This window comes from Arvicanthis niloticus, chromosome 4 (genome assembly GCF_011762505.2).
Source record: "Arvicanthis niloticus isolate mArvNil1 chromosome 4, mArvNil1.pat.X, whole genome shotgun sequence".
Classification (NCBI taxonomy): Eukaryota; Metazoa; Chordata; class Mammalia; order Rodentia; family Muridae; genus Arvicanthis; species Arvicanthis niloticus.
Window position 1 is genome coordinate 104862423 of NC_047661.1, and position 144179 is coordinate 105006601.

The 144179-nt window shown below is 41.0% G+C and overlaps 3 protein-coding genes and 1 pseudogene across 8 annotated transcripts; 2 read left to right on the plus strand and 2 right to left on the minus strand.

The window, feature by feature from the left end:
• Positions 1-24069: 24069 nt before the first annotated feature.
• On the minus strand, positions 24070-39157 carry Larp7 (La ribonucleoprotein 7, transcriptional regulator). Of its 4 annotated transcripts, none has more exons than XM_076933240.1 (13): positions 38988-39157; positions 34379-34563; positions 34170-34270; positions 33988-34071; positions 33732-33896; positions 33536-33629; positions 33103-33456; positions 32882-33029; positions 31208-31332; positions 30459-30583; positions 28410-28569; positions 28162-28253; positions 24070-24386 (listed from the first exon to the last, which is right to left on the minus strand). In XM_076933240.1, the coding sequence occupies exons 2-13, from the start codon at positions 34560-34562 to the stop codon at positions 24306-24308; spliced, it is 1713 nt and encodes a 570-aa protein (XP_076789355.1). In that variant the 5' UTR covers position 34563; positions 38988-39157; the 3' UTR covers positions 24070-24305. The 4 variants fall into 4 exon arrangements, with proteins under 4 accessions (XP_076789355.1, XP_034357203.1, XP_034357201.1 ...); XM_034501312.2 differs by having other exon boundaries at positions 30459-30580; positions 33103-33459; XM_034501310.2 differs by having other exon boundaries at positions 33103-33459.
• Positions 39158-39231: 74 nt separating this feature from the next.
• Zgrf1 (zinc finger GRF-type containing 1) lies at positions 39232-100018 on the plus strand. 3 transcript variants are annotated; one of them, XM_076933238.1, is made up of 25 exons: positions 39232-39297; positions 41617-41706; positions 43643-43723; positions 46591-46650; positions 48000-48185; positions 48483-50721; positions 54061-54134; positions 63342-63465; positions 65468-66069; positions 66663-66801; positions 68083-68267; positions 69843-70039; positions 71798-71937; positions 77891-78034; positions 79582-79696; positions 82052-82314; positions 83812-83971; positions 86627-86704; positions 87260-87407; positions 92200-92327; positions 94104-94227; positions 97199-97375; positions 97511-97645; positions 98339-98600; positions 98721-100018. In XM_076933238.1, the coding sequence occupies exons 2-25, from the start codon at positions 41686-41688 to the stop codon at positions 98855-98857; spliced, it is 5919 nt and encodes a 1972-aa protein (XP_076789353.1). In that variant the 5' UTR covers positions 39232-39297; positions 41617-41685; the 3' UTR covers positions 98858-100018. The 3 variants fall into 3 exon arrangements, with proteins under 3 accessions (XP_076789353.1, XP_076789352.1, XP_076789354.1); XM_076933237.1 differs by having other exon boundaries at positions 39251-39433; XM_076933239.1 differs by having other exon boundaries at positions 39253-39433; positions 48483-50163.
• Positions 73338-73667, minus strand: LOC117706769 (large ribosomal subunit protein eL36 pseudogene; annotated as a pseudogene).
• Positions 100019-113722: 13704 nt separating the features above from the next.
• On the plus strand, positions 113723-115376 carry Neurog2 (neurogenin 2). Its single transcript, XM_034500865.2, has 2 exons — positions 113723-114101; positions 114389-115376. The coding sequence occupies exon 2, from the start codon at positions 114390-114392 to the stop codon at positions 115176-115178; it is 789 nt and encodes a 262-aa protein (XP_034356756.1). The 5' UTR covers positions 113723-114101; position 114389; the 3' UTR covers positions 115179-115376.
• The last annotated feature ends 28803 nt before the right edge of the window (positions 115377-144179 follow it).

Consider the following 144179-nt stretch of genomic DNA (forward strand, 5'->3'; position numbering starts at 1 on the left):
GATTGTCACATAGTTGTAAAAAAAAAAAATACAGAGCCCTTGTGTACATCCCCTAATGTCTCCTATCACAGCATTTTTTAAAAGTTAGAGTATCAGATAACCATGATGTTTAAGACATGTTACAATCCACTTATCTGTTTCCAAATTTCCCTTTGTTGACTGATTCCTCTCTCTCTCTCTCTCTCTCTCTCTCTCTCTCTCTCTCTCTCTCTCTGTGCATGCATGTGTGTGTGTGTTTGTGTGTGCATGTGTGTGTGCATGCGTGTGTGTGTGTGTGTGTATGTGTGTGTGTGCAAAGTCCTGTATGGAGAAGCATGGTGACAGATGCCCGTAGTCCCAGTTACTTGGGAAGGTAAGGCAAGAACCTCTCAAATCTGCACAGATTATTGTATCCACATCCACAGACAGGACCTTTAACCTCTCCACTTTATAAACACCTCCTCCTTAACTCCAATTTGTCCTTCATTTCTAAAATGCTACCCCCAAAGTGTCTATGAATGGAATATCAGTTTATATAATCTTTTGGGGGTTAGTTTCTTTTGCTCAGTGAAATTCTCAGATTTATCCATGTTGTTGCATGCATTAAAGCTTCATTCTTTTTTTTTTTATTGTAGACTAGTGAAAGTTGTGGTCTTAATACCAGACAGCAGAGTGCGTTCCTCTGTAATCCATTTTAAGAACCTAAACACATGTGACATCCCACCACCTCTGCCCCATGAAGGAGTGTCATGAAGTCAGCACAGGCTTAACGTTGTATTCGGGAGTGTGGTATGAACTTTCTGAATATGGCCCTGGGTGAGGCTCAGGGTGATACTGTTAGTGGGAAGTATATAAACCTTGAAAATGCCACTGGGTTTATTCAGTCAGTTGGTCAGCATGATTTACTTTGACCTTGAGGGTTGAGGACAGTAATCTTAGACTAAGTGAAGCCTCCAGAAGTAACTTCTAACCTTCTTCTCCACTGGGATACTTTCCAGGTCTCACAGGGTGACGTGCCTGGAAAAGGAGCAGCCGAGACAAAAACAAGAGCAGGATGAAGTAGCAGGACGAGCCTGAGCTGGTGTTTAGACAGCTTCCTACTGAGAACCAGAGGAGCAGGGAATGTAGCTAGAAAGAGCCACTCATGAGGAGCCTCTAAGAAACTGTAAAGGAAAGGAAGGTTGCAGAACACTATTGGTTCAGATCACATTGGGCCTCACCACTGCTCAAGGGACTCCATAAAGTGCTTCAGAAAATGTGTAGTACTCTCTGCAGGAGACATGCTTCTAAAAGAGGAAACTAGAACACACAATGTACAAATATACATATAAGAATTCTGCCAACCGGAAAAAAAAAAAAAAAAAAAAAAAAAAAAAAAAAAAAAAAAGCCGGGCAGTGGTGGCGCATGCCTTTAATCCCAGCACTTGGGAGGCAGAGGCAGGCAGATTTCTGAGTTCAAGGCCAGCCTGGTGTACAGAGTGAGTTCCAGGACAGCCAGGGCTACACAGAGAAACCCTGTCTCGAAAAAACAAACAAACAAACAAAAAGTTTCCCCTGGTGAAGTATTGGGGGTGGGGGGGACACAGCAAAGGAGATCTGGATGTATACAGTGTATAGGTGAGAAAACATACACTTGACCCTGTATGAGTCTTATCAATTAAAACAGGAACTAAGGATCTGTAAATAGAAGCAGAATATTCAGAAGCAACTAGGAAAAATTTGAATAGCAAATCATTGGTTTGCAGATGGTGCGTAAATATGACTGCAAAAATAGACCACAGAGAACAAGGAGACAGGGGAGAAATGAGAGAAATGTATTTCAGGGACAAAGAAACAATACCTAGACTTTAGATGTGAAACAAAAATTTTAATCTTTTTTTGCTAAGAAACGCCTTATATGTTCACTTTAAACATAATTAGCTCAATGTTTTCTCTTCCGTTGAACACACAGACAAACTTTCAGCTTGTATCTGAGTTTCTTGCCTTCTCTGTCATTTGAAAATGAGAATGTGAAGAGCAGTAATGCTAAGAGAGCAAAATGAGAGGAAAGAATCAGGTACAGGGCCTGGTACACTGATACATGCTTGCAATGTAATCCTCCAGGGGCGGAGGCGGGGCGGGGGCGGGGCGGGGGCGGGGCGGGGGCGGGGCGGGGCGGGGGCAGGGGCAGGGGCAGGCAGATCTCTCTGAGTACAAGGCCAACTGGTCTTTATAGTGAGTTCAAGGCCATCTGGGACTACATAATGTATACAGTGTGTGTGTGTGTGTGTGTGTGTGTGTGTGTGTGTGTGTGTGTGTGTGTGTGTGTGTTGCAGATCTTATTTATTTATTTTATGGTGCTGGCTGCTGGCACTAAATCAAGAGCCTTGTTCATGACAGTCAAGCAATGGACCAGTGACCTAGTCCTCTGACCCTAATTTTTGTAGATTTTAGCTTTGAAATGATAGCAAATATTTATACATAGGAATACACTTGTCTGAGCCGTGTCTCAAACAAAGTCATGCAGTACAGGAAGTATTCTGAATAGGAAAATAATTGTCAGAAAGTTCAGGATCCTAGAGAACATGACCATTAGTAACTACTGAGCCCAAACCTCAGACAAACTCCACGATTTCACCGAGAATCAGTGGGGTCCTATTTTCACAGCAAATGTCATCATGTGACATCCAGACTTGAAGCAGATCAAATAATGCTAGAGCAATGTCAGCTCCTTCAGGCGGCAGACTAACAACCAGGAGTGACAAGTGACTTCCTGCAAACAAGAAGGACACGGAAGGATTAGAAGGAATAATGAAGCATTCCAAAGAACAATAACGAAAATGACTGAGGTCTAGGGTATATAGCTCAGTGTTCTCCCATATACTGGCCCTAGATACATACACAAACAATAGTCACTTAGTGGGGTCACATAGTCTTAATACTTTTTATAAAGCAGAAAAGCTATTGCTTATCTTAAAATATTTTACACCAAAAGATCAATCTTAAAATACTTTGGAACTTCTTAAGTACAAAGTTGGATATTCTCACCAACCATTCGATAAATCTACTACATTAAATTAAGCCTCATATCTAAAGAGCTTAAGTTCTAGTGGGGAGTACATATCCAGACACAATAGTGGCAGTGGACTGTAAATGCTGGGGATATGGGAGGCTCTTAGTAAATATTGTTGGGCTTGGAATACTCTTTAAATATAGAATAATTACCACCTAGTATTATTCAGGGTTCTCTAGAGAAACAGAACTTACAGAATGAATATTTTATACAAATGACTCATCTAGAAAAGGTGATTGCTTCTAAGACAGATGGCAATCTTAGTTTTATCCTTGAGGCTCACAGGATGGCAGGAGAAACTCCTGAAAGTTGTCTCTGACTTCCACATTCCTACCAGGGCATTCGGATGCCCACACAAACAGACTCACATGAAAACAAATAAATAAAATAACCACTCATCAAGGGAACTTTTCTTTGCCACAGATGGAGACCATTACAGAAAATCACAACCAATCCAAATTCAGAAGACAAGAGGTCATGTGATACCTAGTCCTACCTTACACATATCAAAACAACTCCTGCCCCTAAGGCTCAGGACCATTACAGAAGAGGGAGCAGAAAGATTCAGAGGAACAGAGGGTTTGGTATAAGACTTGTCTCCTAGAAACATGAGAGAAGCTATAACAAAAACAAGACCTGAACAGCCAATGGCCATGCTAACATAGAAGGGCTAACATGAAACTCTCAAGCTTCAACTTAACTCTAGGCAAAGAACTACAGGCAAGAGTGGAATCCTGAGAAAGGAAGAAATAGGCTTCCCTGGGAATAAAACCCACAAAGTCCACTGCTAATTGGTCTGCCCTGAAGTCTTCTGTATACCAATAGCATTATACAGATTGAGAAGGTTCTGTGTGTGTGTGTGTGTGTACAATTGGAGGGAAGGAGGCCCTAGCCTCAGACCAGTGAGCTGTTTTCATGCAATGCTTTAACCCAGTTTTCAAGCTCAGAATGTGAATCTATGTTAATAAACTCAATCAGATGAGATAGCTATTAGTTAGCACCAAGCACATTTTACGGTGGAAACTGGATCGAAAGTTGAAGTCTGCCCTATGCAATATCTTAGGCAATAATAGCACACGTGGCAACTGAGTGCCTGAAATGTATCCAAACTGAGAGCACAATGTAAAACACACCAAAAGCCAGTACAAAGAAGAGCATTCATCCCCTCATTAGTATTGGCTTACATCAATTACATATTGGAATATTTTTCGATATATTGACTTAAGTGGAATGCACTTATGTTTCCTCCCTTTGCTTTTTCCAGTGCTGGGGAATCATGACCAGTTTCTGACAAGTGTTGTACCTCTGACCTACATCTCTACCCTCGCTGATGTGTTTTAGTGTTCTTTAACCTGGCTACGTGAGAATTTAAACTTCTATTGTGTGTAGGAAGCCAAGGAACGCTTTAGGGAATGTGCAAAACTGACTTGGGTGTGACCACATCGAGGACTCGTCCCTCAGACCCACAGAAATGGCTAAGTCTTTCCTCTAGAGTAAGGCTCAGAGGGAGGTCAAATCCTTTCTCTGATCCACATGTGAATGTTTCCGGGTTTGTGTCTGAGTCAGAGTTTCTACTGCTACCATAAAACACAAGGATCCAAAAGCAAGTTGAGGGAGGAAAGGGTTTCTTCAGCTTACACTTCCACATTGCTGTTCATCACCAAAGGAAGTCAGGTCAAAGGCAAGACAGGATTCTGGAGGCAGGGGCTGAGGCAGAGGCCATAGAGGTGTACTACAATACTGGCTTACTTCACATAGCTTGCTCAGCTTGTGTTCTTACAAACTCCAGGAAAACCAGCCCCCAACCCACTATGGGCTGGGCCCTCCTGCAATGATCACTGATTAAGAAAAGGCCTTACAGTTGGATCTCATGGAGGCATTTTCTCAACTGAGGCTCCATCCTCTCTTATGACTCTAGCTTGCATCAAGTTGGCATAAAAGTAGCCAGTGCACTGTGCAAAACCCAGCAAGAACAGCTTCTGCTCCCAGGTGTTCACAGCCTGAAACCTGCAGAGACCTCCAACTGAGCCTAGCTAACCCCGACCCTGCCCTGTGCTGTACTTAATGAATAGGCTGAGGCTCTGAATTGTTTCCGGGCCGTGGCTCCATCTGAGCAAGCACAGCACACCTGACGGCAGCTTTCTTCTTTCTCTTGCTGTCCCAAATGACCCAAGCTCTCTTGGCCAATGAACTATGTCCCACATTACGCTTCTATGGGAGGGAGGAGCTTGTTTATCAAGTCACCTTACTAGTGTCAGAGGCAGGATGAAAGCCAAGTGGTCACAGGATATCTGTATCACAAATGAATGCTAACTAGTAATTAAGAGATTTTAATAATGCAGCCAACCAAATACAATCAATCAGCATCTCAATAATTTGTCTTGTCGTGTACACTGAGATGCCTTGGAGAGCATCTCAATGTGGTGGTGACTTGGCAACACAGCCATGTTTCCCACATCGTATGACTTGGAAAATGTGAATTCCAAGTTGAGGTCAAAAAGGAAATGAATTTAGTGTCATCCTATTATAAGAATCTGAGACACTTCAGAGAGCCGAATACACTATTGTGTGGATAAGTGGCTCAGTGGGTAAAGTCGATTGCCACCAAGCTGAATAACCTGGGTTCGGTTCCCAGGACCTACACAGAAGGAAAGAACCAATGCCCAACAAGCTATGCACCAACCACCGAGTGCACACCTCCCCTTCCCGCCCCATAAATAAGCATTAGACATCTTTTAATTAATTATTCTATATTTTAAATTAAAATATAATTATATCATTTCTCCTCTTGCCTTTCCTTCCTTCAACCCCTCCCCTAGCCCCTTTCTCAAGCTGGGAAGCTTCTTTTTCTTTTTTCTTTTCCGGACTTAACGGCTTTTTTTTTCTTATGGCTTTTTTATTGAAATAAAATTTCATACAATATATTCTGATCATTCTTTTTCCTCTCCCAACTCCTCCATGTCCTCCCAACCTCTCTCTCCCCTTAACTCCACGCTCTCTTTTCTCTCTTTTTAGTTCTCTAGGGTCAGACCCAATGATATTTTTTCACCTTTCTTGTTAGCTTGCCTGTTGATGTTGTCATTGTCCGGATCTTGTTTACGCAGCCCTTTCTAAGACAGGCTATCACACAGCAGACTTCCTGGTCTTCTGCCTCTTGCAGTCTTTCTGCCTGTGCTTCCTCCATGTTCCCTGAGCCATGGATGCAGGAGCTGTGCTGTAGATACATCTACTGGGGCTGGACTCCCCACAACCCTTCCATCTCTGCATTGCCCAGTTGTGGCTTTGGTGTTTTGATTTTTTCGTTTGTTCTGTTTTGTTCTGTAATGGTTTCCATTTGCTGGAGAGCTTCTTTGATGAGAAGTTATAGCTACACTTACCTGTAGCTCTACAGAATTATGTGACTTAGGAATTAGACTGGTCTAGCAAAGTGGCTGTAGTAGATTCTCTTCTAAGATCTGTGATTCAATAGCCCTGGTATTTGGCTAGGTATCAGGAATGGTTTCCTTCCTGTTGACTGGACCTTATAAACATCTTTAAAAAAAAAATTATAATCTTTTGATAGTGTCTGTGTCTTCATTAAAACAAGACCAGTTTTAGGACTAAGGATACAGCTAGCCTGTCTAACATGCACCAGGCCCTGGCTCCTGGATATGTTCACCACAATGGGAAAGCAAGTATAGAAGGTTCATGCCTTAGAACTTGGGAAGTGAAGGCAGGAGGATCCAGAGTCCAAGGCCAGCCTCAGCTACAAAGCAAGTTCAAAGCCAGCCTGGGCTATATAATACCTTTCCTCAAAACAATAACACAAATTAGTTTGGGGAGGAGTTAATTTTGTGTACATCAGTAGGGGGCGGGAGGATAGGAAAAAAAAACGCTCACTCCCGTGGAACTGACATCCCGTTACAGGTTTGGAGACAGATATCAAAACAAATCAATCCTGTTGAATTATGGGGAAATGAACATCATCTGAGACGATGATGGAGGGAGGCGGAGGGTGCGATTTCTAATAGAAGGATCTGACACGGCGGCTTCTCGGATATGTTGACATTTGTGCGGCATAAATGAGGCAGTTGAGCCAGACATGAAGTTATTTCGGGGACGAGCATTCCAGGTGAAGGCAAGCAGGTGCAAAGGACCTAAGGCAAGAGCGGACAGCTAATGTAGCTAGAGAGGAGTGGGAAAGGGCTGGAAATGGAGCCAGAGGAAAGTGGGGCAGGGGCGTTCACACCAGGCCGCGGAACAGCGCCGCCACGCAGGAGCTTCCCACTTATTGTTGATAGACAGTGACGGTCAACTTTAGAATCGAGGAGTGAGTAAGTTCCGAGTCACTCTGCCGGCTTTATGTAGAATAGGTTGTAAGATGCAAGAAGGGACTGGGTGAGATGCTGCGGAAATGGGCCGATTGGATATGAATGCCTATTGTCCTGATAGTATCAGTGCAGGAAATGACAAAAGTCCTTTGTGTTTGTTATGTCACCAAAGCAGACAAAACTCTGAGGATGGATTCGAAATATGACAAAGGGGGAAAGCAACAGTCATGGTGGCCCGGGTGCTGTGGCTTTATCCCACCTCAGCTGTTGTGTTTATCATTCTTGATTTGTCCGGTATCTGCTCGCTGGTAGAAAACAAAGAAAGGAAGGGTTTTGCTATTGTTGGGTTTTGGGTTTTGATTTTTAGTTTTTTTTTTTTTTTTTTGGTTTTTTGTTTTTGTTTTTTTGTTTGTTTTTTTTAAAGGGCTTCTCTGAGTAGCCCTGGCTATCTTGGAACTTGATTCATAGACCAGGCTAGCCTCAAACTCAGAGATCTGACTACAATCTCCTTCCTAAATGCTGGGGTTAAAGGCATGCACCACCGCTGCCCAGCTCCGTTGTTAACTTTTAAGTTAGCTACCTAGACAGCACTGTTTTTACTGGTGTCACTTCCTTTGACGGATGAGACACTTGGACCTGAAGGTGACGAGGAATGCACAGTCCCATGTGGCAGAGCTGGCTTCTCCTGTCATTAGCTACAGGTTACAGCTTGTTTGTTGAGACAGGGTCACCTGTAGTCTAGGCTGGCTTCAGACTTGCTAGGAAGCTGAAGATGTCCCTGATCTTCTGTTTTCTGAGTGCTAGGGTTACAGTCAGGGCGGTTAAGACCAGTTTTATGCAATGCTGTGGATCTGAACCCAGGACTTAAGGCATGCCAGGCAAACACCCTACCAACTGAGCTAGACCCCTACTCATATACTGAGTTTGCTTTGTTTTTTTAGTGTTGGTTTTTGTTTTTTGTTTTATTGTTCTTTGAGACTCTGTTTCTCTCTGCAGCCCTGGCTACTCTAGGACTCACTCTGTAAACCAGGATAGCCTCGAACTCACTCTGTAGACCAGGTTGGCTTTGGACTCATAGGAATCCATCTGCCTCCCATGTGCTATAATTAAAGGTGTGTGCCACCACTGGCTGGCTCCACTACTTGTTCTTAAAACTTGTTTTTATTTATTTTTTTCTAATGATTTATTTGAATTGGTGTTTTCCCTGTTTGTATGTCTATGTGAGGGCATTGAGTCTCCTGGAGCTGGAGTTAGAGACAGTTGTGAACTGTCATGTGGGTGTTTGGGATTGAATCTGAGTCTAAGAATCTAAAAATAGCCAGTGGCTCTTAAACTCGGAGCCATTCTTCCAGCACTAAAATTTGTTCTTATACAGAGTGACTCCTCTTGCCTCAGGAATTGTTTTTGTTTTGGTTTGGTTGAGACAGTGTCTTACCATATAACTCATGATTGTGCTGTCTTAGCCAGTGATACGATTACTGATATACACCACACAGACTATTAAGTGTAAGTTTCTTTTAAATTTTATATTATTTATTTATTTATTTATTAAATTTGTGGGGTCAGCTGGCAACGTTGGGGTGTTGGTCTTCTTCTTCTACCTTAATCTGGATTCTGGGGATTGAATTCAGGTTGCCAGGATTCTTGGCAAGTACCTTACCTATTACAACAGCCATCTTGCCGGCCCTAACCCTGAGCATTTGAAAAAAGATTTAATCAAGTTTCATAATGTGTCTCAGCAACTTGGGAATCTGAGGCAGGAGGATCATTTGCATTCAGGAGTTCAAGGCTGACCTGGATAACATAGCAAGAACTTGTATCTAAACTAAAAATAAATGAATGAATTGAATTTCACCTGAACTTGTCTTGCCTGCCTTCTTTCTTTCTTTCCTTTTCTTTTATCTCTTTCTTTTTTCATCTCTCTCTCTCACTCTCTCTCTATATATATATACATATATATGTGTGTATATGTATAATTTTTAATATATATGATTTATATAAAATTTTTGTATATATACACACAAAATTATATATATATAATTTTGTATATACATATGCAAAAATTTATATATATATATACACACACACACAAACACATACATACATATATAAATTTTTTTTTCTTGGTTGTCCTGGAATTTGCTCTGTAGACTTGGCTGGCCTTGAACTCAGAAATCCCCCTACCTCTGCCTCCAGAGGGCTGGAATGAAAGGTTTGCCACCACTGCCCTGCTCCCCAGTATTGTTTTTAAAAAATCTTCAATGATAGAGAAAAACCTACCTCTACATCTTGAAAAAAGAATCTCTAGCATCTTTTGACTAAAGTTTCTCAGAGGGACTTAGGAAGATTTACCTATTCTGGGAAGTGACACACAGAGAGGGCTTATGTTGGAAGCAGAGTACAGTGGAACAAATGAGTCAAGGTCGGAGAGGGAGAAGGAAGGGCTTCCGTGAGGAGGACCTGCCACTCCTTCTGCTGGGTCCTCAACAGCTGTGGCTTCTCATCTTGCACTTGGCCTGTAGCCCAACACCAAGAGCCTCGTCTTTACCTCCCTCCTGCATCCTGCCCTGGACTCATACACAGGCCTTAGCTCTCACTGTTCAGTCCTCTCCCTACAACAAAAGTCCCAGGATACTCTCGCTAGGCAAAGTAATTCATGTGCTTCCCAGCAGCCAACACTGCCTCTAGGGAAATGTCTTGTGTTTGGGCAACATTTTTGCTTGAATGTAAGATCGAAAGCATTGCTCACCACAAGATTACACACTGAGGATATTTTATATGTAATATCTCAGAGAATAATGAAACTACAAAATATACTTGATAATTCCACCTCAGTTTGAAAATGCACTTCTATCTGTGCTGGCCTTTCCTGTCAGATGAACTTGAAATCTTATGGCTGGCTTGGTCACTTACTGGTTGTAGGAACTTCATCTGTTTTATTTCTCTGCCTTAGGTTCTTTAGGCAGAATGAGGCTAACATTGTCTGACTGCAATGTAAATATAAAACGTATTGAAAAATTATGCAAAACTAGGTAAATTTTTTTGAGATTTTTTAAAATTTTATCTATGTGAGTACACTGTCACTGTCTTCAGACACAGCAGAAGAGGACATTGGATCCCATTACAGATGGTTGTGAGCCACCATGTGATTGCTGGGAATTGAACTCAGGACCTCTGGAAGAGCAGTTAATGTCTTAACCACTCAGCATCTCTCCAGCCCCCTAGGTAAATTTTTAAAAAGTATTTTCTTATCAGTTCTCAAATGATATCTGCTGTGTGTCTGTGGCTAGTGAACTAAACAAAGGAGCTCAAAATAAACATGACCTCAATTCTTTGCCACCACATGCATCTGAGAACTTTTGCAAAGAAGAGAAAAAGCTTGGTGGCCTTTCTTTCTGCTTCCTTTCCTTTCCTTTCCTTTCCTTTCCTTTCCTTTCCTTTCCTTTCCTTTCCTCTTTTTCCTTTCCTTTCCTTTCCTTTCCTTTCCTTTCCTTTCCTTTCCTTTCCTTTCCTTTCCTTTCCTTCCCTTCCCTTCCCTTCCCTTCCCTTCCCTTTCCTTCTTCCCCTTCCTTCCTTCCTTCCTTCCTTCCTTCCTTCCTTCCTTCCTTCCTTCCTTCCTTCCACCCTTTTGTTACTTTTAGCCTTTTGAGACAGAGTTTCTCTATTTAGCCATGGCTGTCCTGGAACTCCCTCTGTAGACCAGGCTGGCCTCAAACTCAGAAATTTGCTCTGCCTCCCTAGTGCTGGGATTAACAGAGTGCACCACCACCCTCCTGCTGACTTGGTGGCCTTTCAATACAGCACAATATGACTCCAGGCTACCATTTACCTGAGCATGAGCAGTCAACAGTACACAGACCTTATAGTTTTTCAAAATGATGTCACAGAGCCGACACTGTTGAACTAATAGCAAAGGTATCTTGAATCCAAAACTTGGAATTTTCAAATGCTCCAGATAAGGAACTTTTTGGGCACCCTCTTACATCATGCCAAAGGTAGAACTTCCACACCTGACCAGATGTACTAGGTCACAATCAAAACATAAGGTCACTGGGGCTACATGACAGCTCAGTAGTAGATCACTGGTTTAGCATTCAAAAATCGCTGGGCTGTATTCTACAATCATACACACAAACACGTATATGTGCCAACACACACACACACACACACACACACACACACACACACACACACCCCTAATGAAATTCACCATTAACTTGTTACAGTTATATGCTTATATGGGATGCACCTCCACGGATGCCTTCAGAACAGTGCAATCTGAACCATCTCCCCGTGTTTCTTATTTCACTTCTTTTCTTTGAAAAATAATCTCATTCTCACATCACCAGCAAAATTAAGAGCAGCACACAGCCAGCCAGTCTCGCCCACGTGTAAGGGAAGCGAGAATGGGGTGATCTCAGGATAATAGGTTCTCTGCCTAAAAAAGATCCATCTTTTCTGAAACTGGGACAGAATTTCTCTGTAAAATGCTTGTCATGGTGCTTGTACACCGTGCCTCTTCTAAACACAAGAGCTTAGAATTACCACCCTATCACATTCAATATTGCAGGCTATCGTCCTTTTATTTTCTCTTTACAAGTTAGCAACTCGGAGAGGGACAGTATTTCTAGGCTTTTTAAAGCCTTATCACTCTGCTTAAATTGTTTTCCCCAATCATGGTGGTACCCGCCTAAAATCCTACCAGTTAAAAAGCTGAGACAGGAGAACAATGAGTTTGAGAATATTGGGGTTACATCATGAGACCTTGTCTCAAAAAAATGCAAACAAAACAAAGAGCAGTTCTCAACGGTTTCTCCGCTGGTTTTTACATCTGCCTCCCTCCCAGGACCTTGTGCTTCTGGCCTCCAGCTCTTTGGCTTGTCTCCTGCCACACATGCCCTTGTTCCTCCAGTACCAACCAAACCGGCATTTGGATTTCACCTCAGTACCCGAGGCATGCTCTCATACCAAGGCCTTCCCGCTTGAGTCATGGGGCCTGAATGATTCTCTTCTAGTCTCAACTTCTCACCTTCTGATTTCTGGCTGAAAAGTTACGGCTCTCTCAGTGAGAACAACCTTGTGAAAACTGGGACATATCCAGTGGCCCCTGTACTATGGCTACAAAGGAGACTCAAGGAAGCGCATCTCTTGCCCAGGAGGAAGAGCCAGACAGCCTGGGCAACACAAGAGACTGTGTGAAAAAAACAGAGAAAACAAAAAGTTTCAGCATCCCTCCCCACAGCTTCCTTGGGCTCCCTATTATTCTTCCTGCCTTTGTAGTATGTGTCATCATAGGATAGAGAATATGTAAACAGCTACTTATGTGTTGCTAGCACTGCAACAGATGGAGTAGATTTGTTATTTTGTTACTGATGTTTAGCTCTTTGTAGCTGCACAACTAATATGAAATAATGAGAATGAGTGATATGCAGAACTACTGTGGAGATTTGTTTGTTGTTTAGCTGGTTAATTTCAGGGTTTTTAAAACTTATTTATTTCTGTGTATGAGTACGGGAAGATGAGCCTGCAGGCTCCAAATCTCTCCTTCTACCCTGTGGGTCCTGAGGAATGGACTCTTGTTTGTGCAGCTCGGCAGCAAGTGCCTTTACCCTCTGAGCCTTCACTGCCTGCCCTTGGGTTTCCGTTTTGTTTTGTTGTTGCTGGCCGTTCTTTGTTGTTTTTGGTTTTGGAGACAAGGTCTCATGCATCCCAGGCCGATCCCAAATGCACTCTGCAGCCAAAGATGATGTTAAACTTCTGGTTCCATCTCCAAGTGCAAGGCGATAGGCATGGGCCACACCATACCTGGTGTCTGCAATGGGGTGGAACCTGGGGCTTCCTGGATGCTAGGCAAGCAGTGGCAAGAGTGATTTAAGAAGATACTTTAATGGAAGTGCAATCACTCACAGAGCATGAGAAACAGGTAGGGGATACCTCTAGGAGGAAAAAGGACCACTGAGGGTATCTGAAGGACGAATAATTCCTGTTGATAATTTTGCCGCAGGCTAGCCCTTTTCAGTATATTCAACAATAAATTTCAGATCCCGGTAATTCAGGAAAACCTACACCTCAGAAATCCCACTGCCTTCCAAAAACCCTGTCACAGTCATGTCGTATTCATGTTAACAGAGCTCTCCTTTTCCTCTCAGGGCAGTAGAGCCAAAGGAAATTACTTCAAGGGCCTCGAAGAGAACAAGTAGCTAAATATAGCCACATGGTACTGTAAAAAGCAGCAGCTATGTAAGCCTGCCAAAGCTGGTGCCCATCAACAAGGAACACATTATGTTGTTCTTCATTTCAACCTTGATGCAAGAAAAGCTAAAAATTAGTAGTCTCAACCCTCTCTTCTGTATACTAATTAGAATTTTACAGGATTGAGTTCAGGGTCTCAGGCACACTAGGCAAGCCCTCTATCACTGAACCACACTCCAGCTCCAGGATTATTTCAAATGACCTAGCATTCAGACTGTCCTTTCAAAGTGCAACCTGGATATTTAAAGGCAGGAACTATGTGACTCCAGACAAAAATACACTGTATCAGCCTGGAAGCCACCCTTGCCTTCTCAGCTGCTTCTGGGACACCTGTGCATTCATGGAATCTGTCTTACTGCTGCTGCTTGCCAGATCTCAGACTAGCGTTTTCAAGCATACGTTGAAAGCAAAGCGTGAAGACAAGCTTAACTACACTGTTTCAGATCGTTCCAAAGTATGTAATCAGTAGAGATGGTATGTCAATGCTATGTGGCATGAGGCCAGAAGGATGGCGAAACCAAACACTTCTTCGGGCAGACGCAGGGTCTCCCAACTCCAAGCTTCCTCATCAGCTTTTTGACAAGTGAAACAGTTGTAACTACATCAAAGCAAAGCGGCTTTGACTGAGTACACAGCTTTTCTCTCTTGCTCTTAGCCAGGAAGGAATGAGGGGAGAGGTCCTGTTTTAGGGAACCAGATATCTTTTTTTGTATAGATGCTGTAGGAGATGGGAAACTGCACACAGCAAGGAGCACATTGCAAGAAGAGAATAGGTTTGTTCACAAGTGCATATGATATGGAACTAACACAAACAGAAGAAGCCAAATGATGTGGAATGACTTGCTCTATTACAGACCTATACCTTTAGGACACGATAGGGCTGTAAGTCACTTTTTAAAAAATAAACATTCTCCATAGTTAATGTTAGAGAACTCTGATGGTCCCAGCGGAGAGCCAGGACCCAAGATCTTATTGAAGAGAGGAAGTCTCAGGTCCACTGCAGACCTGCTGAAGCACACCACTATGTGTTCTGAGTTCAGCAAGCCTGGTGATACAACACTTGCCTTGTATGCAGAGGGCCCTGGATTCAATATCCAGAACTACAAAACACACTATCAAAAGGGACTCATTATCTGGCACCAGAGAGCACCTCTGATGCACTGTGCTGAATGCATGCATCACCAGTTCCTGTGGACAGGAAGTGGTAGCAGATATAGATGATGCATCAAGTATACACAGAAAGCCAGATGTCACAGCCGCTCAACTATTATGTACTCATTTGTATAATACAGAAAGTTTAAAGCAAAAAAATTAGGAATGCAGCACCATTTACACTGCATCAAATAGTTGTGCCTACTAGATATTTCTCAGGGTTAAAAATGAATGTTCATCTACTGTTCTGTGATGTGTGGTGTAATATTTTTAAATTCTGTGTTGCTAGAAATTCAACCTAAGGCTTTGTTGCCAATAAAGTACACATTCTACCACTGATTGATGTGTGTGTGTGTGTGTGTGTATAAGTCACATACATGTATGTTTGTGTAAGTCACACATGTATGTAGGATCTTCTGCTTGTCCTTTATCTATAATATTTAAGGTTACTATATAACACTTTCATGTATTGCATGTATTAGTTTAGCCCATATTTTTGGTATTTTTCTGGTTTATAATTTCCCAGTGTCTTTTTTAATAAAATGACTAAATTATGTATATGACAAGCAGAGGTAAAGATGTTTGAAACTGCTCTTCAAGGCCACACTGAGAGCCACCATGCAGGGAAATTCAGCTCCTATAACAAAGAAACAAAGGATTGGCTCTGGGTTCTGCAGAGACAATAGTCACTCAAAGGTAGCTTAGGAAACTCCCAAGGCCCACATTAAGAAGCTTGGCACAGCTTAAGTGATGAGGGGATTGGAAGGGGTGAATAGAAGACAAGGGGAAGGCCCTCAGAAGAAAAGGAAGTTTTAGTCAACACAGGCCAAGCAGTGGCGGAGGACACACTGGCAAAGAGTGGAGAAGGCATTCCAGGTTTAGAGAATGGCCTTTCTAAGCCCCAAGGAGAGGAACTAGCAAGTCATGTGCTGGGTGCTATCTGCCAATTAACTTGGCTGGAGAAGAAGGTCATGTTAGGGCATAACAAAAATGAAGTTGACAGCAAGCCCAGAACACTAAACCCAGAAATACAGCCACCAGTAAACAAGGGATCTCAATGCAGTCACAAAGGGGCAATGGGATCCTGAAAACCACAGTCTCCTGTAAAAAAAAAAGTTGACACTAAGTAAATACTGTTACAGAAATAAAATCCATGGGTAATTGGCGAAACAAACCATTTGAAGCAGGATTATTTATTATTATGATTAAATATTTATGTTAATATTTACATAAATCAACAATATTAGTTATTAATAATTATCATTGTTATTATCATCATCACCACCATCATCAGCTTTTGTTTTGTTTTGTTTGAGACAAACAAACAGGTTTTCTCTATGCATCCCTGGCTGTCTCCAACACACTCTGTAGACCAGGCTGGCCTGAAACACAGAGATTGCCTCTGCCTCCAGAGTGCTGCAACTATAGGTGTGTGTGTCACCATGCTTAAGCTTGAAGCAATAGTTTTATGAGCAAGATATATATGAGCTGAAGAGATTGCTCAGTAATTAAGAGTGAGAGCTGTTCCTGCAGAGAAGCTGGGTTCGGTCCCCACCACACACATTGAGGCTCACAAGTCTGTGATTCTGGGGATCCAACCCCATTGTAGCTTCTGTAGTGGGCACTTGCATACATACACACTGAATATGTTCACACACACAGACACATAAAATAAAAGTAAATATCCTATTTTGTATTTATTTGTTTGTTTTGAGATAGGGTCTTCCTCTCTCTATGTAGCCATGGCTGGTCTGGAATTTGATATGTAAACCAGGCTGGCCTAAAATTTACAGAAGTCCACTTGGCTCTGCCTCCCAAGCGCTGGGAATAAAGGCATGCACCACCAAGCCTAGCTAATTTTTTTTTTTTTTTTTTTTTAATGAAAAAGATGTAATTGTTTGTACTATCAAGGCTTTCTTCTGCTGTGTTTTCTATTTAATGTGCTGCCACAGCTCTGCCCTATTTACCTCAGCATCACAGGGGGAAACGATTCTAATGTAAATTATTTATGCTAGAAAGTAACTCTTGCCATGGAATTAGCTTAGACTTTCTTGAAAAAAATTCTTATGCTGATGGGAAGTAATATCCTGTTCAGTTTGTACTGAGATGTAAACTGTTCCACTCTGGCTCAGTTCTCAACCCGAGAAGCCTGGGCCTCTCAGAGCTTTTCTCATGTGCCCTGAGATACAAATGAGGACAATTGCACATACAATCACGAGGCACTCTCTTTCTTAAAACTTGTGTGTGTGTGTGATTACATGTGTGTGTTTATGTTTGTGTCTATAAATATATATTCTCACAAGATATGAATATATACTCAAAGATAAACACACACACACACACATCTCCACACACATATGTACATCTCCACACACATACACACACTCATACACACACACACTCATACACACACACACACACATATATATATATATATCCACACACGTACACACTCACACACATACACAATATATATATACATCTACACACACACACACACACACACACACACACACACACACACACACACACTCGGAGATGCCCACAGAGACCAGAAGTGGGTGTTACACCTCACAGACACAGGGTTACGGGTGGCTGTGGACCACCTGATATAATACTGGGACTCCACCTGCACCAGCAGCAATCCCTCTCAACTGCTGAACTCTCTAGCTCCTAAGCTGCCTGATCTTTAATTACAGCACGACCAAGCTGAAATAGCTCTAAAACTTTTGAGACAAACCAAAGAGGAAATGAGGTGCTATGCTATGAAGTATCAACCCTGTATTCTTCTTTTTCTTTTCTTTTTTCTTTTTAACATTTCACATCTTGGGAAACAAATAAAAAAAAAAAAAAAACCTGACAATTGCAAGAAGCCGTTATAATGACCTATAATTAATTGCAGGGCCATGTAGCTCAGAAATCCAAGAGTGAATTGAAAACAAGAACGAAGCTGATGGATAACAAATCCCTGCAGGAATCCTGCCAGGGCTTGAGAGCCCAGGGGGTGATTGAGTATGCAGTGAAACCTGCCAGGGACCAGGAACTGGAGACAAGAAGGTCCTAAAATGGAGAGTCCGTGCATTTAGTGCAGCACACTTGGGGTTCTAGGGACAAAGTGCTAATAAGCACTGGGAGACAAGGACTGAGAGTAACTGAAAGGGAGAGCGAAGTGTAAAGATAAAGTGTAGATAAAACCAAAGAAGGTCACTTAGATTCTTCCCTAGTGACACTTATGTGTCTTGCATTTGATCTTTGTCCTTGTCAATGCCAGGCTCCTCTGGCCAAGGGGGACCAAAAACTATGGCAGTGGAGTCACAGCCTACACACACTGACTTTAACTAACAAGTGTCGTGGTGCTCACAAAGACAGAGCAGAAGGAAGAAACGTGGAGACACAGGGGGGATGAGGGAAAGGGTGACAGTTTAGTTGGCATCAGAAATAGTCTACTTGATGAAGAGAAAGCACTCCCTAACTTCTGGCATCTTCTCTGAATGTGAACGTCAAGGTCCTCTGGAGTGAAGCTGTCGATTTGAATATACACATTTTTCATGACTTGACCTTTTATATATTGGTATCCAGCTTTCAGAAAACTGTTTCTAATAATGGTGGGAAATTGGCTGTTGGGCTTAAAGAATTAATCTTTTCAGCTGGTACAGTGGTCTCATGTCTTGTGTGTTGGGAGGCAGAAACAGGGAATTTTCATGTTCAGAGTCAGCCTGGCTAGCAAGACTCTGTCAGAGAGAGAGAGACAGAGACAGAGAGAGAGAGAGAGAGAGAGAGAGAGAGAGGACAGAGATAGAGATTGAGCCTATTTAGCCTACTTTTAATTGTCCACTTAAAGCACAAAAGGAAGTTTAAAGGATGAAAGATATTCATGAACTTATACATATTAAATTTTTCTAAAGTAAATGGCTGAAAGCAGCTCAGTTAGTTGAGCACTTGCTTAGCATGAATAAAGGCCCAGGTTTGATCCCAAATAACATTTACAATCAGGTGCAGATGTGCACACCTACTATCCCAGTACTCAGGAGGTGGAGGCAGGAAGATCAGAAGTTCAAGGCCATCCTTGACTTCCTAACAAGTTCCAGGACAGCCTGGGATACATCAGACTGTCCAAATAAAATAAAGTAAAAATTTTGTAAATGAATCTACAAGTTTGTTTGGGATCATGAGTTGTCTTTTGTGTTATGCCGTGTTATGTGTGTTGTGTTAACTGCAGCACACATTGGCCTCCAGCTTAAGGTCCTCATGGCTTGGGCTTCTTCCTGTGTGTCAAGATAACAGATTGTACCATCCTGTCTTGATAGCTGGCACTATTAACCAACTCTCATGGCATACTATTATTATTTTGTTGAGACTGGGTTTCTGTATGCAGCCCTGGTTATCCTGAAACTCACTTTGTAGACCAGGCTAGCCTTGTACTCAAGAGATATGCCTGCCTTTACCTCCTAAGTGCTGGGATTAAAGGTGTATACCACCACCACCACTACCTGCTCCACAATACCCTTAAGGACCACAAACACTCTGTAAATTATCCATTGCAATGTTCCAAGCCAATGAAAGTATCAGGATCTTTTGCAATGTCCAATGTCTTCATTTAGGTTTACTGTGACTATCTCCATGAGACAGTTCTACTAATGTTTTGTTCTTTCTACTATTTCTTTTGTGCTTTAAAACAAACTGCCTTGTTCGGCAAAGACAAAACTGGGTACATTTAGGTTATTCAGAATGCTTCATGATCAAACCCAGAGTGTCACACATCTGTGTAATGTGTAATTGTCCTACTATGGAATATGGAACTCTGGGACCTGGGAACAGGAGGTGCCTTTTAGATTGGGAGCACACTGTGTTTAGAGTGGGAGCACACTGTGTTTCCTGACCTGAAGCAGCGGATACTATTGAGCCCTCTACAGTAGCTGAGGCTCCTGTGCTTCCTAGGGTACACAGCATTGAAACCTTGATCCGTTTTGTTTTTCCTATTTCATAAGGCCTACTGTGAAATCTCAGGATCTTTCCCCTTTCTTTGGTGCAGTTACTTTCTGCTTCTTGCAGTCAAAGGTATCATAAATAATACAATTTACTTTTCACATGCTCTTGGATATTTAGTGATCAATTTAACATTTATTTGTGTATGTGTGTGCGTGTGTACATGAAGATGTGCATGTATGTAGAGGTGGTATTCCTGTGCCAAGGAGCACATATGAGTCCAAAGACAACTTATGGGGGAGTTGATTCTCTCCTTCTACCTTGGAGGTCTCAGAGAGATTGAACACAGGTCCTCTGGTTTGTCAGGAGGCATCTTTGCCTACTGAGCCATCTTGCCTGTCTGTTTGTTTGTTTTTTTTTTTTTTTTTGGTTTTTCGAGACAAGGTTTCTCTGTGTAGCCCTGGCTGTCCTGGAACTCACTCTGTAGACCAGGCTGGCCTCGAACTCAGAAATCCGCCTGCCTCTGCCTCCCAAGTGCTGGGATTAAAGGCGTGCGCCACCACCGCCCCGCGCCTGTCTGTTCTTGCATACTTAGTTTTGTAAATTGCTGTGTCCCATATTAGTCTATCCCTGCTTTGGCTTGACAGGGCAAAAAGAATGGTGCCAACTACCTTCCAAGGTCACTTTGGAAGCTGGACAGAACAGTGATCACTCCCATTATTTTGTGCTCTGAGCATGTTTCAGAAAGGGTTTTGAGAACCTTGGGGCCAACTGTGCAGGAACAACCAGGATGGACTTAGATTTGGGGCAAAGCTGAAGAATGGACTTTTCAAGACAGTTGTCTCGAGGTCCCCAAAGTGTTATTGAATAAGCCTCTAATTTTCAATTTTCACTTTACTATCAGATTAAAGAGATCTAAAATCAGAGTGATACTATAACTCTTTATGGGTTTAATGAAAGTAGTTAATTAGCATTATAGAAAAATAAAGTTGAATTACAGAAAAAACCATTTTTGAGATAGGGTCTCATATATAGCACTGGCCTAGAACTTTACTGTATAGACCAGACTAGTCTTGAACTCAGAGATCACCTGCCTCTGCCTCTATAATGCTGGGATGAAAGGCACTCTACCACATCTGACTTGAAAATAAAATTATATATAAACTTACATTTTTTCCTGTGCTGGGAGCCAAACCCAGGAAATTACCTGCTGTTTTAGAAAGTCTAGTCAGTACAAGGTTAAGAAAGGACATTCACAGGTCTCAGGTCCCAAGAACCTAAAGAACGTCTGGCATTTCCTTGGAGCTGATTATGACAGTGGGATGGTCTAGGGCAATAAGGTTATGACAGTGGGATGGTCTAGGGCAATAAGGATATGACAGTGGACTGGTCTTAGACAGTAAGGATTCCATAGTAAGATAGCCCTAAGCAATGACCCTCGCCCAAACTTCCCGGTTTGCTGTGTCTTTATAACCTGCCCCCAAAATTAAAGTTTCAGAGCTTGATCAGAACCCAGACTTGCTCTCATTCTTTGTGTCTCTTGTCCTTTCATTTGTTCGCCCCCTTCCCTAAGGTCTCGTCGAATCCCCGCGGGCCGGGGCATTCCTGGTTTTCCCTCCTTTTTCTCCTCTTCTGATATGTTCTGTTGCTCCTTTGAGATAGACTTTTGTAGACTTTATGGTGTCTCAGTCTGCTGTATATCCAGGGCTAATTTTCCTACCTTTGCCTCTCTAGTGCAGGAAAGTCTGCAGGTCCACAACATTGCAGTTGGTTTAAGTTATAGTCCTTTTATATTTTATTTTGTAATGTGAGATTTGAATGGAAGAGAAAGACAAGATTTTCTAATACTTTAGGTAAAGGTGTATAAAATGAAAATTATTTGACCCATCATTCATAATACATTCAAAATCTCATTAAGTAACTACATCCTGACTTCTTTAGCTAGCCCATCTACTATCATGATTAAGTTTGAAATGCTCATCCAATTTTATTACATCTTTTTTATATTAAAATAAGGATTAGATAGGAATATAAATCAAAGTTTATTTTTAATCTCCCCCCCCCCATGTGCCTCTGCTCTGTTTGTGCTCATGAGAGTCCAGGTACTTTTGGAAGCCAGATGCATCAGATCTTCTCGAAGCCAGAGGAACAGTTCTCAGCTGCCCAATGTGGGTGCTGGGAACCAAACTCAGGTCTTCTGAAAGGGCAGTAGGAACTCTCAAACACTGCAGCCATCTCTTTAGGGCCCCCATGCTTATTTTTAAGTAATTCTGCACAATAAAGTATCCACATCTTTGTGTTTTTAGAGATCAGTCTGGCCCACATCAAGTAAGTACTCTCTGACAGAGCTATATCCCAAGCCATGTATCAAGATGACTTCTATATAGTAATAGAAGTGTATGGACATTCAAGCCCCAATCAACTGCAGGTCAAAGATAATGTCAAAAAACTAAGGGCTGGTAAGATGGCTCAGCAGGAGGAATGCCTGCTGTACAAGCCTGACAACCTGGGTGATCCCTGAAACCATTGTGGGTACAGAGAACAGATGCTGTAAAGTTGCTCTCTGATCTTCACATGCTCATGTGTGTGCATTCAGACATACATGTTAACAAAACAAAGAAGGAAGGAAATCAATGATCTAAGCACAAAATAGTTCCCTGTAACTCGACATCAACTAAGCCTTTTCAAGTGGTTTTGGATACTCTCGTTTGTTTCAGTAACTGTCAACATAATCAGATAGTCAATAGTGACATCAATTCCAGTTGTGTGATATATATATATATATATATATATATATATATATATATATATATTTTTTTTTTTTTTTTCTTCTGAATCAATGTTGTCCAATCAAAATCTAATACAAAAGTTGGGCACAGGAGCACGTAACTGTAATTCTAGTAGAGGCAAAGGCAGGCAGAACATTGCAATCTCAAGGTCAGCCATGAATCCATAGCAAGACAAAAACAATCAAAGAAATGTACACACATAACTAAAAAATAAAAGACTACCAATATAAGAAGACTACCTTTCTAAAATTTTGTTTTTGAGACAGGGCCTCACTGTGTAGTCTTGGCTGGCTTAGAACTTGCTATGTAGAGTAGGCTACTCTAATTCACAGAAATACACCTGTCTCTGCTTCCTGAGAGTTGGGATTAAAGGTATGTATCACCAAGCCCAGTTCTCTTAAAATGATATCTAAAAAGATTTCTGGAAATAGTCTACTACTTATCTTTATACATGCTTTGCATGCATATGTACTACATGTATGACTGGTACCTTTTTGAATGTATGCTTGTGACAGGGGAAGTACACACATGCAGGAATGGGGCTCTCCATCATGTGGGTTTCAGGGACTGAACTAAGATCATGTTCTGCAACAAGAGATCTTTTTACCTACTGAACCATCTTGCCAGGTTCCCAGAAATACTTTCTAACAAGCTTTCATTTATAAAACTTTGTTTTCATATATGATACAGGTTTCATGAGAAAAAAAAAAAAAAAAACCCAACAACTTGTTTTGTTAGTGTTTTCATAGTGCTATAGCAATTTCCAAAGATACTCCACAGTAAATGTTCAATTCTTCTTTGAGAGAGTCTCTATGTAACTGAAGCTGTCCTGGAACTCTGATTAGGCTGGACTGGAACCTACAGAGATCCAGCCTCTGCTTCCACCACATCCAGCCCTAAAGGGTCAATCCCTTACCATAGGAACTCCTTTAGTTATAAGTGTCAGAGTGTATAATACAGAAACAACTGTTTATATAGACATATAAAAACATGTTTATGCATATAAAATCACCCCGCGGAGGAAAAAGAAGGGACAGGCAACTTGCCAGGGTACTTGTATTTGGAAGTGATCAGCTGTTGTTCCCTAGCCAGTGGCCCTCCTTGTGGGCCAGTGACAGAAGAGGCCTGACCACAGGCCGCATGCAATGCAGAGACTGCCACTCCTGCAGGCAATGGGTCAACACCAGTGGAAGCAGTAATACTGCACTGCCTGAGAAACAAACATAGAACACTTTCAGGAGATTCTGATGAAGTCTAGGATGCCGTCCTTCATAGACACTGTAAATATGCTTCTGGAAATAAGTTAATTACTTGAATCTTGCCAGTTTCTGGAAAAATAAGACTTCTGTTTTCTTTTAAGGTCGATTCTCAGACTCCCTCTAAGCTCATAGTACCTGGTGCATCAACTAACTAAAATGTCTATTTATGAGAAACTCAATGCTTTTAAAATTCAACATCTTCATAAGAAACATTTGGTACAGTCTGCTACTTAACGGAAGGAAAGATGAGAAAAAAACAGAAGGGAAAATTAAGTTACAGTTAGTTTGCATCTGGTAACCCTGCATTTTTATTTTTGTAATTATATATTTTGTAAATAAAAACAAAACAATTATGTTCAAAACACATTTATTTATGAAATCATCTGAAGTTGACTGGCATAATTTCAACAAATAAGGGTGTTCATTGAAAAAAATCTGACATATAATGCACTTGTCATTAGAGAAGTCTTATGGACACATTGAGGAGCCAAGGTTTTTCCTTTTCTTTTCTAATGCAGATCTCAGCACAACATCCATCAAGCAGCCTGGTACTAAGAACGCTTCAGCAAGGGAAGCCCAAGTCTTCTCAGTCATACTCAGAGAATCGAATGTGCTGACTGGCTTGCTGAGTCTTAACCAGTCTAATCTTCTCAGCTTTGGTGATTAGCTAGAGAGAAGGTGAGAAATTAGAATGTCTAGGGAATTCCAAAATGAAGAACAAGCATCACTCTGAAAGCCTCACCACAATCAGGCTGAGGAACACTTTTAAAAGCTGGGGTAGAAAGACAAATAAGATCATTACGTTTGATCAAATCAATTTACAGAAAACGGGAAGATTTTTATGAAATAGACTTTAACTTTCAAAAGCCTCCATTTCCCTCCAATTACGGTTCGTTATTCAAAATCTTTCAGTGACGTCACTCATTCCTGTCATTTAGCCTTTCTTAGGAAGAGCCACTCCTTAGCATTATTTTGTATACTTCCTGGACTTGGATATTAATTTCTAAGAGTAAATGCTGTGAGACCCTTAATTACACTGTGATTAAAGATTTATCTATGATTTGAATGAGATGTCATGTTTCTAGGCTGTGCACTTCTCAAGTTTGCTGTACATGTTGTTTATCAGCCAGGCACGGTGACTTATCTCTTTAATCCCAGCACTCTAATAGCAGAGGGATCTCTGTGAGTTCAAGGCTAGCCTAAGTCACACAATAGGACCCTGTTCTCAGAAAAACAAATAAAAAGGGCAAAACCAAAAAAAACCCCAAAGAACAAACTACTTACTGGAAGGATAACTCAAGCAGTGACGTGACTACAGTGCACAGCAACTCTGTACACTAATTTATTATTATTATTACTTTTTTTTTGAAAGAATTATTTATTTTATGTATGAGTACACTGTGGCTGTCTTCAGACACACCAGAAGAGGGCATCGGATCCCATTACAGATGGTTGTGAGCCACCAGTTGCTGGGAACTGAACTCAGGACCTCTGGAAGAGCAGTCAGTGCTCTTGACCGCTGAGCCTTCTCATCTCTCCAGCTCCTATTTTTTTTTTTTTTTTTTTGAGACAGGGTTTGTGTATCCCTGGCTGTCCTGAAATGTGCTCTGCAGACTATGACGGCCTTGAACTCACCTGCTTCTGTCCCTAGGGTACCAGGATAAAAATTATGTGATACCATGCCCAGCATATCTGTCTGTCTATATGTCTGTGTATTTATTTTGGGTAAAGTCTTCCTTTGTAATCCTGTTTGGGCTATAACTTGCTATATAGACTAGGCCGCCCAGAGTCCTGGCATTTAAGGTGTGCACCACCACACCAGGTTTCTTTTCTTTCGCTCTACCTCTAATATACAGAATTCTTTTTCTGTTTTGTTATAGCCTCGGCTATTCTGGAACTCACAATGAAGACCAGGCTGACCTTTCCACATCTACCTACCTTATGTTACAATTCTTTTGTGCCAATTACACCTTCTAAAAGCTTAAAATTTGCTTTACAAATGAAAAATTAGGATTAAAAAACTACAAATTAAAATATACATTACATATTATATAAAATATAAGAATATGTATTTTTTAAAAGGAGGAAATAAGATTTTCTGAAACACAGAAGACAACAGATTGGCGCATTCCCAAAGCAGTTGCTATTGCTTTTCTGCATCGGAGTCTCTGTGTAACCCGAGCTGGCCTGAAGAACACTCATCCACCTTCTGAGTAGCTGGGACTGCAGGTGCAGGCAGCCAGCAAAGTTTCCTTAGCAGAAAAAAAAAGCTCTAGCTTAGTTTTAGGGGATCAGAAGAGCAAGGCCTTTCTCAGCTACACAGTGAGCTTGAGGTCACCATGAGATATAAGGAATCTTGTGTCAATCACTTAATCCATGAATCAAATCTGATGTCATACCTGTTGACAGGAGGCCATGACAGGATTCAATTAAAACACTGTTTACAAATGGCAAGACTAAAAATTCTGGCTAGCCTAGCACACTAGTGATATGTTCCTAAACAGGAATTCTGCCTTTAGCTGGGTAATATCCAGAAGTAATTCCAGTGAAAGTCCATTTTGATTAAAAACAAAGTCAAACATCTAAAAAATGTGGGTGGCAGGAGGTGCCTCTGGGATAAGGGCACGTCCTTTATTGGGACCCCACATAGTAGAGATTGAGAACAAGCTGCCCTTTAACTTCCAGACACATCCACATGAAATTTAAAAATACAATTAAAATAATTAAAGAATATTTAATTCCTTGAAGAGAAGAAATAAAAAGTTTTATTTCAGGCTGGGAGTGAAAGAATACTCCCCTAGCACCTTAAGGCTTGGCACATTCCTGACTTAATAAGAAGTCAAAGTTAAAGCACATCCCACCATGACCTGGGGCAGAAAAAACAAGTCATAACTTCCCATTACTTTAGCCTAGAATGTTGCATTTCTGAATTCTCTTTCGTAGATGTGAAAGCTACCTGTTTAGTCTTCTGTGACACACTGGTATTGCTTTTGCAAGCTAAGGGAGAACAGGGGAATGCACTCTTCATGCCAATTACTCTATTTGCAGGAGTACAGAGAGCATCAGCTCTGGCAGGTAGTCCACAGTGGCAGAGTAAGCACTCCTTAACACCCTTAAGGAGCTGAGTTCAATCTCCAGCACCAGAAAACAAGTTAGATCGGCAAACGGTTAGTTGTGGTTCCCTTTCTTCTAACTGCGTGGCAGCTCCACTGAAATGTAATCTGTGAAGTCAGCTATCTAGTTTCAGTTGTTCCTACCTAGATCATGCTAGCAACCCTTATAATGAAGCATATGAACTCAGAAAGAGTAACTGTTTTGTTGTTGCTATCCAGCTTAATTTTATAAAATACGATAGGCAATGTTTATTTTTTTGCTTGAGACTAAGAGGAACATTAAACAATTTCTAAAATTAAAAATAAAGTTTTAATTACGAGTTTTAAAAAGTATACCTAATACAAACAAACCTTCACACCAATTAGAAGAATAAATATCACTTATCTGTTCTACATTAGTGACATTAACATCTGAACATCTTTAACAAGTTTTGGAATTCACACCTTCAAGAAGGAAAAACCCCAAGGAAGGAAGGAGGCCTCCCCATCTCAGCAAGAACAGTCTCCACTGAAGAAAACAACTTGACAAAGATCAACAGTGGCCAATGTCCTGTCAATCATCAGCAATGCCAAAGGAGGAAGATGAAACCACACAAAGCCAATATGCATAGGAAATCTGAACCAGGTCTTTCAAAGTTCTTAACAGTCTATTCTAAGCACTTTGACTACAACAATATTTAAAAGAATAATCACCTGCTTTCAAAGAATAAATGCCATTCTCAGTAAGCAACATATTACATTATCATATTATAGAAATAAAATTGTTGAATGAATCAGTTTGTTTTAATTTTTTAAAAAGATATATTTATTTTATGTATCTGAGTACACTGTAGCTGTCTTCAGATATACCAGAAGAGGGCATCAGATCCCATTACAGATGGTTGGGAGCCACCATGAAGTTGCTGGGAATTGAACTCAGGACCTCTGAAGAGCAGTCAGTGCCCTTAACCTCGGAGCCATCTCTCCAGCCCAGTTTGTTTAAATTATTTACATTTGCTCTGGCCACTTATTATCATAAAAAATAGTAACACTTCTCATTGCTATCAGAAACCTTACATGTATCAAGCCTGTACAGAAGATAATCTTTCTTCAAGCACTTATCCTCAAACTACAAAACCCAGTAGCTCCAAATCAGGACCATGTATATTTAAAATGCAATTACAATTATGGATCCTTGTAAGCAAAGGATCTTAATTTCATCCACTTTGAAAGGAGAAGAAATCTGTATTCTTTTTCAGTCTGAAACAGTATTCTCTAATAGGAAACCCAAAGTGAATTTATCCTCACTCATTACTACTGTCAGGAGATGCATGTAACCATTCCCCTTACCTTTTCTGTGCCTCTTTTCTTTTCCCGAGGTTGATTAAGTTTGGCCTGTCTATCTACCAAAATCTTCTGCCAGTACCTTTGCTCGTGATCACCTTAAAAAGAAGCAAAAGCTCTAATCACAGAGTGATACACACTCTACCTCGACAGCACGAGTGTTGGGAGAAGAAAGTTAGTTCCATTGGCCCAGTGCAGAACAAGTAAAATAATTCCCAATAAAACTGTTTACTAGAAACACAATCAGGTTTTACCAGAAAGAACTTCCAGGTTCCAACAGTGCTTCTTTCTAATTTCAGTCTGTGCATTCATTACTGCCTGAGCATCCTCGGGGGTTTTGAATCGGGCATGGCATTCAGTATCTCCTTCTAGCAAATCAATGTAAACAACTTCTGAGATCGTGGCCAAAATATCCTATATGGGAAAGAAGTATGAAAACTTAAAAATCACACTTAGAACGTTTGACAATAAATGAATGTAACCACAGAGGTTGTCAAATGTATCCTATCAAGCTACTCTGTAGTTGATGGGTAGATACATACGACATACAGAAATAGTCTACAAATGCATTTACACAAAAATGAGAAGCAATTTAACAACTCATTGCAAATTACTGCAGCTCATCCTCTTGGACGTGTCTTTAAAATATGAACTGACAGGGGTCCACTAAGTAGCGTAATATATAAATGTTTCACCCCTCAGCAAGCTGGAAGGAGGTTAGTACCAGGAAGATTGAAATAAAAGAAAGGCAGGATTGGAGAAGTTGAGTCTTGCTCACCTCCACAACACCATGTGTGATTTAGAACACAGAGAGCCAGCATTCACCATTTTACAATAACTAACAGAAACCCTAGGGCTCTTGGGTAGGTTTACTGAAACACAGCCCAACAGCTCTCAGTTTTAGATAAAATACCTAAGTAACCTTTTCTAAGCAAGCGGAGGTCACCCAGCAAGCCAGAGTTTTACCTATAACACCCGCTGTGAGGGCTAATTAAGGAGATTCCTGCATTCTTAATCAATTTTTTCTCACACCAGGTTCTCCACAGAACACAATGCATTTATGCAGGAATGTCACAGCAATCTTATTGTTAAATTTCCCTCATTAAAACTAAAGAAATAAAGAAACCCTGATTAATTTAAAACAGAATTTTCTAAGCACAAGAACTCAAATTCCTTTAAAATGTCATAGAAACAATAGAGATTTTAGACATTGTAGGATAAAATTAGGAGTATTTTAAAATACTACTAATAGATAAAATACCGTAGTATTAGTTAATTGTAAAGGAGAATAGAGATTTATGGGTCTTTAAAAGACAGAAACTCACCCTTAATACACAATATTCTGTAATATAAGAACACCCTTACTGAAGAATGTTTCCTCAATCAATCAAGAAAAAAAAAGAACTGGAGAGACTCAAACCTGGCAATCTTCCAATGTTTTTATCTAGTTAATCATTACTAAGTAAGATACACAGCAAGAGACTAGTCTGTAGTTAAGTTGATGAAATTGTAATGTATTCCCTATTAGTGATAAGACTTTTATAACCGATTTTTCAGGTAGTTTCGATACTACAGTTCAAAAGATATTTACTATTTACTTATTATAAAGTCAGGCTGATCTCCTAATTTAAAACCCATATAATGACAAACTAATCTGGTAATCAGTGACAAGCAACAGAGCTCAGTTTTTGTTTCAGAAAAACTAATTATTACAGGACTTTAAACTGTTGCTTTACAAAATTCTCCTTTATGTGCTTGGGACTGAATCAAGGCGTCCATGCTTGCAAAGCATTTCCTTACTGACATCTGTTTAGGTTATTAATCTAAATTCTGTATCGTTACCATATTTTCAGATGTAGGCTTATAGAATTTGGGACTGGCAAAACAGCTTGGTCTACAGAGTTCAAGGACAGTCATGGATACACAGAGAAAGCCTGTCTTGAAAAAAACTGTCGACCTACAAACAAAAAATGGTATCAAATATCTTTATAAACAGAAAAACTCTTTCAAAGCATAATATTGAATACATTTTATATTATTTCAACAACTCCAAGTTAGAATCACTATATCATTCTCCACTCAACTACACAGACAGCAATGATTAGTGAAACAAGAAAGGTATTCAGGTTGTTGGATGCAAGCATATGTTACTTCCTGAGGAACTGTGGTATTTAGAGTAAACCTACCAGTTATCAGTTACCATGGACTCTACAAGTGGTTTATCAGAGGTACAAATTCTGACTGGAGTTGTTTTATTTTCCATATATTTTGAAAACATTTCACACAGGGTTCATAAATGTTACCTTGACTTGTTTCCTGCCAGGTAGAGGCTCTCCACTCAGGATCTTCACAATCACTCCAGTCACAAACTGTGGGCCTTGTGCACTCACCTTCTCCTGGGTGGAGCACTCTTGAGCACTGCCTGCTGCTGTGAAGAGGAAGGAGGCAGAGGTAACATTCTCACTCCTGACGATTCACACAAGGAGCACTATTCTACAACAGCAGCAGTGACTTCTCAGCCTAATTTAAAAAACTTAAAACTGTAAATATTAAGGAATCACACTGCTCATTGGAATCAACATGGAATAAAAGGCATTATACCTCTAAACCAAAGAATAAAACCTGATTATTCGTCAATATAAAAATAAGAATATTCAAAGTATACTATTCAAATGGGAGAATTTGTAGTATAATTTGTAAGAACTTAAAATCTTTACTAATACTACAATGATTGAGAACCGTGTTTTAACATGTTCCTGCTTGGTGCACACCATCCACTAAAACTTCAGTCATGCCTACCTCCAGGCACTCTTGAGAGTCAGCTTGCAGGTAATGTAGGGAAAGACTAAGTAGGCTATTAAAACCTACTGTGTAATATAAACCTCCACATGTTTTTCCAAAACATTTTTTTGGGGGATAATGGTCCGCTTAAAACTAGGGAAGCCACTCTATCGCTGAAATAAAACCACCCCTGAAAATATTCATAGACCAATGTGTAAATAACCGAAGGCCACTATGTGAGCTTGCTCTTTCCATCCCCCTGTAGACTTACCAGGCGCTTTACAGTCTGTTTCCATTTCCGACTCCAATTTTATTTGAGCGATTGTTTTTTTTAGAGAAGCCATGCTGGCTTTTTGCAGTGCCAAATACTCTTTCTTCAAATCCATCCATTCAGTCCTGTAAAACAAAAATTGAGCTACTACAGTGACAAGATGACTCAATTAGGAATCTGAAGTTGATCTAAATGAAGTTGTTCACAGTATCTCCAAGTCTTTCCAACTTTCCTTTCTTTTAAGGCATATATTTACATTGTTTGCTACACCATCAATCTATCTAGCAAACACACAAAGGAAGTTTTTCTTAACACTCAAGAAAAGTGCTTGAGTTTCCTAGTTGTTTCTAATATTTAATTGTAGAATCACTTTTGAGTCACTTCCCTTAAGTAACAATCACTAAATCAGGCAACTTGGAGGAAAAGAGACTAAAATTTAAAGATTTTTCAAATTGCTTCCAATTTGAGAGATAACATTCCTTAGGATTTACTTGAATCTAAAGGAATTTCTAAGAAGAAAAAAACACCCCATGGAAGCAATTTATTTATTTACATACATTTAACATGTAGATGTATCTTCAAACAGCGAGGGCTCCTCCAGGGAAGCACAGTGCAGCTCTCGGCTCTGTAGGAGAGCTCATTGTTACCCTAATCTGTGCCATCAAACGGGCTGATAGGAGATTTTTTTTTAAAAGCGAGGATATCTTGTGGTAATGGTTTTAGCAGTTAACATTGACATCTGTTTACTTCAAAAAAGGAAAAAAAAAAAAAAATCCAGACCTACCCAGGATCCCCAGGGTCTACTTTCCCTGAGAGCTGATACATTAAAATAACAAAGGGTCTTGTAATGATTCTCTGAGATAGAAGCCAAAAGGAATTCAGGAGTTAGGAGCAGTATAAATACAAGTGTTCTGAAGTCACTGTCTTCTTCCACCCTCCAAGGAGAGAACAAGATTCTTTGGAAGCCGGTCTCCAAGGTAAAGACTATTTCTGGAGCCTGGGTCACTTCACTTTCCCGTGGGGTTGCTCTTGTATTTTAACAAGTTGCCTGGTGAGTGGCTTCCCTTCAACTTTAACATGGGAATGCTTTCTGTCTCCTCTAAAGAGTAAGTGCTTCCATGTTTTAGTAGAAGTGAATTCAAGGTTCGCTTGGAGTGGAAAAGCTAACTTAGGAGTGATGGGAGTCCCCTCTGCTTTAACATGGGATTACCTGCTGTGTTAAACTGAAGCAAGTGCTTCCATGTTTCAGTGGGGGTGTCTTCAAAACTGGTCAACATTTTCTTTAAAATGCTGTTGGTTAAGGGAATTAATTTGTAAAAAGACTGGGCTTCCCATCACTTAAACGTGGTTGTACTTGCTTTGGAACTAAGAAAGTAAGTGCTTCCATGTTTTGGTGATGGTAAGTTTTCCTTTGTATTCTCATTTTTTGTAAACCTCACTGAAGTATGCTTAAGGGGCCTCCTTTACTTTAACATGGAGGCCCTTGCTGTGCCTTTAAAAATAAGTGCTTCCATGTTTGAGTGTGGTGGCTCCTACTTAACCTTCATTGTGCTGCATAGATAGACCAAGGCCGTTACTGTTGCTAACATGCAACTCTGTTGAATAGAAATTGGAATTGCACTTTAGCAATGGTGATGGAGCTGTGTCAGTGGCCATGGAGAGATGAGTACTTACTTAGACAGCACTCTCAATGGTATAACCTCCTCGCCCATCTTGTGCCTCTCCTTATGTTTCTTCTTATGCTTCCTCTTCACCTTTGAGAGCGAGTCACCTTTCCCATCTCCCGTCTCCTTCTCCTCTTCCGTAGAGCAGAATTCTAAGTCTAGAGAAAGATTTCTGTAAGATTGTTGTTGTGGAGTTGCTAAAACATTTGTGTAACCCTACTGCCACGGTACCTCTGCTCTCCTTGGAGACTTCAGAAGCCGCTTGGCCAACACCATCCTTCTGAGCCCTTTTCTTTGCTTTTGGCCTTGGGGCTAGACAGTCTTCGTCCTCGGCGCTGTTTCTCTCCCTCTTCCCTACCCTGACTTCAGGTAAGCTCGATGTTTCAACCTTGTCCCGCTTTTTCTTTTTCTTTGCAGGTTGCTTTGGGGCTTCTGGGGTTTCTGCTTCAGAGCCCTCAGAGGCAGTCCTTGGTCTCTTCGTGGATTTACACACACCCGAGCTGCTGCTGTCCACAGCTGACTCTTTGGCCTGCACACTCTCTTCCTTCTTTATTCTGCCTTTTTTCTTTTTTTTCTTTTTCTTCTCTTCTGTAACAACGTCATAGTTGATTATAATAGTCACAGTTTATTATTTACTTGGCTAACAACCTAAGTAAGCACTCACCAGCTACTCGTAAGGAAGGGATGGGCTTGTTTTTCACTGTCTTGGGGAATATGCCAGGCTTTCTAGGTGCTTCTTCTGGTGGGTTGTTCAGAAACTGAAACGATTGCAAAATTCAGTTATTCTTGTTAATCTTGTGTCTTGCTTGTGCTAATCTTGTCTTGTTTCTTTACAGGGCCCCATAGAAAGAAGTACATACCTCAATGGCTTTTGCTGCTTGCTCTTTTGTTTCAAACTCCACAAAGGCGAATCCCTTAGGATCCCCAGTAGACTTGTAGTGTGGAATACTTATGTAAACCACATTGCCGCATTTCCCAAATACTCTCTCAATCCAGCTATGAGTAACATTTTTGGGGAGCAACTCCTATAATAAATCAGACTTGGCATGAACATTTTAAAAGTTCCTACATTTTATCAATAAATGGAAACTAGAATGAAGTTGTGTCATTTCTTACCACATATACTGTGCGTTCTTCCTCATCCTTAGGTCTCTCACCCAGGGGTTTTTTCCTCCTGATTCTGGTCCCTTCTAAGTCCAACTTTATAAAAAACAAAATAAAGCTAAATAAAGTCAGTAATTAATTGGATGTGGGAGGGTGGCTTGTGGGTGGGTGGGTTGAAATGGAACAGGATTTACCTCTACAACAGAGGAGCTTTTCAGTGCTCTGGCTATTAGCTTCCCATCAGTTGTCAGCTTCTTCATTTTGTTAAAAGACACCAGGAGAGAAATGTCCACATCTAGTTATGTAAAATGGGGATTAATGGGATGATTACACTGGAATTCAATATCATTTTAAACTTATAAATTTACAGTTTACAGGGACTTAAAAATTAGGAAAAACTTACATCCATCTCTAGATTTTTCAATTTGTTCTCGCAGGAACCTGTCCTTGTGAAGGTTTGCATCTCCAAACCAGAAGTCCACCTGCTTAGCAATATCTGCAAGCACCTGTTTAACTCGTGATCGCTTCTTTTTTTCTTCTTTTCTCTTCTCAGTGCTTTCCATAGTTTTTTGGTTTTCAGTTTCCATTCTGCAAGGGCAAAAGTGAGGTTCCAGATGAGGCTCTGCAGCTGCATGTCCACCTGATTTTCAGAGTATGTTTTAAAAGCAAGTGCAAATTTTGAAGGTGTACAAGTTAACTATCCTACCATGCAAATGGAATTCCGATGAGCTCAGTGTCTGCCTAATCCCAATGGTTACCTACCTGACCTTTTCATCTGTCTTAAAGTTTGCCCTTTCTGGATCTACCCTGTGACTGGACTCCCTCCCATCTTAGCCTCCCTTCTCATCTAGCCTTTCTGAGGGGTCCTGGCCAGTCACACACACTCTTAAGATTTTGCCCTTTTGCAAAATAGCAAAATAGAGTTTTGTTATCTATCTAACCCACTATAAGTATATAGAAGCAGAGGCCTTAAGTACCTGTAGCTAGGCACTCCTTAGCACTCATTAGGCACTGGCAGGTGGACCTCTTTGAATGTCCTGTTCTATGTAATGAAAATAAGGTATTAAGTTCTTTTCTAAGGTGGTAAGGTATAAAAAAGTTTCACTGCTAACTGTTAATTATAAAGGGCAGACTTTAGCTTTCCAGTTCTTTTCCTGTCAAAGCCCACCATCTAAGGTAGTGGTTCTCAACCTGTAGGTTAGACACCTTTGGGGCTCACATATCAGATATCTTGAATATCAGATATTTACATTACTATTTATAACAAAAATTACAGTCATGAAGCAGCAACAAGTAATTTTATGCTTGTGGGTCAGTACTACATGAGGAACTGTATTAAAGTGCCATAGCATTAGGAAGGCTGAGAGACTCTGATGTAAGGTATAGTGAGTGGAATCCACAGCTACACTACTCTTCACTCACTTTTAGCCCCAAGGCCAAAAGCAAAGCAGAGCAGACAGAACTGCAAAAACACAAACGTTCACAGTTCCACTGTCTTAGCCCAGAGGCTATTCTTCCTGTTTCTCATAAGGGTTACTTTTGTACCTTACCATATTCTAGGTCAGGGTGATCAAATACACCTTCAATTTAGAACAAGTTACAGACCAAACAGAAAGTCACACAAACTATAGAACAATTTAGCTTCCCTACTCCAGGCCTAAAGAAAACCAGTTAGTTAAACGGCTATACCTTTGGTTTACAGAGCTCCCTCGTCTTTACCCACTTTCTGTCTGTCTTTCTCCTTGATGCTTTCTCTCCATGGCTTTCCACATCCTACCACTGAACTATTCCTCAGCCCTTGCTATACTCCTAACCCTGTTTGTACTTTCCCAAGGTCCTGTAGTAATGAATAATTATATTGCTACCAGGCGGTGGTGGTGCACACCTTTAATCTCAGCACTTGCGAGGCAGAGGCAGGTGGATTTCTGAGTTCGAAGCCAGCCTGGTCTACAGAGTGAGTTCCAGGACATTCCAGGACAGCCAGAGCTACACAGAGAAACCTTGTCTCGAAAAACCAAAAAAAAAAAAAAAAAAAAAAAAAAGGATAATTATATTGCCATTCCACATATTTCAAAGGAAATGTATTGTTTCCAACCAAAATTTAGCTATTCTCACTAATGCTAACATTAATTCACCAAGTTGACCAAACCATGTCTGTATGTGTTTTGAACAAGTTTTCTCATTTCTGTGGTCCATGAAATGTGGACACAAATCTTATCTATATAATAGGGTTACTATGAAGATTAATTAAAAAAATGTAATTTAGGCAGTTAAAAACTCTGTAGTGGAGAAGTCTACAGAGATGTAGTTAATAATACTTACTGCTCTTGCACAGAGGACATAGGTTCAGTTTCTAGCACTAACTCAAAGCTCACAACCTCCTATAACTCTGGCTCCAAGGGGGATCCAAGGCATTCTTCCAACTTCTGTGGCATAGGTACACACACATGCATTTATACACACACACATATATTAAATAAGTTTTTAAAAAAAGACTCTTAGGCTGGAAAGATGGCTCAGCAGTTAAGAGCACTGATGTTCTTCCACAGGTCCTGAGTTCAATTCCCAGCAACCACATGCTGGTTTACAACCATCTGTAATAGAATCTGATGCCCTCTTCTGGTGTCTTCTGAAGACAGCTATAGTGTGCTCAAACAAAATAAATATATAACAAAAAACAAACAAACAACCCAAGGAGGGGAGTGAAAGTGCTGTGGAAAACATGATGCCATGTTATTTTTACCAATCTTTCACTAAATCCTATTAATCTGATTTTTGAAATGGCCCTTACCCTCATTTAATGTTTTCTACAACTGCCATTAGAATATAATGAGCTGCCGGGCAGTGGTGGCGCATGCCTTTAATCCCAGCACTTGGGAGGCAGAGGCAGGCGGAGTTCTGAGTTCGAGGCCAGCCTGGTCTACAGAGTGAGTTCCAGGACAGCCAGGGCTACACAGAGAAACCCTGTCTCGAAAAAACAAACAAACAAAAGAATATAATGAGCTTATAAGATGCAGTAGAAGTCACCTATCCTTTGCAGACATTTGTCTCACATATCTATAACACTGATATGGTTTGTGAAGGTTATTTCTTATATTTTTGGTAGTGAGTCTAGCTTTTAATGGCTGAACCATCTTTCCAGCCCATGAAGGTTATTTCTAAACTTGCAACATTAGTAATTCCTTATCATTTTTTTTTGTGGTGTCATAAATATACTGTTAAATGGGTGTGGTGTCACACAACTTTAATCTCAGTACTTGGGATCTGAGTTTGAGGCCAGCCGGGCCTACAGAGTGAGTTTCAGAGCTACACAAAGAAACCCTGCCTCCAAATAAACAAATAATACACACCCACGAAAACCAAGGTCTTGGAACAAAGAACTTATGATGTAGTAATGCCAGCTTTTTATAAACATTGTTTTAAATCTTGACAAAACTACTTGGTAGTTTCTTTCAATTTTTTAGAGGGAGGCTGAAAGGTTATGTAATTTAGTCAAAGCTAGGTAGGTAAGCAAGCATTGATATTTGACTTTTATACTGTCTATCTTTTAGTAGGCGCTTCTATACTTTGTCACCATTCATACTACATTCTGACCTAGAGATTTTTAATCTGAAGTCCCGGACACTTCTGGGAGTTTAAAGAAACCTGAGGAATACATGAGATGTTATAAGACTAATTAAAAAAAAAAAAGATATATTTATTTATTTTGTGTATAAGTACACTATAGCTGTCTTCAGACATACCAGAAAAGGATACTGGATTCTATTACAGATGGTTGTGAGCCACCATGTGGTTGCTGGGAATTGAACGCAAACATGTATCATGCTTGTACAAGTATAAATGAATATGGTAAACTTAAGTGTGACAAATCCATATAAAGGAGGAAAGATCAGATCAATATAGAGTAGAAAGGTGAAATGAATGTTAACATATACTGGTCAGAGCGATGACATCTTACTTGGGCAATCATGGTTTTCATCTTTATGTTTTCTTTTTTTTTCTTTTTTTTTTTTTGGTTTTTTTTTTCGAGACAGGGTTTCTCTGTGTAGTCCTGGCTATCCTGGAACTCACTCTGTAGACCAGGCTGGCCTCGAACTGAGAAATCCGCCTGCCTCTGCCTCCCAAGTGCTAGGATTAAAGGCGTGTGCCACCACCGCCCTGCTCATCTTTATGTTTTCACCAAGTTACAGTTGTACCATTGCTCAAAGACAGTGAATGCCATAGATAATCTGGAAGTAAGCTATGCTACATGTAACATAAGAAAACCATTTTTTTTTTTAAAGAATCATAGGTTTTGCTTGTAAAATCACACACAAAATGTTTCCATGGGTACATGTAAAATTTCCAAAGGAACTCGACGATAATATTTTCCAGGCTATGAACAAAAAGAAGTGTACCCAAAAAGATTGAGAACCAAAGTTGTATTCATGGCAAACCCCTAGTGGCCCGGAACTTTGCTCCAAATGAATCTTTTAGTGTGAATGTTTTATGAAACCATCTGATTTCCCACCACCGCCCGGCTTCGAAAGACTACTCATATTTTCTCTTAGTTTCTCATAACCGCAGTCAGAACTTAAATTCATCATTTATCGTTAGCCCCTTCTACAACAGCATTTTCTATACAAGGCCGACAGGACGAAAAGACTAGCAAAAGAAAGACTTAATTTTAGAATGAAAGTTCTCACAACTGATGTCCTATGGGCAGACAACATACCTAGCACCCACAGCTCCTCTAAGTAACCCTACTTCCGCACAGACTGCGCCCCCGAAGCTGGGCGTGCCCCAAACACCCCAAAACCAAGCTCGACCCGCCCCCTCCGTACTAAAATTGGAATTGCAAGGGCCGCCAAGGAACTGCGCGTGCGCGCAGAGTACGTAGCCAAACCAACGGAACCGCGGTGAGGGGGGCGGGGTGACCCGACCACAGATGTAGGGTGGACCTCAGGAGACCGCACTGAGAGGACTGAGACCTCACCGGGTCTGAAAAGCTCTACAGGCCATTTGTGACTTACTCCGTGCACGTCCCCAGATCCACGGTCAGCGCTTGTGTTCTTCCACACTTTCCGTCTCCCGACCCTTGCAGTCGGCGGAAATTTGCGTCATCCGACCAGCGACGCGTTCCTCTCAGCCTACTACGGGAAGCCGGGTCCGAGGCCCAGTGTCCGTGGCTGACGTCATAGGCGACGCATGTCGGGGGCGGGATCTGGGGCGGGGAAAGAGCAGCGCGGTGGCGGTGGGGGCCTCAGCGGTAGCGTCCCTGCTTGATGACGTCACACAAGTTCGCGGGAGAAATTCGAAAGTGGAGTTTATGTCATTGAGCAGGTGAAATGGAGACTTTCTCTCTGGTGTTCTAGGCAAGAAGGGTGGATAGACCGGACGTCTTGGCGCGGTTGGGAGAGCATTTGGACACTGATTCGCCTCCACAGGAGCGGCCCACCAGACGCAGATACTGTTCAGGGTGAGGCGGTCACCATCGAGGCCCATCCTGGTTGTTATTTCAGGGGCTAACAAAGGACAAACGGTCCATTATTATTTAGTGACACAAAACCTTGATTTGTCAAATCTTGGCAACTAAAGCTGTGTTTCTTTTAGGTATTGGTACTGTTATTTGTGATTTAACAGGCCATTCGTGGTTTGGGAACTTTACTGGTTTGGGCGGTGCTGGGTTTTTTGTTTTGGTTTGGTTTTTTGGTTTTTCGAGACAGGGTTTCTCTGTGTGGTCCTGGCTGTCCTGGAACTCACTCTGTAGACCAGGCTGGGCTCGAACTCAGAAATCCGCCTGCCTCCGCCTCTCAAGTGCTGGGATTAGAGGTGGGCGCCACCACCGCCCAGCTGGCGGTGCTGTTCTGAGCTACTGTAACAGTTTTTCTCTAAAAGCAAGGTTATGCCACGGCTTCCTGCTGTCTTCATGGAAAGCTCTCCTCAGCCTAACAGAAGGTCATATACATCTGATTAGTGATGACTGCCTCCCCATCCTCGCCCACTGTTCTGTGCTGCTTAGGGATCAGGCCTCTGCTCATACTGTTTCCGGGTCGGGAGCCACCGTCTCTGAAGAGGGCTTATTAGAACCGTTTGTCGAGCTCCAGGGCCAGACTTTCTAATGTAATAGATCAAACATAGGACCTAAAATCTTCATAACTAACTAGTTGTCAGATCATGCCCCTGGAACCACTTGAATATGTGTGTGCTCATGTGTGTGGTACTTTGGTATCTATATTCAGGTCACCATCGAGGATTTCAAGATATCAAAATTTGACCTTATATTTTTAACCAGTAACAGGATAGTTACATTACAGTAGCTGCTGCAGCACTGTCCAAGAGATTTTTCTTCCTGGATGTGATGGTATATTGCTTATCCCAGCTATTCCAGAGGCCAGTACTGGATTGTGCAATTTGACCAGATCATATTTCAGACACACATAGAGGACTGGACATGTGTGAGCACTATTATCTAGTTTACCATAAGGCCCTCTTGTCAGCCCCTAGCACTGGGTAAAAGAAAAAGATTTCCTTGCAGAGGAATTACATAATGTATATTTGATGCTAGAATACTGTGCTATATTGGCTAAGGTATATAGTCAACCCTCTGTAACTGTAATTCCCGTTTCTGTATTCAGCCAGCTATAGATGAGAAATAGTCAAAAAATTGTTAATACTGAGCATACAGATTTTTTTTTAAATTATCATCTTTGTTTCTTCTTCTTTTTAGACAGTGTCTATCTATGTAGTTAGTTCTGACTCTCCTGGAGCCCTGTAGGTAAACCAGGCAACAAGGCTGGCCTGAAGTCACAGAGATCCACCTGACTGTGCTTCTTGTGCACTGGAATCAAAGGTGTGTTCCATCAAGTCAGCCTTGTTACCATGTCTTAAACAATACAGGTTATTCACTGTTTGCATATCATCTACAGTCCACTAGATATACATAATCTAGAAATGACTTAATTTTTGTTAGAGAATATGTACATGCTCCTATATCATATGCAAAAAGACCTATGGTGATGTATATGAGCTCAAGTGGCTGGCTCCAGATGTGGACATTTCTGGTCCTGAAACTGGTTCTTGGATACCTAAGGATTACTCTAACAGGAAAAATATAAGACACAAGGGGGCCATCTTGTGGTTAGTATAATGATACAGAAAAAAAAATTGAAGTTGGGTTCTAAGGAGAAATACATGTTGAAGGAAAAAAAAACAATCTTTTTTTTTTTTTTTTTTGGTTTTTGTTTTGGTTTTTCGAGACAAGGTTTTTCTGTGTAGCCCTGGCTGTCCTGGAACTCACTCTGTAGACCAGGCTGGCCTCGAACTCAGAAATCCGCCTGCCTCTGCCTCCCAAGTGCTGGGATTAAAGGCATGCGCCACCACCGCCCGGCTCTATTTTCTGATATATAGCAAGATACTTGGAGAGATGTTTATGGATTACTAGTAACTATAAATTTACTTAGTTTTACCTTTATTTTCCATTGTGTGGTGTCATGCAGTTCTGTCCATTACAGATACACTTTTGTTTCTCTTGGTGGCTTCATAGTCTTGGAATTCTTTGTTTTTTCATCTCCAGTCAAGATTTATTGAAAAACTTTGTATTTGATTTTTTTTTTTTTTAATCAGGGTTGATTGGCCTTTCTTTGCTGTTTTTCATTTTAGAGGATATAAATGTTGAATAAAAACTGATTATTCTCTGGACCTGACTAGTTTATAATCTCAGAAGAAACAATGGAATGTCAAGAATTTATTGTAAGTCGTATTTATTAATAGTATTGTTATTTGGTGGGAGAGGGTGAGAGACAGGCTTTATGTATCCCAGGCCGGCCTTAAACTCCTAATGGAGTTGAGGACCACCTTGAATGTCTGATCCTCATGCCTTTTTCTTCCAAGTTCTGGGATTACAAGCTTATAGAACCACATCCTGTGTATGTGGTGATGGGGAGCAAACCAGTGTCGTGCAAGCACAATTGGGCAAACACTGTACTAATTGAGCTTCACCCCTAGCCCCTAAGTCTGACTAATTAAAAAAATTTTTTTTCCTTCCTTTCTCACTCTTTTCCTTCCCTCTTCTTTTATTTCTTCCTGTCTCTTTCAAGTATCTTGTTAGCATCACCAGATTCATCAAAACAAGAGGAAACTAGGTATAAAATGAAGTTTGAATATCAGATAAACAGTGAATAGTTTTCTAGTATACTTGTATCCCAAATATGGTACTGTAGTTTATTTGCAAAACCTATTTCCTACTTATTATTTGTATATGCTATAAAAGTCATGTTATAAATGAACTTTGTTAAAACTTCATTCGAAACAATGTTTTTCACTTTAAGACCTGTCAATGACACTTCTGTTTATGGTGACACATTATTTGGTCATAAGACCTTTTTGTACTCTAAAAAAATAGTGAAGACACTAAATAAGTTTTGTATGTTGAGCTTCTATCTTATTATTTATGATAGACATAAAAGCATTTTACAATACTAAAAATAACATTATATTTTAATATAAATTACATTTTTAATGATAAGTAACTAAGTTTTCCAAGTCATAACTATATTAGGAGAAAACATAGACCAGAGTAGCATTGTTAGATGCTTTCTGAAGATTATTAATGTGTATGTATGCTTGTGTAATTGCACATGTGTGTAAGTACATGTATGTGCCATCCTCAGAAATGCCATCCATCTCCTTTGAGACAAGCTCTCTCTTTGGCCAGTTAGGTTAGATTGACTAGGGATCCTAGTTATCCTGTGTCCACTTAGGATGCATTACCATGTCCAGAGTTTTATGCAGATTCCAGGGCTCAAAGTCAGGTCCTCATGCCTGTAAGGTAGACAGTTTTCAACTGAGCTAATTCTCCAGCCCATGCATTGCTAGACATTTTTTTTTTCCTTTAAATTTCTTTAACATTTGATCTAGTAATAGCTGGATTTTTCACACTTGTATTTGTATTCAATCTGTAATAGAAGGGCTGGGGAGATGGCTCAGTGGTTAAGAGGACTGACTGCTCTTCCAGAGGTTCTGAGTTCAATTCCCAGCTCACAACCATCTGTAATGGGATCCAAAGTCCTCTTCTCCTGTATCTGAAGAAAGCAACAGTGTACTCACATACATAAAATAAATAAATCTTTGAAAAAAAATCTGTAATTGAATACAGCACCATATATAACAGTTGGGAACTCCATTCTTCCACTGATGGCGGCAGAATCTAAAGTTAAAAGCAGTATGTAGTTGTTCAGACTCGGATGCTGTGAAAGTTGAGGAGACTGTTGTCTTTGGACTGTACTCAGAGAGCTATGAAAATAAGAAGTAATATGTAACCCATAGCTATGTTTCTTTGCCACTGATGATGTGGTGGTTTAAAATTATTTTTGATGTTCAGTTAACTTAGACTTTTACTTGCCCTTTTTTTCCCGTTTACCTTTTGGTACTACCAGACTTAAAATTGTTTTGTTTTTTCTCTTTTTTTTTTTTTTTTTTTTTTTTTATGCTGGGGGTTAAACTCAGGGCCTCATGATGCTGAGTCTGCAGTTTATCCTTGAGCTACAGCTCTTCACTGATACTGTTATTGTGATCATACCTGTGCTATTATTTTGATAAAGAGTATCTTTATTTTTTATATGGCCTGTAAACTACATATTAAATATGTGTAAATGGCAATGATGTTTTCCTTACTTTTGGAAATAAGGTCCTATATACTCATCAAAAGATGAAGAAGTCCAAAGTGTGGCAAGATGGAGTTCTTAAGATCACTCATGTAGGCAACAAGGTAAGTGCCAAGCAGTTTACTACAGCCTGTAACAGCTGTGTTCTTGCCTTTTTATTGGGCATTAAGGAAATGCCCAATAATAATAAAATGTCAGTTATGGCCACACATAACTATGATGTGAAAAAGACATTTTCATATCAGTTTTGTTGTACATTTTAAAAGTTTAGTAAGTAAACATTATTTAATTTGTTTTGAGTTTAAAAAAAAAACTTACAACAAGGTGGTCATGATGCTATCAGCATGTTAATTTTGATTGCAAGCCAGGCAGTGGTGGCGCACCACTTTAATCCCAGCACTTGGGAGGCAGAGGCAGGCGGATTTCTAAGTTCGAGGCCAGCCTGGTCTACAGAGTGAGTTCCAGGACAGCCAAGGCTATACAGAGAAACCCTGTCTCGAAAAAACAAAACAAACAAACAAACAAACAAACAAACAAATTTTGATTGCAAAACTCTCCTACAAGTTAAGCATTTTGTCTTTATTTTACTGATGATGAAACTGAGGGTACAGATGAAGTTTCTTACCTAGGAGTCCTGGATGAAAGTGCAGGAGTCATTCGTGAACTTAGACATGATTCCAGGACCCATTTTCTAGCTAAGTTTTTTGTTTTGAGACATGGTCTCTGTGTAGCCTTGGCTATCCTGGAACTTTGTAGACCAGGCTGACCTCAAACTCAGAGATCCCCTGGCCTCTGCCTCCTGAGTGCTGGAATTAAAGGCATATGCTGCAACCACCTAGTTTTAGCTAAATATATATTTTTAAAGATTTATTTATTTATTTATTATGTATACTATGTTCTGTCTGCATCTATGCTTACACACCAGGAAAGGGCACTAGATCTCATAGATGGTTGTGAGCCACCATGCAGTAGCTGGGAATTGAACTCAGGACCTCTGCAAGAGCAGCCAGTGCTCTTAATCTCTGAGCCATCTCTCTAGTCCTTAAATCTTTTTTAATATTAACTATTACAGAAACTTAGTTGTGAGTTGATAATGTCATGCACATACTAATGACAGTCATGGCCTTCTGATCAAATACATTTTCTTAAATGAAGGTATTAAGGCTCTTCACATTGTCTTTCTTGTGCTTCTCTGTCATTGTAAAGCAGTGGTTCTCCACCTTCCTAATGCTGTGACCCTTTAGTATAGCTCCTCATGTTGTGGGACCCCAACCCTAAAGTTATTTTTAATGCTACTTCATAACTATAATTTGCTTTTGTTATGATAGATACTGGTAGAGATAGAAATTTGCCAGTGGAGTCACGACCCACAGGTTGAGAACCATTGTTATAAATCTATCACTGAAGGAGGCTTTTCAATAGGGAAGAGATTATTTACTGTACTTTAAAAAATTATTTATCTAGTTATTTAAATGTAGGAGTCTCTGTCTGCATGTACACCTACATGCCAGAAGAGGGCACCAGATCCCGTTACAGATGATCATGAGCCTCCACGTGGTTGCTGGGAATTGAACTCAGAACCTCTGGAAGAGCAGTCAGTGCTCTTAACCGCTGAGCCATTTCACAGCCCTATTTACATTATTTTCAAAGAATATTTAAGTTAAAATAAAAACTAGTTTTGCCTTAGGCCTGCAAATTAAATTTATGTAAGCCTATTACATTTATTTATTTGTTTCTAAGGCTTTTTTAAAAATTATTTATTTTAAGTACGTGAGTACACTATAACTGTCTTCAGATTCATCAGAAGAAGGCATCAGATCCTATTACAGATGGTTTTGAGCCACTATGTCAATGCTCTTAACTGCTAAGCTATCTCTCCAGCCCCTTAATCACTTACTTAATTACTTTGGAGGCAAGCTCTCATGCTATAGACCAGGTTAGCCTTGAACTCAGAGTGTTACCTGCCTCTGCCTTCCAAGTGCTGGATTAAAGGCCTGCAGCACCACATGTGGCTTTTGAACTTTTTTTAAAAAAAATCTTTTTTTCTTTAAATTTATAAAGACATTGGATTCCCTGGAGTTGGAGTTACAGGCAATTGTGTTACCTGATATGGGTGCTGGGAACAGAACTCACATCTTCTGGAAGCATGCTTTTTTTATTTTTTTATTTTTTTAAGTTTTATGTATTTAATGTATAAATACTCTGCTACATGTACATCTACAGGCCAAAAGAGGGCATCGGATCTTCTCATGGATGGCTGTGAGTCACCATGTGGTTGCTGGGAATTAAACTCAGGACCTCTGGAAGAGAACTTGGTGCTCTTATTTTTTGAGCCATCTTACCAGCCCCAGAGGCATGCATTCTTAACCACTTATCTCTCCTGCCCCATCTCATTTCTTAATGGCCTCATTCAATGCATTCCAGCTCTTCCTTCCATTCCAGTCAAGAATCTTCCTGGTAGGAGTCAATTTTTTTATTTCTCTCTTTCTCTTTTTTTAAGGGTGCATGTGTATGGATGGACATGTGGAGAGGCTAGAAGTCTACATTATATGTCCTCTATTCACCTAATGTTTTGAGACTGGGTCTTTTACTGAACCTGAAGCTCACCAATTTGCTAGACAGGCCTCTTCTAGCTCTGTCTCCCTCACTTCTCCTACTGTGGATATAGGCTCATACCAAGCTTTCACATCGATGCTGGGAACTGACTTCAGTCCTTTTGTTTGTCCATAGATGCTTTACTAACAGCCATCTCTCTAGCACCTGACTCCTTGCATTTCTTACACTGTACCTCAGCTCTCATGCTCAGTGGATACAGTAACATTTGAAATAGATGGACTTTCAAATGCGAGTTACAGAATGTATATAATTCTTTTATTACATGATTTACTTCTGTGACAAATTTTGATTTCCTATAGAAAATTTTAAGAAATGAAAAATAATATTTTTAAAACTTTTTTCTTGTTTTTAACAGGCAATTTTATATGATGACAAAGGAACATGTTTGGAAAGTCTGTTTCTTAAGTGCCTTGAGGTATTTTAATGTCTTCACCTTACTTGAAATTTAAAAGGTTACATAGATACTTCTGTATGAATGTTCTTAATAGTGTAATTATAGTACTGGTACTGAAAGTTATAGCTGGTATTTTGTTTATTTATTATAGCTGTGCTATATGCTATCAGCCTTTAGTTATTATTTCATTTTAATTTTTATGACAGTGATGATGTGTTTACATCAGGAGTGCAGCACAGAAAGGTTTAGTGCATGTTTGTGCTCATAGAATGGTGGTTGCAGTTCATATTCAAATCAAGGATGTGACTCTAGAATTGGCTTCTATTAGGTGAGATTTTGTTGTGCTGGGGATGGAACCCAAGGCTTCATTCATGTGAGACATATGTTCTACTGCTGAGCTCTGTCTTTAGCCTTCACACAGTGGTTTGATAGTCTTTGTAGAATTAGTGCCATTTAAGAATTTCCTCAAATACTCTGTGTTTTTCTTGTGTTTGAAGAAGGAAAGAAATTGAAGGCATTAGAACTGCTCTGGCTCCTTTCAGACCCTGAAGCACCTCCTGTACAGCCCGTGACCTGTGTCCACGCTTCATCTAGAAACAGAGACGAGTGTTGGTCTGGAAATTAGAGAGCCTCTAATAGTAGCATGTGTTAAAATTCATACCATTACTATCGCTATGTGGATACTTAGCCATGAATTGTATCATTAATAGTGGCTGTTCTTTTAGATTTATGACAAGAGAGTCTAGGAGAGGCATTTTCTTGTTAGGTGTTCAATTAATGTAGCTACTGTTATTTTATTCTAAGTAGTTTCATTAGTGAATGTTTAATATGATAAAGGTGTATTTTCTAAGTTGATGATCTTAGTGTTTTCCTCAGGAGTTGGTAGCAATTAATAAAATGACTAAACAATGCTCTGTTTTTCAGGAAATGTGATTACATGTATGTAACCAAACTTAACAATATTTGTGATAATTTATGATAATTTGAAATAATTATGAAATATGAAGAGTTGATAACTAATGGCTTTGACTTTTAAAAATGACATTTAGTTGTGTGGATTCTAAGTGAAAGGAAGCTTTCTGCTTATCTTTGTGTTCTTAGCATGTGTCAAAGGGCCTCAGGAGTTAGGAGCACCACCGCATGTACTGCTGAATGAGCAAATTAGTGAAGGTTTTATTACATTATTTCCTTTTTTATGTGTTTTTGATTATTAACTAGTGCATGATAATGAATAGTTGAAGGATTTGCTTATTGATTACTTGAGCAACTTAGTTGAATGTTCACTGCATCTTGTTCATTGCTGGTGAGCCTGCTGGTATATGTAAAATCACCCAACTATGCAATTTGGATGTTTATTTTTGAAAATGTAGGTGAAACCTGGAGATGACTTGGAAAGTGAGCGGTATTTAATCACAGTTGAGGAGGCCAAAGCTGCTGGAAGCAGAGCTGTTGATCCGGATGGCTCTAGAGAAGCCCTGGAGTCAGGCCCAAGGACACCTGTATCCTCCAGCCGATCTCTTGGGTGTCAGCCCTCTGGCTTAAAAAGGAAGACTATTGTAAGTTTCTATGTGGAAACTAATACTTTAATGTATAGTTATAAAGTTATTTTTAAAACTAGTACATTTTTATCATAGGTTGCTGTTAAAATGGTGCTTCATTGTTTACTTAGGTAACACAAAAGTAAATCCAAGTTAGAAAAGTCTTACTAATAAATGTTTGTATTTTAATTTAGCAAACTTTAAATATTATTTACCTTAGGCAAAGCATACATATTTGTTATTCTTTTTAGCAAATTAATTTCACATTTTCCTTAGAAATAATGGTATAGCTGACGATTGTTTTAATCTGTTTAGGGTTTTCAAAGACCATATAAGATGCCAAAGAAAGTGACTGTTACTGAGAACAGTGAACTCGCTACCTCTCTTTGTGATTCGAACCCTGGCCCACCTGACCCGAGATTTCTCCCCGTGTTCTCCAGCACACTTCCATTGTTTTCCACTGTTGGTCAGAAAGATATAACTCCTACATCAGTGGACAATGGAAGTTTTGTCACGTTCAGGAACACAGAGAGAAGCGACACGCCTTTATCACTTCTTTCTTCTTCCTTCAAGATTAACACAGACACACGAGGTAAAGAGGACAAGCTTTGCTTTCCTGTCAGTTCTGAAAGCAAACATTCAGACTCTTTACTGGCCAGTGAACCCACAAGAAGAAATGGTTTAGACTCTCACTGTCCTGGAGTTTCACAAAATGTCAGAAGCAAAGCCCAGATATTAGCACTTCTGAAGTCCAGCTCAACTAACGGGAAGGATCTGCATGGTGAGATTACAGGACAATTTCCTAAGATAGAACCACAGGGGTGTTTGAAGATTACTTCTAAGCAAAAGGAAGACCATGCTGAGACATGGAGCACAGGGAATTTACGTTGTGAGCAGCAGTCAGAAAATCCTACAAGAACCACAAGCAGGTGGGCCAGGTATTTACCCTCCCAGAGATCACCTTCCTGTTCTGCTAGAGATGAGAATGATACAGAGGACAAACCGGAAGCCCAAGATGATGTGAACATTTTTAACTTGTCTGAACTTTTGGTACAAAAAAAGTCAGAGCTCTTTGAAACCTGTACTGAAAAGGGAGAATTATACAGTGAGGACAAGCCAGTAGATAATTGCCAATACTGGAATCAGGAAGAAAACTTAGCACCTTCATTCTGTAAGAACAGCAGCATACTGGTTAGCTACAGCAGTAAAGAAAATGTCAATTTATTATCAGAATCTGACATTCAGTACAGTAGCAAAGTACCTTTTAATCAGAATGAGAAGGTGCGTGTGCAAGGGTCACTTTGCACTCGAGAAGGTATTCAGGGGGCAGATGTAGATGCAACACTGGAACCGGAGTATAGACCAGTGTCACCATTGCCAGAAATAGAACATAAACAAATTGAAATCGAATCTTCTCTAAGTACCAACTCTGAGATCTCTGATGACATCATAGACATGGTTTCTAAAAGCAATGCTGGTAGAGAAAATCTGAATACTGTTCATAAAGCTGTGCAGCCATTTTTGGAAATTTCTTTTAATCTGAGCAACTTTGAGACCAGTGACACTGATGAGGAGTCACAAGAAGACAGCAGACTTCACCATGATTCAGAGAGCTGGGAGAAGGAAGTTGTGCTTACAGATGACTCATGTGTTCAGAAGAGCTGTGGGGATATAGGCTGCCAAGAAACTGCAGGAAAACACTTGCCACTCCTGTCGTCTGCCGATGGCAAGCCTAAAGAGGCCCTTCCTGCTAATGAGACTCTGTTGTCAGAGTTCTGTGATAGAACCTGTGTGGGTTTTAATTCAGTACCTCATGAAGATGCAAACACTGGAAAAGCACTAAAGGGGCAGTGTCACAGTGACACAGGGAGCAGTTTGGACTCATCACAGGAGTGGAATGAGGATGTACCAGGGGACAGCAAAGAAGATACTAGTAAATCTATCCAAGGAAATGCAATTAATTATGGTATTGTTGCACTCTCAAATAAACACAGAGGTATAAATACAAGCTTACATATTCCTTATCTTTTAAACACAATCACAAATCCGGCTTCTGAAAACAGTAACCTGTTCTCAAAAGGTACTCAGCCTTTTATTTTGCAAAGTCATATAGACAAAAATGATGAGCAGGTCTTATCACCAATCTCTAGCAGTGACATTAGTGTCCAGCTGTTGAGTACCACTCAGGATCACTCTGAGTGTCATGAACTAGAAGAATCCAGCACCCAAGTTTCTAGTCCTTTATTTTATCCTGTGGGAATAAAACATTCTATTTACAGAGACAGCGAAGCATATATTTCTGAGTCTAAAGAATTAGGAAGGATTAGAAGTTTGCCGTGTGATCATTTAGAAGTGGAAACTACACAGAGAAACCAACAGTCTTGGGCTACTTCTAAAAATCCTTCAGAACTTTCTAAAGTAATAAATAACATGTCCCTTTTAAAATCACAGTCTGAGCATAGCACAGCTTTAGCAAACTTGACACTACTGAAGAAAAAGTATGCCTCTCCACAGGAAGTTTGGCATAGTCAAGACCCAGATGTCAGTCCTAAAGGTTAGAGGCACTTGTCTACTTGTCTCTTTTTTGTTGTTGTTGTTCCCTTTGTAGCTTGAAGAAAGGGAAGATTCTTGCTGTCTGCTATATATTAGAGAGTTACATATGTGGTGGTTCATGCCTGTAATCTCAGCACTTGAGAAGTAGAAACAGTATTAGGAAAATTCAAAATTATCTGCAACTGTATCCTTAGTTTGAGGCCAACCTGGGCTATGTGAGACCCTCTCTTAATAAATGGGGGCTGGAGATTACACGGTGTAATCTATATATTAGGTAATGACAAGTCTTAATAGAGGATTATATAGTGAAGACTAAGTCTTTGTACCACAGTTCCTCAGCCTATTTAACATTAACCAGTCTCTATGGCATCTTTCCTGAAATAACCTTTGCGTATGCAGAGCACACAGTGACTGGTATAAGCAAGGATATGATCAGGTTAACCATACTGATCCAAAACTGTAGTGCTTACCCTTTACATGACTGCATACCCATCCCAAGAGTACAGTATAAGAGTGTTCTCTGCTTCATGCTGTAATGTTGCTTTATTCGCAGTCTGAAAGGCCCCGACTCAAAATGTCAGTATATTTTACTCCCAAAATCCCACAGTGCATAACAGATCGTTGCCAAATTATCTCAGCAATGTTACTGCCAGCAAAAAACTATCAGCTTTGTAAAGTTCACAAGTCCTGAGTCACTTTAGTAAATGAAATTGAGGGTCTCTTAGATTTTATAATTCTGCCAATTTCATGATTTCATGGACTCTTCATCCGTTTGTCTGTTTTTAAAATGGGTGTTGGTCTTTTTATTCTTGACTTACAATCATTTTCTTATGTACTGGCAATATTAATCCTTTATGATATCTGTTGCATATGTTTCTTTGCTTACTTTTCAAACACAGAGTTTTCTATATAGCCCGGGCTATTCTAGAACTTGCTCTGTAGACCAGGCTGGCTTAAAATCATAGATCTGACTGCCTCTGCCTCCTGAGTACTGGGATTAAAGGTGTGTGCCACAGGCTGGAGAGTTGGCTCAGTGGTTAAGAGCATTTGTTGTTGCAAAGGACCTGGGTTCAATTCGTAGCACACATAGAAGCTTACCACCTCCCTCTAGTACCAGCATGTCTGGTGCAGACACACAAGGCAAAACACTCATACATAAAATAATGAAAAAGTTCTGCACCCCTTCCAGGTTTATGTGTGTATGTGTGTTTTAAGATAGCATATATATTGCTGTATAGCTGTATACCCTGCTATATGGCTCAGAATGATCTGTAATCTATGAAGGTAAATGAACAACACTCTGATACTCATTGTTAGAATTAAATTCTTACTTGAAGAATTTAAATCTCAAGTAATTTTTGCTAAAAATCAAATATGAGTAAATTTCTATACATTCTAAACTTTGAAATGTGGTTAAGTTTGATAGTACTTTCTTTCCTTTTTTTTTTTTTTTTAGATTTATTTAATATATATCTGCATGTACACTTGTGTACCAGAAGAGGGCACGAAATCTCATGGATGGTTGTGAGCCATCATGTGGTTGCTGGGAATTGAACTCAGGACCGTTGTAAGAGCAGGCTTAACCATTCTTAACCACTGAACCATCTCTCCAGCCCATTAGTTTATTTTCTAAAAAAATGAAAATCTTAATAATAAAAATGAGTGGATATAACTGGTTTATAAACCAAAATAAGCATAGCATTATAATATGAAGATTTGGGAAATACAGCATTTTGTTTTGAGTAAATGATTATTTCATCAAATGGAAAAGATTACAGTTGCTGTACAATGTTGAGGTCATTTTGTTCTGTGATGAGTTTAAATACCAACTACAGAATCACTGGTCACATGAGATATGCAAGTCTGACTTCTTGCACATCTCTGGCCAGAACATTTTCTACTCAGCAACACATAATTATGTCTTCACTTAAAGACCACTTAATTTAAAAATTTTGTTTATTAATGTTTAACTCACAGTCAACAGTGCTGATGAAAACAATCCCTATGTATTTTCTCTGCAGCACCCATCACAACTCTCAATACTTAAGAATACAAGATATCATAAACTCTAAGGGACATTAAAATAGTGAAATTATCAGTAAAATCACAAAATTATGAACATTTTGGTACTAAATTGACTGAAAAAGGTAACTATGTATGTACAACATGAAATAAGGCAGAGTGTTATTGGGAATGCGTCTGCTGCTGGTCTGCTACCTTGTGAGCCTCATACCTTGTCTGCTTTTTCACACCTGCTTCTGTACTATAGCTTAGCTTTGCGTTAGGTCTCGGTTCAGGGTTACTTCCTAGGAGTGACCTTTCTAGAACATTTGTGTTGTATTTCATCACCATTCTACATGATACCTTTTCCTATTATACCCTGAGTTTATCTGGTGTAATTGTGTGGTTGTCTCTTTGTCTCTCTTTTCACTGCTATGTCCTCAGTGATTAATTCTAATACACTTGGCAGAATATCTCTGGTCTACATAGTGGGTTGCAGGTCAGATGAATTTAAGATGGGTTTGGATAAAGTGAGGCTCCTTGCACCCCTACCCTCCATGGGTATGAATAGCAATAGTGTAATAGTTTTATTAGCTTTCTTGTTCTCAACAATTAGGCAACACTTCATTTTTAACATTTGTATTACAGCTGATGATTGGTTTAGAATATATTATTTTTTAAAATAGGTTGCTAAGAAATGCAAACAACCTCGAAAAACCAAAAAAAAAAAAAAAAAAAAAAAAGAAAGAAATGCAAACAACATATCCTCATTAAGATCAGTAAGGGAACTAGAGAGATGACTCAGCAGGTAAGAACTTTCTGCTTATGCAGAGGATCCAGATTTGGGTCTAAGCATCCCCTTCTGGCCTCTGTAGGCACCCAACATGCACAAAGTGCATATATGTATGTGTAGACAAATATTTATGCAAAATAAAAAAATCTGACTAATGTATCTACTTGAAACAGCGTCTCTCCAAATAGCCCTGACTATCCTGGAACTCACTGTAAATTAGGCTGGCCTTGAATCTACAATCTATCTGCCTCTGCTTTCTGAGTACTGGGATTAAAGGCATGCACCCACATACAGTCTTAATTTTTTTTTTAAAGTAACCAGTAATGTTTTCATTAGAACTATGTTGAATTTTTACCTTAAGAATGTACAGAATAAAAAAAAAGAACGTACAGAATAGCACACTGCGTCTTTACTCATACTCCAGATTAAATGATTATCAAGACATTACTTTTTAAAGTGTACTACTTCAGTTTTAGAAGGAAATGTATTTTTGCAAAATACTGTGATGCATATGATAAATAAGGCTGGTTAATTCTTTCATTGCAGACAGGACATCACCTGCCACAGTAGCTTCACATGCTCTGCTAGAGTGTCCTCATGAACATCGGGTCCCTCAGCAGGTACATATGTATCAACCGCTAACTACTGTGTTCTTCTTGTGGAGAAAATGCTGAGGGTTTCATATGCATATTGCATATACTTTGATGATACTTTCTCACTACTATCTTCTCTTCTGCCCCCATTCTGGTATTTATTCATTTAGGCATCATTCATGTATAGTTAATAAGAATTGTCTTAGTTAGGGTTACTATTGCTGTGATGAAACACCATGACCAAAAGTGACTTGGGGATGAAAGCAGTTATTTCAGCTTACATTCCCAGGTAACAGTCCATTACTGGGGAAGTCAAGGCAGGAACTCAAATAGGGCAGTAGGGCAAGGAACCTAGAAGCAGGAGATGATGAAAAGACCATGGAGTAGGGGTGCTGCTTACTGGCTTGGTACTCACAGCTTGCTCCATCTGCTTTCTTATAGAACCCAGGACTACCAGACCTGGGTAGTGCCACCCACATTTCTCCCCCATCAATCACAAATAAGAAAATTCCTTACAGCCAGATCTTTTTCTTTTTTTTTTTTTTTTTTTTTTTCCCCTTTCATATTATAGTCAATCATTGAAGGAAGTCAGGACAAGAACTGGATCAGGGCAGGAGTTTGGAGACAGGAGCTGATACAGAGACCATGAAGGAGTACTGCTTACTGGCTTGACCCTGTCCCAAAACTACAGCTGGTTGTGACTCTAGTTCCAGGAGGAGCCTATGTTCTCTCCTGGTCTCCAAAGGAATCAGGAACACACATGCCATGTAGACATACATGCAGACAAAACATCTATACACATGAAATCACATAATTTTTAAAAATTAAAAATTTCAAAACAATAAGAGACATAATGTCATTGAAAGAAGATAGTGGGTCAGATGTTGAAATTGCTCTTGAGTTAAAATGCTCTTGAGTTAAAGTCCTCCTGTGACTTTACCACAACATTCTAGAGAACCTTGTTTGTCAGTTTGGGAACAATGATAGCAATTTCAGAAATAATTGTGCTAATTAGGATGAGTTGAAGTTCTTAACTCAATCATCAAGATTAGTGTTTGTCAGTGAAGACACTCTTTTTTTTTTTTTTTGGTTTTTCAAGACAGGGTTTCTCTGTGTAGCCCTGGCTGTCCTGAAACTCACTCTGTAGACCAGGCTGGCCTCGAACTCAGAAATCCCCCTGCCTCTGCCTTCCAAGTGCCGGGATTAAAGATGTGTGCCACCAATGCCCAGTTCAGTGGAGACACTATTAGCATTGTCGGTGGAGCGGTTCTCACGGCACTTTCCTTTCTAGTACATAGTTTTGAGAGAAAAGAAATGCTTCATCCATCCCCATTTTATCTTATTTCCTATGTTACTGGTCCACTCTAATAATATGTAAATAGGCTCTAAAGGCTGGCCACGAAGCCAGAGAGAGTAGAGCAAACACATGCTCTGTAGTGGACAAATGAGTATCTTCACAGCTTCCCCAAGTGTTCTACTCTGCCATTTCTACACTGCTCTGTTTCTGACTAAATATATAGAAATATTCAAGTAGTGCTCCCTAGTCTACACCAAAAATTGGCAGGCAAGGGGCATGTAAGGTAGCACAGAGTAAGGCATGTTTGAAGGTTTCATTCAATAAGGCAAATGTAGAGAGAATATTAAAGTCAAGATTTATTGTTATCGAAATGGCATGATTTTAAATTTAGAAGAATAACTCCAGGCTGGGGTCATGGCTGAGTGACAGAGCACTTGCCTCACTTGTGTATGCCTTCCATCCCCAGCAATACAAAATATTTTTTTATACTGGAATTCAGTATGAAAAAACTCTTAGGTTTACTTTTCCTTTTGATGAGCTTTAGGGTCTTTATTTTTAAGTAACAGAATATTGAGAGTATGAATAGTTGTCCTTTTGTTAATTCATCCATTAGAAATAAATCCTTTATGGGTATTCCTTTGGCCTTTTAACTATTTTATTTTCCCATATCTTACTTGGGCATTGTTACCCTGTGTGGAATAAAAATGCTAAAATCCTCAAGGGGGCAGCAGAGAAAGCCATTTGAAACCTGAAAGTAGAGCATAGAGGGAAGGACTACACTGAAGGAGAGCAGTGAGCATTGCAGTCACAGTCTTCAGAGCAGGAGACTCAGGTAAAGGGTCGCAGGGACCCCACGCTCTATGACGTTCACATCATAGTGAATGAAGTCTGAATGCAGACCTCAAGCAGAGTCTCATTTCATTTCTTCTCTTTTTGCTTTTTCATTGTGTGTTTATTCATTGCTTTCTGTGTGGCAGGCACTGTATTAAATGGCAGTGATGCTTAGATGAAGTGAAAAGGTCTGTGTCCTCAAAGGGCTTACGATACATTAGTATACAATAAGGAACATTTCAGCCTATGTCATATACTTATGATGTTCTTATTTTTAATAATTTACCTATAGCCCGTTGAGTTTCAAGGACATCAGGTGAAAGGATCTGCTACTAGTGCTGTCATGGTCAGAGGGCACAGCTTACAGCTAGGATGCAGTCAGTTTCCAGATAGCGCTGAGTATGAAAACTTCCTGAATGATACTTGTGTTTGGACACCAGAGTTGCCTAGTACTCTTGTGCAGACGGACTTCTTGCAGGTAAAAATCATTTTTATAGTTGCATTTCACCAGGTCATTTTCTCTTTCTTTCTTTCTTTCTTTCTTTCTTTCTTTTTTTTTTTTTTTGTTTCTTTTTAAACTTTTCTGCATTTATTTGTTTATTTTGTGTGTATGTTTATGTGGTATGTATATTACGTATGTGCACATTTGGCATACATGTAGAGGTCAGAGGTCAACTTTCTTTTTTTTTTTTTAATTCATGTATTTTATGTTTATGAAGGCCCTGTCTTTATGCACACTAGAAGAGGGAATCAGATCCCATTATACATGGTAGTGAGCTATCATGTGGTTGCTGGGAATTAAACTCAGGACTTCTAGAAAAGTAGCCAGTGCTTTTGTTTGTTTTCTGTTTTATTTTGTTTGTAGAGATAGGACTTCTCAATGTAGGCCTGGCTGTCCTGGAACTCTCTTTGTAGACCAGGCTGGCCTTGAACTCAAAGATCTGCCTACTTCTGTCTTCCTAGTGCTGAGATTAAAGGTGTGTGCCACCACCACCCAGTGATCTTAACCACTGAGTGATCTCTCCAGTCCTCCCAAGTCATTTTCTTTTTCCTTTTTAAAATTAAGTAATCAATTAATTAACTTTCTATCCCTTCTACAGTTTTCACTCCCTCCTCTCCCCTCCCAGTCCTTCCCCTTCCCATGAAGGGGAAGTCTCCCATGGGTATCAACTAGCCTTGGCATATCAAGTTGCAGTAAGTCTAGGTGCATCTTCTCTTATTGAGGTTAGAAGAGGCAGCCCAGTAGGGCGAAAGAGTCTCAAAGGCAATAGAGAAAAAGACAGTCCTTGCTCCCACTGTTAGGAGTCCCACATGAAGGCCTGTTCATGGGTAACAGACAACTGTTACATATGTATAGAGGGCCTAGGTCAGTCCCATACTTGCTCCTGGTTGGTAGTTCAGTCTCTGTGGATCCCTATGAGGCCAGGATAGTTGATTCTATAGGTTTTCTGGTAGTGTCCATTGGCCCCTCTGGCTCCTAAAAATCCTTCCCATTCTTCCACAGGATTACCCAAGCTCTTCCTAAGGTTTAGCTGTGGTTTTTGCATCTGTTTCCATCATCTGCTGGGGAAATCCTCTGATGACAGTTATGCTAGGCTCCTGCCTGGGGTCCTTAATGCCTGTGTGGCCTCCAGAAAAGCAGGCAGAGTTGTGGGCTGGAAAATCCCAAGTCATTTTCTTAGGTCAGTTCTAAACCCTTCTAAAAGAGCAGTGCAAGGGTAGATGGACAAGAACCATAGTAGCTGTACTCAGACTACATGAGGCAACATGCTTTCTGATGTGCTGCCATATTGTTTTTGTACTTCAGCTTGCTTTTTTTTCATTGCCAAATCTATGCTATTTTCTACTCTTCATGATATTATATTATAAATTATAGTCGCTACTGTTTGAATTATTGAAAAAGAAACTTGCTGAGTATGATGGCTCTCGATTCCAGCACTTGAGAAGTTGAAGTAGGAATATTTAAGACTGAGGCCTACTTGGGCTGTATAAGAGAGTTCTAGGCAGTTAAGAAAAAGAGAGAACAACAGGGAAGAGATTTGTGTTCTCATGTTCATTGTTGTATTTCTAATTATTGTTCTATGTTAGTTATGATTATAGGGTATAGATTCTGAGTCTGTCACAAAATGACTAGACCTCTAAAGACAGAAAATGTTTCTTGATAAATGTGATGTATTGCTAACAAATGATGTTCTCTGAACTTAGATATATTTTCTGTATTTAATCAAGTTCTGGGATGTAAGAAACACTATGTTGTTTATACCAGAAAGAAAAACAGTGAATAGAACATTCGGAAATGCTTGATCAGTTAGACTAAAGAAACATTAAAAACTTTATTGTGGGGCTAGAGAGACAGCTTGGCAGTTAAGAGCATTTGTTGCTCTTATAGAAGACCTGGATCTGTTCCCTAGAACTGACATGGTGGCTTACTAACATCCAGAATTCTAGTTTCATTCAATCTGATGCCCTTTTCTAATCTCTGTGGGTACCACGTATGCACACATGCAGACAAAACACAAAATAAAAATCTTGAAAAATAATTGAGACAAATGTAGGTATCATAACATTTTTTTCAAAAGATTTATTTATTTTATTTATATAAGTACACTGTCACTGTTTTCAGATACCAGAAGAGGGCATCAGATCCCATTACAGATGGTTGTGAGCCACTATGTGGTTGCTGGGAATTGAACTCAGGAGCAGTCAGTGCTCTTAACCAAGGAGCCATCTCTCCAGCCCCAACATTTATATTCTTTAAGTATATGACACTAATTGCATTTTCAGTGCTTTGAAATAGTCTGCCTGAGCTGTTTTGTCTTCACTTGAACTTTTTCTTAATTTTCTCTCTGGTGGTACTGGGGACTGAACCTAGGGCCTTACAGTGCTTAGGTAGGAGCTCTCCTCTGAGCTGTATCCTGTCCCTGGTTAGTTTTTATTTTAGACAGGGCTTCCTTCATAAGTTGCCTAGCTGGCTTGAACTCATTCGCCTTCACAGAGGCCCTCATGTTCTGCTCTGTCTTAGCCTCTTGAGTATTAAGATTAGAGACCTGTGTTTCCAAGCCCAGATAGAATTTATTTTTTAAAATGTATCTTTCTTTTTTATTTAGTATGTGTGTGCGTGCACTTGCGCGCACGTGCTTGTGTGCTTATGTGTATATATATCTGTGCATCACATGCACACAGTGCCAAAGCAGACTAGGAAAAGGTGACAGATCCCTTGGAATTGATATTACAAATGATTGTCCCCACCATGTGGGTGCGAAGAATTAAAACAGGTCCTCTGCAAGAGCAGCCTGTGCTCTTTACTGTTAAGGTTAAGCCATCTCTCCAACTTCTATAATGATGTATATTTTTTTTCTGGTTTTTTTTTTTTTTTTTTTTTTAGACAAGGTTTTTTTACATGGCTGTTCTGGAATTCAGTCTGTAAAGCAGGCTATCCTGGAACTCAGAGATCTACCTGCTTCTGCCTATTGAGTACTGGGATTAAAGTCATGTATCACTACTACCCAGCTTATATCTTATTTTTAATTGGCATAATGACTGCATATACTGTGAGGGTCAGTGTGACATTTCATTACATGTGTGTAGTATATCCTGATGAGATCAGCAGTTACCTCAAACATTTGCAGTTATTTGTGTTGGGAGCATCCAGTATTCATTCTATCATCACTCATTCATTCATTCATTTTTGAAGCATTATCTCACTGCATACCTCTGGCTAGACTGGAACTATACAGACAGGACTGGTAAATTCACAGAGACCTGTCTACTTAAACTTCCTGAGGACTGGAATTAAAGGTGTGTATTCCAACACCTGACATTTTGCTAGGTGTCTTGAAATATTAAATTAAATGTTGTTAATCATAGTTGTCTGAATGTGCCACAGAACATTAGATGTTATCTCTTGTGTCTATTCTCATACTTCAATACCCTTCCCAAACTCTGGTAATCACTGTTCTGTCTTCTTATCTTTGGGTTTTTTTCTTTTGTCTTGTTTTCTAAGATTGTATATGTGCACATGTATATGTTTACATGTGTGTATGCATGCTGGTGCTTATAGAGAGGCAAGAAGAGGGCTTTGGATTGTTCAGAGCTGGTGTTATAATTGTTTGTAGGCTGGTCTGCTTACATAAACACTGAAATCTGGGCTTTGGTCCATACTATTAAAGAGCGAGTACTCTTAACCATTGAGCCATCTCTTCAGCCTGCTTTTCTAATTTTTGAGACAGTGTAGTAGTAATCAGGTTGGTCTGGAGCTTACATGTAGTCCAAGCTGGCCTGAAATATTTAATAATTCTCTTGCCTCATCCTGTAGACTGCTGGAATTACAGGCATGAGTGAGCTAACATGCACAGCTCTAATTTCTAACTATAATTTAAAAATACTTTATATGCAGGTTATTCTTGTTAGAGTAGGATGATTTTTTGTTATGGTTTTGATTTATGTTTTGTGTTGACAAATCATAGTGAATCTCATTTTCTATATCTATTAGCCATTTTTTATCCATTATACAACATTTGTATTTTGTTTGTAGAGATCTATGTTTAGAGTTTAAGATTAGTCTGGCTAAGTTTTAGGCCAGAGAAAGACATTATCAAAAAAGAAAAAAAAAAAAAAAAAAGAAAAGAAAGAAAAGACAAAAATTGGGCTTTGCATAGCAGTATACGTGGGTACAGATTCTCAAAGGAAAGAGAAAGGTAGGGAGAGAAGGAATAAAGGCAGGTAAGCAGGCCCAGTGATCATTTACCTTGTATGTTGTTTCTGTTGTGGTGTTGAAACTGAACCCTTGCTTTGCACGTGCTAGGCAAGCTCTCTATCCTGATTTATACCCCCAGTACCATTTGTTACTGTAAAATCCAATCGTTTGGGTGCTGGGCTGTCTGACTTTTCTCTTACAGTCTCTTGTCAGATGAGTACTTTGCCTGTAGTTCTCCTTTCTGTATGTGGTCTCTATTGACTGTTTCTATCTTACAGTCCCTTGTCAGATGAACACTTTGTCTGTAGTTCTCCTATGTGGTCTCTATTGACTGTTTCTTTTTCTATGCAGAAAGTTCTTAGTTTCTTAGAACGCATTTTACTAATTTTTCTTTTTATTACCCCTTGCTTTTGTGTCATATCTTCTCCAGAATGGAGTCAGTTATTATTCAGTCCTCCAATAAAAGGAATATGAAAATATATCCCATTTCATCAGTTACCTGGAGATCATTGGTGACCTTGGCAAGAATAGTTGCAATGGAATAGTGAATGGTATAAATAATGAATGGTAGGAAAATAGGTCTATGGCTAACTCCTAAAAAGTATGTGTTTGTTACTTGTTAGCAACAACCTACTGTCTATTCTATCAAAATAGGACTGTGAATAAAAGAGGCAAATTCTTGACCTCACAGAATTTACATGCTAAAGAAGCGAGTCACAACAAACAGAAAAATACATAGTACTCGGAAAGCTCAGGTGGTATCAGTAAGCATACAGCTATGTGAGGTGGCAGTACGGTGGGCTAGTCCAGATGTTCTAGATAGGTAAAGTCAGCCTTCTATGATAATGTGACACTGGAGTAGAGATGAAAATACCATGCCAGTACTTAGGGGGAAAGGAATGTGTGGCAAGAGACCATTGGCAGTTTGTAGAAAAGTGAGGAAGAGTGAGTGAGGTCCAAGGGAAGTGGCCGAAGTGAGGTCAAAGAGCAGACAGCAGGCCTGGGCAGGCAGGGCCATGTAGGATGTCACACAGCTGTCATGGACACTAAGAGACAGGGGCCATTAGAGGGTTTGGATCAGTGAAACAACGTTGGCCAGTGTATTAGAAGATGTATTAGGAATGTTTTAGGAGAACTGGTGCAATGCTGAAGTATTTCTTCGTTTTCGTTAGTTTTTAATTTTATGTGTATGGGTATTTGCCTGCATGTATGTCTGCATCACTTGCATGTCTAGTGCCCAGGGATGCTAGAAGAGGGCATTGGATCCCCTGAATCTGGAGGTACAGATATGAGCTGCCATATTAATGCTAGGAGTCTAAGAGCAGACACAGCTTTAATTGCTAAGCTATCTCTCCAGCCCCTTGCTTTGTTTCTTGAATCAGTGTCTCTCTGCATAGCTGTCTGGCCTACTACTCACTGTGCTGACCAAGTTGACCCTGAAGTCACAGAGATCTGCCTATCTATGTCTCCAGAATGCTGAGATTAAGGGCATGTGACACTACACCTGATTTCTTTATTGTGGACTTGACAAAGCCTGGAGTCACCTGGGAAGAGGGAACCTCAATTGAGAAATTACTCAGATGAGATTGTTGATTGATGTGGGTGGTACCATCCCTGGGCAGGCCTACCTAACCTGTATAAGAGCCAGCAAGCCAGTAGGAATTGTTCCTTTATGGTTTCTGATCCAGTTTTTTGAGTTCCTGTCCCAAATGTCCATCAGGAATGGATTGTGATCTGGAAGTATAAGCTGAAATAAACTATTTCCTCTCCCAAGTTGCTTTTGGTCATGGTTTTTAGCAATAAAAGGCAAATTAGAACAGTACTGAGTGTGACTGTCATTAGGTTTTGATTTCAGGGGAAAGCTGCAGCATAACTAAAATGCTGTTCTAGTGAGAATAGCATTGAATTAATTATATGGTTGTTCAGATCTGAGTAACTGTTAAAAGTCCCTGCACTAGGAAGGAATATCTTGAAATGTGTATGTCAACTATGGATAACCCTAAGTCCAAAATTTAAGAGAAAACTGTTGTGACCTTGAGTATGCTGGATATACTCAATATATAGTTTGCACAAGTGCATGCATGAGATGGGACTGATTGAACCCCTTAGAATGGAAATTTACCTTGAGAACTAAGTCCTCAAGTTCTGATTTGGAGTCCGTCAAAATCAGAATGCCACCCATTTTACAATAAATCCCAATCTTTATCTTCTGTATTTAAAACTATTGTTTATTTTAGTAATTTTTTTTCCTTTCCTGTCCATTTTGTGAAAATTTTATAGTAAAATTTTGTAGTTCTTTGTTCCCAATGTGCTTAGAATAGTTACTTCTGGAGGTTACTAGAATTTAAACTCGTAGACGAAGAAGCATAAGAACTTTTTAGTTAGTGAACATTTTCTTTTTTCTGGCCAGGTGATTTCCCCAGAACAAAGGATCTCTGCATTGAGCCCTGCACCTACTCTTTCTTTCAACACAAGAAATGAAGACTCCGTGCTTGAGTTCTCTGAGGAGTCTCTGAAAACAAGAACATTCCCTGGTGACCTTCACTTTCTCAGCCATTATCTGTGAGAGAGTACTGGGCTATGAGTGTCAGGGAACCCACTGTCTCTTCCCTTGGACTTTTTCTGTCATGGACGTTGTTCCAAATGCATTTTCCTGTCTAGTTCTTGCTTCCTTCTCAGCTGTCTCTTCACTCCCTCTGAAAGTGTCTCTGCCACCGTCCGCTGTCATAGTAGTTCTTGCAGCTAAAAGTGACTCAGCAAATGTCTCATTGGCACCAGTTGTTGACCTCAGTGTAAGCTCTTCAGCTCTGCTTTGGGCTGCTGTCAGTTTCAGGAACTCCTCAGGGACTGCTCTCCTCCAGCATTGCTCTAAGGCCATTTTGGCTTTTCTGCTTCTTGAAAAGTGTTCTACTCAATAGGATCTCTTCCCACTAACTTCTGTTTTCTGATGATTTCACTAATATATTTTTTCTTAATCTGAAGTTAAGCAGATTGATGTTTTCTTGGTTGTGAGTGGATGATTGAAAGAAATAATTTAATGCAAATCAGTAGTTGAGCTAGAGATAGCTTCATGGTTGTGTCTGGTTGAAGGTCAAAAACAAAGAAGAGAAAGAAAGGAGGGAGGGAAGAAGGAGAAAAGGAAGGAAGGAAGGAAGGAAGGAAGGAAGGAAGGAAGGAAGAAAGAAAGAAAGAAAGAAAGAAAGAAAGAAAGAAAGAAAGAAAGAAAGAAAGGGGGGGGGAATGGGCAGTGGTGGCGCACCCCTTTAATCCCAGCACTTGGGAGGCAGAGGCAGGTGGATTTCTGAGTTTGAGGCCAGCCTGCTCTACAGAGGGAGTTCCAGGTTCCAGGACAGCCAGGACTACACAGAGAAACCCTGTCTCAAAAGAGAAAGAGAGAGAGAGAGAGAGAGAGAGAGAGAGAGAGAGAGAGAGAGAGAGAGAGAGAGAGAGAGAGGAAGCAGACAGACAAACAGAAAAGAAAAAGGGGTCGCAGTAAGAGATGTGAATGGGTTGAGTATGAGGTGGGATTCTTGTAATCCCAGCACTCAAGAGACAAAGCAGGAGGATCAGTACTTGAAGGCTGCTTGGACTACTTGGAGCAAGAGAGGAGAGTTACATGAGAGGAGAACATCCTCTGAACCAATCAAGTTGCCGTGGAGTGGAATCTGTAATAGAGTTTTATTTCTATCACTGTTTCTTAATTCAGTTTTGGATAATAACCTAACACTTCACCAAAGAATATTCTTTGACTCACTGCTGTGATCATCCAAAGTTATTGCCTATGAAATACACTGTGTCAAATAAGTGAGAATCTATAGTATTTTTAGATAAAACTTTAATAATATATAATTCCTATGCAGTTTTGCTAATTCATTAATGAATCCAAAAAATACTTACTGCTTTTTACTTTTTCAGCAATTTCTCTGTTCCAATAGCTGCTGAGGAATTAAAAACCTCATTCAGACAAAAACTCACTATCCCATTTATGTGCCAATTTCACAAATAAAGCTAAAAATCAGTCTGTTGTAAAAGGTATAATTCATAAATATAATAAAGGTAGTTACAGTGACATCATATTAAGTGAGCTATGGACTTTGCAGAAGGAATGTGAATAGATATGAACTGACTCTGTGTTTTCTTTGACTGCCACTTGGTACAAACTGCACTCTGGACCTTCATTGCCTCATCTGTAAAATGGGGATGATACGGCTTTTCTCAGATTTGAATGCTTTGAAAACGTAGATGTTCTGTAAATATAATGAGTAATTAAATTAAAGATACCCAGCTCAGTAGAAAGAAAGAGAAGGACTTACATTTGTTAGCCTTACAAGAGTCTTCAAATTTATAAATTAAATTTTGAATCTTTAGATTTTGATATTAAAGCATTTACTTCGTGAGGGAGCAAGAGACTCACATTATTTTCCATTTTACACAGAAAGTCAGACCCTTTTGCTCTTGTCTGTACCCACTGTTTTCTAGAGCCTGGTGGTGATTGGTTGAACATTGGTATTAAATCAGCCTTATGTTTTCTTTCAGGATTGAAAAACCTTGGTTTTCAGGACAGTAAGAACCTCCAAAGGTTTCCATGTATAAGTGGAGCCTCAGTTCCCTTTGTCACGTTGCCACCTGATGATAGGCCAGTGGTCTTGGATCCTTGTCCGTTTACGGTTGGTAATGGCTCACGAGAGCCTTCTGGCTCCTCCATGTTGAACCTGTGTGAAAAACCGGGTCCTCCATTTGACCTTGGACTTGAGGATCAGGGTGGGACTCCAGGAGATGTTACACTGCTTCCTAAGAGTTCTACTCAAAGCAAGTGGCTGAAATACCAAAACCCATCTCATTGCAACTCAACTGCTCTGAACAGACTTGCCAGTGAGGTGACAGAGGGTCTCTTTGCTGAGGCTGTCTCTGGCTTGCACTTTAGCCACACAAGTGAGAGTGAAGGTCCTGTAGACCCTGTGCACTTGCAGATGATAAAAGGCATGCTCTATCAACAGCAGGAGGAGTGTAGCAGTCAAGATTTAGTTTCCAGAAAGAAAGCTTTTTCTCTGCATTTCAATCAGACTTCCAAGACTGAGGGACTTCAGACTGTGTTAGGAAGCTCTGCCAGTGATAACTGCAGAGTCAAAGATCTACAGGTGAGCTTTTCCTGTGTGCGTTTTCACCCTGTGTTGCTGTGTGGATTCCAACAGAAGAATAAGCAAAATTGCTCAGAAATAGTTTACTTTTTGATCAGTAGTTATGAATATTAAACTATATATTTGAAAGTCTCTGGTACAGTACTGGCCATATAAAAAGTATTTAATAAATTCTAGTTCTTATTTCTCTTTCTGCCATGACTTTCAGTATTGGTCTCACTGTGATTGTTTTTATTTTTGACTGTCAAATCGATCTTCTGATTGAATTATTAAAGATAAGTCACATACATTTATTACAAATTTGCTATGAATCATTATTATACTCATGATGGAAATAGAAATATAATGTGATCCACTTGGAGCAAAACATACTCAAAATCATATTAGGAGGCCAATGGAAAGGGTTAAGAATAAAAGTGTCCTGTCATTTGGGTTATGTCTGGTTTCTTATTTTAGACCATAAAATACCTCTCATGGATTCTGAAAATCAAAAGTACAATTAGCATTTTTCAGTGTATATGAAAAACAGTTTATTGGTTAAACAGTGATTTTTTTTGGGGTTATATATAATATGTTGAATCATTCTATTTCAGGAGATAAATAATTCTGACTTATGCTTCCCAATTGGGCAGAAAATAATATCAGCATATCTTCCTCAAAGGCAAGTTCACATACCAGCTGTTTTCCAGTCTCCTGCTCACTACAGGCAGGTCTTTACGTCTTCCATCATAGGTATGGCTGTTAGGTTTTGATTCTGAGATTGCTTGTATGAGTATTAGAACTATAGAAATGCATAATACTTTATGGGTTTTTATAGTAAAGTCACCTCTGGAGATTTGTTCTGCATGTGTTTACTCTAGGACCCATTAGTAATTTTATTCTAATGTCAGATCAAAATTGAGCTTTAAAAGAGGGAAATTGCAATATTTTTAAAATTCTGACTTTTATTTGTTAAAATAGAAGCAAATGATCCCATTACATTTAAATGGAAACTTTTAAGTATGATGCATAATTAGGTCTGAATGTCTTGAGGTATAAGAACAAAACTTGCCTTTTGAAATATTAATTGTTATAAGTTGTGGTGGTGCCTGCCTGTTCTCCTCACTCATTGGAGGCTGCAGGAGATTGAGAGTTTGAGACATAGTAAACCTGTCTCAAAAAATAAAGTTAAAATAAGGTAAATAAGTAAATGATGTGGCTGCTAAAAGCACAATATGTATATGTATTGGAATATTACAGTGAGGGCTGCAGGGTGGCTCAGCTATTACCTGTGCTTTATGCTCTTCCAGAGGATCTGACTGTCATTCCAAACACTCACAATTAAATGGTATATATTTACCAGTAACTCTGACTCCAGGGGAGCCAGCACTCTTCTGGCCTCCTTATGCAATCATGTGCACAAACCTATACATGGACACACATATATGAACATAAATAAATTGTACAGGGAAATTAATACATATAGTTAAAATGCAATAATAATAAAAAGTGTGGCTGACTCTCAGAGGGAGTATAACAGAGTCTGATAGACAAGGTCTTAATACAGTACCATTTACCTTGGATACATTATTTGGATGGCTGCGAAACTGGCTTGTTTTGTTTTGTTTTGTCTTGTTCCAGTTTGGAAAAACTGAGACACTATTAAAGTACAAAAGGGATGTTAGGGAGCTGGAGTGCTGGCTCAGTAGTTAAGAGTGCTCATTACCCTTACAGAGAGCCCAGATTCAGTTACTGACACCCACATGGATGTCCACAACCATCTGTAGCTCTGGCTCCAGGGGATCCAGCGAATGGCTTTTGATCTCGGTGCTACTGCACACATTTGGTGTGCTTTCATGCATGCAGGCACTCACAAACATAAAGTAAAAATAAATCTTTAAATTAATGGATGTTATAGTATTGTGTTACAGTTGACTGCTAAAATGCTATTTTCAAATTGACTAATAAACAGCATTTGATATAAATATAAAATAATTTTGTATTTAATTTTTAGCTTTTTTTTCTTTTTGGTAGAGCATCTGAATATATTGCTGTTTGAATTGGCACAGAGGCTGTACAAAGCACTTTCCAAAGTTGACATATCCTTTTATACATCATCAAAAGGAGAGATGACGAAAAGTGGAAAAAATAATTCACCATCCTGCCACCATAATCAACCTGCCAAACTTGTCATGGTTAAAAAAGAAGGTCCAAATAAGGTATTGCTTCTGCTCCCTCCCCGTACTGCCTTATACATAATTTAAGTACTTGGACACTGAGACATGAGTTTTCTTTGTGGTGTTAATAATCATAAACATCATAGTCATAGTAATAACATAAATATAATAATAATCATAAACACAATAATCAGTACTTTTTAATGAAATAAATGATATGTGTTCCAGAATACAAAAATATGGATTAAAGTTAGCCTTCAAACTTTGTAGGAACTTACTGCACAGTAGTGAATAGAAACAGATATAGTGAAGAAAATTACTCATATAAAGTAGGAAGAATGTGCTTAAGCTATAGTGTCAGCACTGAGAAATGGAATTTTTTGCCTGAGGGTCTACAAAATATTGAAATGAGACAGAAAGAAATGAAGGTTGAAAGCTCCTGTACCAGCGCTAGACAAGGCCAAGCAAGTAGAAAACCATGCTGACCTAATGTGTATTCCTAGTACTACAAAGAGAGTTAGAAATATGTTGATAGCTTTGACTTATTTGCACACTGCTTTTGCCTATAATAGAAATAAAATAATTTTACTGTTTGTATGCATCATTAGTCAAATATATAAACTTGACCTTAAAAAGTCAAAAGGAAGTATTCATAAATAATAGCTTGGCCACAGATCGAAATAAGTGACCACCAACATCTTTGTGTTGTTTTCAAGATTATTTGATAGCATGTTTGCATGTTCATGCTATGCTGTTTGTTAAAAGAGTTAAGTTACAGAGTGTAAAATACATCATTTGTTGAACTTTGTTTTAAGAAAATGTGTGTGTGTGTGTGTGCGTGTGTGTGTGAGTATGTAGAAAGAAATACACAAATATTTCTAGTAGTTGTTTCTGGTAGATTTCAAGTTGTATAGTGAACATTTAACTAGGGAACAATTAATTACAATTTTTTGCTAATTTTCAAATACATTTAAAAAATGCACATTAGTGTTTTGCCTGCATGTATGTCTGTGTGAGGGTGTCAAATGCACTGGAACTGAAGTTACAGACAGTTGTGAGTTGCCACATGGGTGCTGGGAATTGAATCCAGGTCCTCTTAATCATTGAGCCATCCTTCTAGCCCCTTAAATACATTTAAAAATTATATTTATTTATTTATTTTTCTTTAATGTGTATGTGTGAATGTCTACACATATATGTGTTCACCTCATACATACCTAGATCCCATAGAGGCCAGGAGAGATGCTGGATCCTCTAGATCTGGAATTACTGGTGACTATGAACTGTCATGTGGTTGCTGGAAACTAAACCTGGGTCCTCTGCAGGCGCAACAAGTGCTCTTAATGCTGAGCCAGCTCCCCAGCTTCCTGAATAAGTTTGTTCTCAGAATAATATACTCTTGATGAAGAAAAAATAAATGTGAAAGTAATACTTTATAATTTTAATATATGTTTAAATTAATAAGAAACTTTATTTCTTGGAATACATTAATAAATGCTTTACAAGTATAGTGCAGAAAACAGTATACAAATAGAAATAGTTGTTTTTCACTAAGCTTTAATATGCAAGCACTGTACTACTGAACCCTTAAATTCTTTATATCTTCTTCCTGCTTAGGGCCGTCTCTTTTATACATGTGATAAGCCAAAAGGTAGTCAATGTAAATTTTTCAAATGGCTTGAGGAAGTGACTTCAGGACAGTTACCACAGATTGAGTCTCAGCCCAACATGATTTTTAATGATGTTAAGAGTATTGGCTCATATTTAAGAAGTCAAAAGGTACCAGTCTATGAAGAATGCCAGCTTTTGTTGAGGTATGCTTTATGATATCATAACATTTCCTGTAGTTATATCAGAGAAGAGCAACCCTGGGGTCAATCCCAGAAACTTGCACATGCTGTGCAGTCATTGTACTAAGCCGCATTCCAAACCCATCAGTGGTTTTAAAAGAAATTGAGATGGAGAAAGCATCAAGGAAACAACTTCCAGTCCTACAATTTTAAATGAAAATAAAGCTTTAAAGTTTCTTTGTCCTCGCTAAACATCAAGTGATATCAACAGTGTTCAGGGCAACTGACAAAAGATAGTTTGTTTTGTTTTCTTTTCTTTCTTTTTTCCTTCCTTCCTTCTTTCCTTTCTTTCTATTCATGGCAATTCACAAACCTAAGGGAAACCCCATTTACAAATACAGTTACAGTAACAACTCTTTAGCAGTACAGGAATAAGTCATTCCCAGGCTTGAATTAAAAGTCGATAAGATAATAGAGTGTTATGTTTTAGAAGCAGAACTTTATGAAATGGGCTCCTAAAGAAATACAGATAGCGATAGTTTGCATCAGCATTTAATAACTTATTGAAAGCATATAGATGCCAGGGTCTTTCTTAAAAACTTTATGTATATTATTTTCTCGTAACAATAATGTATAAGAAAGCTAAGATTATTATTCTAATTTTACAGCTGTAAACGTAACTTTATTTGCCTGATGTAATTTGTCATCTCGGAGGCTTACTGCTGAATATGCTCACTCTTTCTAGTTCTTTTTAAACTCTAGCTGGCTGGTTCAACTCAGCTGTTCTGGCTCAAATTCCTTTCTAAGCTCCTGGCTTCTCTCAGCTTCTTACTGAATTGCTCTTCTTGTCCTCAAACTAACTCTGGCAGTTTATTCTAATCTCCTGGGTCCTTTGTATTCTCTGGCTTCATCTGCCTTTGCTGACCTGCACTGAACTTCGTGAACTCAGGAGTGAACTCAGACCCACTGTACTGCACTCCCTTCACTGACTCCCAACTGACTCAACTCTAAACTCACTGACAACTGGCTCTCTCTCCCTACCTTGCTCTTAAATAGCTTTTCTCCTGAGAGTTGGGCATATCCTATTTCTGACTTATTCTGTCAAATCTTTCTCTGATTCATCACTTTGTCTGCCCCTCAATTAAATGTCCTTGTTTGAAACTAAAAATGTGTATCAAAGGATTCTAGCCAGAGGGATTAAAGGTATATGCTAAGGGTGTGTCTGCATTCTAGCCCATCAAACGGATCTAGAAGGTTTTTGGATATGATCAGAGCAGCCATGTTGCTAGATTAAAATTCCTTTACATACAGCCATATAAATTTACATAGTCTAGCTTCTAAATAGCTTTTCTGTTTTGATTATTGTTAAAGCTAGTGACAGACCTGTGAATTATTCTCTTCCTTTTATAGAAAATTTTTATAGTTTACAACATCTATAAAAGTAAATAAACATGCACAACTATAATTCTTTCCTTTACATGGTGTGTTAAGTATTAAAACAATTCTTTAACATTCAAATTTAGTTCTTAAAAGATTTTTTAAAAATATTTATGCATATGGTCAGTGTGTATGTATATGCATGTTTGTACTTGTAGAGACCAGAGGAGGTTATTGAAGACATTGGACTGGAGTTACAAGTGTTTTTGAACTGCCGGGTATGAGTATGGAAACGGAACTCAGGTCCTCTGAAAGAACAGGAAGTGTTCTTAACCTGAGAACACTTAGTCTCTTACCCTCTCAAATTCACTTTTAATTTTTCTTCTTTTTTATTTTTTTTTTCAGAAAAGGATTTGATTTTCAGAGAAAACAGTATGGTAAACTAAAGAAGTTTGCAACAGTAAATCCTGAATTTTACAGTGAAACAAAAAGTAAGATTTATCTTAAGCTGAGTCGAAAGGAGAGCTCTTCAATTTATAATAAAGGTTGGTAGATTGGATCAAGTTCATGTGATTAAGTTCTGTATAGCTGAGGCTCTTGGTCAAGATTTGCTCTGCAAGTCTTTTTGGTTTTTTTGAGACAGGGTTTCTCTGTATAGGCCTGACTGTCCTGGAACTCATTCTGTAAACCAGGCTGGCCTGGAACTCAGAAACCCGCCTGCCTCTGCCTCCCAAGTGCTGGGATCAAAGGCATACGCCACCACTGCCTGGCTTAGCTTTGCAAATCTTTTACATTAAAAAGAATTCCTAAAGTATCATTTTAATAGTGCTATATCATGAAAGTTCTGAAGCCACTTTATTGAAAAATTACACTAAACTTTTGATATCATATATACAATAAAGTGATTTAACTCTAACCTAATATTGAAAGTAAATTGAAAATGTGGTGAGTTTGTCATTACTTCTCTTATTGTCTGTCTAGCACTGGATCCCAACTTTCGTAGTTTGAAGTAAATTCCTCTTACAAATATATTTTTTAAAGGCCTTTAGGTGTTCTGAAGTAGGTTGGGTGTTATCCTCATTTTCATGGCCTAGTTTTATCTCTAGTTCTCTTACAGCTTGGTATGCTGTAAGGATCTTTAGATTTTCTTGTAGATATGGAAGTTTCTTTTGGATATAATTCTTGTAATGGAAATGTTGTGCAATACGACATGAAAGTGTTACATACATCTTTATCTTAGAGTTCCAAATTGCTCTCCATAGTGATTTCATCAATGTTTAGTCCTGGAACAGGAGAATTTGTAGATCATCCTGCTCAAGTGGGTGTAGCTTTAGCTGGCACCTCTCTGTTCTCCAGTGATTTAAACATGTTCTGTGTGTTTATTAGCCTTGTGTTTCTCACTTGCTTTACTAGTAGTTCTTTAGCAATACTTTTTACGAAAGATGTTTATGTATTCATGTTGTTCCTTTGTTGGTCATTTATACTGTGAATATCTGTTTGTGTAGCAAATCTTTTTATTTAAAGGCTTTTCTAGACTTTTCTAGTTAAGTGGAAGAAGTCAAACCCAAGATCTTGCATATGTTAGGAAGGTACTCTGCCACCAAGCCCTCTCTCTTTCCTTTTTTTAATTTTTTTTTTTTTTTTTTTTTTTTTGAGACAGTGTCTTTGTGTTTTAAACTCACTGTTACCCCTGCCTCAGCCACCTGCATGCTGGGATTAATGGCAGGAACCTCCATATTGGGCTTCTGTGAGTCAATTATGTATCTTTGTCCCAACTCCATACATACTGCTTAAATTACTGTAGCTTCTTAAGTCCTAGTAATCAGACTATACAAAGTTTCTTTCACTTCCAGAAGTTATTATTGACACTTTGTATTTCCATGTGCATTTTATTTTATTTTATTTTATTTTATAGAAACGATGATCTTTATTGGGGGAGGGTTCATCAATCCTTGGCCGCTGCCTTTCTCAAGGCTGCCAACACATTGCTCAGCTCCTCCCGATTTCTTTTGGCGCGAATGTGCGTGCCCACCCTCATCTTGATGAACTTGAGTGCGCGCTTGTCCCTGGACACTTTGAGCAACTCCATGGCTCATAGGCCGCACACCTCCCGGACCATGTCCCGCATGAACTTGCTGTGCTTGGTGAGGCGCCCATGGCGCCAGCTGTGTCTTGGCTTGTTCACGTTCCTCGTCACTTTGTGGCCCTTGTTGAGGCCCACGGCCATAGGGTAGCGCAGGGCCATAGCTGCTGCTCTCCGATGGCGGCCAGAACAGGAAGCCCATGTGCATATAAAAAAAATCTGATAAAGTTTTATTTTAAAAAAGCTGTTGGGTTTTTGGTGGAAGTTAATCTTTAAATCAAGTTCACATGGGTCCCAGAATGCACATGGAAATGAGGGTGGCTGAGTACGGTAGCTTTCTCCTTTCACTGTGTGGGCTCCAGGGTAGCCAGTGTTCTTATCTGCTCGGCCACCTGGCCAGCCTCCGAGAATGGCATCTTTTAAATACTGCTTTGTTATCTCCGAGCTCCATAAAAAAAACTTGACTTAAACTTTTCATTGTTTGTGGGGGCAGGATCTCACCTCACACTCTGGACTGCCCAGATTAGAGTCCTGCATCTCTGTGTCCGGCTTTAGCATCCTGTAATGAAGTTCTGCAAATCCCCATAGAAATCATTTGTTCAATGTATTCATACTTTACATTTTCTAAAACGTTTGTGGTTTGTATTTTTTGTTCTCTTGAACTGTTTTGCCTGAAGGTTGTCTACTTTTAGTTTTGTGAATTATCTTTTATCTTCATTGATCCAAATATCAGCAAATTGTCCTTGACATTTTGTTCTATTTACTTATTAAGAAATTGATTGTACTTCCGGCGGTTTCAAAGTTGAGATCAAGGTCAGAGAAGGCTGCTTTCTTGCTCTTCCATGAGACTGCTGTGAGTTCTCACATGGTCTTGGCACCTCTTAAGACCACAACTTTGATGTGATGATTGCTTTAGGATTGAAGGTTGCATTTTGTTTTGTGTTTGTTTCTGTTTTTTTGTTGTTGTTGTTGTTGTTGTTACTGATGTGTTTTCTTCAGATCTCTTTGCTTTTGCAGACTATATTTTTCATACATTCTTTTTCATACATCTTAAGGCAGATACTTGGCTTGAGGATTTTGAGGTTTTTCCTTTTCTCTGCTATACTTATTAGGGTCTAAGCATCCCTCAAGCACCAACCTACTTTAATTGAATACCTTTTTTTCATTATAATTTCCACTTGCACCCTAGTTTCCAAATAATTACTCGGAGGCTTATATTTTAAGAAATTCCTAGGCCTTAAGCTACGCTTGTTTCTAAACTAGTTCGTAACTCAATTAACCTCTTCTACTAGTCTATGCCTGCTGTGTGGTTGGTTGCCTATCCTCAGTCATACATCTAAATCCTTCCAAGTCTGGGTGGTGAATCTTTCTGCCTCTATTTCCCAGAGTTCCTTACTCTGCCAGATGTCCCACCTTCTAATCCTGCCTCACACAGGATTAGATGTGATCCTCTCATACAATACACAAGAGATTATCCCTACATAATTGTTTTAAACTATCCATTGGATTTTTATCTTCAACCTGTAGGTTATTCTGTGCTTCAGTATTCCTACATTTAGGAACTTCTGTTTTATGCTTTTACTACTAATTGCTGACTTTGTTGTTTTATGGGCAAAGTTATCGTTTTTTTTTTTTATGCCATCACTCTTTAAAATTAATGAGAGTCTTTGTTTTTGTTTTAAGACAGGGTCTTGCTATACATTGAGCCCACAATGTTCCTCTATTAGCCTTCTGAGTCCTAGGATTTCAGGCCTGTACCATCCCATCCAGACTTTCAAGGTTTTCTTAATGGCTTGGTGCATGAGAAATATATATTGTTGTAACTGCTGGGTGCAGAGTTCTTTAAGTGCCAGATCACACCTAGTGTTGTCTGCCTAGATGGTAATTAGCTGTGGGCAATCAAGGAGGATGAGTTGAATTCTTTTATTATGGCACACATTTTTTTTTCTCGTTCACTGAATCTTACAGATTGAAGCAGTTTCATCAGATAAAAACATGTTTTTATTATCTTCTTGGTAAATTAAAACATTTCCATTATATAGGGATTCTTCAACTATAATACCCTTTACTTAAAATGTATTATCAATACAGATATATCAGATTTATTGTTACTAATATTTACTTGATAAGTTACATTTCAACACTTTCTACCTATTTGTTTTTATAACTTTGTTTCTTCTGTTGTAACAATTAGACTAAGCTCAATTAATTAGATTTATTATGATTGACAAACTTGTATGTTTCAGTTAACTTGTATTTTTGTTTATTTTACTTTTTCTTATGCTGTTTTTTTCTATTTTGTTTTGTTTTTGAGACAGGTCTTACTATATACTCTTGGTTAGCCTAGCACTTGCTATATAAGCCAGGCTGACCTTGAACTAACAGAGATCTATTTGACTCTGTCTCTGGAGTACTGGTATTAAAGGTGTGCACCACCACACCTTCCTATGCCCCTTTTTAATTATAAAAGTTAAAAAAAAAATTGTTTGGGGGTGTTTTGCCATGTGGATGTTAAGAGATTGAACTGGGGCCATCTGGGGGAGTGGCCAATGCTCTCAATGTCTGAGCCATCTCTTCATCCCACTTTCTTAAAAAAAAAATGATTTGACTAATTTATTTTTTTGTGTGTATGGGGCAGACACCCACATGCTATGGTACCTGTGTGAATATCAGGGGACAACTTTTAAGTTCTCCCCTTCCTTGTTTTGAGGGGTCTCCTGTTTGTGCTGTATATGTGAGTTTTTAGCATGTTTCCTGTCCCTGCTACCCAGAATTTTATCCCATAGGAATTCTAGGATTATAGATTTAATCATCTCACCTAGCTTTTTAAGTGGGCTCTGATGACCAAACTCAGGTCATCAGGCTTGAACAGCAAATGCTCTCACCTCTTTGCTGTTGGTGTTTGTTTTTTTGAGATGGGGCGTCTTTGTGCAATTCTGGGTATTTTGGAACTAACTCTGTAGAATAGGCTAGGCTTGGATCCAGAGATCCTGCTGCCTTTGCTTCCCGAGGGCTGCTGGGATTAAAGGTGTATTCCACCATTTCCAGTAAGAGTTTATTTTGAAATCACATTTACCTCTTGAGCCATCTCCTCGTCCTTTGGCCCCCTTTCAATGCTCTTTTAAATTCTGTTCCACCTCTAAAAATGGGTAATTGAAGCAAGTAATTAGAAAGCATTCACATGCCTTACCTGTTTGCCCAGACTCTGTCCCTCACTGTCTCCTAACTGCCTCCTTCCCAGCTGATGCTATCAAAACAAGCGCTATACTTAAGGTGTAGTGTACAGGTAAGTATGCTCAAAGACAAGTGAGGAGTTACCATTGTTACAGTGTCATTAAGCTGATGCTTGAATTGATTGGTAATCTTATTTGTTGCAAGACTTTCTAAATGAAGGAACATTATGTTGATAGGTTGAAAGAATAGGTTGAAGATGTATTGTTTGAAAAGCTAGATTCTAAAATGCTGCAAAAAAAAAAAAGAGTTACTTTTTGAGTATTGACATGGTACCACCAGTAGACACTTACATATCAGAGAAAATACTTTGTGTTTATATATTTTTAATTATTAAAAATATTGTAGCCGGCGGTGGTGGCGCACGCCTTTAATCCCAGCACTTGGGAGGCAGAGGCAGGCGGATTTCTGAGTTTGAGGCCAGCCTGGTCTACAGAGTGAGTTCCAGGACAGCCAGGGCTACACAGAGAAACCCTGTCTCGAAAAACCAAAAAAAAAAAAAAAAAAAAAAAAAAAAAAAAAAATTGTATAAGGTCTGGAGAGATGGCTACCACAAGGAGATGGGAGGTAGAGACAGGAAAATTGCCAGAAGCTTAGACCAGATAACCTGGTGGGAAAAAGTGCTAAGGGGATTCTGTCTCAAACATGGCATAAAGCAGGACCAGCACCCAAGGTTGTCCTCTCACTTCCATATGTACAGTGTGGTGCACACTCACTTTGAATCCACATATATAAATGAGCATGTACACAACATACACATATTGTAAGATGTATTTTTATTTGATGTATATGTGAGTAACTGTATGAGTATATGGATGTTCTGTTGTGAGTTTTAGTGGTCTAATATCCAGCATGGTAACAACAATCTATTGTAATGTCCTATGTACTTGGAATCTGCAAAAGATGGACATCTTAAGGGTTCTTACATACATACAGAAGTAACCATGTCAGAAGTGGATATTAATTAGCTTGGTTGTGGGAATCATCATACAAGATATATCAAAATTTGTTGTGTCTGGCATTATAGTACAGTGGCAGAATGGGTATGTAGTATGCACAAAAAACTAGGTTCAGTTTGTCTACCACCCCAAATGCCATGTTAAACATCCTAACTAGAGTTGTTTGTTTGTTTTGCTCAAGCTTACCTTAGTAAAGCTGGAATTTAAAGATGTTTCTCTTTCCAGGTGATCTTTGGGTTATTTCAAAAACCCTAGACTTTGAACTAGACACTTTCATTGCATGCAGTGCCTTCTTTGGGCCGTCTTCTGTCAATGAAGTGGAGCTGCTGCCTTTGAAAGGCTATTTCCCTTCTAATTGGCCCACCAACAGTAAGTACCATCATGCCCACCCTAATCTCTATTTAAACAGAACAGGACAGACACAGGAGGCAGCAGGAGCAAGTATGATGTGTGTGGAATTGTTTACTAAAGCCAATGAAAAGCACCCATCTCCAGTTTCTAATGTTGTATGCAGTGGGATCCTGAAAATGTGTATTGTTGACAGAACACTGGCCAAAAGCACTGTGGGGGAGGAAAGGCTGTATTTTGGCTTTCTGGTTACAGTTTATCAAGGGAAGCCATGGCAGGCGTTTACAGCAGGAACATGAAGGCAGGAACGAAAGCAAAAGTCATGGAGGAGCACTGCTTGCTGGCTTGCTCCCCATGACTTACTCAGCCTACTTTGTTCTACAACTAGGATCACTTGCCCAGAGGTAGCATTGCTCATAGTGGGCTGGGCGCTTCCACTTCAATCATAAATCTAAGAAATGCCCCCCACAGGCTTGCCTACAGGATAGTTTATGCATTTTATGTGTATGAGTGCTCTATTTGCATGCATGCCTGTATGAAAGAAGAGGGCATCGGATCCCATTGCAGATGGTTGTGAGACACCATGAGGTGGCTGGAAATTGAACTCAGGACCTCTAGAAGAGCAGTCAGTGCTCTTAACCACTGAGTCATCTCTCCAGCCCCCAGTCTCTTTCTGATTGTTGAATTTGGTTCATCATGAATTAAAGACACAGAATTTAATGATCCTAGCTTTTAGTATTTCATGTTTTTAACCTTTAACCTCCCATTCTCTCTGGCCCCCTTTGTTTTGGTTGAGAGAAGGTCTTGCTGTGGAGACCAGGCTACCCATGAACCCACAGAATCTCTTGCCTCCACTTCTGGAGTGCTAGCATTATAGGTGTGTATGGCTTGCTCTTTTTTTTTTTTTTCCTTTATTTTTATTTATTTTATTTATTTGTTTAGTGAGCCTGGTTGACCTTCTACTCACAGGATTAAAGGTGTGCTCTGCTATACTCAGTTGACCTTTTGTTCTCCAATTGAACGACCTTAGTCGACCAGTATGAATCTAACTAGAGACCAAGTAACAGTCATTTTTTTTATGTGGACATTTTGGGGTTTGTTAGAGATGTTTTCTTAGCAATGTTAGCATTTTAGTTTTCTGTTTTTCATATGCTTTAATAAATGATTGAGGAAGAAATACAAGAAAGTTTAAAAACTGTACAAACACTCCTCTACAGCACAAGCACTGTGTTGATTAAAGAGAATTGCTGCTGCCAAGCAGTGTCCTGTCCTGGGGCTGTTCTGTGTTTACTATATACAGTACACTGTGATTTCAATTATGTGATTTCAATTATCTGATTTCAATTATGTGATTTCAATTATGCAGTTTAGAGTGCTCACACACAAAATGAACTGAGTAGAGAGAATAGTAATATAAACAGATAGGTGCTTAAGACCTCTACATGTCCTAAAGAAATATTTTCTGTCATCTGACTAGTTCAGAAGATGACCTCTGAGTTATAAGGGCATTTAATCAGTTTGTGTTGGTTGCTTACATCTAATATTCATTTTCCACGTTGTCTCTGTAGTAACAGTCCATGCATTATTGGTTTGTAATGCTAGCACGGAGCTGACAACTCTGCAGAACCTTCAGGACTACTTTAACCCAGCTGCTCTTCCATTAATGCCACACCTGTTAGCAATGTAAGTCATTTGTTATCTTTTTTTTCCCCTTCCCTTCTCCCTCTCGTTCCAGCCTTGCTCATTCCAGCTCGTTCTGGCCCAAAGGTTTATTTATTTATTATATGTAAGTACACTGTTCCTGTCTTCAGAGACCCCAGAAGAGGGCATCAGATCTCATTACAGATGGTTGTAAGCTACCATGTGGTTGCTGGGATTTGAACTCAGGACCTTCGGAAGAGCAGTCAGTGCTCTTAACCGCTGAGCCATCTCACCAGCCCAGTCATTTTTTATCTTGCATCATTGAATTACATTATAGAGGCCTAGTTTCTTTCTATTGTTTGATGAACACTATAATCAGAAGCAACTTGGGAGAAAAAGTTTTATTTCATCTTACAGCTTAGAGTCTATCTCAAAGGGAACTCTGTGCAGAAACCTGGAGGCAAGAACTGAAGCAGAGGCCATGGAGGAACACTGCTTACTGGCTTGCTCAGTCTGCTTCTTTATGCAACCCAGAACCCCTTGCCTAGGGATTGCACCACCTACAGTGGGCTGGATCCTCCCCATCAATAATTAATCAAGATCATGCCCCACAGATTTTCCCATGGATAAATGTGATAGAGGCATTTTCTTAATTGAGGTTCCCTCTTCTTAGATGCCAACTTGTGTCAATCTAACAAAAAATTTATCAGCTTAAGTGGTAACTGAAGTGTAATAACAGAATATTAAATATATTTTACCAATAACATTTTAATTATCTTTTAAATTTGGAGATTACTGTATATTAGAAGTTAAACATAAGTCAGATGTGGCTCAGTGGTAGAATGCTGTGAGCATGTGTGAGGCTCTGGTTAGATCCCCAGCACCAAAAATAAATAAATAACATTTATAAAAGGAAAGAAAAATATATATGTATTACTCCCTTTTCACAGGTTTATTTGTTGCAGTTCAGGACAGTTCTGAAATTAATTCTTTTTATTGAGGGAGGTAGCTTTTTAAAGGATCATTATAGTACCTTTTTTTTTTTTTAAAGCTAGTATGTTATAGCACTTTTAAAGATTTATTTATTTATATTTTTTGTTTTGTTTTTGTTTTTGCTTTTTCTAATGTATGGGTGCTCTGTCTGCATGTACTACTGCATGCCAGAAGAGGGCATCAGATCCCATTATAGATGGTCATGAACCACCATGTAATTGCTGGGAATTGAACTCAGGACCTCTGGAAAGAGCAGCCAGTTCTCTTAACTGTTGAGCCATTTCTCCAGCCTCATTGTGTAAAATTTCATTTATCTGTGTGGTTTTTTACTGTGTGTGGGTGTAGCCTGCATGTATGTATGTTCATTGTTTGTGTGCCTGGCATCCAGGAAGGCCAGAAAAGGTATTGGATTCCCTGGCAGTGTTGTTACAGTCAGTGTGAGCTGCCATGTGGGCTCTGGGAATAGAATCTGGAAGCGCAGCTAGTGTTTTTACCTGCCTTCTCTCCAGCCCCTTATTTGTGTCTTACTGCTACATATTACTTAACATTCGAAAGAATGGTTTTGTAGTGTAGATGCTGATATTATTTTTATTCTAATCACCTGTATCTCACTTTTAAATTTCTCTAATACCAAAGCTCTCTTTAAAAAGTGAGAAATGGGGCTAGGCTACAGCTCATGCTGTCACACCCACGAGGCCCTAGGTTTCAGCTCCAATACCACGCTGTTAACCAGCTGTGGCAATATACTCCTGTAGTATTAGCACTGCGGAGGTGGAGACAGGAGAGTCATGAGTTCTAATTCATCTGCAGCTACTTAGAGAGAGTTCCAGGTTAACCTGGCACACATAAAACATCCTGTCTTAATTTTAAGTCAGTGAATGACTTAAAATAACAATGAAACCCCAGGGTTTTTTTTTTTTTTTTATTGCTTTTTAACCCTTGTAACTTCACTTTTATCTACTTTAAATAACAATAAAACCCGTTTGCCTGAAATATAAGTTATAATAATTATCTAAAGCCTACTACATATTAGTGCTGTGAATTTGTGGGACCATTTTTTTTTAGAGCTGAGGACTGGACCCAGGGCCTTGTGCTTGCTAGGCAAGCACTCTACCACTGAGCTAAATCCCCAACCCTTGTGGAACCATTTCGATCTTTATTTATCTTTATTTGGAGTTCTTTTTGGTGTAAGAGTATATAAATTAATGTGTAGACTACATAAACTCATGCCAGCGGACAGTGAATATTTTGTAAATATCAGTTCTCTGCACCCTCCAGAGTGAAGCCTATCCATTTGTTATCTCCACATTTTTTTCTGAGGACTGTAAAGTGACAGCTAAGTTATGAATACGTCCACTGACACATTTCCAAAGTCCTAACTGTTTGTGATGTTCTTTTTGCTAGGTCTCAGTCATCTACAGTTAGCAGTAAAGATGTCAGTAAGAGAAGATTTATCCCACCAGCCATTACAAGCATTAAAACAAAATGTGAACTCCTGCACTTAGGAGCAGTCTTGCAGTTAGCTAGGGAGTTGATTAACATACACAGGTTGAACGAGGATCAAGCTACAGCACTAATTCAGATAGCTCAAATGATGGCATCCCAAGGAAGTGATGAAGACGCACTGGAGCCCATCAGCCATTCCCTGCCTATCACAGTCATTCATGGTAAGAGCCATTGTATAGTATGAAAACGTTTATAGTTAATATTGTTCTTTTGTGGTTTTCTAGTGGGTAAGGATATAGCATTCTGAATCAGAACTCTGCTTTCACATCCTGGCTGCATCATTTACTAGCTGTGTGATCTTGTTAGGTGACTTACTTCCTAGGTTTGATTTCTGTAAAATGTGCATTAAAAGTAGCCCACACTTGGTGTGATGGGATTCGTAAGTGATCCAATCTAAGTAGAATGGTTAGCAGAGCATACAGCACACGGCCTCAGGAACATCTGTGTTGATTATGCTAGTTGCTCTGCTTTACCTTCACCTTTCTCATATAGACCCATGTCGTTTTCTAAGACACGCACGCTGACAAGTCAGTCCTGGTGTTTAAAATCCTGCAGTGTCTGCTTGCTAGCTTCAGGAGAAATTTATATTTTTTTAGCTATATTAGATGTACTATTTTTCCTTTTTTGAGACAATGTAAGCCTGACTGTCCTGGAATTCACTGTGTAGACCAGATTGGCCTTGAACTCCCAGAGATCCACACACCTCTGCCTCCCAAGGGCTGGTTTGTCCCTTTGCCTCCCCCTGAGCCTCCCTTCTTCTTTCTTGCTATATATCCATGGAAATTTCTGAAAGTTCTTTCAACATGCTTAGCTGACTTTCCCTAGACCGTTGGGTATGTGATTCTGAGAGACTTAGTTCTGCTCCCTCCTTCCTTCCTTCCTTCCTTCCTTCCTTCCTTCCTTCCTTCCTTCCTCTCTTTCTTTCTTTTGTGGTATTTTTTTCATAATGTATTTATTTATTCACTTTACATCCCGATCGAAACCCTCCTCCCTTCTGCCCTCCCAGTCCCACCTTCCCATCTCCCTTCTCCCACTGTCCCCGCCCCAACCTGCCCTGGCATATTAAGTTGAATCAGGACTAAGTCCATCATTTTCCACTGAGGCCAGACAGGGCATCCCAGCTAAGGGAAAAGGGATCCAAAGGCAGGCAACAAAGTCTGAGTCAGAGACAGCCCTTCCTCCAGTTGTTAGGGGATCCACATGAAGACCAAACTGCATATCTACTTGATGTGTGTAGGAGTTTATTTTGATTTTTTTTTTTTTTTTGAGACAGGGTTTCTCTGTGTAGCTTTGGCTGTCCTGGAACTCACTCTGTAGACCAGGTTGGCCTCGAATTCACAGAGATCTACCTGCCTCTGCCTCCTAACTACTGGGATTAAAGGCATGCAACACTACTACCCAGCTTGGTACTTCTTTCTTTACAGAGAGACTTCCCATCCACCAAGGCCACGCACGATAAATAGTCTTCCTTCTCTGCTCTCATAACGGCGCTACCCTGTTATCTATTTCTTTACCTACGGTTTATCCTGTTGATTGTAGTGCTGTCTTGTGTTGCACGTAGTGGATGGACACTCTGATTTTTGAATATATTAACTGAAGGTGGGTGAAATAGAGAAAATATTGCTTGTACATTCATAAAAGTTTTTATGATGTCTTAGGTGTTTTTGGAGCAGGCAAAAGCTATTTGCTAGCTGTGGTGATTCTGTTCTTGGTAGAGCTGTTTGAAAAGTGTGATTCTGGAACAGTTGACAATTCCAGGCCATGGAAAGTCCTCATTTCTTCTTCCACTAATGTAGCTGTTGACAGAGTGCTTCTTGGGTAAGTGTGACAACTGTGTCCCAGTTTCCATACATATGCTTGCTGCCTGACAAGAGTGCAAGGTTGTGGATTCTAACCCAAGAGCTATGATGTAATAGTCTAACTTCTTAACTAGTGATTGTTTATTTATCTGACAGTTTGGATAAAGGTGGAATAACCCTATGAAAATAAAAGTTTGGCCAAGAACGTGTAGGACTGGAAGTGTGTTGCTGTGAGGGGGAGCTGTTGTGAGCCCTGAGGATTCCTTTGAAAGGCATTTCTTGGAGTTGCATCTTGGACTGATGGTGTACTCTCTTCCTCTGGAACTAAAAGGAGGCTTGCCCGCTGCTTGTTATTGAAAGTAGATTTCCAACCTCATTGCTCCTTAGTTGTACAGCTGAGGCCCCTGCACATATAGGCATCAATCAGCTAAGATGCTCTGCAGAGACTCACATACACCATGGGGCTTATGCTATTTCTTCTCACAAATAAAAATCCTTTGCCTCTGACTCAGAGGTTTGACTTTATTATAGAAATAGGCTGATGTCAAATCCAGAAATTGCCATTCTCTTGAACATGCACCTGTATCAATACATTAACATAGATGAACAATGTAAGTTATGTATTTTAATAAGAGGGATACAAAGAAGACAATAGCAATATATTTTAAGTAAATACAAAAAGAAAATTTAATTTACTCTGTGTATGTATGTGTGTATGGTAGATTAATTTTTTGATTTAATACAAACTTGCACTGAAAAATGAGTGCTAGCCATTTCCGATGGAGAAGTAGCTCACTTTCCTCTAAATTGAAGTCCATTGGTTACTTTTTATCTTAGCCTGACAAAATAATGTAAGGTGGGAAATGTTTATTATGGTTCATGTTTACAGCACAAGCCCTCATGCTAGGCCAGCCGTGGTGGTGGAAGCTAGAGGCCGGTCCACCCACTCACAGGAAGCAGAATGACTGACATAGGTGCTGGTGCTTCTCTGACTGTCTCATTTCACTTAATGTGGGACCCCTGGGTTACTGCCGCCCACTGCTGGGACTTACCCTTTCAATCTAGAAGTCATAACTTACCAGAGGCTTACCTCCAGCCTGATTCTAGGTCTTGTCAGACTGTGAAAGATTTAAAATGAAATCTATTTATGTTTTAACACAGTCGTTTTTTGCCGACATTTTGGAAACTGTGTTTAAAGGGCTACAGTTTGCTTTAGTTCTCTTTAATTTCCAGTTTCTGGGGTGGTGCGAATGTCTTAGAGGACCTGGTGTTCGTTGAGCTGCACCTCTGAGCTAGCAGAAAGCTAGAGCTGTCGGATACAAGAGGGAAGGGAATAATTTCTCCTTCTGCACAAATCCCTAATGAGGGGATCAGGAGTTATCTGTAGAGGAACATTTTAGTCTCTGGAAGCAGATGGTCTAGCTTGAGTTCTAGGCTTGGCTGGCTCCACTTTTGTTTGTTTGTTGTTTGTTTTTGTTTTTTTAATTTTATGTGTATGTGTGTTTTGCCTGGATTTATGTCTGTGTATCATGGGTGTGCAGTGTCCACAGAGGCCAAAAGATATTGGATCCCTTGAAATTGGAGTTATGAATGGTTGTAAGAAACTATGTTGGTGCTGGGAAATGAACCAAGGTCCTATAAGAGCAGCAAATGTTCTGAACCTCTGACCCATCTCTCCAGCCTCTTCCACTTGTCAATGATGTAGGCTCAGCTAAGTTATCTCACCTTGAGAGCTTCAGTGTCCTTCTCTCTGATGAGATAGTGTGCATCATTATAGTAACATACTGAAAAGGCTCTTAATGCAAAATATGTAGTATCTATTGCTTTCCATATCATATGTCTTTAGGGCATTTTATTTCTGATCAGTCTTAACACTACTATAAACACTTAATGACCTCTGTAGAGATTTGAATACTTAGTCCCCAGCTGATACAGTTGATAGCTATTTGAAGAGGATTAGGAGGTGTGGCCTTGCTAGAGGAAGTATGTCACTGGGGGTGGGCCGTGAGGTTTCAGAAGCTTTCTCTGCGTCTGTTTGTGAATCAATATGTGAGCTCTCAGCTGCTGCTCCAACTGCCTGTCTTCTCCGTTCCACTGTCATTGGCTGTTACTCTCCTGGCACTAGAAACCCGAAATAAACTGCTTTTTTTTCTGTAAGTTGTTTTGGTCACAATGTTTTATTACAGCAATAGAAAAGTAACTTGTATAATCTCTTAATAGAAAATAAATATATCTAAATTTTTCCACAGAATGTGCTGAGGAGGAGGTAGCTCAGTGTGGAATGATTGTATAGCATACATAAAGTCATGGGTTTAAGCTCCTGCACAAAAAGGAAGATAACTGCCAAAAATCTCTCAGTATGTTCTATGAGAACATTTTCAACTACATTGCTTTTACTTTGAGTTTAAATATTTCATATTGAATTATAACAATCATGACAATGCAGTCCTATGTAGAAATAATTACAATAATAATATACGTGAACATGTTTGTGCATGTCTGTATGTCCAGCACTCAGTAGGCTAAGGCAAGAGCATTAGAAGTTTAGGGAAAGTCTAGGCTAGACTGGCACACTGTCTTCAAAGGAAAACTCACAGTAATATAAATCATACATGAAACTGTGTTTTATACTCTGTAAGTAAGGAGAATCTATTTTGTCTTGTTTTCTTTAAAGGCTTCTCAGTCTTGGATTTGAAAAGTTCATCAGAGTTGGGAGTGTTAGGAAGATTGCCAAGCCAATTTTACCTCACAGGTAAGATTGCTACATCTTAACAGCTACAGAATATTCTAAGAAGTATGAACATTTTATGGGTTTTACCTTAAATTTGGCCTTTGAGAAAAGAGATAGCTTTAGTTTTTAGTTAAATTAGGAAACCTACATAGAAATTCTGACTTAGAAAAAGTAATCCAAAGCACATGTAGTGGCCAGGCCTTTAATCCTGATCCTTGGGAGGCAGAAGCAAGTAGGTCTCTGTGTGAGTTTAAGGCCAGCCTCATTTCCATGGCTAATTCCAGGACAGACAGGATTAGACAGTAGACCTTGACTTAGAAAAATAAAAACAGGCCAGACAGTGGTGGTGCACGCCTTTAATCCCAGCACTTGGGAGGCAGAGGCAGGTGGATTTCTGAGTTCCAGGCCAGCCTCGTCCAGTGAGATCCAGGACAGCCAGGGCTACACAGAGAAACCCTGTCTCGAAAAACAAAACAAAAACAAACAAACAAACAAAACTAACAAAAGTCTAATCCATTTTGTTCCTTGTGTATGGGAAATTAACAAGGAATATTCTTTCTTGTTGCTCCATTTCAGCTTGCATGCTGGCTCAGACAATGAAAACGAACAATTGAAGGAACTCCATGCACTGATGAAGGAAGAACTGACTCCTATAGAAAGAGTTTATGTCAGAAAAAGTATCGAGCAGCATAAGCTGGGGACCAACAGAGTCCTGCTGAAGCAGGTGAGGTGAAGTTGCATCAGTTCCTTCCTGATGTGTATGTTCTGCTCAGATTCTCTTCATCCATAGTGATAAATGATCTTAGATTCAACAAGTTGTGTGCTCTGTGCATCCTCACCTACTCTACCCAGTGCATATTGTATTTGCTGCCAACATTCTCCAAGCTGTGACTGTTGGCTTCCATCAACCTATGCAGTTCTTGTCTGCTGGACCTAAGATCTGAGGACCTGAGGGAATGTGTGGGACTAGAGTCTGATTTATATACGAATGTAACAAAAAAAAAAGCAGTGATCCAAGAAAGGCTGTTTGAGTTCAGAAAAGCATGATTACAAAAACATGTAAATAAGCCAATACTAAAATTAACAGAGCAGCCCTTTCCTGGAACTGTCTTAGGACAGACAAATTTAAATACAACTGCCTGACATGAACTATAGATTCTATGTAGGAAAACATGAAAGCAAGGCAGAGGTCATATCTAGACTGAGGGTACAATGACCAAACTGAGTTCTTTAGCTGTGTTCTGATATCCAACAGCAGTAAACAGTCTTATAAATTGAATATAAATGTCACAGGAGGCATGAAATCACATCCAAGAACAATTCTGAGACCAAACTGCACCTGAGGTAAAAGATAAAAGACCCTCTTCTTTCTTTCGTGAAGTCTCTCTCACTGTTCCCCAAGGCATTGTGCACCATAGGTCATTCTTCTGACTGTGTCCTGACAGTGATGAACACATCTTATTACCATGCTTGCAGCATTCTTCTCCCTTTACTTAGACACTTGAAAAAGAAAGTGGGAAGCTTTTAATAGATTCTTAATAAAACTTGGTTGTATTCTAGGAGAAAGAAAAAAAGTTTTTATTTTGAGTAAAATATCAGAGTAAAAATTTGTCTTTAATGCTGTTTTAGAAAGCTAGGGCACTCAGAGTCTGTCTGTGCCCAAAAATCCTGGTGGTACTCTAGTTGCTTCCAGCATTGGGTGCCAGGTGCTCAGACGATAACAGGAAGTACTGTCCCCTTGGTGAAGGAGACAATTCAGAAGCTTCAAGGAACAGAAAAGTGGTGAAGAAAGAAGAGTCACTGGCTCCCTTGGACCACAAGGATATTGATCATTTCTGCAGATTTCAGGAAGCCAGCTTATGTGAGACCTTGTCTTGGCCAACTGTTGCTGAAATAAGACTACTGAACTATAGAATCTCAGGGCAGCTTATGACTGCCTGTCAGCGGCTGTGGCTCAGCTTAGACTATGAGCCAGTCTCGCTCTCAGAGCACTTACCCACAGCATATTCAGAATACCTTGTACACAGGAGTACAGGCTAGACCTTTAAAGCTTCTGTTGATGCTCTGTCCCCTAATATTCTGTTTGCTCTAACTCATCAGGCATGTGGACAAGCCCACATCCATGAGGCAAGGAGACATCCTCCACCTGCCTCTGGTGAAAAGCACTGCAGAGTCACATTGCAAGTGGGGTGGATATGTCAGAAAAACCTTACAGAGAAACTAATGACCAGTATGTGATAGGTTTGCATGCTAGGAGTCCCCAGAATACTGTTTTTGTTTTGTTATGGGGTCTTACTGTGTAGCCCTGGCTGACCTGGAACTCACAGAGATCACCTGTCTCTGCCTCCATAGTGCTTGGTTGAATGGCATAGGTTAAAAACTCTCAACTAGAAGTCCTCAGAGTCCTTTCTAGGATCAAATTTGTAAAATGTACTCTGTGCTGCCTCTCCTCAACTAAGTGCTGAGTTTGGTTGTTCTCAGTGAATACCAATTGCCATTTATGTAAATTACTCAACCTGCAATAATAATAATAATAATAATAATAATAATAATAATAATAATAATAATAAAAAGAATAACTGCTAATATTTTTGACAATGTTTTTAATGAGAACCCAGTTTTAATAGTCACTACCTATCTACAAATGAAACTATATTAACAGAAAAAAAATATTTTTTAAATCTGTGCTAACAAATGTCCAGTCCAGAAAAGCAGACAGACCTGACACTCATCAGTGCCTGGACTTTACAATAAACTTTTAAAAAATGCTTTATAGTTACTGCTTCCTAGTCAATAAATAATAAAATGTCTTCTACTATTTGACTCTCAGCAGTATAATAATGAATTAAAAGGTGAAACTGGTTGGTCATTATGGTTAGCTCACGCCTTGACTCCTGTACATGGGATGCAGAGTCTAGTGAATCTCTGTGATTTCAAGCCCAGCCTGGTCTACAGACTGAGTCTAGTACAGTCAGAGCTACATAGAGAAACCCTGTCTCAAGCAACAACAAAAAGCTAAAACTAATATAATTCTTTAATGGAAAAACTTTATCCTTTAATTTTTAAAAAGAAGCTTATTGACTTATAAATTTAAGATTTTTCTTTTAAAATTGCTTTTATCAGATATAGTTTCTGGAAATAAAATAATAAATACTATTTATGAGACTAAGAAACATATATAAGCCATAAGGATCAAATACTTTTAAAGAACTAAATGCTTACTCACTGGAATTTTTAAGACAAAGTGGCTTTTCTTTTTAGTTTGTATGTATGGGTAGTGACTTTGTGGACATGTGGATACCTGTAGAAAACAGAGGAGAGTTGATGATCCCTTGGGACTGGAGGTACAAAAGTTTGTTAGCTTTCCAGTGTGGAAACTGGGAACTGAACTCAGGTCCTCTGGAGAAACTTCAGGTGCCCAAACTACTGAGCCATCTTTCCAGCTTCCACATCTCTCTTTAATTTAATTTTATTATTTTTTTAAAGATTTATTTATTTTATTTATGTAGCTATATTCAGATGCACCAGTAGAGGGCATCAGATTCCATTATAGGTGGTTGTGAGCCACCATGTGGTTGCTGGGAATTGAACTCACGACCTCTGGAAGAACAGTCAGTGCTCTTATCCACTGAGCCACCTCTCCAGCCCAGATCTCTCTTTTAAAGTTACACTTTTTTGTTTTGTTGTTTGTATTTTTGAGACAAGCTTGCTTTCTCTATGTAGCCTGGGAACTTGCTGTGTAGACCAGGTTGGCCTCAAATTCACAGAGATTCACCTGCTTCTGCCTAAATGGTGGGATTAAAGGCATGCCAGCACATGAGGTCTGCGTGTGTGTGTGTGTGTGTGTGTGTGTGTGTGTGTGTGTGTGTGTGTGTGTGTGTGTGTAGAGGTCAGAAGACAACTTGCAGAGGCTCTCTCCTTCCTCCATGTTGGTCCTGAGTGAACTCAGGTGATCAGGTTAATAAAAGAATGGAAGCCTCACTAATACAGAGTCGTTGTGCGTGATGAGTGTTAAGAAAATAATGCTTATCATTTCCTTAGGCTCTGTGGGGCAGCACTCGAAGGTTCTAGTTTTGTCATTTGAACTTGTTGAAAATAATCATTTGGTATTGAATGTTCTGAAAACATCCATACATGTAGTATTATATATACTGAGCCGATTGTACTTATGTATTTAAGAATACACAAACACACACACCATCACCACTACCATCAACAACAATTAATGAAAAAGAAGGCTGTGAAATTGAAAGAGAGCAAGGACGGGTAGATGACTTGCCTTGGAGGGAGGAGCAGGAAGGGGTAATAATGTAATTATATTTAAAAAATTTAAAGATTTATTTATATATCTCATATATATGGGAGTTTTGTCTGTGTGTGTATCTGGATACCAGAAGAGGACATGGGATCCCATGGGACTACAGTTATAGATGGTTGCGAGCTACCTTGTGAGTGTTGGGAATTGAACTTAGACTCTCTAGAAGAGCAAGCAGCCAGTGCTCTTAACTACTGAGCCATCTCTCTAGTCTTAAAAAGAAATAATTTTTAAAAAAGAGAGACCATCTGTTTATATGGACTGCCCTTACCGTCGGTGTCATGCTGCAGATTAGGAAAGCACATGGATATAAACATTCATACGGTATATATGTGTATAGCTCACAGATACTAGACCAGTAACCATAGCTAAGCTTTAAAATTCATAGATTTTTTTTATTGTATATATTTATATAATAATTAAACATTAGCCTTTCAAGCTTTCTGCCTTGAACACAATGGCATTTTAATATATTATTTAAGGTTGGTACAATTCAAATGCACCAAGGGGTAAAAGTACATTGGAAGTTCTATTTTATTTGAATTAGGGACTTACTGTGTAGCTCACATTGCCCTGCAGTTCCTGATCCTCTTGCCTCAAGCTCCTGAGTACTGGAATTACAGGCATGCCCTGCTTTAGACGGGTGCCTTTGTAAGCAGTCACAGAGTCACTGTGTTCAGGGGTTAAGCAAAGGATGGCTTCTTAGCATGTTCTGTGTTCTTCATGGGAAACTTAGGTCATTGTTGATAAAATGTGTTCTAATCGTTCAAGCTCATCTGGAAGATAAAGGAAGACATGTCATCCTTCAAGCTTCCTGAACCACTCATGCATTAATGTTTCTTCTGTTGTAATACCACAGTGAATAATGTTCTCACTAGTGACCTCGTAAAGCAGCTTGGGTTCTGCAACATCTACTTTATATGTGGGAGTGATGGAAATGTAGCAATAAACTGATAATTGATTATGAGCAGGAATCAAGATATATTTGGTTTGTCTTCTGACTTAGCCTTCAAGTTCTCCGTTAAATTCTTGGTTTTCTTTTAATAGCCATTGGTTAGTACTATTTTTGTTTGCCTGGGTAAGGTGACTCACAACTGTAAGCTCCACACTCAGAAGGGAGGTTGAGCAGAAGCATTTTGAGGCCAAACATGGGCTACTGAGTGAGATATTGTCTCAAAACCTCTTTTTCTTTCTACTGAAGGTTCGAGTCGTTGGCATTACGTGTGCAGCCTGCCCATTCCCGTGTATGAACGACCTTAAGTTCCCTGTGGTTATGCTGGATGAGTGCAGTCAAATGACAGAGCCAGCCTCACTCCTTCCTATTGCAAGGTAACCTGAAAGACTCTTTCCAACAGTACACACGAGTTAAGTATTTCAGACATCTCCTGAGTTCAGATGCTCCACAAACACTTGTCAGAAGTTTTAGACTTTCCTCCCAGCCTTTAAGCTATAAGAGCACGACTGCTGGGACCATTATAGCACTTCCCTTAATTGTGAGCCAGATTAGTGGTTCCTACTCCAATGGGCAGTACTGTTCAGTGTCCTTTCTTTTGTATGATTTGGATGGTGTAGCTTCTGAAAATATTTTTTAGTTTATGAGAGAATATGTTGAAAATCAAATTGAAAATGAAGATTTGTCCCCAGAAACTTAAGAGGGAAAACCTAAGCTGTTATAGCCATTAGAAAATTGTGCTTTTAAAGCATCTTTGAGGGCTGAGACATAGTTCAGTGAGTAAAACATGTTTAATGTGTGTTACCTGAGTTTAACCCCCAGTCTAAAGGAAGAGTCCACCACAGTGAGACTCAGGAGACCTTGCTCATCCCCAGTTGATGTATCCATAGAGCGCTGGTTGTCAGGGTTTCCCTGGGACTCTAGGCATGAGGTTTTAGCTTTTACTTAAATGATCCTGGGCAGTCAGGGTGACTTGGTCACTTCCCAGCTGCCAGGTTTGGAGGAACATGTGAGGCCCTGGGTGGAGTACAGGGGGGCAATGCAGTTCTGCTGCATTCTGAACACATGTGGCCTTCATTTGATCCTTACAACACCATGCACAGAGTTACTACTCCCTGGTTACTGATAAGAGTGAGAAGTGGGAGAGACACAGACACAGACACAGTTGAGATTTGGAGATAGGTTTGTCTGTGAAACTAGAACTTCCCCACAGTGTCTTATTCCTATTTAGAAAGACAGTTTGTCCTGGAGGCCTTGTTTATCTCAGCCCTAAAACAGAGTTTAAGCCAAGGAATTCCAAGACAGCGTCAGAGTTTCTGGGGTCTTAAGATCACTGTTTCTCAAATGTGTTCTGCGAAACACTGACTCAGAGAGGCAAGGGATGCCTAATATATTTTATAAGGAAAAACGGAAGTTAAGTGAAAGTGTATGTGTCCACATGGGCATGTGTATGCCGCTGCTCACCCACGTGTGCTGGTAGATGCGTGTGCATGTGCAGGACAGAAGGAAACACCTAGTACAATCCTTCTGGCCTCTTCACATTCTTTTTTCTTTTTTCTTTTAAAAATTTTGTTTATTTATTTTATTTTCTGTGTTGGAGTATTTTGCTCATGTCTGTGTGTCATGTACATCCTAGAGTTGGAGTGGACTTATGGACCATTGTGAGTTGCCCTGTGGGTGCTGGCATTTGAACCTAGGTCCTCTGCAAGAACAAGTGCTCTTAACCACAGAGCCATCTTTCCAGCCATCTTTACCTTATTCATTGAGACAGGGTTTCTCACTGAATCCAGAGCTCACTGTTTCACTAGGCTGGCCAGCGAGGCCCTGGAGTCCTCCTGTCCCTAAGCTCCTGGCACTGGCATTATGGATTTGTGCCGCTTCCTCCCACTGTGCCTGGCTTTTGTGTGAGTGTGAGGGATTTGAGCTCAAGTCTTCAAGGCACAGTAACCACTGAGCCCCCTTCCTAATGCAAAGACTCTGGGAGGGAACTTTTCAAAGCCTTCAGCATGCTGGTTAGCACCACTGAGCCCTGCCAGCTCTCAGGACTTTTCCTGCCTTTGCAGTCTAAGAATACATGTTGGAAAGTACAATGAATGATATCTGTATATCTTTTCTCTTTGCTTAGATTAATTTTCTGAATTATTTCTTTTTAGGTTTGAGTGTGAAAAGCTAATTCTTGTTGGAGACCCCAAACAGCTGCCTCCTACAATTCAGGGTTCTGATGCAGCTCATGAAAATGGACTGGAACAAACTCTTTTTGATCGACTTTGCTTGATGGCATGTACTTCTAAATATTTCAAGTTACCATTGAATGTATACTATGTGGGTAGATAAAGGATGAAGATATGGTACCTTATCTTTTTTTTTTTTTTGTCTTGTTTTTTTTTTGTTTGTTTGTTTTTTGTTTGTTTGTTTGTTTTTTGAGATAGGGTTTCTCTGTATAGCCCTGGCTGTCCTGGAACTCACTTTGTAGACTAGGCTGGCCTCAAACTCAGAAATCTGCCTGCCTCTGCCTCCCAAGTGCTGGGATTAAAGGTGTGCCACCACTACCCCCCCCCCCCCTTTTAAAGATTTACTTATTTATTTTATGTATATGACTACACAGACACAACAGAAGAGGGCATCGGATCTCCATCACAGATGGTTGTGAGCCACCATGTGGTTGCTAGGAATTGAACTCAGGACCTCTGGAAGAGCAGTCAATGCTCTTAACTGCTGAGCCATCTCTCCAGCCCATCTTTGTTCTTAAATAGTTTATAATTGGAGTTAGAAAATACTCTTCTGAAAGACAAGTAGAATCTCTTTGTTCTCATATGCCTTCAAAAACAGAATGTTTCTCTGTATACATCAGTTCTATTATCCATGAGTGTTCAACTTAGGTGAACAGTGAAGTGGCATTTCATATGGTACCCAGCAACTGCTATGTAGTTCTAGGGCTTTTTTTTTTTTTTTTTTTTATTAAAAAAAAAAAGATTGCCGGGCAGTGGTGGTGCATACCTTTAATCCCAGCACTTGGGAGGCAGAGGCAGGCGGAGTTCTGAGTTCAAGGCCAGCCTGGTCTACAGAGTGAGTTCCAGGACAGCCAGGGCTACACAGAGAAACCCTGTCTCGAAAAAAAAATTTAAAAAAAAAAAATATTTTTCTATAATTTTTATTTTTTGTTAACATGCAAAAAAATCATTTCATTATGACATGTCTATTTATACATACTTGTCATTCTTCGTTGTTATATTTGCTCGCCCTGCCCTCTTCTCTCTCCCTGTCGGTCTGCTTTCTTCCTACTGTCTGCCTTCTGCCTTCCTGACATATGTATTCTATCACTCTGTCCCTGCCTCCTGCTCCATGTGTGCGTGTGTGTGTGTGTGTGTGTGTGTAAATAGGTCGGCATTTGAATGTACATTCCATACATGAGAGAAGTAGACTATGTGGCTTTCTGGGTCTGGGCTTATTTCACTGCCGTTCTTATTACATAATTTCATTTTTTAAAGGGGAAACCCTGTATTAGGATGAGGTGCTTAATTTTATTTTAAATATTTTTTATTTTATTTATATGAGTACACTGTAGCTCTCTTCAAACACATCAGAATAGATCATTGGATCCCATTAGAGATGGCTGTGAGCCACCATGTGTTTGCTAGGAATTGAACTCAGGACCCCTGGAGGAGCAGCCAGTGCTCTTAACCACTGAGCCATCTCTCCAGCCCCTAATTTCATTTTCTTTACAGCTGAATAAAACTCTATTGTATATATGTACCATCTTTTAAATTTTTTGTATTGTTTATTATTATTAGTGTGTGTATCTCTGTGTGTGTGTTGTCTGTGTGTCTACACTTGGGTGGAAGTCAGAGGACAACTTACAGGCGTTCTCTAGGCAGTAGAGAGAGGCTTGATGGTGAATGCTTTTTATCCACAAAGCCATCTCACCAGCTCTACACTGTTGTGTTTTTTTAAGTCATCTCAAATAGCAACTTGGTAAATAATGACTTCCAAGTTCTCCTTCCCTCCTGGATCTGGTAACCTCTACTCTTCTTTCTGGAAAGGCTTCCTTCTGTTCCCTGAGCACTAGGTTCTTGTCCTCCTGACACAGCTGCTACCGCTCTCTTACCATTGATTGATTTGTAGTCATCAGTGTGGTCATATAAATCACTGGATAATATGTTGTGTGGCTGTACATATTGTTGTAAACCCTAGTTATTTCTATTACAAGTAATGGTCCTGACAGTATGATTATATCAGAGGCTTCATCCTAGGTTTTACATGTGTGCTGATTCAGGCTTACAGCCTTCAACAAGCCCCATAGAGTGGTGAGATTTGATTTCTTCATTGTTTTTGTGTTTCTCATAGATGATACTTTGGTCATGAAGTCATTAATTCTACATTTGCTATAAAGTTTGGTATTGGCATTCTTTGCACCTATTCAAGATGTTTTAACAATACCAGAAAGGTTTGCAAGTAATGTACTCCAGAAGCTCACTGGAGTGCTGAGACTTGGTTGCTAGGGTACAGCAGTGAGAGCTGGGGCTGCTTTCAAGATTCTGAGGAAGAAGCCAAATAAACTGTTGTAGCAGCAGGCACAGAACTAGGGCCTGGAGTGTTACACAGCCAGCATGGCCATCTTGTCACTGGCAACTTTAAGACAGTGTCTCACTAAGGTGACCTTGAACTTCTTGTCTTAGTCCAGAATGAGCTTCCCTTGTGACCTGCCTGCCTTAGCCTCACCAGAGCTGGGATCACAGGCATGTACACCCAGCTGCCTAATGTTAAAAGACCTTCATTATTAGGACTAACTTCACATAGATCATAAAAGCATAGTGGTGGCGGGGGGGGGGGGGGGGGAAGGTGAACATTAAGCTTTGGTTTACTCTATTTTTTGGTTTTATAGTCTATCAACACATTTTTGTAGTTATTTTTTTTTTTTTTTTCTGCTGTTTTGTTTTGTTCTGTTCTGTTTGAGACAGGGTTTCTCTGTGTAGCTCTGGCTGTCCTGGAACTTCCTCTAGATGACGCTGACCTCAAGCTCAGAGATCCACCTTCCTCTGCCTCTGGAGTTCTGGGATTAAAGGTGTGCACCACTACCCAGCTTTATAATTTCTTTTAAAATATTTATCTGTAGGTTTTTCTCTTGTTGTAATTTATCTAAGAGCATAATGTAACATTAAAACGTTTTAAATAGGTTTTCTCTTTCCCTAGGAGTAGAAGGAAAAACTATGTTTTAATTTTTTTGTTTTTCTCCATTTAAATTTTTTAGGGTCACAAACCCATCCTGTTGAGAACCCAGTACCGTTGTCATCCTGTGATCAGTGCCATAGCTAATGATCTGTTTTATGAAGGCAACCTGGTGAATGGCATTTCAGAGAGAGAGAGAAGCCCTGTGCTGGAGTGGCTGCCCACACTGTGCTTCTATAACGTCACGGGAGCAGAGCAGGTGACTGGCATCGGTGTGGAAGGGAAGCACTACTTCATTTCCTGGTTTAATTCTATTGTTGTTGTTTGTGTGGTTTTACTCAGTCTTCCCATGGCCTTTCTGGGAAGCTAATTTCGGATCTGTTTCTTACTCCAGGTTGAAAGAGAGAACAGCTTTGTGAATGTGGCAGAAGCCACTTTTACCCTCAAGCTAATTCAATCACTGATCGCAAGTGGAATAGAAGGCTGCATGATTGGGGTGATAACATTATACAAATCACAGATGTACAAGGTGTGTGCTACATATGATGATATTTGTCACATAGTAAACATCATATTGTACGTTAGAATATTTGGTATTACACTTGCAGTATTTCACTTGGTGCCTGAAATCTTTGAGACTGTTATCTATGTACTTACAAAGGAACATTCTGATGTGTTTTTCTGGCCTGGATTTTTTCTGCATAACTCAATGCAAACTTAACAAGGTTTAATTAAATTCAGTATACAGCTGTTGGGAAAAATGCAAATAAACAGATTAGAGGAGGAAAATGTGGTGTATGCTTTGTGTCTTGGGACAGATGGGATTGAGACTGTCTTTCAAAATGTTCTTGCATTATTGTATCTCATCAGTAAATCAAGGATGGATACCAAGTATTAATGTACATAAAAGCCAATTGTTGCTAAGTAGATTTTTATAATCTTTTCTTAGTATTTTTATTTTTCATTATTAGCTACTTATCTGTTCTAATTATCATATACAAGTAAAATCTCTGCAATAGGTTAATCACTTTTGGTTATTATTCACAAATAATATTGTCATTTTTAGTTTTAGATACTTTCTACCTAAATCCATGTGAATCATAAGAAAGAAATAATAAAAAAAGAAATAAATAAAAATATTCCTGAATTTACTCCGAAATGGTTGAACTGACCAGTCTAGAGACCAAGTTCTTCCTAATTTCTGCATTTTCTTTATCTACAGATTTGCAGTTTACTCAGTGCTGTGGACGTTGACCATCCTGATGTTAAGGCTGTGCAGGTGTCCACAGTGGATGCCTTCCAGGGTGCTGAAAAGGAAATCATTATTCTCTCCTGCGTGAGGACAAGACAAGTAGGGTTTATTGATTCAGAAAAACGCACGAACGTTGCATTGACCAGAGGAAGGAGGCATTTGTTGATTGTAGGAAGTTTGTCCTGTTTGAGGAAAAATCGACTGTGGGGGCGTGTGCTCCAACACTGTGAAGGTAAAAGAAAAATGTCCCTATTTAAGCTGGGCCCACGGACCCTGGGAAGATGCCAGAGGGAACAGTAATGTGGAGACTCCTGAAGATAAAGAATGATTCCTATGTGCTGTATCTTTTCAGGAAGGGAAGACGGATTGCAGCATGCAAGCCAGTGTGAACCACAGCTGGACCATCTTCTTAAAGACTATTTAGAAAAACAAGCAGAAGAAAAACAGAAGAAAAAGGAGAAAGAGAAATCAAAGGATAAATCTCATTAACAACAACAACAAAACCTGGGCAAGGGTATTTCTATTGTCGTAAATTCAGAATCTTTTTATACTTACATTTCTAATATTTTTCTTTAAAGTCCCTGATACAAACAAGTTTTATTACTTAAAATGACAGGCTGAATACGTGCATGCAAAAATGTGTTCTTTAATGTGTATATATTAAGATAGCCAGATGCTTGTGTAACAAGCAGATGTCTTGCTTATGAAAAAAACAAATTTTACAAGAGACAGGAAACCATTCCTAAGAATACATGTTTCACAAAAAATACACGGCTATCTCAAAAGCCTGTGTGCTGAGGCACAGCTCCAGTCAGGCCCACAAGTGTACTCTTCTGAACTGGAACACTGGGACCCACCATTTTACAGCTAAAACTATTGACAATAAAAACTTAAATAAAAAAGCACAAGAGGAAAGGTGGAACACAGCACTGTCCTTCACACTGGTGCTCTGTAAATCAGGGTCCTCCGTGGCTCCTCCCTGCACAGAACTTACCAGTATATATGTAGAATAAATGGATAAAGCCCTTTTTATTATAAAGCTAACATGTTCTTATAGAAAAATGTACAAAATACAGAAACCAAAATTACTTAGAAACCCACTATTCAGATAATCATTAACATTTTCAGTCTTTTTTCTGTATATTCTTTCTATAAATATATACATACAAGTTTTGAACCACTTGAGTCTACATGATTCTTAGGTATTATTAATAAAGGAATATATTCATATCCAGGTGGAAAAAATGTCAGTCTTATTCATAATTGGCATTATTTTTAGCAAGGAAAACATTTAGGGACAGCCCAAGTCATTTAGTATTTATTCTGAGAATTATTTTAGAAATTTCTTTAAGAGTACAGAAAATTGTTTCCTTAAATTTTCTTGTAATAAAAACTTACCAGTGTAGGGCTGGCAGGATGGTGAGGTAAGTAGAGGTACTTGGCTGCCAAGCCTGACAGCCTGAGTCCTGTCCTGGATTCCCCACATGTTACACAGCAGGGAGAGCTAATGCCTGCAGGTTATCCTTAGACCACACATGCTATGGATCATGGGCCCACCCCTCACAATAGACTAAAGTAATACAATTTTAAAATGGTAATTTATTTATAGTTATAATCATTATTAACTTATATTAAAAAATGATAACTGTCTCTGTGGAATTCATATGTGAAAGAAAAGGTAAATCCAACCACATTTTCGGTAGAGAAGCGGTTCTGTGTGTGTGTGTGTGTGTGTGTGTGTGTGCGCGCGCACATACACAGACAGGTTGTACATCCATAGGTAGGCACATGTGTGAGTAGGGCAGGTGACAGCAAGTGTCTTCAGCCACCCTCTCGTTATTCCTTTGAAGTAAGGTCTCTCAACCTACAGCTCTTGGATTTTTGGGTAGCTGGCAAGCAAGCCAGCCGCTCTGATCCTCTGGTTACTTCATCTTTCTTGGTTCTGAAGTGAGAGGGAAATGAGAGACCACACCTAACTATCACGTAGGTGCTGGTATCCAAATTCTGGTGATGCTTGCTCAGCAGCTGCTCCTCCATGCTGAGCTGAGCCGTCTCCAGCTGAGGAGCTAGTAGTCATTGTACGTGCTCATCCACGTGTGTGCAGTAAATGGCAAGGCTCCCACATGCTAATGCACACATGCCTCAGAAGGAAGGAGTCTGAAGGAAGTGCCATAGGGCTGTGCTTTGCCTGTGTGCTGTGTAAAATAACAACGAATATCTAAACTGCATTCCTGGCCTTTGCTGTTCAATTTTCCATGTTCTTTATTTTGAGTATTTTCTTGACTAGCTGGAGCAAAGTTTCAAGTAATTTTTTTCTTTTCTTTTCCTCCATTAATTTATTTATTTTTATACTTTACATCCCAACCACAGCCCCCTCCTCCCAATCCCCCCTACATATCCTCCCCACCTCCTCTGAGAAGGGGAAGGACCCCTCCTGGTATAATCCAACACTGGTATATCAAGTCACTGCAGGACTAGCTGCATCCTCAGTTAGGGAAATGGGATCCACAGGCAGGCAACAAATTTAGTGACAGCCCCTGCTTCAATTGTTGGAGGACCTGCATGAAGACCAAGCTGCACATCTGCTATATGTATGTAGAGGGTAAGGACCATGTATGCTCTTTGGTTGGTAGTTGAGTCTCTGGAAGCCCCCTCAGGATTTAGGTCAGTTGGCTCTGTTATTCTGTGGAGTTTCTATCCCCTCCAGTTCCCTCAGTCCTTCCTCAAGACTCCCCAAGCTCTGTCCAATGTTTGGTTATTGGTCTCTGCATCTGTTTCATTTAGATGCTGGGTGGAGCCTCTTAGAGGATCAGGTGGGGATTGATGAGGAGACAGGACCAGAAGAATAAATGGAAATTAATAACTGGGGCTGGGGGTAGGGACATCTCTAGGACATACCAGAGACCTGGGATCCAGGAATCTATGAGGGTGACTCTAGCTGAGACTCCTGGAAGTATGTAATATGGAGCCTCCTATAGCCAGGCAGGACCCTCACACACATACACACAAAAACTTTAACACAAAATGTGTCCTGCCTACAAGAAGTGCAGGGACAAAGAAGGAGAGAGACTTGAGGGAATGGCCAACCCATGACCAGGCCAACTTGAGATCCATCCCATGCGCAAGCACGAATCCCTGACACTATTCATGATACTTTGTTATGCTTGCAGGCAGGAACCTAGTATAAATGTCCTCTTTTCATTCTTTCCTTATTTATTTATTTGTTTGTTTATAAAATTATTGTTTGCATTTCTCTATGTAGCCTTGGCTGTCCTAGAACTCTATAGATCAGGCTGGCTTCAAACTCAAGAGATCTACCTGCCTCTGTATATCTACCTTAATTTTTCAGAATTGTTATGTACATGATTGCCTTGCCTTCATGTATGTCTGAATACCACTAAAACCAAGACTACAAAACAAAGAAACAATATTGAAAGCTGTAAGGAAGGCACCAACTCCCAGAGGGTAGCCTGTTTGTACAAGACCTTTTGTAGAGACTCTAGAAAACAAGAAAGGATGGAATGGGAGACCCAGCTCCAAATGTAGATAACTGCCAGTCAAATAGCTAGCAAAATTTATCTTCTAAAGATGACTCGAGATTTTAAAAAGCATTTCAAGATAGGCATGAACTAAACAAACTTGTGACTACCTGGTCAGCATTGCAGAAGACATTAGAGAGTCTCAATCATGAGAGTGCAGACAGATGAACAAGAAAGCTAGGAATGAATCCAACTCTGAAAGCCCTGATTCTAGTAGGGAAAGACAATAGCAGGACAAACAATAGTGGAGCCAAACGGGAACAAACAATTAACAAAATTATATAAACAACCAAATCTTACAATAATTCAAAATGTAAACTGTCTTAAGAAAACTATTGAAAAACAAGATATAGTTGTTGTCTATAAGAAAGACACATCTGGCAGATCTACACAGAAAGAATCAAATGATAGGAGCTGGTCCATTATTTTAGTTTGGGTTTTATTGCTGTGAAGAGACACCATAACCAAGGAAACTCTTACAAAGCAAACGTTTAATTGGGGGAGGCTTACAGTTTCAGGCAGTGGTGGTGCACGCCTTTAACCCCACCATTTGAGAGGCAGAGGCAGGCGGATTTCTGAGTTCAAGGCCAGCCTGGTCTACAGAGTGAGTTCCAGGACAGCCAGGGCTACACAGAGAAACCCTGTTTCTGCAGATTATCCTCAGACCACACATGCTATATGGATCATGCTATGGAAAAAAAAAAAATGGGAGAAAAACTAGATCCACATCTCACTGTACACTCAAATCAATTAAAAAACAATGGCTCAGGACTGGAGAGATGTCTCAGCAGTTAAGAAGTCCAGAAAAATGAAAAGACTGGAAATTACCATGTTAAATAAAATAAATCATACCCAGAAAGACATTTTTCTACCATATGCAGAATACAGATTTTAAAACATATTTCATGAGAGTTGAAGGGGTCTATGTAGGAGAAGGCATCTACGGGGAGCTGAGAAGAGGGACAATAGAGGGTACTGAGGAAAGACAAATGTTGCACATTTCATTTTGAGGCAGATCTCTACTTATCTGACATGGAAGCCGAAGGGAGATTGTCTGGGGAGAAGGGACCACAGGAGCAACGGGGTGACAAGGCAAGCAAGTCTGAGTAAAGTGCAGGGACAAGGATATATGAGGATGTCTTAGGAAAAGCCTGGTACATTGTATACAAACAAATTAATAGAGAAAATGTAATAGGAAAAAGGGAAGTCTGTTTTTGAAAAAACAGAAAAGATCTACCATACTACTTAAAGCAAGGCAGAACGACTACGACGCTTAGCTGAAAGTATTGGTAGCCAAGCTGTAATCCTTACAGCTCTCATGACTGGATAACCAAAAGTGGCTTAAAGACAACACTCATGTTGTTTGCTGTCTCCTCCACAGCCAGCCCTGTCTTCGGAAGCATATGCTACCAGTTCAATTCCGAAGTTACAAAGCCCAACTTTATAAACTTCAAAATAAAACGTAACTTTCCGCATCTCACATTTCGGCAAACATATTTGGTTTGAAAATGCCAAGGCAAGCCTCCGAGGCTGCACGCCCTCAACTACAGTTTAATTTGAAGGCAGCTGTGAAGTAGCTTTATACTAATTAGATTTTTTTATATTAGATAAGAATGAACTGGAAATTGGTGATTTACTTGACAGATAATTGGGCTTTGAAAATTAAATAATTGCTCTAAAACCATTAGCTCGGCACTGATTTGAAATGCCTGCTTTGTGATTACTCATGAGCAGAAAGTAAGTTTGGTCCAAGTTGCATTAATGTGACTTGATTATACAGTCAAGGAGAAATACTGGCCGCCTCTCCCAGGCCTCCCTTCTTTCCACCCAGAGACAATAGTTTGATTTAAAAAAAAAAAAAAAAACAAAAAAAACAAAAAAACAAAAAAACAAAAAAACAAAAAAACAAAAAAAACAAACCTTTCCTACTAGTCTGTAAGTCATTGGTTTTCCTTAATTTTCTACTCTCTAATTAGACAAATTTGAATGGGGATCAATGAGTGTGTGAGTTTGGCTGTGTGATGCACATGGGTTAAAAAAAAAATTAGGAAGGTGAGCAATAGAATAGTCTGGTTCGAGCCTCCATGACACATGTGTGCAGCTTGTTTTGTGGGTCAGCCTAGGCAAGGAATGAGGGACCAGTAACATACCACTGGAACTTCAGTTCCTGAGGCAAGGCATACTCTCCCTTGCAGAGAAACGTGTGAGCATTCTGGAAGCACAAGCACTGGACTCTGTCTACTCTTTTGGAATGTGCCCTTCTTTCCTCCTCCTCCTCCTCCTCCTCCTCCTCCTCCTCCTCCTCCTCCTCCTCCTCCTCCTCCTCCTCTTCCTCCTCCTCCCCTCTTCCTCTTTTTCCTCCTCCTCTTGCTCCTCCACTTCCTTTAATATACGCTGCCTGGGGATTGGAGAGACGACTCAGAAGAGCACCGGCTGCTTTTCCAGGGGACCTGGGTTCAATTCCCAGCACTTACATGGCACCTTGCCACCTTTTATAACCCCAGTTCACAGCTACACTGTAATATATATATATATATATTTAAAAAATAGATAAAAATATATATCTTTAAAAAAAAAAAAAAAAACAAGATGGCCAGGGTTCTGTAGTAGAGCACTTGCCCACAGGTATAAGGCTTTGCGTTCGATTCTCATTGCTGAACAAAGGTAGAGTGACCAGACAGCAGTCTGTTTTCTCTCTAAAAAACACCATCTACCTTATTATATTTTCTTCCATATGTTCTGTTTGCTTGGTTCTGAAACAGGATTTCATTATGTGGGTTTGGCTGCCCTCAAACTCTCAGAGATCCACCTGCCTTAGCTTGCCAAGTGCTAGGATTAAAGCCATGCTTTCGAAATCAGGAGGAAGATGCTAAGAGTTAACTGGAAACAGCTGACTCGAGGTGGACGTGTTGGTGGGGGTAAATGAGGCTACCTGTTGGCTTCGCCTTCAGGCCGTGACTGCCTTTACTTGGTCGTGCAGGCATGACTGAGAAATGGCCTTTTGTTCATATTCACTAAACAGACAGACCACCACCCTTCTCTCACTGAGTAAAGGGTACTCTTAAGATTAAACTCCACCAAACAATTTAGATCAGAATCAAGTAAAACTGCCTCATTCAAACCAAATCCATCAGTTCCAATTAGGAATGTATAGCCCAAGCTGAGAAATCCAATAGGAGAACTTTTATTTTATTTTATTTTATTTTATTTTTTGAGACAGGGTTTCTCTGTGTAGCCCTGGCTGTCCTGGAACTCACTCTGTAGACCAGGCTGGCCTTGAACTCAGAAATCTACCTGCCTCTGCCTCCCAAGTGATGGGATCAAAGGCTTGCGCCACCACTGCCCGGCAGGAGAACTTTTAAGAACTAATTACGAAGTTAACGAGAACCAAAACCCAGCCAGAGCCGTGAAGCAACACAGAAATTAATATAGCCAAGTCAGGACATCCCAGAGTCCTAGAGTCTTGAGTGTCCAACAGTGGTCCAGATGCCAAGACCTTGGCTTTAACTGTGGGTGCGATCTGATACAACTCACCCCACTGAATTTTTCTTCAATTGTTTTGATAAGTATTCAAACAAATAAAAAACCAAACAACCCCCCTCCGAGGGTTTCATAAAACCATCATTTCTGATTATAATGGTCCCAGCGTTTGCTTAGAAAATTCAAAAATTAAATTCTAAATCACCCAGTGGCAAGAGACAAATGCAATGACCTTTTTCTCGATTGTTTATGTGCTGATGGCCCGTGTCGTTGTTCAAATAGAGATGCCACCTGCAAATCGTTGGCGTCATTGTAAAATTTTTTAAAAAATTGTCTGTCAAATTTTGATTTTAAACTCTGATATTTTGTTATCGTGGTAATCATGCGAAAGTAGATTTGATACAGATTTTCCCGTTTTTCTGTTGGTCTGTCTCTAATGCTAATGCGCTTCTTAAACCCACTCCAATCCACGGGTTTTTACGTTGTCTTTGACCCCTGGGAAAACAGAATAATTTGTAATTTTTGTAGTAATGTCTGATAACATTGAGGACGGGTAATTTTAATTGGAAAAGAGCTGAAATGGGGAGCAGAAATAGCAATTTGAGTATCTAGACCCAAGGGATGACGCATAAAGCATACGCATCTTTTTACCGGGAGCAGCAGGTGGAGACTCCAAAAGAGTGTGGGAGGAGGGACTGGGGAGGGGGTCGTCCAGGATCCGGGTGGAGCCGGTGGCCCGTGAGTTTCCCCAGAGGCCCCGGGCGGAGTCGTACTGCCAAGCCCCGCCAGGGGGAGCCGCGACCTCGCCTGCCTTGCCGCGTACTCCTGTTGGAGAGCGGTCTAGGCTCAGGTGTGGCCCGAAGGCCGCGCCAGTGTCCCATCGCCCCGGGCAGCAGGAGCCCCTTCCCCACCTCTGGGCGCTGGAGGAAGGCCGGGTGTTGTGGGTGTTGTGTTGTAAAAGCCTTCTCCGCCCGGCGCCGCTCCTAGGCGTGAATAAGTGAGGGGTGGGAGGGGCGCGCGGGCGAGCTGGAGAAAAGAGGCGCTGGCGGACTGAATACCTCCTTTAAATTACTGCTGACACCTCGGTTCCAGGCCCCTAAAATCTCAATCAACAATCCATTAGAACTCAACAGGAGTAAAACTAAATCCTCGTTTAAGTGTATTTATCCGATCTCCTTTCTCTCTTTCAAATGCTAAATCCATTTCAGCATATGCCCCTTCTTTCTCTCGCCTTTTTCTCAAGACTGGCAGCCCATACCTCTCTTGTAAATATGAGAGATGCTAATCATATGACATATCACGTCTCCGTCGGAGCCGGAATAAAGCCTTCAGATTTGGGATCATTGCCTCCAGACAACAGCTTCATCAGCCGGAAAGTTGGTTTTTTTCTCCTTTCCTTCAACTCTCAATCCCCTCTTTGTCTGGAGGAAAATGCAGCCGACTCGAGCTACCCAGGCCATATGGTTCACTCTGTATTTTCTTAGTTGAATTCTGAATTGTTTCTGTGACTTGCGAAGTTTTTTTTTTTTTTTTTTTTTTTTTTTTTTTGGAAGTGCATATAAAGAGGTAGGAGAGCTACTTGTGCAGGGAGCGCTGCCCGGCGCGCCGCGGCCGCCCCCTCCCGGCCGGGAGAGCCAGCTCCGCCCAGGCCTGCACCAACAGAAGCATTATCTCAATATTGTGACCAACTGCAGAGTCGGGCGGGCGGGCGGCAGCGTGGTTCGCTCCAGGTGCAGACCTGGCGCCTCTTTCTTGACTTGGCACATAGAACGCACTGGAGTAACACTAAAGAGAATAAAAGAATGAGCAAATCAGCTTTATAGGTGTGTGTGTGTGTGTGTGTCCTGAATTGATGGGGAGGAGGCTTCTAAATATCTTTTTGGCGATCTGAAAATTAATTATCCCCTCTCCTCTTGCCACGCTGTGTTGCATTACACATCTGCATTGTCTTCACAGCAGATACTATTTTCAGGCCTCTATAGTTTAAACAAAATTTTATGTTTGAACGTTAAGTTCCTTGTAACGATGGACCGGTGCCCATGTTGTACACCCCAGCGATTCCCTGGGCTGGCCTAGTTCTTGGCGCGCCTCGGATGCTCTTTGGTGTGTCCTTGAATGTAGGAAGTGGGGACGAGGCAATGAATAAATTAAATACGCATCTTATTTCCCCAGCGTGTAGTTTAAGTCTGCTAAAACCCAAACTTATTCATCCCAGCCTCACTATGTAACAGATACCAGCAAGAAATAACACTATTTCTACCAAAGTTTGTAGGTTTTTGTTTTTCTTCGTGGGAAAATGGGGGTGGGGGTGGGGATCAGCTTTCAAGATCTTCATCCATTTCTCTAAGTATGTTTTGTGTTTCCCAGGTTGGGGACAGTTCCTGAAGGCAGCAGGCTGCCAAATTTCCTTTCTCTCTATCTCCTAACACAAACCCAAAGGGCCCTTTCACCAAATCATTGCATTCTACAGAGGTGGTCAAGCTAGCACTGCTTTTCATGAAACGGAGAAAGAAAAGGGTCCTTGAAGTTTAGAAGATGCCCAAGGAAAGTCCTTGAATGACATCAAAAGACTGAGTTTCCATAGCTGTTGAAGCGAGAGGGCAGTGTATCCGCACAAAGGGGGACGGGGCACCAGGACGGGCCCACTGCTCTGTCCCAGGACAATTGGGTCACTGAAATAGGGAATTAATTACCATTGGAGAGTGGGCAGCCCATTCAGTACTGGCTGAGTTTTATTAAACGCCAATATAAATAACAAAACAACTCTTGTGGCTGCACTATTCCTACACGCCAAAGGAAGGATTATGCCGGGGATTAACATCTTAAAGTCTATGAGACTTTCTGACTCAGGGCTCGGGGCTGGTAATCGCGTTTGTCTCCTGGTTCAGCGATTAGTGCTCTTTCTTGCACTTTCTCTGGATAGCCAATGTCCCTTTTTGCAGGCACACAGGCTGGAGGAGGCGTTCTCTCCCTGGAAGGTCCCCCAACTTCACATTCAGGCTGTTGTTTTCTCTTTACCTGAGTAAAACAAGCATGGAGCTAGCCGGGACTGGCAGCATCTCCATTTCCCTCCGCGAAAAGAGCGCTGAGGAGGGGGTTGGGTGTGTGTGTGTGTGTGTGTGTGTGTGTGTGTGTGTGTGTGTGTGTGTGTGTGTAAGGGATGAGAGTACTCCAGGCTCTGCTTTTCCCAGGGCCTGCTGGGGGAGCACCTAGACTGGGACCTGCCCGCACTTACCAGAGCTGGTGAGGCAAACCGGGTCGCCCGTGTAAACTTGCGGGCATCCGGAGCACGCTGCGAGGCTTGGGGCAGTGGTCTCAGGCCTGGGAGAAAGTCTCCTTTGACCTCGGTTGTCCCTGGCTGGTACCTCCGACGCAGAAGGAGGGGGCTGATACTCGGACGAGCCAGCGCAGCCGTGTAATGGGGGCCCCTCCAGGACCCGGTGGAAGCCGCACCCTCCCCCTGCCGGCAGTAACTAACCTTAAGGTCGCAGGGTTATTTTACAGAGAGAGCTAATTGTTCCCACGCTAGCATCTTCAGCTCTGGAAACTGCGTCTGTAACCCGCAGGGGGAGCCTAAGACACCCTACAGATAAAAGATACCCAGGATTTGCTAACTTAACTTTCTCTCCGTCTTGCCTCCTTTCAGACAGCTCACACTCGGAGGGTTAGGATTCAGGCTCCACAGCTAGCTTTGCAGTTTGTTTCTGCAGAATGTAGACACGCGCTCTCCTGGCGTCGTCGCGGGATAGCCACGAGTACTCTGAAGGAAGGGCTCCCTTCTTTACGCCCCAGTAGTCATCTGTTGAAAGTCTGGACCATTTGTCCTCTCTCGCCACTTGTGAGGTCGAAGTGCTGACCTCCCCACAGAGACACCTACCCTAAACTTTAGGGCTTTGGGCCATCACAAAGTTCAAGCTTCTTAGAAGGAACAAAGGTTTTCTAAAGGTCTCCACCCCTTCACCCCTCCCCTTACTTCAAATTTTTCTCCAGCTACACGCACTAGGCCTCCTTTCTTTCTAAAGCTTGGGGACGATTTTAAATCACTGGGCTCCCATTTCTTGATAACAGCCCGCTTTGAGCTTTTGTTCTCTTAAAGTAGGATTGCACACTGAAAGAGGGACTGAAGATGAACAGTTTGACCCTTTAGGACAGTTCACGCTATGGACAGGCGCTGCCCCGGGTCGCCATTCTCGCCGGGGCTATTCACGCGCTCCCCACCCCCTTCACATAGCGTTTCAGCCGGGTTTCATCTACACAAACTTTCAGACCACACAAGTGCCTCTTGAATTTATTTAAGTTAAAACAGTGCTGGAAGGGTCTAGCTGAGGATGTTTGGCGTCGGCCACGTCTTCACAACGCTGAGTCCAAACCGAAATTGCCGGTTCAGTTTCCCAGTAAAACAGAGCACAATGCTGAACAATTCTGCTAGCCAACCAACTAAGTGGACCGGTTAGTTGGCTCTGGGTTGCACAGTACTGAGAACTTTGGACTTCTTCCTTCTTTTTTGAATAATATTTTATAGTAAGAAACATGTATAGAAGTGTTCTAGTATTAAGAGATGGCAGAGGGCCGGGCAGTGGTGGCGCACGCCTTTAATCCCAGCACTTAGGAGGCAGAGGCAGGTGGATTTCTGAGTTCGAGGCCAGCCTGGTCTACAGAGTGAGTTCCAGGACAACCGGGGCTATACAAAGAAACCTGTCTCAAAAAACAAAAACAAAAAAAAACCCCACAAACAAACAAAACAACAACAACAACAACAAAGAGATGGCAGAGGACTGGAGGTTGTAACACCGGACTTTAATCTCAGAATCCAGGAGGCAGAGGCAGGTAGGTGGATCTTTTGAGACTTTGGGGCTGGCCTGGTCTACAAAGCAAGTTTCAAACCAGTCAGGGTTACATAGGAAGACCCTGTTTCAAAAAAGTTAGAAAGAAAGGATTTAGACAGAGACAGGCACAGAGAAAGCAGCTATTGTTTCAATATTTTTACACCTGTACTTCACACAGTAACCTAACACGTACCCATTGCATAAGGCAAACAAGGAGGTTCTTGCTCAAAAAGTGAAGATCTATGAGCCCATGACATCTTGGTATTTAAACGATTTAGAGACCCATAATATCAGTATCTGTATATGTACACAATTCTAAGTTTCATGACAGCTTTGGGATGCATTGTGTACTCTCCAAAACAAAACACAACAAAATAAAATTCATACAAAGAAACTTGCAGCTAACCTGAACACTATTTCACCATTTGTCAGCATCTGCTCAGAAAATTCTGTATACATATTTTCATAAACCATAGTCAAGGTGTGGATTTGTCCTTTAAAAAAAATCTATTTGTTCTATTTTATATGAGTGTTTTGCCTGCATGTATGTGTGTCTGCTACATATGTGCTGGTGTTTGTGGAGGTGAGAAGTGAATGGAAAAAGCCAGAAGAAGGTGTCAGAACCCCTGGAACTGGAGTTTGGGATGGTTGTGGGCCACCATGTGGTGCTGGGACTCGAACCCAGGTCCTCTGAAAGAGCAACAAGTACTGTGAAGTGCTGAGCTGTCTCTCCAGCCCTTTAGGTATGGATTTGTCAAGGGAAGTCATGTGCATGCTCAGGGAATCATAACACCATAAAATGCCAGGGGGAGACGGAAAAAGTGGGGACTCAGACACCTTGGTACTGCTAACAAGCAATGAAAGGGTTGGATTATGCGTGTTTCACTGGCACTAAGTGTTAGACACAGCTTGATATCATTGTTAGTTGGGGCTACACAGACTCAGAAGGTTCCCGTGAAAGCTTTAACAGAATTATGATTATGTTCTTCTGCCAATATTTTGCCATTAAGTCACCCAGCACAGCACTGCCTGGCAAAGAAAGAAAGAAAGAAAGAAAGAAAGAAAGAAAGAAAGAAAGAAAGAAAGAAGCAACTTGCCCAAAGAGATATATTTCTACTGATACCCAAATAAGCCTCCCTTTGTTTTCTATTGCATTAATTTAGTGGCTTGTCTTCCCTTGCAGGCAGCCCCCGTGGAGAGGTGGAGCTATCCCGAGGCTGACACAGCAGGTTCCTCTCATCATTCTGGTATTTGTTTTTAATGGTCTTTGATCATTTCATCAGATCCTACTGTTCCCATCCTTTATTCTATTCAAGTTTATGAACAAACACAAACTCTGCATCCACTCCCACATGCTCCTTCAATACCCATCCGTCCAGCCAAGGCCAAACAGACCCTTAGTGGGGTTTCTTTTAGGAGGGATTTGAAGAGTGGAGAGTGGTTAAGTGTTTGGTCTCAGTGATAACTACGGATAAAATATGATCGTGTGCACCTGCAACCACGTGGGTTATGCTATAGCTCACACTCCAAGTCTATATTTTGTCTTCCAGAATGTTCTGCTTCCTGCGAGTTTCTAGGTAGAGCTAGAGACTCAAAAGTGAGTCTCTGAGAGGGCCAGATGCTGCGTGCTGAGGACGTGGAGCGTGTCTCCCGTGCCTTTCCAGTATCTCAGTCCTATCTAAAGAGTAGCCAAAGTGTTCTGAAGAGAGGATCTAGAGGGAACTAAATGAAAACAATGCTTTTAAATTTAGAAAATTTGCTTTTAAAGGGGGAAGAAATGAAAGCAGGTGTCAAAAAGCAAATTGAAAATCATTTCAGTTTGACAGAAAGCACTGGAGGTTGTGTTGCTGCAAAGATCCAGACTATTTCCTCGGATGCTGATTTTTTTTTTTTTCACTCCAGGCGCTCCGTAGCCCTCTGAGGGAACTAAACGCATGCAAACCTTGCCAACACCAACAATGCTCTGGCTGAACTCTTCTCTGAGATTCAGCTTATTTTCAGTCCCTACAAACTAAGGAGCCAGAGACCTGCGGATCTCTTTCTCTGGCTCTGGTGGACTGCTAAAGCCCCTCCCAAGACTCTCCTTTCATCCTCGCAAAAAGGGATCGTAAGGGATGAAGTCCAGCAACACAGATGACACTAGGCCTACGACTCATTTCTGGGACTCTGGTTCTGTGAGAAGACCGGTGCTAAGTGGGGAGGGACTGACGAGCAATTCAGAATAAGTTTCCTCTCAAGTCCAGCAGGGCGCTACAGCTCGGTTTTTCTCCTCAGTGAAAAAGCAGAATTGGGAGGATCTGCCCCATGTCTCAACAACGCACCCCTCCAGCGGAACAGAGGTCACACAAGTGTCAGCGTGGCCCACTCGCTGCAGCAGCCCTCCTGCCTTTGCCATCCACACAGGAAGCCACCCTATAGTATCATCTGGCTCTAATCTGTTGTTGATACCCATCTCCTTCCGCACCAGAAGCCCCCCCCCCCAAAAAAAATTACGTCAACGCGTGAAGCCTCACTGAGTCTCAGGTAAAATGGGTGTGTCAAGCGAGTGCGTTTATTTATTTATGTTTAACGCCCATCAATCGCTCTCCGACCGATTTCCCCTTCTAGGGGATGTCTCTGTGAACTCCTAATGTTCCCCAGCCAGTCATACACTGGTTTCTCTAGAACTCAAGCACACTCCCTCACAAAGTGCCTACTGCCTGGCACATATATGTATCCCTTCCCTTTCCTAATCAGACTAAGGCATTTTTAAAGCCGTTTTCTATTTGATATAGCCCCAAAGAGGCTTTGCCAAGAGATGGCCAGCAGTATCACCCGGCTGCCTTCTCTGGGATTCTGACTCTCACTAAACTAATTCCGAGGCTCTGGTCGCCAGTGAGGCCCGGCTGAGACCGGTGGGACGCGTATGCGAGCATCCGGGCAAGGGCAGCCCCTGCTGTCTCGAGGACCCGGGCGGGAGCAGTGGTCGGGGTGCCCCCTCCCCCTGCCATGGGCCCCCAGCGCTCGGGCCCCTAATGAGCTGCTGAAAAGGAGCGGGCTCCGGTGCGCGTGGCTCGCAGGCCTCCCGGAGTCCGGGGAACACTGATTGGCCAGCTGCGCCTCGCGACCTCCTTTCATTAATAAATTAGCGGCACGCTCCAGCCGAGCGCGAGCCACCAATCACAATAGACAGCGGCGGCGACAACAGCCGCAGCTTGAGCCACTGCCGCCGCCGCGGCTTCGGTAGCTTGGGCTGCAGCCTGGAGCGCCAACAGGAGCTTTAGAACCATTTTATGCTGATTAGATAAGGGGGGGGGGGACGGAGGGGCGGGAGTGATGGAGGAGGAGGATGGATGGCCGGGCCAGGGGAGGGGGAGAGGGACTAAAGAAAGGGAAAGAAATGAATGATGATAATACGATGAAAAGAATAAGCTGGGGGAGGGAGAGCGGGGGACCAGGGGGTGCAGGACAGGCGGAGGAGGAGAGGGCGCGGGGGGGGGGGGAGGGTAGGTGAGGAGGGGGCCCCGGGGCAGATCTGATTGTTTTCTTGGTGGTATATAAGGGGTTTTAAGGAGAGTCGTGTGCCAGACACGCAGCCACTGAACCACAAGCAGCTCGGCTTTAACTGGAGTGCCTGGGAGTCGCGTGCCAGCAGCCTCACGGCCAGGGACTGACTGACAGACAGACACGCACGAGCACGACAACACACGAGACCCGGGCGGGCTGCCGCGGTCGCCGGGGCTCTTGGCAAAGTCGCCCAGCAGAGAGGCCCCCCCCCCCGCAGAGGTGCGCTTAGGAAGCGCCAAGCCCGCGGCGCGGAGGACACCGTGCTCTGTTTCGGGCTGCGGGGACATTCCCGGACACACACCAGAGCAGCAGCTGCGCCGCGACACATCTGGAGCCGAGTAGGTAAGTGTGCATGCCGCGGCTCTCAACTTCGCAGGCAGTGTCCCCACGCAAGCCCACGCCGCCCATGCTAACTCCACCGCTCTAGACGCAGTGACTTCTGTGGCCGGCAGAAGGTGGCTCGAGCCAGGGGCGCTGCTCCCCAGCTCTATTCTCTATTCTCTATTCTCTATTCCATCTTCGCGGATGCACATAGGGCAGGGGGCGTGGGAGGGGGAGTAAGGGAACGCTCCAGCGACACTTCGCCCTGTCTGTTCTGGGAGTAAATTTCATCTGCTCTTCTTTTTCAGGATGTTCGTCAAATCCGAGACTCTGGAGTTGAAGGAAGAAGAGGAGGTACTGATGCTGCTGGGCTCGGCTTCTCCGGCCTCGGCGACCCTGACTCCGATGTCCTCCAGCGCGGACGAGGAGGATGACGAGGAGCTGCGCCGGCCAGGCGCTGCGCGTGGGCAGCGTGGGGCGGAAGCCGGGCAGGGGGTGCAGGGCAGTTCGTCGTCGGGTACCGGGGGTTGCCGGCCAGGGCGTCTGCTGGGCCTGGTGCACGAGTGCAAGCGTCGCCCCTCGCGCGCACGGGCCGTCTCCCGGGGCGCCAAGACGGCGGAGACGGTGCAGCGCATCAAGAAGACCCGCAGGCTTAAGGCCAACAACCGCGAGCGCAACCGCATGCACAACCTAAATGCGGCGCTGGACGCGCTGCGCGAGGTGCTGCCCACCTTCCCCGAGGACGCCAAGCTCACGAAGATCGAGACGCTCCGCTTCGCCCACAATTACATCTGGGCGCTCACCGAGACCCTGCGCCTGGCGGACCACTGCGCGGGCGGCGGCCTCCAGGGGGCGCTCTTCTCCGAGGCGGTGCTGCTGAGCCCCGGAGCCGCGCTCGGCGCCAGCGGGGACAGCCCTTCTCCATCCTCCTCCTGGAGCTGCACCAACAGCCCAGCGTCGTCCTCCAACTCCACGTCCCCATACAGCTGCACTTTATCGCCCGCTAGCCCTGGGTCAGACGTGGACTACTGGCAGCCCCCACCTCCGGAGAAGCATCGTTATGCGCCTCACCTGCCCCTCGCCAGGGACTGTATCTAGAACTGCGGGTCTCCCTCTCTCGCCCTCTACCTGTCCCTCTTCCCATCCTTCTCTTGTTCCCCACCCTCCACGCCCCGGACTCCACTTCACAGAGCAGAGGTGGCCCTTGCAATCCCCTCGGCTGCTGATGCATTCGGGTGTGGAGATCCGCTCTGATTTATTGAAGATGTGAGGATTTATGGTCAAAGAGGATTATGGCGTGCGGGGGATGGAGTGGGAGTGGGGGATGGGTGGGTGGGGGACTTTGCGAGACTGTAAAGACACAGAGAAAAGGTACCATAACTAACCAGTGTGCAGAGCCGACTGACGCTCCTCCCCTCTCTCCGAGCTGCTAGAGGGCTCCGGCAGGCAGTTCGTGTGAATCTCTCAGAGGGAATGCAACTGGTCCCTGTGATCTTTTCACCTTCTTTTCTACATAGAGATGTTAATGTCAGTCGAAAGAAATGTATCTTAGCATCTGAATGAATTTACCGGTAATAATATTATCCACACATTTGCAATGGCTGCATCTGCTCTATTCCCATTGCTGTCTGCAGGCTGTGGGAATTTCACCTGTCAAACCAAACTTTCCCTCTCTGATGTGCACTTTGTTTTTTTCCCAGATTCGTCACAATGCCTATTGTCCCGCCCTTCTCTTTGCTTTTTTTTCTCCATTTTGCCATCTGTCTCTTATGATTTATAAGGGGAAAAACTTGTTTTGTTAGAGGGCCAGGTTAGAAGTCATTGTATAATTTGTAGGCTTTTGTAAGGATTGAATGCAAGCGTGGAAATTTAGGCTGAATTCTCTATCAAAAGAAAAAATGTGAAGGAAAAGGGAAAAATCAGGAGGGAGGATTGCTTCATGCATTATTTATCTCGACCTTTTAGGGGAGAAGGAACTCCCCCATCCTTTCAAGAGATTAAAAATAAATCAACAGTCTGAAAACCTAAGCAGACACGGGACATTACCAGCATCAGCCACACACGTGTTTCCTTCTATTTATTTTGAAGAAAAATTTCATGGGAAAAGTATGTATTTTTTGTATATTCTACAGAGTTTATTCTAGTATGTATTTACAGCCTGAAGAACAAGAAAATTGTTTTGTGATTAAGCTATAAATAAAGTATCTAATTTTCATAAGTTTGTACTGGGGTTCGGCTATTGTGGTCTTTTTCTAAGGTGGCTTTTAAAGCAGAATGAGTTGTATTTTACTAAAGTTCTTGAATATTTAATTGAGTATACTTTTATTTTGAGTAATGTTTGATGTTGAATTTCACTAGGAAATTAAAAAATATGGAATCATATTTGAAACACCAATACTAAAATTAGAGTATATGAAATTCATCACAAACTCACATTGTACTTTTAAGAAATCACTTCTTAAAGGTAGGCAGATCTCTATGAGTTCAGGCCTGGTCTACATAGTGAGTTCCAGGCCAACCAGGTCTACACAGTGAGACCTTGTCTCTAATTAAATAAATAAACAACTTAGTTGGGGACAAGTTTCAGAGGTAGAGCACTTGCTCAGAATGCCAAAGCTCTGGATATTTAAACAAACAAACAAACAAACAAACAAACAAACAAATGCCTGGGCAAAGAAGAAGAGCAAAAATGGGGATCGTAAATAATAATTATGTCAAAAAAGGCTCGAGGGTTCAGAAAAATCTTGATTTTAATCGTGGTTGGTTGGGTAGGCTGTTGTGATGCATGCCTTTAATCACAGCACTTGGGAGGCCGAGACAGGTGAATCTCTATGAGTTGGAGGCCATCCTGGTCTACACAGTGAATTCCTGGACACAACCAGGGTTATGTAGAGAGACAGATGCTGCATATTTGTTAAGAAAGAAAGAAAGAAAGAAAGAAAGAAAGAAAGAAAGAAAGAGAGAGAGAAATGAAAGGAAGGAAGGAAGGAAGGAAGGAAGGAAGGAAGGAAGGAAGGAAGGAGAAAAAAGAAATTTCTTGGTAGTATGCAAGTCTATTTCTTGCAGTTAACTTCTTTTGAGTTTTTTCTTTTTCTTTCTTTCTTCTTCTTCTTCTTCTTCTTCTTCTTCTTCTTCTTCTTCTTCTTCTTCTTCTTCTTCTTCTTCTTTTTTTGAGAGAGAGTTTCTGTCCTGGAACTCATTTTGTAGACCAGGCTGGCCTTGAACTCACAGAGATTCTCCTGCCTCTTCCTCCTGAGTGCTGGGATTAAAGACCTGTTCCTCACCATCATGCCTGGTTTGCCTTTATGACAATTTTAAAAGTGAAAACTGAAGGAATTGTATATTGATCCCTAAAGACACCCTCTTCCAGCTTTAACTTGTGAAATAGAACATTTTTTTCCTTTTTAGTTTATTATGGGTAGTTGGTTTTATATTAAGCACTGTAACAAGCTAGTTGGCTTCAAAGGGCAAAGTTCTAGAGAAAAGGAAACATTCAGAGTTAGTTCAAATTCCAAGAGTGCACAGAAAGAAATAACTCTGATTTCTAATCTTTGTTAAAGTTACTTGAAGAGGTGACAAAATCTCTGTGACTTACACTTCATTCTTTAAACAATTCGATGGTTGAAAAAATGACCAAGTAAAAATTGACCACATTCAAGAATTAAGCCCAGGTGAACAGATGCAAAAAGAAAGTCATGCAATTTTAAAAAGTTAGTTGGTCAATGTATTTCCTTCCTACAAATATCGTATTTGTTTTTGCCTTGAGCTAGATGCTCCATTCCTGTCCATAGGAAAACTACCGCTTCTTTGGAGGTCTCTATCTGAAACTCTCTACACTCATAGAAATTTTTTTTTGACATTTAACACCTTTAATTTTTTATTTTTAATATCTATTTTATACATGGGGTGTTCTGCCTGCACGTGTTTGTGCAGTGCCAGAAGAGAGGGTTAACACCATGTAGTTGCAGAAAATTGGATCTACACCGTCTGGAAGAGCAACCAGTTCACTTAAAAGCCACATTTCCAACTCCAGTGTTGAATATCTTAATAACTATATTTTCTTCAATCAAAGGAAGATTCAACCCAAAGATTTTGTTTAACTTCCACACCAGACAAAAGAGGAGCTGCTTGACCCACCTTCTTCTTGTGGGATGCTAGGAACTGAACTCAGTGCACTCTATCAACAGTGCACTCTACCAACGAGCTGCCTTTCCCCCTCAAAAACAATTCCTTATTTTTCACAGTGTGGTGATGATATGGTATTGGTACAAAGTGATATTTTTCTTATTCACGTCTGTGCTTTTAGCAATTAAAAATCTAACCCGCAAGCAGAAGAGTGTTAGTGTCAACGTTGGAAAACAAACGTGTGGATCTGTTGATGATGGTTTCAGCCGTAAGCTTCCTTTGGAAACTGCCTGAAGAAATAGCAGTTGAGCCAGGTGTCCTGAAGGTCTAGGCTCAGCCACTAAGGCTTGGAGTGATGACAGCATAAAGCTGATGACTCCAACTGTAGGCATCTGGCAATTGCACCTCTACAGTTTCTCCAGGCCCAGAGGTTTGCCCACTACCTGAAGGTGCAAGCTTGTGGGGTACCCACACACAAGCACCATGTTCTACATGCCAGGCACTTTTGCTTAGCACCCCAGGCTCCTCCTCTAGCTCTGCCTGCCTGTTTCATTACAAGTCATTATACACTGAATTTGGAGCTGTTGTTTTTGTGGTGTCTAATCATCTTCAATAGTAAAAAATGCTGTCTGAAACAGTGGTCATGGCTCAGTACAGAACATGCTTGCTGTACAGCTGTACAGCAGGACCTGCATTTGATCCCTAGCACCCAAGTTTAAAAAAGCCAAGCGTGGCAGGCCTGTTGGAATCTCAGCAAGGGAGAGGCAGAGAACAGCAGATTCCAGAGCTTTTCTGGCCGACCAGCAAAGTCCAATCTGTGGGCTCAGGTTCACATGCACATGCACATGCACACGCACGCGAACACGCGAACACGCGTGCGTGCGCACGCACACACAGCTACCTCTGTAAATCAGGCTGGCCTTGACACACAGAGATCCTCCTGTCTCTGCCTCCTGAGTGCTGGGATTAAAGGTGTGTGCCACCACTGCCAGGCCTTGAGATTATAATTTAATTACAGCATAACCTCCCTTCCTTTACCTCTCACCAAACCCTTCCATATTCCCCTCCCTGTTCTCCTCCAAATTCATGGCCTCTTTAAAAAAAAAAAAAAAAAACCTAATTGTTAATTGCACTCATAGGTGTATATTTAATACACATATATTTCTAAATATGGCCTGTTCCATCTGTATGATGCTTCCTGTATGTATGTATGCATGTATGTATGTATGTATGTCTCCAGCGCTGACAATTTGGCACTACCCAAACTACTAGTGTGTTCTCTACACCCATAAAGTGTCACTAACATGATTGCCAAATGTGAGCTGAACAAATACCACACCGATGAGAACATACCAAAGGGAACAGAGAACAGCAAATGAGGCCTCAACCCTACACACAGCATCGGTTTGAAACAAAACATCAGTAGCTGGGAAGTGATGAGGGAGAGTCTTGATGTTCACTTCTATGTTACACACACACACACACACACACACACACACACACACACACACACACACACAGCTTGCTGTTCTTTCTGGCTCACTTAGCCCTGGGAGTTCACAAATCACTGTCATTCCCAAAGCGAGTGGGCTGAGGCCCAAGATTGAAGCTGCTGCTGCATCTGTAATTGGCACCAAAGATGCTCACTCGCTTGCTCAGTGAGGTCGTGGGGAGCTCACTGTCGTGGTCTCACGGATGTGGGAGCAGGCTCTAATGAAGTCAGATTTCAAACAGCGCCCAGAATACGCTCTTCAGTGGACAGTACACTGCACCGCTGTTGTTAGATCTTTCTACCAAAGGGGCTTAGCTTCGGTTGGGTCCAGTCGTCGCGGGACAGCAGGGCGCTCGACATTGGATGCATTATTTGTTCTAAAGTATAAAACTACCTGAGGCTGAGAAGGGTTAGAAAGAGCAGGACTTGGCTCAGAGAGGAGCCTGATTTCAGAGGAGCGGTCAGGGCTTCTGGGAGGTTCCAGGCTCTGGAGGACAGGGTTGTCGGTGGCCTTGGCCGCTAGGGCTTGGTCGGAGGGATAGCTCGGAGGCCTTCACGCCCACGCCGGACTCTGCAGCGCCACCGGGCGGTCGTGGTCGCAGGTGTTGGGGCTGTGGAAGGGCCTGGCTGGCAGACTAGGCTAAGAGCTGTGGCGCCCCTCAGTCCCGAGCATCTCCTGCATCCCACTGCCGTAGGCGGGTGGTGACTTCTGGGCACCGACACCTGGAACCCGTTAAAAGCCCCTTCTCACGCTGGTCCAGGGCCTCCCCCCAACCCGCCTAGGGCTCCCAGGCAAGCTTTGAATGTATTAATTAAATAAAGCAGGCTGCCCTTGAATCGGGCCAGTGGTGGGAGCTCCCAGGAGCGTGAAAGTCCTGGCCTGCGAATCAGCAAAAGAAATGTGTGAAAAGAGAATTAGTGAAATTAGGTTAGGCCAATAAAACGTGAGGGCTGCAGCACCCCTCCCGTCCCGCTCCCCAAGCCTGGGGCTAGAAGGGCTATCTGGTCTGAGCTATTGTTTCCAGCCCTGGCAGGGGGTTCATTGTGTGATAAATAATTCCCCCTCCGTTTTCTTTTATTCTTACTAAAAATGGGTATTTGCATAATCAGCTCTTTGATGTGGCCAGAAATCAGAGGTTTGGTGTCCCCCAAGTCCGCTATTGGGAGTGAAGCAACAAAGCTAGATCCAGATCTTTCTTTACTTCGCCGAGCGTGTGTGGGGTAGACTGTCTCTAACAGCAACGTTAAGCCTCTGCCTCCCTTTTAAAAGGATCTACTTTAATGATTAAACTTAAGGAATGTCCAATGTGTGTGTGTGTGTGTGTGTGTGTGTGTGTGTGTGTGTGTGTGTGTGTGATGAATGTTCTCACCCCTCTCTGGAGGCTTCTCCCTTTGGAGTTCATTGTCCTCTGGAGTTTGTTTTTCAAGGCTCTTGAAGTGGGGGCGGGGTACGCCTGGATTCAGGGCGCCCCACGTGGCTTGGAGAGGGTCCCCACAGGGGTCCCTAGGGACCAGAAAAAGCAAGGTCTACGGTAGTGAATCTTTCTACATTCCCCTCTCCCTAGCGTTTTGTTTTCCCAGTTTGGTTTATCTAGCCAAGATGGACAGGACTGATTTAATAGAGGATCCAGATCTGAGTAGAGATTCAGTCCTGGTGTGAAGTCTAAAAGGGGGTGGCGGGGGGGGGGGAGTTCCCTGAGGAAGAAGCTTGGGGGCAGTTTTAGAGGGTGTCCTTCTCGGGACAGGAGAGACCCAATCGTCCGGAAAGCAGAGTGCCAAAACCGTTGTGTCGAGCTATAGTCATTCCCGCTGCAAGGTGGCGTGAGTTGGGAGGTTGGGTGGGAAAGTTTCCTGATGGTGCATGCGCTGTAATAAATGACTTTTCCTGCTCCGGGTACCAAGATTCGGGGGTGGGGAGGTGGGGACCGGTCTGCCTGCTATCTCTTACTTTCTCAGCTTTTCCAGGTGCTCAGAGCGAGAAGGGGGAAGAATAACGGCTTAGGTCACTGATGGAGCGCTCCTAGGCCCGTCCCAGCTCAGTCTTCGTATGACCACCGTCTCTCACCAAGCGCAAATGGATGCCGGGAAGCAGCGCCAGGGCTGTGTTCTGCTCCCAGCCCTCTCCTCACCGCCATGGTCATCATTCTTCAGTAGCTTTGGAGCTCAGATCTACAACAGTGGTCCGCTCACCTACGCTCTATTTATTTTCTGACGTTTTTCTATTTTACTCTTCAAGGCTGTAACTGTATAAATGTTTGGCTTTCTTTGTATTTACTTTCTAAAGTAGCACAGGCGTTTAATTCCAGCACTGGGGAGACAGAGGCAGGTGGATCTCTAAGTTAGAGGCCAGCCTGGTCTACGGAGTTCTAGGATAGCCAGAGATACCCAGGGAAACCCTGTCTCGAGCAAAAACAAAACCAACCAACCAACCAGCCAAACAAACAGCAAAAACAAAAAGAAAGGGAGACAGAAAGAGAACAAAGTCAATACATAGTTAGCAGAGAGAAAGACAGGGTTCCTCTGTTCTTCTGGATGGTCGCTTATCCTCAAGATTGGACTTAGGGTATTGGTGCTGCTGGGATGTGGCAGACACTACACACAGTACAGGGAATTCTAGAAAAGAAGATCAAAGAGTTAAAGCTATTTCTAAAGACACTCCTTGGAAGGGAAGCTGTTCGGTCTGTAGGTGGCATTTGAAAAAGATATCTGATGGATTCAATCACCCAGTAGTCCACAACTCCCCTCCCTTTCTAAGGAAGCTGACACCTCCCATTCGGTCCCTCCCTCTTGTAATCTTGTATGCATCATTGTCATTTCCATCTCAGTCCCCTCTGCTCTCTACCTGGAAACATGCCTGCAGACGTTAAACAGTAAAGAGCCCAGATCTCTCGACTGTATTTGATGTGGAAACAAACGAAAGAGCGAAACCCCTAGAAAATGGAACCAGGAGTCCTAAAAGTGAGGAGCGAGAGCTGGTTTCCATGGCAGCAGCTTGCAGTAAAGCTTAATTCCATGTGACAAAGAGGTCATCTTCCTTTTCAAACGTGTTTATGATCCTTTTGTGTATTGTATTTTGGCATAAAAGCTTGTGTGCCCTGACAGGGCTCTGCAGGAGTCTCTGTGACTCTCAAGGGGGTTTATTGCCTCCTTGGTATAAGAATAGCAGAAAGAAGACAAACCAGTGCCACCATGACAAAGGAGGGACCCTATAGCTTGCCATTATTTTTCCCCATAATACATAAGTCTCAGTATGCACTGAAGCAATTAAAAAATGAAGAATTATTTTTTTCGTTTTCCAAGACCTATTGCATTTACTGAAACATACAATGTAAACACATACAAAAAGAAGAAACAGAAAGATAAGAACTCATTTACGTCTTGCTTTACTTTACTAATCATCTTGGAAAAGAAATCAAATGTGGTATAAAGCTTTAATCATGCTTAGGAAGCCTTGTGGCCGATGGTTAGGCACCAAGTGGAGAAGAATGCCGCATCAATTCATGTGTGCTTATCCTATGCCAAAGTAACTAGAACATGTCCACACGTGTTTTCAAATCAAAATTATCTAAACTAGTTCTATACTCTGTACTTTCAACATTACAATGTTACTAGCTTGAGGACAGATAAGAAAGAAACATTGTATCGGTGACACAGGAATGCTCCTACAAGATCCTCCCTTCAAAACCAGTTTCTCTTGATTTAGGAGGGGGTGACTTTAGACTATGTCTATGTAACAATGGACACGTGCACAGGCAAGGATTTCCAGTGGAGCCCTTGACAGCATCTGCAATGGTGCGTCATCATTTTCAATAGATGTGGAACGCTTCACCAGACAGACATCTTCAGCTGCCAGAAAACTGACTTTGATTATTTTGTGCAAAAATAATTTGAAAAGGGTTTTTGGTACAAGATGCCTGCATTCTTGAGTACTTTAGACTCTCATGCTCTGCAGGATTGTGGATGAATTCTTTCCTAGATGCCCAAGCTACAATGTATTTTTCAGGATACAATTGTTTTGTGTTACAGCAAGAGCAGCGGGGCTGCACAGGGCTCCTGGCGGTAGTTTCTCCTGGTCTGCACAGTCCTCAAGGTTTTGGGGATATTGCCTAACTCCCAAGCATCAAGACAGCAATGACCACAGACCTGGAAAGGCAGGCTGGTGCAAAACTGCTAGTCATAGTTTTGTTAGGTACATCTCAGTTTTTTATCTTTCCAAATAGACATCGGAATATGTTTCTTTTTTTTTTTTTCAATAGTATCCTTTTCTTATCTCAGCAAAATGATTGAAGCCCTGCACAGGTACATTTCAACTGTGATGTTTCCACATTTTTTGGTGAGCATCTGTTTCTTGAGCCTCACACTCTTTTTATTCGTAGTGCACCTTCAAATCCTAGAGAGGTTTTTTTTTTTCCCAAATCTAAGTGGATTAGGAGCACTATAATTGTGCCTGGTGGCATGGTACACCTATAATCCTAACATGGGCAGAAAAATATTGCTTTCAAGGCCAGCCTGGGCTCAATACTAATGCTCAATCTTAGAAAAACTAACCCCCCAACAAGATGGAGTATCATTAAACAAGGTGGTATATATCACTCAGATGTTTCCGAGCCTCGTAAAATCTTTAGGGTTCGAAGACTCACCTAGTTTCCTTCTGTGTATTCCAAACTTGTTATTATTACCATTGTCTGGCTACGTCAGGTGTATGTGTGGCACATGTACCACAGTGCATGTGTGGTGGCCAATTTTTGGGTGTGGTGGCCAATTTTTGGATTTGTTTTTTACTTTCTACTCCTATGTAGGTACCAGGAGGTTCGAACTCAGGCCGTCAGGTTTGTGTGGCAAGCACCCTTTACCCACTGAGCTATCTTGCTGGCTCCTTCCATTGGGCTGGAGGTTTGGGTCAATGGTTAAAGGCACATGCTGCTCTCGCAGAAGCTTCAGATTCTGTTCCCAGCAGTCCACAACAGTCTGTAACTCCAGTCCCAGGGGATCTAACTCCCTCTTCTGGCTTCTCTGAGGACTAGGCACGAATGTAGAACACATACATACTTGCAGACAAATACACCCACACAATAAAAATAAACAAATCAACAAGTTTTGAGTGCACAGTGTATTTCACTAGTGCTATGTATATCGCATTATCGAATAACAGATATCTAGAACTTTTTCATCTGGATATCCTGAAATCTATACCCACTGAATGGTAACTCCCCATTTCTCCCTCCCACCCAGCTCCTGGGAACTGTTATTCTGCTTCATTCATGCTCCTGTGAGTTTGATAATAAAATATCTTTCATATGTAACAAAAATGATTTTATTTTCCAAGCATGAAAGGTTCTGTTCCCACTCTTTTGCTGATTTTACTAAAACTTTATATTTTCACAGTACTGATGAGGAAGTATGATCCCACCCCTCCCCCACTTCTCTCCCACCCCTCCCCCATCTCTCCCCACTTCCAATCCTTCTGATTGATAGCACAGAGACATTCTCCCCTTTGCACAGTGGTGCACCAAGGGCAACTTTGGAAAAGTTCACCCATTGTCTGGGCCCTTGTCCCTCCTTAACAACGGCACCTACTCCTGAAAGAGAATAGGTGGCTATGGCTTTGTCTCATTTGTTTTAGGGCGGGTCCAAGGCAGTTCTCTAGGCTGGAGGGCAGTATGAAGAGTAGTTTGCTCCCTGGGACACATGTGTAAAATTCTCTGAGATAATTAAGTCTGAAAGAGTGAGCAGTGTGGTTAACTCACACATTAAACTCAAGCGTTATAATGAGTTCAGAAACTTAGAGTGTCTGATAAGGCTTTCTTTCTTTTCTTTCCATCTTTTTCTTGTTTTCTTCTGCTTGGTTGTTTTTGTTTTTCTTCCATTTAGGGGAAGCCAGAGTTCATGAACTCAAGAGGGCCACTTCACAGTCTTTCTGTTACTGAGTGGCTATGGCTGTCAAAATATAGCAAATACTTATGATCAGAATAAGGTTTCCAAAGATTTAATCCAGAAGACTGTCAATCTTTTCACAAGCCAGAGTTTTGCTGAATAAAACCTGATATTTTAATTTGTTTTTTAGAAAGATTTGAGTGCATGTGCATGTTTGCAGATTGAACTCGGCCACCTGCACATGCCAAGCCCATGCCAAGCCCATGCTAAGCACAAGCTGTACCATTAAGCTACAACTCCAGCCTTTATTTTCAGAAAGCTTTTAGTTTTCAGAGAACCTATGTTGTTGATCAGGCTGGTCTTGAAAGCTTAGAGACATTACTGCTTCTCCTTCTGGGGTGATGGGATTAAAGGCATGTGCCACCTTACACTACCTCCTTAACAAGCTTTTTATGGCTATCTCAGTGAAAGCTAGGGGCTAGAGACATGGCTCAACAGGCAAAGGCCCTAGCCTGGAGAAATAAGTTCATTCCCTGGAATCCACATAAAGCTGGAAAGAGAGAATGGCGGTTACAAAGTTGCTGTACACACATGCACCCTCACCCTAATAATAATGATAAATACAAATGTAACAGAAATCAAACATAAAGCTGAAGAAAGGCAACCACAAGTGTCCTTCAAGCTATGTGAAGGTTTGTCACCGACATTTGACTTACTGTGTACCACTTATCTCTGAAGAGAAGCCAGATATTTTAGTGGTTGAGGGCTGGGGAGGGGAGGTGGCGCTTTAAGCTGATTCGGGTTCAAGTTGATAGTTTCTTTCACCCAAAGACTTACCTCCCTCAGCCTGCCACCTCACTCCCTAGCTCCCTGATACTCACAGGTATTTCTTGATTTAGGCAGCATGGATCTGTAAGCCTATCACATGGTCATTTAAAATTGATCTTCTTGGGGTGGGGTGGGGTGGCGCAGATTAAGTCTCGGCTCTTCATGAATAGCTCTGCTCTTTTTTAATAAGGAGGAGCTAGACTGGACGAGTGCCGTCGGCGTATTTACCTTCATGAGCTAAAAGGGGAAAAAAAGTTAATTACTGCTCCGAGCAAGTTAGTCTGGCTGTCCTGAGCTGTCTTTTATTAGTTATCCCCTTCATTAATTTCCCTCACTGGATTTGCTGCTAATAGCTGCCTGGTCCCCGTCATCTCAAAGCCGCATCTGTGCCATTGAGCCGAAAAGTAGGAGCCTGGCCAAGGAGGGGGTGGGGTGAGGTGGAGATGGGGTGAGGGGACGCTATTTACAGATCAGCTCTTATTAACGTGACAGGCTGGTGTGCTGAAGAGGGGAGAGGGTGGCCTCTGAGCTGAGGGCTGGAGAGCAGAGGAGGGGCCATGAAATCTGCAAGACCCAGCCCCAAAAGCTTTCCAGACTTTCCCTTCTTCACCGCTGTGCTTGTGTTCTTTGAGCACCAGTTTAGAATTATGAGCTGACAAAGTGTGCCACCTCCACCCAACTACACTACACGTTATAAAAAAAAACTAACCTTTTATTAGGGAAGCTTACCTTTCCCACATAGAGCTTCTTTCTCTTATAGAGCTTCTAACCTCCTAAAAAGACATTAATTCAGTGAGAGGCAATGTATAGAATGATACTCAGTTTTCATTCTGTCCCCATATCTGAGCTACGTTGTTTTCACTGCAAGCAATTATCTTTTTTTCCCATATAAAATCATCAACAGGCATGCTCTCTAACTAACTTTGTTTGCATTATCTCCCCTAATTAAACATAAATTCTTCAGGAGGACAAGTGTGTTCACCTATGTGTGCATTGTTTAATGGTGTTAGCTCCAGCATTAATGTAAGCACCCCCATAGAGTAGAGGTTCAGGAAACCCGGATTAGAGCTGGACATGGTGGCTCTGCCTTGAAGTCCCAGCTACACTGGAGGCGGAAGGGTGAAGATTGTTTGAGGCCACAAGTCGGAAACTAAGTCAAAATAGATACACACTAAAGGTGTTTAAAAATGAGAAGAAATAAGATTTGAATGAATGTCAACAAAGGAAGAAATATTTCATAAAGAATTTAGTTTTACTTTCCTATTTATACACATAGTAGTTATCAGTGGGCTTGGCTTTTTTTTTTTTTCTATGAAGCACATAATTAAAACATTGACTTCAATTTGTAATACAGGAAGGCAGCAGTACATCTGCAGAAGCATTCATTTTCCCTGACTTACCTAGCAGTTCATCTTTCTAAGGTGAAAACTTCATCCACCTTCAAGGTTGAGAAGCCTGCTTTCTGTGAGGGAGCTGGCTGGGGGTTCAGAGTATAGCATATACAAATACAATTGCTCAGGTAGCTCAGGGAAAATAGGAATGCCTTCCAGTCTTCACTGGAATATATTTGAGCCTGATTGCATTGTGTTGTCAGAATCAATCAAACAGAAAAGTGGCATTCAGTACTCTGAAGGTTCCAGTCTCACTTCTAACTTGTGCTAACTTTTTGGTCTGTCTTAATCCCAGCACTTGGGAGGCAGAGGCAGGTGGATCTCTGAGTTCAAGGCCAGCCTGATCTACAAACTGAGTCTGGTACAGCCAGGGCTACACAGAGAAACCCTGTCTCAAAAAGACGACCAACCAACCAACCAACCAACCAAACAAACAAACAAACTAATTTTCCTTGTTTATTTCTTTTCTTTTCAAAAAGTTTATCCCTTAAAGATTTCACACATAAATAAATTTTACACACCATAAAATATGATCATACTCAGCTTGAATTTCTCTTTCCTGGTATCAGCCAACAGCCCTCTCCTCGAAACTTCACATGATGATGAGGCCTGATGAGCACCTCCCCTGTTGATGCTGGAAATATGGCCATCTTGATCTTGTGCAGGCCTTGTGCACATGCCCACAAGGGCTCTGTATCCACTAGTACGTTAGCAATGCCAGGTTGAGGACTGCATTTCAGTACCCCTCCCCGTCTTTCAGCATTTATATTTTCCACTTGTTCTTCCTTAATGTTCTCTGAGCCTCAGCAGTGTGTGGTGTGGTGTGGTGTGGTGGGGTGTGGTGGTGGTGGTGGTGGTGGTGTGTGTGTGTTATAAATGTCACTTAAAGCTGAATATTCACAGTCACTTACTCTCAGCACTGTGACCAGTTAGAAATCTCTTTGTTGACCACTGCCCACTGCAAAAAAGAAGCTTCTCTGATACAGGTTAACAGCAGCCCAGGTCTATGGATATAAGTATCAATACTTAGAAGGTAGTTTGACAACATAAATATTTAGAAAAATAGCAACAGTAGCTTCTACCCTAGGGCCGATGGCCTTTTTGCCATGGGCTTTTGACCAGGTTTGCAGTACTAAGAATGGGTTTCCTCCTGTGAAACAGGTCTCCGATCCAATCAGAAAGTGATCATTACTCTATCATAGTCAGTCAAGGCTATGGACCCATCAGTGGGTCCATCTTCCCTGGCACGTTAGTACTGAAGCAGGCAGTGTCCAGTAAGATTAGTGATGTCTTTTCCCCTCCCGCAGCCTGCATACCTTCCAGCACTGTAAAAGCTAGCCAGCGGGGGAAGAAGTTTCCTGGTGGTTTGAGACAGATTCTTTATGCACTGTAGTTAAAGTATGTGGTATGCTGTCTGCAGCAACAGTCTTATCATGTTGGTGACCAAGAGCAACAATTTAGCCTGTGTTGCTTGGCACATCTTGTTATATTTTTTAACTGGGTTGTGAACTGGTGGTTTCCATATGACTTTCCTCCGCTACCCCACCCCCAACTTCCCATGTGCCTCCCCACTTAGGTTTTTCCACCTTCAGAATCCCCCTCTCTGCTTCCATTTCCTGTAATCCACTTCCCTAAATGAACCCCACCATGGCAGCTTTCTTTACTAGCATTTTGCTCCTCTTGTTTCTGTTCTGTCACTTCCCCCCCCCTGAGATGAACTGAACAATGATCACAGTTGGATTTGCTGTGGAGAATAATTCTACATTGTATAGCATCATTTTGACCAGATATAAACCACACTTATGATGGTAGTTCCATAAGACGATAGCAGAGGACCTGGCTTTGGTGGTGCACACCTTTAATCCCAGTGCTTGGAAGACAGAGGCAGGTGGATACCTGTGAGTTCAAGGCCAGCCTGGTCTACAGAGTGAGTTCCAAGCTATCTAGAATCACATAGTAAGACCCTGTCTCAAAACAAACCTATGAGACCTGGAAAATTCCTACAGCTTAGTGATATCTATTTAAAGTCATTTATACTTCATGTACATGGATGTTTTTAAAATAAAAAGCCTCATGACAACTCCTAGATGTAGACATTTTCTTAGAGGAAGGCATTACTGACCTTTAAATATTATTAGTAGTCATTATAGTGGCTGGACCATAGCTGTTTTAAAATTAGTAGCTATCATTTGGTGCTTTTCAACTCTAAACATGTATTGCTTTTGTGTTGTGATGAAATAAATCTAACACACATTTTACCAGTGTTTTTTAAGTTTTTTTTTTTATTATTTTATGTGTATGGGTATATGACTATGTACCCCATATATGACTGGTGATCTTGGAGACCAGAAGATAGTATCAGATCCTCTAGAACTGAAGTTACAGATGATTGTGAGCCACCATGTGGGTGCTGAGAATTGAACCTGAGTCCTCTAGAAGAACAGTCAGTGCTCTTAACCAATGAGCCATCACTCTAGCCTCCTACTTTAAGTGTTTTGAAGAGCAATTAAGCAAAATTAGCTGCATTCATGGGGCCCAGCAATCTGCACTGCTGTACAGTCCCAGAACTTGGTTAGCATCTCAGAGAGTTTGCGCCCACTAACAACAGTCCCACACCACTCCTGACTCCTGGAAACAAACACCTGCTTTCTTCACAAATTTGTCTGCTCTAGGGAGCTTATAGGAGTGAAATCGTATTCTGCTTTGTGTGCATGTGTCTTGCTTCTTTCAGTTAGTTAGTTTTTCAAGATTTTCAAGATATTGAGTGAGATGACTTAGGTGACAAAGGTGTCTGCCTCCAAACATGACTTCCTGAGGTCTATCCCTGGAACTGTCTGACCTCTACTTGAATGTTATGACACATATCTTTAAACACACACACACACACACACACACACACACACACACACACACTTCATATTTACTCTTTTGGTTTGCTGTGTGTTTAATAAACTCAGTCAAAGGTCATTGTAAATTGTTCTCCAGATCACAGTCTGGGCTAGGCAGTATTCTAGCAACTTCTATGTGCTCTTTCTGATTCTTACAATTGATCTCCCAAGCCATAGAAAGCTTAAGCAACCCTTTTTAGCTTCACCATGGATTCTTGGTCTTTAGATGCTTTGTATATTAAGGAGGAGTCACTTTCTTTAATGCACGAATGCAACCTGAAGAAAGCTAGACTTGATGGTCACTAAATATTTTCAAAATAATCCATGCTTGGAGACTTGCTATGCAAATATGGGGACCTGAATTTGATCCTACCTGAGCAGGCTTAGTGACCTGTCTATAGTCCTAGCACTCAATGACAGAGACAAGGAATTGCCAGGGCAAGCTGCTTTGCTGGACTTGCTGAATCAATGAGTTCTGGTGACTCTAGTGTGAGCACTGGCTTCCATATGCCCTTCCACACACATGCACATGTACATATATGCACTTATATGCCAATACAAGACACGGGCACAAGACATATGTGTGCACATACACATTTGTATTCACACACAAATGCATGCCACAAACACATATACACATAGAATGAAACAACAAACAAACAAACCACAAACTACTAGGATATGACTAATGTCAGCATTCAGGAGGCCAAGGCAGGTGGATTTCTATGAGTTCAAGATCAGCCTTGTATACATAGGAAGTTTCAGTGTAGTCAGGACTACACATGAGACCCTGTCTTCCCCTTGCCAGTGTGTATGTGTGTGTGTGTGTGTGTGTGTGTGTGTGTGTGTGTGTTTCATTAGCAGTGTGCCACATAAGAATACATAGAATATAGTTTAGCAAACCAGGTTAATTGTCCTAGAAAATTGGACCTTAGTACATTTTGGCTACACAGTAGTAGAGTACTCCTAGAAATAATGACATCACATCTTCAGAGTGGCAGAACAGATGGTCCTCAAGCCTCCTGGGTGTGCGGCTTGCAGATATATAAACAATGACATAAATCCACAGAGGCACAACACTAGTAATCGTTACTTCCCCAGATTTGACACAGGTGCCAGGGATGACTTAATTTTAGTTAAATAAGCGCTAGAAACTCCCACAGACCCTAAGAGGGACAAGTCTCTGCAAGCTACGTGGGCAAGCTTTTTTTTTTTTCCCCCAGGCAAAACCCAACAACCCAACAAACAAACAAACAAAAAACCCCTGTCTACCCAGGAGCCAATCCCCTTACCACACTCATTATCATTCAGATGAGTCCTTTCTAAAACAAAGATGTGGGCTTGGACGTAGCTTTTTCAGGCTCTGAGAATGCCTTTCTTATTTGGATTTACAAATCAAGAGGGCCCTCTGGATCTAATTAAGAGATTTTCACCTGTCATCTTTTATGCACTCATCTCACAAACATTCATGAAGCACGTGCTGAGTTCTGGGGCACAATGCTAAATACTGGTTACACTGAGAGCTGGCCCACAATGGACCAATCATAAACCCATACTCTTAATTAATCTTGTGATTTTTAATGATTTAATTCTTTTTTTCAGTGAGGCCTTATTAAAGAGGAAGTGCCAGGGTAGGCACAGGGGTTGCCAAAATGGACTCATGGCCTTTGGTTTCACGTGCTCCTAATCTAAGGTTGTGTGTGGGGGTGTGTGGAGACAAATGACTAATTATTGTGCAATTTAAGTCCCATCAGAAAGGTTTGCAGTGGCTTAAAGGAGCAGAAAAAGGAGAAAGAGGAGGAAGGAGAGAGACAGAAAGACAGAGAGAGACACACACAGACACACACACACAGAGGGAGAGAGAAAGAGAGAGAGAAGGGGGGGTGTTACTAAGGAAAATTGTGCCTAGGGGAGCCATGAAAGGTTTCCTTGAAGAGTCTCTTGAAGAATAAGATCCTTTTCCAGGCTGGTGTAAGCACTGGAGACTTGGGGAAACAATTGTGAGAGAATAGATCCGTTTACCTGGGAGGATGAGATTTCTACCTGGAGTTCAAGCTGGAGACCTATGAAAGGAAAGACTCTTGCTTGAGAAATGTCTAGGGAGATTTGTGTGTACTTCTTGATATTAGAATGGCTTTTAAAACAATGTCCTTACTAATTCTGTGCAGATTTCATACGATGTATTTTGATCGTATTCATTCCCTTCTCCCAAATTTCTCCCAGATCCTTCCTCTCCTCCATGCCCTTCCAGGTTCATTCTCTATACTCTTTTCTGTCACTTTAAGAAAAACAACACAAAACCAACACGTCCCGTCCTGTCCAGTTTGTGTTGACTGACCACTCTGGGACATGGGGACTCTCACTATGTGTCAGATCATTAAGAAAAAATGAGTCTCTCAGCAGCTGTAAAATGCTAGCTGCTCCTCAGCTAGGGGTGGGACTTCCTACCTGCTTTTCTCTTCTATGCTGGGATTCTGTCTGGCTTGAGTTTGCACAGGTCTTATGCATGCACTCACAATCACTATGAGTTTAATATTAGCATCTTCCCTGTTGTGTCTGGAAGATACTATTTCCTTGAAGTCGCCTCATAAATCCCTGAGTGTAATATCAATATACCACTTAAAGCTGGGCGTTTCTATGACTCTTACTCTCTCCACATTGTCCATTTGAGAGTCTCTGTGTTAATTACTATCTACTGCATGAAGAAGCTTCTCTGATGAAGGTTTGAGGATGCACCGTTCTATAGGTATCACTATTAGTCAACAGGAGTCATTTAGCAGAATAATATTAGGTTTTCCCATAAGGCCCATGCCCTATCTAGCCTCAGGTTCTTGGTTTAATTGACGGTGTCAATTGTTGGCTTCATCTTGTGGAATGAGCCTTAAGTTCAATTTTAAAAAGGGATTGGTTACCTGCATAACATTGTGCCATGATTGCATCTGTGAGCCTATTTTGCCAGGCTGGTTGTTATTATGGTTCCAGAAGTCACGGTTGGGTGATACCGATGGTCTTCCTCTGGCATCGTGCATCCACATCCTAGCACTGTGAACATTAGCTAGCGGGAGAAAAACTTCCAGGTAAGGTCCAGCTTGATTTCTCCATGTTCTGTGACTCAAGTGTATCGGGTCTTTGCTACTTTGTGGGTTCTTTCTTCCACCCTTCTTTACCCCTTTCTCACCCTTTCAATCCCCTAATACTAGATAGGATATGGAAAATGATAGAAAGGAAAGAAAAGAGATCCCTGAATAAAGTCAGGGGTCAAAAAGAGAGTAATATTATTAGACTACTTCCTGCTGATTAGGGGCATCAAGTTCCTTGGCACAAGTTTGATCTTCATTGTCCGGATATCTAATTTCTTCTTGGTGTTGTTTCTTCTTTGTACATAACTACTTAACCAACCAAGACCAACATCAAACAACAAACAACCCACCTCTTGAGGCTCTAGCATTTTTTTAAAAAGATGTATTTATTTATTTTATGTATGTGACTACACTGTGTTGCTTTCTTCAGACACACCAGAAGAGGAAATTGGATCTCATTACAGAGGGTTGTGAGCCACAATGTGGTTGCTGGGAATTGAACTCAGGACCTTGGAAGAGCAGTCAGTGCTCTTAACCACTGAGCCATTTTTCCAGCCCCAGGCTCTAGCATTATTTATTTATTTATTTATTTATTTATTTTTTGGTCAGCCTCCCCCATTCAATCTCTATTATATGAATAAAAGGACTTGAGACAATTTAGCTCAATTGTAATGTTTCCTAAGCACGTTGACCAGGTACCCAGGTTTAAGCTATGAACATTGACAGTGTCCATTCATATAACCACACTTTGTTATGAAGGATGTTTCTAACCTGAGCCTATTTTCTACACTGCTTATGCACATATGCCCATTAACAAATGGGATGTTTTCTGTTACATTTATTGGTTTGTGAGTGTTTTCTGGAAAAACTGCAGTATTTGTGAAGACCAAAGTTCCATGCTAGCATTGCATGCATCCAAATGTTAATAATGCACAGAGGCCCAGAAGTAGAGCAACAAGAAAGTACATTGAAATACTAGCACGCTCCATCCCCCTTTTATTGCTTGTTTAGTTTATACTTTAAAAATCAAGTAAAAATCTGAATTCAATGGTCAACTGCCAAAGAAATAACAGCAGGTCACATACTTAGGACTTGGACAAAATTGTTAAGCACTTGCTGGCGCAACAGTAGACATTTTTCGTAGATATGACTTTAGTATCTAAAACTCTCAAACAGGGTCTCCAAACAAACTGTCACACCCAACATATTTTAGAATCACACATACACACACACACACACACACACACACACACACAGAATAACCATGTGTTCTTTGGGGATTAAGGACTCAAGATGTTCCTAATTTGAATTCAGTTATTTGGGGAAGTGAGGTGCTTGCATGGACAACCGTGTGTGCTACATCTTCTGCTGCTTTGTTTGGACGACCCCTTACTATCCTTTGTTTCATCATCCAGCAGAATGAATACGGTATAAACAGGAAGGCATGCCAGCCTGTCAGGGGTTCAAAGTGACTTTTATTCCTTTGCTCTGAAAAGTTGTGTGTGTGTGGGGAAGTTAACCAAGTGGTTTTCAGTGGGGAGGTTTGGGGGTTTTGTTTCCTTGGTTTGGTTTGTGTGTGTGTGTGTGTTTGCTGTTGATCTTTAACTTTTTGAGTTCTTTGCATATTCAGGATACTAACTCTCTGTTAGATGTATAGCTGGTAAAGATTTTCCCCTTATTCCATAGGCTGCCTACATTTGACTTAGGGTTTTCTTTGCTGTCCTAAATACTTTATGTTTTATGTAGTTTTATGTAGTCTCATTTGCCAATTGTTGGTCTTAATGTGCTCCCACGATTTTGTTGAAAAAGGCCTTTCCTGTGTCTAAGAGTTCAACTTATTCCCTAATTTCTCTTCTTTCAGAGTCAGGATATCACATGCTAGGTTGAGGTCCTTAATCCATTTGTAGTTGAGTTTTGTATATAATGAAAGACAAGGATCTAGTTTCTTTTACATGTAGCTATACAGTTTTATCAGTACCATTTGTTGAAGAGGCCATCTTTTCTCCAGTGTTTAATTTTGGTCTCTTGACCACGCATCAGTCATCTGTAGTTGCATGGACTTATGGCCTGGTCCTTAATTCTTTCCCAATGATCACTGTGTCCTTTTTTTTCTCCCTTAAGTGTATCTACTATACTACTTTTATTACTATAGCTCTATAGTATAACCTAAACTCTGGAGTGTGGATATGCCCACCAGTTCTTTTGATGTTCAGAACTGTTTAAGCTATCCTGGGTATTTTGATCCTCCTGCCTCAGTCCAGAGTATCTGCGGCTCCAGCTCTGCAGTACCACCCCTGAAGAGTTGTATAATCTTGGGAAAGTGGGCTTGGGGAAATTAACTTAACAAAACTACATTGGGAAAAGAGGTAGCGTAATACAAGAAACTACTATTCTTGAGGCTTAGGGTGTAGGGCAGTGGTAGGGTGTTTGCTTGGCATATGCCAAGCTCTAGATTCATATCCACAGTTTCACCAAAGCAAAAGAAAAACAACACTTTGTTCTTTTTCAAACACTAACCAAAATGTGACACTGTGTAAGTCCCTCACAGACATTAGTCTTATGGCGAGTCTTCTTTTTCCTTAACTTTTATTTGTGGGATCGCCTAAGCTCCAAGTGGCCAAGAGGATTTAACTGGGACCAGTTTGCTACTGAGTGGCAGATTTAGATGCATTTCTGTCCTTCACAGAGGCCTGAAAGTGTCTGTAAGCAGTAAAAATGGACCTGATCACCAGCTGAAGTTTACCAGTCACTGCCCAAATGGGGAAGGACCAGAAAGGACACGAAACCCTAGGCATTATTTCAGAGTGCAAGTATTTGTTTACTAATTTCTTTTTATATTTTAAGCCTCAGAGAAAGAAGGTAAGTTGTAGAAGCCAGGTGTGAAAATATGGCTGGAATCGTGAGGTCAAGATACCGATCCATACCCTTGACATCCCAGGTAGAGGAACCAGCCCCCTCCCTAGTTTGGCCTTTGTTTATTGTGGCAAGAACAAAACATTGTGTTTGGTGATGTCTCTGCACCAAGATGGAGAGTTATGTGTCAACATACCTTCAACTTATTCCTTTAGAAAACATGCACAGCAAGGAATATGTAGCCGAGAGAATAGTCCATGGGAATTGGAAGCAAGTCAGTAAGAGAGTGTCCTAGACTTCTTAAGTGAGGAGATGCCGCCATTCTGTTAGAGAGGTTGAGTCCCCCGAAGTTCCTCATGCTTCCATTGCTAAGTCTGACAAGTGTTACAGCACCCAGTGAGAGCAATGCACCAGGAGTTCTGGGAAGGCTGTGAGCACAATATCTCCTCTATTATCCTAGTAGTCTATTCTAGAAACCATCTTTTGGATGTGGCGCTTTTTTTTAAGTCTCATCTGCTGAGATGCAAGGCTCACCCCTCCTTAGCGCTAAAGACAATGCACTTAGAGAAACTTCCCCCACTGACAAGTAACCACCCACAGTCAGTATTTTAAAAGAGACTGAAAAAATGTTTTGGCTCAGCAATTAGGAGCACGTACAGTTTTTGCTGAGGACCTGAGTTTGGGTCTGAGCACCCATGTTGGGTAGTTCACAACCACTTGTATCTCCAGTTTCCAAGAATCTGACATTCCAAGAATCTGAACTCAGTGGGCACTTGAATTCACCTGCCCATACTCACCTCCCAACATACACATCATTAAAAGAGAAATAATTAATACTCAAAACAATTCTTATCAGTTTGAATCTAGATTTGAATGAGACTTAGCACTTTTGATAAATATGATTTTGGCATGATGTGACTAAGGGAATGACTCAACTTATTTTGCAAGGGCAAAAGAGAAATGCTTCAGCAGGAAGGAGTATGCAATTCGTCTTTCCAATAGAAGACACCACTGTAACAAGCAACCCCGCATCCAGCTCCCTTTTGGCATTTGCATGACCAAGCCATAATAGAATTTCCTGAGAACTTCATTTTTTTTTTTAATCCTAAAATGTCTATTAAGATCAGTGGCTATAAAAATATTAACTTTCCTTTTATATATTCTTGATTTTGTCTTTTAAACATTTGGTATGCATGCTGGTTAGAAAATGTTTGTAATTAAACCCTTTTGGACAAATCTTCAAAAATGATTAAATAGGAAATGTCAATATATACCAAAAGACCAATGTGTTCAGTTCATCCTGAGTTCCATTTTAATCACACACACACACACACACACAGCACACACACACACACACAGCACACACACACAGCACACACGCACACACACACAGCACACACGCACACACACACACCTCACACACACACACACACACACACACACACACACACACACACACACACGGTTTCTTTGTGTAGCCCTGGCTGTCTTAGAACTTGCTCTCTAGACCAACAGACCTTGAACTTGGAAATCCCCTGCCTCTGTTCCTGAGTGCTGGATTCAAAGGTGTGAACTCAGCTTTAATCAGACTTTTAAAAACATGAATGACAAAGTCTTTTGATGTCTTGGGCAATTTAGAATTGTCTCTTCCTGGTCATCAGCTATAATTTAGCCACTATAAGAAAAAAGTTGTAGACCTAAATAAGTTGAGTTTTAAACAACAGTCTTTCTGATCATCTACATATCTCCTCTTCCACCTGTGAGCCAACCTTCTCCTGCAGAGCTCTACAGACTGGAGAATAATTCACCCCTGTACGTAGTTATGTCTGAAGATGCTTAGGAAGGGTCTTTTGTTGATTTAATGTATCCTAGCTCAGCCAGAGATGAGGGGCACTTTGGTGTGGAGAGAAGAGAATAAGGTGAGGCACGGGCTAAGGTCTCTCTCAAGGCCATGTTGCCAGTGAGCTGAACTGTGCAGCTCTGAATATCCAACACTATTTTATAAGTTTATCCTCAGTGGTACTTGTCTGTAAGTCCTAAGCATTTGCAACTGCTTTTGTCAGGACAATTGTAGTTTTGAGTCTTTGAAAAACTTCCAGGTTTACTGTTCTGAACTTTTATTCATCCCCACTGACAGATCCTGCTAACTTGTCTTGGATGAGTCTGAGGCTGGCACTCTGATGCTTGTGTGTGGGTCCAGCCTGGCTCTCTGCATGGATATGCCCTGGAGGCTGGGGAATGATACAGCTGGCCAGAGGCTCCTGTCCCTCCTTTTCTATCCTCTCTGCTGCAGGTGGCTCAGTGACTGCTGTCCAGCCCAAGGGAACACAGGCCATGATCCAGGTGCCCAGTCTAGAAAGAATGTTCCCTATTGAAATCAAGTTGGGAACATAGCCTCTCAAAGCCAGTCGCTGTGTGTTCTTCTGTTATGTGGAAAAGACCATGGCGAATGTCTAACAAAAGTGTTTAAACAGCCCCTTTCATTTTTGGTGATTTGTGTAGGGGAAGAGTTTAAATCTTACGACTGTCTTTAACAGAGAAAATCTATGAAGTCCAAGGCTGACTCTTGATCATACAGTATACTTAAACACACACTCATATAAAGTAGTTGTATGTGTATATATCCTGTACATATTTTACATTATAGAGAATAAAGCTTAGGTGAAAATCACAAATTAGGACATTTTTTGACTTAAAATCCCTATGAAAACAAAAACTATGCTTCAAAAACATAATAACGAAGAGAATTTTAGTGGTGTTGCCTAAAATAATGGAACTTAAAGAAGACACAGAATTATTTTTAATTACTGTTATTTCTGGCAAGGTTTACATATAAAATTCAAATTAAACTTGAGAAATCTTTTTAGTTAAAAAAATTTTCATTGGAAAGAAAAAGGCCTCTTCTTGCATTTTGAACTTTGGTAACTGATACAATTATTTTATGTGACAGGAAACACTCTGATACTTAATTTGTCTTCTGGCTTTTGGACGTTTCCCCTAAGAACAAGAGTAACGGTTACATATTTGATTATGTAAAAGTAATAACTTTGTGTAACTCAGTTATTTGCCTCTGCCTTGGGAAATAAAGGTGATAGCTTGTGTTTCACTGTGAACTCACGTCTATAAGAGATTTATAGAAAATGTGATTAGTGTGTGACTAGAACAATAGAACAGCAGCCTTGATAACCGGACACTGTGCGCCTGACAGATCTGCAACTTCCTCACATGAAGCCCACTGCCCGGGGGCCAACGGCTGCTCATTTATTTCACCAAATTTAAATCAATCGTGGAGGCAATCAGACAATAAATTGTGTGTCCATCTCTGGTAATCAAGTTGGCATCTTCAACAGCAAAGACTTGTACAGAGATTTCACAGCTCGCTTTTCAAGCCAGATTTCTCTTTGTGCTAGCCCATGCAGGGAATAAAAGTGGTGCTTCGCTGTAAAATAACGTTCTCTTTCTGTTTTCTTAGCACATTCTCTACCTTACCACCTAGTAGTCGAGCCGAGGGTTTCCAGCTTCTGTGAAACTGCCACTTAACTGCTTGAGGGGGATTCTTTTGTCTGGGCTTTGGAACAAGATAACCGACTTAATCTTCCTAGTAACACGTGAGTCGCCATGTATCATTTTAATCTGTAAAACACTCGGGCTGAGTAGTGTCACATGCTGATTTTACTTTTCTATGAGAAAGTGACTCCCCGGCTCAATGATGGATTGCTTGTTCCCTTTAAACAACAGTCAAGATGGTGAATGCCCTGGGGTGACAGACAAGAGTGTGCAGTGGGAACCAGGGCAAAGCCGATGGCCCGGTTCAAGTTCACCTGACAAAGCTGGGGCGGTCTGCAGGCAGCATTCGAGAGAGGATTATTCACACTTGCATTATATTTCTGAATGCATTTTCTCTCCCGTGCAGCTGCAGAACTCCAGCACACTGAAGGCTTATGTACCATAATAAAGAGATTTCTTTTCTCTCTCATTCTCTTGTTTCTTACACGTTACACCTAGTTTCTACAGAACTGTTCAGGCCAGGGGATGTCTGTACATCCAGACAATACAGAACGAACATGTTTTCAGGTCAATAGCCCCGTTAAAGTCGGCAATGCTAAAGTCAGTAATGCTATCCTGATGTTTCTGATCTCACAAGCAGTAAAGATGAAATCTTCTTAAGTTGAACTTAACTCCTGGGACTCAGCTTTTTAAAAGGAAATTCTGCATATTCCAAAAGTGAGAGCGTAAAATCAAAGTTAGTTCACATTGGAAACAATGATAATGGAGTTTTCTGAAGACTTCCTTGGATTCTTCCTTGGATTCTATCTGATGGCACCCGTTAAAGGATGGAGAGGGAGGTTCGAATACTTGGAAACTAGGTTTCTGTATAAACTAAGGATTGGGTTGAGGACATTCTGAATTTTCACTTCATTTCACCACCTGGCTACAGAGTAATTTTCTGAAGTCCGCTGACTCACTTGCCTTTGGAGCAAGAGGAGGGAGCAGTAGGCACTTACTGAACATGAGAGCTGCCCAGAATCACTAGGCCATCCCCCTTTCTTAAGTTTTTCATCCTCTTATTTAAGCAATATAAGCTTCAGGCCCAGTACAGCCTGGCGAGACATTCAGCCATGTCCTTAAGGCCCCCAGTGATCCCATCCTGCCCCCTTTTACCTTCCCCATACTGGTTCAGGCTGTGTCTGTATGAACAACACAATGTGAGGGTGATGGTGTAACTTCTGGGGTGAAGTGTTACATGTGCTAATAGTGTCTATCTGGCCTGTGATATCATTTGAGATGTAAATGAATGGAATGATTAATAAAAATTAAAAAAAAAAGAGTGTACTTTCCTAGCTGATAACAAAGAATGGGCTCATGCATCAAAGTCTCTTGGCGTTGAAGCTCAGAGATGGTGTTGGTTAATACATCAGGACCACGCCCAAAGTGATGGGGATGTCAAATGTGTTGCCAAGGCATAAATGACTCTCTGAGGCAGAGGGCTAAGAAGAGTGTCTACGCAAACACGAAATGGAGTCAGAACAAGATGGCATTACCTTCGTCACTTCATTGTGACTTTCCTGGGGAGATGTAACAGATGTCTCTTCACCCCCCAGACATAGCACAGTCTACCAAGCAAAGTGATTACCCTATTCAAATCTAGCTTACTGTGGCTACTTACAGGATCATGGGTGACTCAAAGCCAGCTACTGCTACCAAAAATCCCACCCCAGCATGAGTGATGGCTGTATCCTTAGAGCCAGCTCCCTGAAAGCTCCTCCAGTCTGGTCAGTAAGTATCTGTCCCAGCAATTTTAACGTCTCTGTAACCCTGGGAAGGAGACCTTGTGAGCACTTAAGTTTTAAAACTTCCAAAGACTATTAAGTTTGTTTACTTTCTGAGCCTTTTATATGGAGACAGCATGACAAATTTGTCTGAGTCAAGATTATTTTGCTTAACATTTTCCTGCAATTACATACTTACATTGTTGTGTGTGTACATGTGCATGCCGGTGTGTGTGTGTGTGTGTGTATGTGTGTGTGTGCTGGAGGCAGCTCCAGTTCTGTATCTTGTCAATGAGTGGACAGGTCATTCTAGTAGGGGCTTGGAAGACAGCAGTGCTGAGAGCAGGGTAGACTGTGGAGGTCCAGCTCAAGACGTTTCAGCATAAAACAGTAGTAGCAACTTCTCTAAAAACTTCTCTAGAAATCTGATTGCTTTCTTCCCCTTTCCTAAGAACTTGTCTAAGGCTAAACTAAAAACTAATCAATTAATTTCTTTGGTGGAGGCAATTTCAGAGCAGCATAACATTAAATCTATGGCATGGTTATTATTGTTGTTGTTACTGTTATTATTATTTTATTATTTCAGGGCAGCATAATATTACATCTATGTCACAGGTATTATTATTATCATCATTATTATTTTAATTTAGTTTAAGTGTGTAGGTATTTTGTCTACATGGATGTTTGTATACCACATACATATTTGGTGTTCTCAGAGGCCAGAAGAAGGAAATGAATCAATCACCCGAGACTGGAGTTATAGATGGTTGTGAGCTGCCTTGTCAGTTCTGGGAATTGAACCTGGGTTCTCTGGAAAAGTAGCCATTGTTCTTCATTGCTGAGCCACCTTTCCAGTCCCCAAGCCTAGATATTACTAATGAATGTTATGCAGATCTTCAATGAAAAGGAGCAAGCACGGTGGAAACACAAAATGTACAGTTTGCAGACAAAAAGAACATCACTAAATTTAACGTTGCAGCAAAGGCTGTGTTGAAAGAGGTAGGCAATTCGTGCCATTAAGGAGAAGATTCCCACTCTCTGCATTGGAATAAAGACATGGATGCTTTTAGGGCAGGACCTACCCAACTGATCTCCCAGATTAAGGGGTTTTCTGTTCCTAGAGAGCAATATCAAACAAAAGCTGCTGTGTAGGCTTAGTTTTTCAAAATCTACTTTATTTAGGGTTCTTGAACACTTCATCCTCCCTTCTAGCCCACCTACCAGAGGTAAGAGAAAAGGAAGGGTAATAGGAAAAGGGAGTTCTGTTTAGAAGGTGTTCGTGGGGTGATTCCACTCTTTGTCATCAGAATAACAGCAATCCAGTTCAATAGCAAACACCAAACACTAATCAATAGTAGCTGCACAATCCTAAAGAAATAGCAAGGCTCCATCAAATTGGTGTGAGTCAGCAGAAGCAGCCGGAATCAGCTGGAATACCATGAGAAGCTCTTTTGCAATGTCCAGTGAAGAAGCTAGCCCCTCGAAGACCAGCAAAGCGTTACATGGCATAATGATGCAAGAGCATCTTCTCACTGTTTGTAGGGTTCTATTTATATTCTTTCTAAACATCATTTGCCCTCTCAGGTGTCTGTTTTCAGCACAACATCACATGCCCTCTCATAAGACAGCTTCCAGAAAAAAACATCACATGACACAACTGAGTTGTTGAAACCAGACATTTCCACTTCACTGCTGCTAGTCAGTTTAAGCGGTCAGGGCTCATTCCAAACTGACCACCAAACTTGGCAGTGTGGTCCAAGTGGTACTGGCTATAGAACCATGAAGGATGCAGGTGGGAAGGGATTTTGAATTCTTTCTCTCTGGTTTCAGAGAGCTGCTGAGGCCAGGCAGTGTGGCAGGGGAATCCCCCCCAGAAAGCCCCAAGAGGCTGCTGTATGCTGCCATGAAAGTGCAGGAAGTCTGCAAAGGAGACCTGCATTGGTTACATTTTTGTTATTGTGATAAAACACCAAGACCAAGGCTAATAGAAGAAGAGACAGTTATTTGGGCTTATAGTTCCAGAGAGAAGATTCCATCATGCTAGCCAGCAGCAGGTGTGATGCTGGGAACAGAAGGTGAGAACTCACATCTTCAAACACAAGTAGAAAGCAGAGAGAGCAAATGTGAAATGGCACAAGTCTTCAAAAACTCTCAATGTCCACTTCCAATGAGATACTTTCCCCCAACAAAGCCACACCTCTTAGTCCTCCCCAAACAAAACCACCAACAGTGGACCCAGTGTACAAATGCTCAAGACTATTATACAGTCCTCATTCAAACTACTAAAGGACCACAAGA

What these genes read in the sequence shown, in the direction of transcription:
- Zgrf1 (XM_076933238.1), top strand. Translation starts at nt 41,686, where the DNA reads ATGGAATGTCAAGAATTTATT. An exon ending in TCACTCATGTAGGCAACAAG is followed by an intron (nt 43,724 to 46,590) that starts GTAAGTGCCAAG and finishes TGTTTTTAACAG; the next exon opens with GCAATTTTATATGATGACAA. An exon ending in GTTGACAGAGTGCTTCTTGG is followed by an intron (nt 83,972 to 86,626) that starts GTAAGTGTGACA and finishes TTTTCTTTAAAG; the next exon opens with GCTTCTCAGTCTTGGATTTG.
- Larp7 (XM_034501310.2), bottom strand. Translation starts at nt 34,562, where the DNA reads ATGGAAACTGAAAACCAAAAAACTATGGAAAGCACTGAGAAGAGAAAA. An exon ending in AAAGCTCCTCTGTTGTAGAG is followed by an intron (nt 34,072 to 34,169) that starts GTAAATCCTGTT and finishes TTTTTTATAAAG; the next exon opens with TTGGACTTAGAAGGGACCAG. An exon ending in AACAGACTGTAAAGCGCCTG is followed by an intron (nt 30,584 to 31,207) that starts GTAAGTCTACAG and finishes TCCTCTTCACAG; the next exon opens with CAGCAGGCAGTGCTCAAGAG.
- Neurog2 (XM_034500865.2), top strand. Translation starts at nt 114,390, where the DNA reads ATGTTCGTCAAATCCGAGACTCTGGAGTTGAAGGAAGAAGAGGAGGTA.